Source organism: Cotesia glomerata, linkage group LG10, assembly GCF_020080835.1.
Source record: "Cotesia glomerata isolate CgM1 linkage group LG10, MPM_Cglom_v2.3, whole genome shotgun sequence".
Classification (NCBI taxonomy): domain Eukaryota; kingdom Metazoa; phylum Arthropoda; class Insecta; order Hymenoptera; family Braconidae; genus Cotesia; species Cotesia glomerata.
Window position 1 is genome coordinate 7,340,541 of NC_058167.1, and position 144,179 is coordinate 7,484,719.

General features: G+C 29.3%; 15 protein-coding genes and 3 long non-coding RNA genes across 30 annotated transcripts; 6 read left to right on the forward strand and 12 right to left on the reverse strand.

Moving 5' to 3' along the window:
• Positions 1–940: 940 nt before the first annotated feature.
• Positions 941–9,021, reverse strand: LOC123272934 (monocarboxylate transporter 12-like). Of its 2 annotated transcripts, XM_044739960.1 has the most exons (10): positions 8,576–9,021; positions 6,011–6,236; positions 4,891–5,010; positions 4,433–4,576; positions 3,926–4,194; positions 3,535–3,845; positions 2,455–2,695; positions 2,189–2,354; positions 1,908–2,108; positions 942–1,826 (listed from the first exon to the last, which is right to left on the reverse strand). In XM_044739960.1, the coding sequence occupies exons 2-10, from the start codon at positions 6,183–6,185 to the stop codon at positions 1,669–1,671; spliced, it is 1,785 nt and encodes a 594-aa protein (XP_044595895.1). In that variant the 5' UTR covers positions 6,186–6,236; positions 8,576–9,021; the 3' UTR covers positions 942–1,668. The 2 variants fall into 2 exon arrangements, with proteins under 2 accessions (XP_044595896.1, XP_044595895.1); XM_044739961.1 differs by lacking the exon at positions 8,576–9,021 and having other exon boundaries at positions 941–1,826; positions 6,011–6,986.
• Positions 9,022–9,488: 467 nt separating this feature from the next.
• LOC123272935 (PITH domain-containing protein CG6153) lies at positions 9,489–12,167 on the reverse strand. The gene is made up of 6 exons (XM_044739962.1): positions 12,102–12,167; positions 11,601–11,782; positions 10,529–10,572; positions 10,375–10,452; positions 10,165–10,269; positions 9,489–9,726 (listed from the first exon to the last, which is right to left on the reverse strand). Exons 2-6 carry the CDS (start codon positions 11,769–11,771, stop codon positions 9,519–9,521), a joined length of 606 nt encoding a protein of 201 aa, XP_044595897.1. The 5' UTR covers positions 11,772–11,782; positions 12,102–12,167; the 3' UTR covers positions 9,489–9,518.
• A 383-nt stretch (positions 12,168–12,550) lies between these two features.
• LOC123272842 (thioredoxin reductase-like selenoprotein T homolog CG3887) lies at positions 12,551–14,440 on the reverse strand. Its single transcript, XM_044739849.1, has 4 exons — positions 14,088–14,440; positions 13,786–13,915; positions 13,495–13,690; positions 12,551–12,917 (listed from the first exon to the last, which is right to left on the reverse strand). Exons 1-4 carry the CDS (start codon positions 14,225–14,227, stop codon positions 12,787–12,789), a joined length of 597 nt encoding a protein of 198 aa, XP_044595784.1. The 5' UTR covers positions 14,228–14,440; the 3' UTR covers positions 12,551–12,786.
• Positions 14,441–15,151: 711 nt separating this feature from the next.
• On the reverse strand, positions 15,152–17,201 carry LOC123272783 (nucleolar protein 9). 2 transcript variants are annotated; one of them, XM_044739776.1, is made up of 2 exons: positions 16,757–16,904; positions 15,152–16,697 (listed from the first exon to the last, which is right to left on the reverse strand). In XM_044739776.1, exons 1-2 carry the CDS (start codon positions 16,768–16,770, stop codon positions 15,251–15,253), a joined length of 1,461 nt encoding a protein of 486 aa, XP_044595711.1. In that variant the 5' UTR covers positions 16,771–16,904; the 3' UTR covers positions 15,152–15,250. The 2 variants fall into 2 exon arrangements, with proteins under 2 accessions (XP_044595711.1, XP_044595710.1); XM_044739775.1 differs by having other exon boundaries at positions 15,152–17,201.
• Positions 17,202–17,781: 580 nt separating this feature from the next.
• On the forward strand, positions 17,782–19,018 carry LOC123273477 (NEDD8). Its single transcript, XM_044740895.1, has 4 exons — positions 17,782–17,941; positions 18,169–18,186; positions 18,503–18,615; positions 18,694–19,018. Exons 1-4 carry the CDS (start codon positions 17,924–17,926, stop codon positions 18,776–18,778), a joined length of 234 nt encoding a protein of 77 aa, XP_044596830.1. The 5' UTR covers positions 17,782–17,923; the 3' UTR covers positions 18,779–19,018.
• A 1,311-nt stretch (positions 19,019–20,329) lies between these two features.
• On the reverse strand, positions 20,330–35,954 carry LOC123273478 (broad-complex core protein isoforms 1/2/3/4/5-like). 6 transcript variants are annotated; one of them, XM_044740899.1, is made up of 6 exons: positions 35,461–35,952; positions 35,053–35,246; positions 34,640–34,837; positions 32,768–33,281; positions 32,609–32,668; positions 20,330–20,709 (listed from the first exon to the last, which is right to left on the reverse strand). In XM_044740899.1, exons 2-6 carry the CDS (start codon positions 35,236–35,238, stop codon positions 20,426–20,428), a joined length of 1,242 nt encoding a protein of 413 aa, XP_044596834.1. In that variant the 5' UTR covers positions 35,239–35,246; positions 35,461–35,952; the 3' UTR covers positions 20,330–20,425. The 6 variants fall into 6 exon arrangements, with proteins under 6 accessions (XP_044596834.1, XP_044596832.1, XP_044596831.1 ...); XM_044740897.1 differs by lacking the exon at positions 20,330–20,709 and adding an exon at positions 21,465–23,218 and having other exon boundaries at positions 35,053–35,248; positions 35,464–35,953; XM_044740896.1 differs by lacking the exon at positions 20,330–20,709 and adding an exon at positions 21,465–23,218 and having other exon boundaries at positions 35,461–35,953.
• Positions 35,955–36,336: 382 nt separating this feature from the next.
• On the forward strand, positions 36,337–37,771 carry LOC123273479 (PEST proteolytic signal-containing nuclear protein-like). The gene is made up of 3 exons (XM_044740903.1): positions 36,337–36,608; positions 37,004–37,272; positions 37,509–37,771. Exons 1-3 carry the CDS (start codon positions 36,572–36,574, stop codon positions 37,752–37,754), a joined length of 552 nt encoding a protein of 183 aa, XP_044596838.1. The 5' UTR covers positions 36,337–36,571; the 3' UTR covers positions 37,755–37,771.
• A 523-nt stretch (positions 37,772–38,294) lies between these two features.
• Positions 38,295–39,412, reverse strand: LOC123273480 (40S ribosomal protein S26). Its single transcript, XM_044740904.1, has 3 exons — positions 39,278–39,412; positions 38,503–38,811; positions 38,295–38,412 (listed from the first exon to the last, which is right to left on the reverse strand). The coding sequence occupies exons 1-3, from the start codon at positions 39,278–39,280 to the stop codon at positions 38,374–38,376; spliced, it is 351 nt and encodes a 116-aa protein (XP_044596839.1). The 5' UTR covers positions 39,281–39,412; the 3' UTR covers positions 38,295–38,373.
• Positions 39,413–40,798: 1,386 nt separating this feature from the next.
• LOC123273464 lies at positions 40,799–45,595 on the reverse strand. The gene is made up of 4 exons (XR_006511312.1): positions 45,513–45,595; positions 41,455–41,727; positions 41,018–41,101; positions 40,799–40,868 (listed from the first exon to the last, which is right to left on the reverse strand). It is a non-coding gene; the product is annotated as an uncharacterized LOC123273464 (long non-coding RNA).
• Positions 45,596–54,353: 8,758 nt separating this feature from the next.
• On the forward strand, positions 54,354–55,272 carry LOC123273463 (protein aveugle). Its single transcript, XM_044740874.1, has 3 exons — positions 54,354–54,566; positions 54,664–54,777; positions 54,992–55,272. The coding sequence occupies exons 1-3, from the start codon at positions 54,528–54,530 to the stop codon at positions 55,160–55,162; spliced, it is 324 nt and encodes a 107-aa protein (XP_044596809.1). The 5' UTR covers positions 54,354–54,527; the 3' UTR covers positions 55,163–55,272.
• LOC123273465 lies at positions 54,361–55,041 on the reverse strand. The gene is made up of 2 exons (XR_006511313.1): positions 54,874–55,041; positions 54,361–54,800 (listed from the first exon to the last, which is right to left on the reverse strand). It is a non-coding gene; the product is annotated as an uncharacterized LOC123273465 (long non-coding RNA).
• Positions 55,273–55,659: 387 nt separating the features above from the next.
• LOC123273462 (RYamide receptor) lies at positions 55,660–64,488 on the reverse strand. 3 transcript variants are annotated; one of them, XM_044740871.1, is made up of 10 exons: positions 64,156–64,488; positions 60,841–60,970; positions 60,139–60,341; positions 59,846–59,994; positions 59,469–59,590; positions 58,788–59,002; positions 58,587–58,687; positions 58,175–58,265; positions 57,964–58,094; positions 55,660–56,026 (listed from the first exon to the last, which is right to left on the reverse strand). In XM_044740871.1, the coding sequence occupies exons 2-10, from the start codon at positions 60,953–60,955 to the stop codon at positions 55,723–55,725; spliced, it is 1,431 nt and encodes a 476-aa protein (XP_044596806.1). In that variant the 5' UTR covers positions 60,956–60,970; positions 64,156–64,488; the 3' UTR covers positions 55,660–55,722. The 3 variants fall into 3 exon arrangements, with proteins under 3 accessions (XP_044596806.1, XP_044596808.1, XP_044596807.1); XM_044740873.1 differs by lacking the exon at positions 64,156–64,488 and adding an exon at positions 62,790–63,103; XM_044740872.1 differs by lacking the exon at positions 64,156–64,488 and having other exon boundaries at positions 60,841–61,037.
• A 5,999-nt stretch (positions 64,489–70,487) lies between these two features.
• On the forward strand, positions 70,488–76,450 carry LOC123273466 (keratin-associated protein 19-2-like). 2 transcript variants are annotated; one of them, XM_044740875.1, is made up of 4 exons: positions 70,488–70,843; positions 71,205–71,331; positions 75,755–75,911; positions 75,987–76,450. In XM_044740875.1, the coding sequence occupies exons 1-4, from the start codon at positions 70,829–70,831 to the stop codon at positions 76,345–76,347; spliced, it is 660 nt and encodes a 219-aa protein (XP_044596810.1). In that variant the 5' UTR covers positions 70,488–70,828; the 3' UTR covers positions 76,348–76,450. The 2 variants fall into 2 exon arrangements, with proteins under 2 accessions (XP_044596810.1, XP_044596811.1); XM_044740876.1 differs by having other exon boundaries at positions 70,518–70,843; positions 75,993–76,450.
• Positions 74,390–74,625, reverse strand: LOC123273467. Its single transcript, XR_006511314.1, has 2 exons — positions 74,516–74,625; positions 74,390–74,439 (listed from the first exon to the last, which is right to left on the reverse strand). It is a non-coding gene; the product is annotated as an uncharacterized LOC123273467 (long non-coding RNA).
• A 612-nt stretch (positions 76,451–77,062) lies between the features above and the next one.
• LOC123273392 (collagen alpha-5(IV) chain-like) lies at positions 77,063–91,501 on the reverse strand. Its single transcript, XM_044740792.1, has 9 exons — positions 91,280–91,501; positions 84,781–84,916; positions 84,336–84,707; positions 82,205–84,259; positions 81,512–81,958; positions 80,822–81,400; positions 80,302–80,710; positions 77,845–80,268; positions 77,063–77,814 (listed from the first exon to the last, which is right to left on the reverse strand). Exons 1-9 carry the CDS (start codon positions 91,310–91,312, stop codon positions 77,316–77,318), a joined length of 6,954 nt encoding a protein of 2,317 aa, XP_044596727.1. The 5' UTR covers positions 91,313–91,501; the 3' UTR covers positions 77,063–77,315.
• Positions 91,502–103,197: 11,696 nt separating this feature from the next.
• LOC123272652 (juvenile hormone esterase-like) lies at positions 103,198–106,687 on the reverse strand. The gene is made up of 7 exons (XM_044739590.1): positions 106,444–106,687; positions 106,227–106,371; positions 105,104–105,443; positions 104,679–105,038; positions 104,287–104,450; positions 103,904–104,217; positions 103,198–103,823 (listed from the first exon to the last, which is right to left on the reverse strand). Exons 1-7 carry the CDS (start codon positions 106,647–106,649, stop codon positions 103,649–103,651), a joined length of 1,704 nt encoding a protein of 567 aa, XP_044595525.1. The 5' UTR covers positions 106,650–106,687; the 3' UTR covers positions 103,198–103,648.
• Positions 106,688–108,808: 2,121 nt separating this feature from the next.
• LOC123272653 (popeye domain-containing protein 3-like) lies at positions 108,809–111,128 on the forward strand. The gene is made up of 7 exons (XM_044739591.1): positions 108,809–109,211; positions 109,363–109,497; positions 109,579–109,760; positions 109,842–110,081; positions 110,150–110,302; positions 110,399–110,543; positions 110,727–111,128. Exons 1-7 carry the CDS (start codon positions 109,157–109,159, stop codon positions 110,900–110,902), a joined length of 1,086 nt encoding a protein of 361 aa, XP_044595526.1. The 5' UTR covers positions 108,809–109,156; the 3' UTR covers positions 110,903–111,128.
• Positions 111,129–115,632: 4,504 nt separating this feature from the next.
• On the forward strand, positions 115,633–141,522 carry LOC123272446 (blood vessel epicardial substance-like). Of its 3 annotated transcripts, XM_044739218.1 has the most exons (8): positions 115,633–116,391; positions 116,484–116,532; positions 116,740–116,786; positions 137,548–137,931; positions 138,356–138,753; positions 139,584–139,999; positions 140,110–140,390; positions 140,979–141,520. In XM_044739218.1, exons 4-8 carry the CDS (start codon positions 137,560–137,562, stop codon positions 141,000–141,002), a joined length of 1,491 nt encoding a protein of 496 aa, XP_044595153.1. In that variant the 5' UTR covers positions 115,633–116,391; positions 116,484–116,532; positions 116,740–116,786; positions 137,548–137,559; the 3' UTR covers positions 141,003–141,520. The 3 variants fall into 3 exon arrangements, with proteins under 3 accessions (XP_044595153.1, XP_044595151.1, XP_044595154.1); XM_044739216.1 differs by having other exon boundaries at positions 116,484–116,786; XM_044739219.1 differs by having other exon boundaries at positions 115,633–116,786; positions 139,584–139,990; positions 140,979–141,522.
• Positions 141,523–144,179: the final 2,657 nt, after the last annotated feature.

The following is a 144,179-nucleotide window of genomic DNA, read 5'->3' on the forward strand; positions in this document are numbered from 1 at the left end:
ACAACACTAGTCACATAATATTTATAATTAATAATGCATTCTTTTTTTTCACTACAATTTTTTTTATTAAAATAAATATAATGCCATTTACTTATTTTTTTTTTTATTAAATTTGTATACCATAGATAATACGGTGATGCATTATTGATTAAAATTAGATGAAATACGTTAATCAAACGATCAACTATTATTTTTCTAATTATTAATTTTACAATTATATTTATAATACATAAACTTTTAATGCTAATTAAAATAATTTTTTTATATATTCACGTTATTTGAATCCACAAATTAATTAAAAATGAACAATAAACATGATATGACTTTGCACTTAGGTTATATTTTTTTCAACACTTATGTACAATAACAAAACAAAATTACCAGCAAATTAATAAAATAATAGTAAAAATTACATTTTTTTATTATATATTCATGAGAAAAATAAGGGAATGTATGTAAAAGCTGCTTCAAGTAACCATTATTCTGTCAATTCATGAAGAGAATATTCTAGTCGCTTGGTAAAGGAATGTTTCCAATGATATAACTACCAATAAAAACAGTTTTGATGATTTTATTGCTTGGCGGGAATTTTAAAACATACACATCTTTTATATCTTAAAAAATTAAGGTTTTTTTTTTTTTTTAACAACCCAAAAGTACTCTTTATTCATAAAACTGTTGAAAATATGAAATAAAAAATTCTGCTATTTCGTTTTAAATTCATAAACATTTTTCTTATTCATTTTATTTTATAGTTCATAAAAAATGTATCTTTAAATTTGAAAAATAAGTATTGTACATTTTAAAATAATTGAAGTGTATTAATAAATTACAACTAAAAAATGCATTTCCTTAAATTTTATTGTATTTATTAAATTTATAATCCAAAAATTAGTTACTAATTGTTTTTCGATGGAAAGTCTACAAAAATTTTAACAATAGAATATCAGAAATTATAAGATAACATTATTTTTATAAAATATATCTTTCATACGTAACAATTTTTTTATACAATTATTTTATTATAATTACTAAAAGACTACTGATTGTCTACAGTAAGATTGCTAGACAAGTACACCTGCCGCATTAGTTAATTAAAACTTGTAAAAATCTGCGGTTTTTGTACAAAGATTTACCGCCATAAGTATAAGCGTGTAATAATTTTTTGTTTCTAAATAATACTTTTTTTTTTTACTACATGTATTAATTAGCTTCTTATCCATTTAGTCAACATTTTTAGCACTTTAGTTACAAAAAAAAAGCAGAGCAAAAACCTATGGATTTTAACATATATATAACTTAAATAATACGGGATAGCTACTCCAATATTTAGTGTGATAAAAAAGTTTCTGAAAGCTTCACCTTTAATTATATATCACAATTAAAAATGCATAACAAAGTTTACTTAACTTTAAACTAAAAGTAAATATAGTTTGGAACGTTTTACTTAATATAATCTGGAGTTCAATCGATTATTTTGGTTACTTTTCTTAAATTAACTGATTGATTAAATTAGTCAAGTCATTATTGAGTATTAAAAAAAATACTACTTATTGAGAGAGAAAAAACTATAATACAATTATAAAAATAATTATTTTTCATATTTGGTATTATTAAAAAATAATAAATTATAAATTATCTAACTGTCATCAACAATAATAACACTAACTACGCTGTGACACTAATCATTACAAATTTTTCTTCTTTCTTTTTTATACAACGTTGCATAGGAGGTATAAAAAATAATATTAGACCGCTGATAGCAATCATAGCACCACCAACAAAAAATCCAGGATCATAAGAACCTAATGCATCATAAAGCCATCCTATATAGAAAAAATAAATATAACTATTTTAATATCATTTTTAAAAAAGAAAAAATGTTTTTTTTTTTTCTGGTAATTTACCTGCTATAGGTGGTCCTAAGAGTGATGCAATCCCTTGAAACAGTAAAACTAAACCGAATGCATTTGTAAGGCGTTCTAAACCTAATAAATCAACTAAAATTACAGACGTAAGTCCTACATATGCTCCAACAGTAAATCCAAAAACACTAGTATAAACTGCAAAAGATACAAAAGAATCGCAGTAGACACTTAATATTGTCGCTGTAAAAAAATAATGAACCAAGTTTAGATTACGGCCAAGAAGATAGCAATAAAGTATTAAAACAATAAAGTATATTAACCAAAACCACAAATAGTCAAGCACAGATTGTAAACTAAAAGACGATTAATCCATGGCTTATCTGAGACATAGCCAAGAACAATACGACCGACAGTATTGGCAATACCAATTATTGCCAGTAAATAGCTTGCAGTATCTCGTGGGATTGATCGTGATTCAGCTTGGGTCTGTAAATAATTTATTTAAATTATAAAATAGAAAAAATTAATTTATAAATAATATTAATAATTTTTTTTTTGTAAAAATTGTAATAAATAAATTGCTTACGATTATATAGACATAAGGAATATTGAAACCTATACTTGTGCAGAAATTTGATATAACGAAGATAAGAAACACTGGATCTTTCAATAATGATAATTCCAGCATTTGTTGTAAAATTCCACAAGATTTATCCATGTAAGGAGCGCATTCCGTTGTTTCACTTGGTTTATATCCTGTTGCATTTGGTAAACTCATTACAGAATTACGTATTGTTGAACGAACCTCATGATGTCCAACAGATGCACTATAAAAATATTTTTTTTAATTTTTAAATAATTTTTTGAGTATAATATGAATTTCCCGTGTAAAAATCATCTGATATCATGATGAGGTTCATTATGAATTTCATATTTTGACACAAATATGAGATTCATATAGAAGCCATACTAATATATATTTGATACCCGTAATAAATAAAATATTTGTGGCAACAAATTTTTTTTTTTTTAACTAGATTATAAAATTTTTATTTTTCTTATTAGAGAAAGAAAATTTCTAGTAATTTGATTATGAAATCATTATGATATTAACATGAATTCATAATAAAGTGATGGTTATATCTGCATAAAATCATAATGATATCATAGTGATATTGTTAGCCTTTTTAAATCGTGATATAAAATTATTAAGCCATAACTATATACAGGAAATAATGCAAATTAATTAAATTAAAGCAATTTTTAGGAGAATTTAAATTGTTTTTAAAATAAAAAATAATTATCTTAAGACGAAACAATTTTGTCAGTCAAAAATTTTTTTTAAACCAAGATAGTGTTTTTCTAAATATTCTTCTAAGTTAAGAAAATCAAGAAAGAAAGTAAAATAGTTCAACAGTATAGTGCATGATAAAAATACTGTCTTCTCAATTATTATACTTTTCCTCTGATTAACAGAAAAAATGCAAATTTTACTAATCTACTTAAAAAAAATTCGTTTACATAAGTATTTTACTTATTACGGGTTTCAAATGAATATTGATATGGCTTATGTGTGAATCTTATAATTGTGTTAAAATATGAGATTTATCATGATATCAGATGATTTTTACACGGGTTTAAAAGACCATATAAAATAAATACTTACGAACGCTTACGGATATTTTCAACGCTGCCTTGATAAAATATATCACGTTTATTCATCATACCACTGCCGAGAGATTTAGTATTCATCTCACTACCATGGTGTGAATGATTGAAATTTCCTTGATGAGAAATTCCTTTGGTTAAAACCGGTTGACTCATTGTTATATTTCCTAAATATTTTGTATTATCATTATTATCCGTAACAAAATGATACGTTGTACTAATATTTTGTGTACTATGCGGCCTATTTAAGCCATTTGAAGTCCCATTGGAACCGGGAACTTTGAGATTTGCTGAAGATGATTTTATTTCCTAGAATAAATAATTATTTTATTGGATGTAACTTAAGTTGATCGGGTGAGTATTATTGTAAAATAAATAGGCAATCATACCTGTAGTGGTATACTTTTAGGCCGTCGTGGAGGCTCAACTGGTCGGAATAAGACTCCAAGTATAATACAATTAAGAACCAGCGCCGATAAAATTAACATTGCACCTCTCCATCCAAATTCTCTAATAAGATATTCAATAAATGGAGCAAATATTAGTGTTCCTATTCCAGAACCACATACTGCTATACCCGTAGCAAGAGATCGTAGTTTTTCAAAATAAATTGTTACACATACAATTGCTGGAAGGTAAATTAAACCGAATCCTAGTCCTGTGATCAAAAAATAATTAATTATGAATTTGTTTTTGGAAAAAGGTTTATTAATGAGAAGATACTTATAAATATATAAATGAAGGCGGCAAGAAAAAATTTACCTTCTTAAAAAATGTGTTCCGTACTTAAGAGAGCAATTATGAATAGTGACAATTAGAAGATACTTTTTTAATATCAAAAAAAAAAAGTTTATTAATCTATTATTGATTTAATGTTTGAAATAAATAAATTTTACCTGTTCCTATGCCTATTGTGAAGTAAAGAGTTATAACATTTGGTGCCCATACACTTAGAAGTAAGCAAATGCTTGAAAGAATTGCACCTGCTATTGTTACAGCTCGGCAACCGTATTTGTTGACAAAAGCACTCGATATCGGGCCTGTTATATATTAAGTATGTAAATAAATAAATAAGGTAAAAGACCCCATTAGTGACACCTTTAACCCCTATCAGTGGCACTTCTTCTTTCAATGAAAAAATGTTCTACTTGGAATAAAAATTAAAAATTTTTTTGATCTAAAGATCTTAAAGATTTGAAATAATATATTCATTATTGAAATTAATGATTTCATTAATTGAATAAGTACCAAAATCAAAGAAAGTGTCAGTAATGGGGTCCCAGCCACTAATGGGGTCTTTTATCCTATCAAAAATATTGTGGAATATGATAATTAAATTTAAAAATTTACTTACCGGAACATAAAGTTATTCCAACAAGTATAGATGCAATCCATGCTGTTGCGCCCTTTCCTTCTTTGAAGTAATAAAGAAATTCAATATAAAATACTCCAAAAGAATAAGTTACTCCGTCCGCTAAAAAATTGAAGGAAAAATTTGTTAATAAAAAATTATTTATATCATTAAAACTGAGTACAAGATCTGTTAGTTAATATATATTTATGTGATAAACGTGAGAAAAACTATCGACGATATTTGATACAATTGTTATGATACTGAATTTAACAGACACCTAACATTTTTTTAGATTTTTATAACAGTTAAATTAAAATGAACAAAATTTAGCAAAAAAATAAGACATGTAAAAATGATAAAAAATTATAAGTGCGAATTTTTTAAAATATTTTTTTTTTTTAATAATTGATGTGTTATAAACATTGTCAAATGTCTGCTAATTTTAGTATCATCAATTACCGACATAATTTTCATTTTACATTAAATTTGTAACATTATTTAGCGTTAAACATGACGAAGAAGTCAAAGGTTGTTGTAAATAAGAAACCGAAACGTTAACTTATTATCGTATATACTTATAAAACTTTTATGTGTAAGTATGAGTATAAAAAAATATATCTTTAAAAAATTTTAATCAATTTTTTTTTTTAGCACCATTATTAATTAAAGTTGTAAAGAAATTAGTAAATAAATTGTTGTAGAAAATTTAATCTAAATCTTTTTATAACCATTTAGTCATAACCATAATTTATAAGAATTCGTGTCAATGCCGCATCCTTTGAACTTATAAGGAAACTTGAAATTAACAATTTCCGTATAAATTTAATTGGATAGTGTATTTGTTAAAAGAACTAATAGCAGAAAAAAGATTAAATTTGGTTTATCAAATTTTGAACTTGATGATAATAAAAAAAATCTAAAAAATTTTCAATTTTTTTTTTTATATTATTATATTATCTTTTTTATAACTCAATTTTTAATAAATTTTTAAAAAATTATCGGATGTCTGCTACAATCATACTCATAAATAATAAAAGTTATAATAACAAGTAGAACCAATTTACAAAACAAAGTAAAAAATAAAATAAAATAAAAATGAGCAATATATTAGTTAACTTACTGACAACATGAATCATAAAAGAAGCAAAAACAACCGCCCAACCCCATCCCCCATCAGGTGGTGGTGGTGTTTCATCCTCAACAAAATCCAGTTCTTCTTCAGTCTGGTGGTTTTCACCATCTTTCTTCTTTTTTTTCTTCTCCAATTTTTCTGGATCCTCAGGTACATGTGTCATGACTGTTTTTCACTTGAACTTGACGTTGCAATCGAAAAATCACACTAAATTCTATTTAAAAATAAAAGATGGTAACTTTAAAAAAATAAATAATTTTTTGTTTGTAAAACTATATAAATCGACTCATCGTTATAAACTAAGATAATAGTAATTATTTTTAAGTTATATTGTCAGTATTGTTCACGATCATTTATATTTGAGAGTTCTGATTTAAAAATCTTGAATTATTATTTTTTTGTTATCAACATTATAGATAAGCAATGATAAATTGACAACTTCAGTATTTGAAGTTAAAGTACTGAAATATTAATATAATTTTTCTTTCTTCATTTCTTATCACCAGATTTGATAAAGGTAGTTTATTAGCCGGTATTAATCTGTTAATGGAGTACTAATACACAATATCAATGATATCCGTTTATGATTTGATAATTACAAAGATTGATGCTTATTTAACGATCAAGTTGACTAAACAATAGTCGACCTAGCAACTGAACTAACGGTTAGTGTAATGTGTAACTCAACGTATTGCTTCGACAGCTTTTTCTTCGAGGGTGGTGGTAATGTAATAATCATTATAACTGACATAATGATAATAATAATAAAAAAATAGGAAATAAAGATTGATAAAAATTAGTCATACACAACAATTCTTTGTACTCGAAAATAATTTTATCCATTTTCCGTAGGACTTGTTAGCAATTAATCGCCATCATTATTCTTCTTCTCTTAATCATATATTTCATGTTTGACCATTATTAATAGCTTTGCATCGTTTTTGTATAATCAATAAACAAATATACATGTGGTTGTAATTTTATACAAGTATAATGATATCTTGCAATGATTCAACGCTTTTTTATACTGATTTACAATATACTAAAAATTAAATAAATAAATTAACATTGAACGTTTTCTTTATAATCTTCTTTGATAAAAATTTAAACGCCTTTTTATTAATGCCCCAACTTTTGTTTATAGGCAACAAGTATCTAAGAAAAACAATGGTAATAATAATAAATTTCATTCTTCTGTACTTAGTGTTAGTACATAAAAAAAAAAAAAAAAAAAAAAAAAAGTAATAATAATTTGTTTAAGAGTCTAGTAAATTAAATTATTATTTTTAATTAACCGTAGAATTGAGAATTAAAGAAAAAAAAATGTATATCTTGCGTTACGCTTAATTGGTATGTGATAAATAGATATGAAGCGTATTGCTCAACAAAAAATAGAATGGGAGATATATATAAAATGTCATATAGTAAAACTAATTGTAGTTGAAATAAATCATTATACTTTACGTTAAGTAGTGTAAAAAGAATACAGAGGTTTAAATAATATTTATCATATAGATTTGAATTTAATCTTTGGAATAATCAAATTTACTCAAGACTTTGCTTTGATGTTTTAATTATTTCAGCTTAATTATTTACACAATGATAATCATTGCTTTATTTCTCTTATAAATTTTCTATATTCTTTGGAACGACTAAAAAATAAATTTTTACTTTGTAACACGATAACTAATATTAGTTGGAATATTAATCTATTAGAATATGCAACTAAAAGTCACAAACTCTTTTATGATAATGATTACATTATATTATAAACTTTCACACGTTTACTTGATGACGTGATACATGAAGTTCGATGACCTAAATTACTGTTGCACTTTTCTTTTCAATAAATGATCTTTGATCAGCTTAAATCATTTTTTGTTGCTTTTAGTTTTCTCGAATTGTGTTATTAAATTTAAATGCATTTAATCTTGAAGATAAAGCTGTGGCCCCTATTATGACATAAAAGTTTATATCAATTGATATTCGCTAAGTATAATTATTTATATCAAAAACATTAATCACCCTTGTAATTAAAGTTATTTAAAATTTTCATTAAGTAATTATTATAAGGGCATTTGAATGTTTCATCATATGATCCAGATATTGTTAATCTAGTAAACAAGACGCTTACAACACTACCGGCATGATTTATATTTATTCCCACTTTAATTATATCCAATTGATTTTTGTGCTTTGCTCTTTAAAGATTAAATTTAATTTTACATCCATTTAACGACTATTCAATAACAAAAAAGTTGCTCTCAATTGATTTTTAACCTAAGAAATGTTAAAGATCGTGGTAAATTTTTTTTCTTTTCTTCTTCTGACAATCTTTACATTCACTGAATGTTTTTTTTTTTATAAATATTTTATCAATTGTTGTGATATTTTATCGAAAATAAAAAAAAAAAATAAATTTTTCATACTTTAATCAATTTATCTTCACCTGTAAGTTATTATTATTATTAAAAATATTCATATTAATAAAAAAGACAGTTATCAATCAGTAATTTAACTGAATTATATCAAAAATTGTATTTTATTACTTACATATAAATCCTTTGATCCAATTAATCAACTGCACTCTTTGAAATACTTTATGATACACTTTAGTGATCCATTCCTTAGAATATTATACTTTTATTTTTATTCCTCAAAACAATTTGATTTGATACAAGATGAAATTATTTTGAAAAACTAATTATAATTATTTCAAATGATATAATAAATTATTTTTTGATTGTAAACAAAATCACAGCTTATTAGAAGTTAAACTTTTACTAATAATAAACGGCGAGTTGATTAGTGAGTGTTCGCCAGCTGAGCCGGCACGCGAGTATGAGATTTTAACCGAGCGATCTTTATTTACTCAAGCAAATCTTCTGAGTAATCATGAATATTTTCACAGTAATATGATGACTCTTTCTAGTATGATAATATATTAATAAAATAATAATTTGTATTATTTACTACTTGTGACGATATTCTTAATGTCATGCATAAACAATAACACTTTAAGAAAGCAATTTTATCAATAAGAAAATAAATATCAATGAAAATAAAATATTTATTCATAAAATTGCGCAAAACTTTTGTAAACTAAAATTTTTATTCTAATTCAAATTTAACTCAAAGATTTCACGGGTCCTAGTGATAAAGAAATAAATAAAGTCTTTGTTCTCATTGGATTTTCCAATTCCATCGTCCGAAAATAAAATGTGAGCGATGTTCACAAGCAGAGGGTAATGAACGATCTCGTTGAATAAATTTAGTACTTTTCAATGTAAAGACGTTCGCGATAATAATAGATAATTTTTTACGCATATAAAACTTATGAATGAAAGATTTTTATTAAAAAAAAAAAATATTATTATTTTATTAGTATAAAATTTTTCTTTATTAAAAATTATTATTAACTTTGCTTATTATTAATTTGTAACGATAATCAAAAAATAACTTTCAATTACGGTTGTATCAATTAAAGTAATTATTATCATTGAATTTCTTTGTTAACAACATTAGAATCTGAAACATGATCACTAATTTGCGGTCGTGATTCATAACAGCAAATAGTTACACCGTGTTGATGTCTTGGTGTCCATTCACCTTTGAAACCAATGTAATCAATTCTTGTTCTTTCAGCGCCACCATTTCCAGAGAAGTGAACAGTTAAATGATGGACCGATGAAAACTTAACAACCCTGTCATTTATAATTTTTATATTTTAAAATTATTTATCAAGTCAAAATATGACAATATAAAAATATTGCTGCATTCATCTTTTTATTTTTGTCACAAATTATTAAGAATATTCTAATCCCGAAATAAATATGGTTATTTATAGTTACTTGCGAAATTTTTACTACTATGTATTTTACACGTGCCGCTGTTTGATTACATTAAAATTTGTAATGATGTAAAATTGATAGTATGTAAATAAACTTTACTTTAAGTATATAAACTTTTTCAACAAAGAAAATATTTACACAGGCAGCGATTTTTTAACTCGAATAATAGACATTAATAAGCAGTACACTGAATTGAATATATCATTGAAAATCGACTAACTTGTGATTTAAGTCTAATACCGCCTTGAAATAAAATTAGCGATTAATTAATTTAAAACAAGGTAAAAATACCTGATTGGGTACTCGTGAACTCCATAGTCATCTTTGCACAGTTCAAAAGTCTGGTCTGGCTCCAACTCAACATCATCAAAGGTCATGTGTGGTTTATTTTTGAACCTATACACAGTCAGAAAAAAAATATTAACTGTCTAAATTAAATATAGAATTATTTATACAAATATTTATAACAATTTTACTTAATTAAAAAATAAAAGTAATTACAATTTAACTGTTGAAGGACTAGAATCATCTGGGCCACCCATGACAATTAAACCTTTGAGTTTAATGTTTCCAGTGAATCTAATTAATTCAATAAAAAATTAAAATTAAATGAAGTTATTTTTTAATGGATATAGTGCTTTCCAAGGAAACTTACGGAATATTAAAGAGGAGTTCGTCATCTGCATCGCTTTCGACATACTTTATAGAAATAAATAAATTAATTAGTGCAAATTACAAATTATCATATAATTATTAGTAAATTAAGGTAAATGACCAAGTTATTGACACTACCCTAGTTGTCTGACACTTGCAATTTTATTCTAATTAAAAAAATAAAATTGATCATCGATATTGATTCATCGAGATTGATGCCACCTGATATTCTCAGTAGCTTCGAATTTGTTCCCGCTGGACTTCCACTAAGACGTCAACGTCTACTTAAAACGACGAAGACCCAAAAAAAATTATGTTCTTTATAGACTTCACAACAGGATAGCTAACCACGTCAACTCTCCGCACTTAGATATCGATTTTTACGGTGGTACTTAACAATGCTTCATCAAGAACCTTAAAAAATGTTTATTTCCCTATCGTTAGTTAATCAATTTAATGAATGTTTAATTATCATATGCAATTAAGTTAATTCTGCTCTCTTATCTGATTTTGTTTTTTTTTTTTGTTTTTCCATTTAAATCCAAACTTGTATTTATAGTTGTATATAGCCAATGGGCGTTTAATTTTCAATAAATAAATAAATAAAATGTTTTCAAAAAATTAATTATCTTAAAATTTATAATTCCAAAATTATATTTATTAATTTATTAGAGTTGATTTGTTTTTTTTAATTAAAATAAAATTGCAAGTGTCAATAACTAGGCCAGTGTCAATAACTGGATCTTTTACCTTATTGAAAAAACGATACAAATTTTTAGGAAGAAATATGTTTCATATAGTAAAAATTGTGAAAACTTTTGTAAATGAAAAAGCAACTAGCTTATGTAGAACTCAATAAAATTCTTCATATTGAATCTGATGATAAAGTGAATAAATTTTTCATAATTATGTTTAATTTAAATCATTTGATTAAAAAATTAAGAAAACATTTTTCCATTATAGAAATATCATTATTCAATCCTTGAAACATATTTCTACTCAGTAAATTTTTCTGTAAATGTACGCGTTTAAATAATAATATTTAAATAGATGATTAACTAATTAATTAATACCTTATCGCGATTTAATCGTTCTTCCCAAGGTTTAAAAACCGATTTACCAGTATTCTCTTGATACTCATTTAAACATTCAACATTTTCAAAATCTATTTTCTGATATAAATTATATTGAACTCCAATATCAGTTTCACTGTGTGAATCACCGCAATCACATCGATGTTCCATCGTTTATTATTCTGGAAAAATCAAAACATTATTTGGTACTAATAAATAATAAAAAAATCATAAAAAAGAATTGTAAAGTCAAAAAAAATGTTTTTTTTTTTTTTTTTTAACTTTCTTACTTATTTTTTATTTATTTAAAGAAAATTTCTAAAAATTGCATTCTTATAATTATCATGGTTATAAATTTAAAAAGGTCTCTAGCAACTTGGACATGGATTTTTGAAAATTACAAGATTGACTATAAGTTGAATATTTGTTGGAGTAATAAATAATGATTTTTTAAAGATTGATAGAGATTTTAAATTAATTAAAATGTCATCGTTTACTTACCGAGATCCTGCCTAAAAAAACCTCACTTTTCAACTTTTCAGTGACATGTGTTCAAGCTATTTCTACGCTCTCTAGCGGAAATAAATTTTTAAATATAGGTATATAAGATAAAAATAAAGAGATTTTATAATTTATAAATTGTTTATTAATAATGAAATCTGAAATACATTTGTAAACAATTTTCAAATACTAGGAATGTCATTACATTTACATAACGTCTATTTATCAATAAATTCATTAGTATTGTATTCAATATGAAAATGATATTACTGTAATTAGATTATTATAAATATTTACATATTTTATAATGAAATTTTCTGTCTATATTTGATTTTTGTGATAAATTAAATTCACTTTCAAGTTTTTAAATGCGAATAACTATTATATACAATTGTACATTACAACTTATTTATAATTCATCTGGCAATATGTATTAATTACAACATTATTATTATTACTACTCTTTGAAGTAATTAATAATTACACTCAATTTTTAGTGTTAACAATTGATGAAATACAAATAACAGTGTTATGTTCATTCATTCATTATGACAAATCGGTATTATTATAAACTTATGTCTTTAAAATTATGCAATCACATTTTTTTTTGTTTATAAATTATGATGAATTAATATCATTTTTATACTCAGTATTTTCATTTTAATTTTTGTAAACGAAAAAAAAATTATTTTGTGAAAGTCATGTCAAGTGAATCTTTTTCAGGGAATAACATTTGGAGATGATTATCGATTATTTGGAATAATTCTGGAGGTTGCGGTACTCGACCCGTAACAAGTTTCGACCAAACTGGAACATCTGAAATAGCACACAATTTAAGTTTTTTAATTGAATATCAATTTTTTTTTTTTTTTTTTTCATAAATATCATAATTTCGAATCATTGTATTGCAATTCAGTTAATGAAGTAATGAAAAAATTTAAATACTAACTTAATTTAAGAAAAAACATACTCCAGCTTATAGTGACAATTTCACTAACATATATACTTTTTTGTAATCAATTTAAATTATTCTTATTTAAAAATGCTTCAACTTTTATCAATGAAATATTTAAATACAGCCATTAAAATTTTAGATAAGGTAAAAGACCCAGTTATTGACACTTGCAATTTTATTTTAATTAAAAAAATAAAATGTTCTCAAAAAAGCAATTATCTTGAAATTTATAATTCAGTTATGAAAAAAATTTAATAAAAAAATTCCACATGTAAAAATGAAAAAAAATTATCAGTGAAAATTTTTAGAAATACTTTTAGTATTGTTATTGATTTGTTATGAGAATTTAAAAAATTAACAGCTGTCAGCTAATTTGAGTATCATAAAAAATGCCGTTTGAAACTAGCTCTAAAAAACAAGTTTTAAAAAATATCTTACCATTGAAATGAATTTCAAACGCTCCTGAAGATATAAGCTGGCCTTCAATTGCATTGCAAACGAAAAATATCATGATACAAGCATACAATTTATTATTAATACACCAATCCCACCAGAATAGTGGAGGTTGTCCCAACCATTGGGCAATGTTGATGCCACCGATTATTAATAAAATTACTAATATTTTAGCAAATCCCTAAAATATAAAACGTTTATGATTATACATAAATAAAATCAATAAACATAACTTATTGTAGCATTCTTGTTGTTCAAAAATAATAATAAACTTACCAAAAATTTCGCAATAAACATATTATAGCCTGGTGGATCATAATTCTCTCCATGGATATGAAGCTCCGGATATTTTTGTCTCAAAATACCAACATATTCTTCGAATACTCGTTTATAACCACAAGAATAACTAGATAATAATTTAATATTAATTATTTATTTTTATCTTTTATAAAAATTAACTAGATTAACTACTCTAGCAATACTAATGTATCAAAAAAATATGCTTGCGTGACTGTTCAAAATATTTTTCAAACAAAATATAATTAGTACTTAATAAGAGAATAGTTATCATAATTTACCAATAAGAAAATTTAATTGTAGGGCCAGTTTTGGATCCAAATTTAGATAGCGTAACTTCGTCGTCTTCAGCTTTAACAAATCCTATGCTCAAAGCACATATTACGACAATGAAACACAAACTTATCCTCAGCGATTTCATTTTTATTTATCAATTAAAATATTAATGTGGCCGACGGAATAAAATTAAAATTTGGTTCATAAATATCCCTAGTTATTGTTGTAGATATTTTATAAGTAATTGATAAACCATAAATTGTATTCTTATTGTACTTTACGATAAAAATTAATACGATATCATGGAGGAGTAATAAATTATAATATTTGCTGGTTATGCCAAGTTCAGTAAAGTTTGTTGTTCGTTTGAGCGTAAGAGGACAGCACTATATAGATGACATGAACTTTTTAAATTTAATAATTCGTAACTCTTAAGTATTAATTATTTTCTTGTAAATGAGTTCTGGCGCTAGAATACTTATATGTTGAAATTTTTTATAATACTTACAATGTAAAAAAATTCTAATGTTACATGACACTGAAGTTGACAGACATTAAAATTTTTTTTCGAATTTTATGGCAATAAAATTATTATAAAAAAAATTTAATTAAAAAATTCCACATGTGAAAATTAATAAAAATTACAAGTGAAAATTTTTAGAAGCATTTTTTTATTATAATTGATTTGTTATAAAAATTTTTAAAATTGACAGCTGACAGCTAACTTCAGTATCATAATGTTACATAATATTTCTTTCTTTGGTAAGGTAAAAGACCTAGTTATTGATACTGGCCTAGTTATTGACACTTGCAATTATTTTAATTTAAAAAAAAAAAAAAAAAAAAAAAAGTAACTGATAAATTAATAAATATAATTTTTGAATTATAAATTTTAAGATAATTGATTTTTTTAAAACATTTTATTTTTTTAATTAGAATAAAATTGCAAGTGTCAAACAACTAGGCCAGTGTTAATAACTGGGTCTTTTACCTTAGATAAAAATTTTTGGATATTCAATTGTAGCACTCAAATTTATTTTTAATTCTGAAATAATAATAATAACAATAATAAAAGTAGAGAAAAATACATTTTTTAATCAAAATTGACGATACAATTTATTTGCAAAAGAGTTATACAAACACAAAAAACACAATATTTATAATAAAATTATAATTTATCATCTGTCTTTGATATAATATTTGCAAATAATGCTTTAGCTTTATCATCTTTTCCTTGTGCCTCTACCCAAAGTTTTTTATCACGTGAATATACCGCAACATTAAGTTTATTATAAATAATACGTCCACTTTTTGATGCTTTAAGTTCTTGTCCCGCGTTGCTGAGCTCATCCATAATAATAAATCGTTGATTTTGTTTTGAATACTCCCAAAATTTATCAAGACTCCGGGATCCATGAATGCCTAATGCCAATTGACTCCAATGATTCTTCATTGATTTAGCTAATTTTTCCCTACTTTTTTCACCGATAAATTTACTATCCATAAAAACATCAAGAATCCGACTTCCTTTAGGGTCACTAAATAAATCAGCGAGTTCATCTCCATTCATTTCAAGCAATGAATTAACAATTTTAATCGGTTTATTGAATTGGAGTATAGCTTGAATTATTAAACTCCCATGAAGATTGAGAGAAATATTTTTATATCTGTCGTTCTTTTTAGCAGCAGTCGACTGATCATAAGTAATAAGCCGACTAATCAACGGTACGATTTGTTTTTGTCGTTCTGCTGGCTCATCACATCCCAATGATTTACTAATTGCATTAACAAAAGGTCCTTGCTTAGATTGTAATCGTAGACATGCGTTAGCCAGGCTTGATAATACTCCCATGAATCCTTTATTTATTATTTCCAAAATGTATTCTGATATTTCATCAAAAATTTTTTCAAACTCTTCTTTAGTGAGACAATAATTCAACAATTTTTGTACACAATAATTGGTATCTTTTTCTAACGATAATTTCTTCAAATTACCTTGAAAATATTTTGTATACAGCTTCTTGAATCTTTTTGGAGTAGCAACCATTAAGCACGTTTCCAATAAACGTAATGAGTATTCTTTATCAAATATATTTGATAATGAATCATCAGTATTAGCGGTGAAACAATCACTAGTTATTTTTTCAATAATTTTGGAGTTTAATTTAGAATCAACGTCTTGTATACTGCACAATAATGCCTGTAGAAGTCCACTTGTTAAATTGTCTTTACCAAATTCACGAAATTGTGGCCAGTTCATTAGTCTACTCCCAGAAATTTTCAATAAGTCTATATAATCTTGATTAACTATTCTTCGTGGTTGATACCTATTATTGTTATTATTTTTATCATCAATTTTATTGAATAAACCTCCAAGACATTCAATAGCAGTTCTCAATACATGATTAGCATAATCCAAATAGACAAATTCTTCAAAATTATTAATTGTAAATTTGCATAATTTCAACGCTATCTGATTATACTCATCAACTTGATCAGGAGCAATTTCAACAGCTTCTTCTTTTTTTACTTTTAATTCTTCGGAATCATCTTCATTTCTATTACCGCGATCAGCACATACACGGATTATTTTTTCTAGAACATGACTGGCAAACCTGTCACAACAAAGTAAACGTAAGGATGGAGTAAATGCATCTGAAAATCGTTTGATTACCTCAAAACTAGCATAATCCATCAATGAATCTATAACTCGAGAGCCTGTTTGATTTTTTGAGTATTCTATTTCTTGACCTACCATTTGATCATAAACATTATATACAAATGTTAATTTATCATCCATTGTTGGAAAATCTGTCCTTAAAACTTCTAATATTCTAATCAAATATTGATAAGTATCCTGTTCAAGATCATTATTAAAAGTTCTAGCGCTTCTTCGTATTAGTTTTTTTGCCATTTGATTTGCAGAACGTTTCTTTTTACGTTTAAATCCTTGTTTATCAGAATCAGTATTGTTTGCTTCATCCATTTTTGTATTATTTATTTTTTTTAAATATGTTCACTATTATTCAAAATATAACCAAACTTTTTCACTTGTTTTACTACACACGTGTTGAATTGGATTTTTAGATAAGACAAATGTGACTTGCTATTATTATTATTGTGAGGAATTAAATATATAGATTAAAAAGGTAACATAGAGCGCATATCTACCGATCAAAGTAGTTGTTTGTAAATTCGTAAAAGTAGAGGGACATGCAGACAAATTATTGATAATTAAAGATTTTAATAATTAAATTAAAATTAAAATTCCTCTTTCTGCTTATTGTAAATATAAAAATTGTTTAGTTTCTTACTTACTTATCAATCAGTTAAAAATCTTAGTCGTAGAATTTTAGCATGTTAATTAATGACATTAAAGTTAGCAGTCGCTTGACAATTTTTTAATTTTCTTTTATTAAATAAATTTGCTCCGAAAAATTATTTCTAAAAAATTGGATTTTTTATTTTTTTAATTTTCTAAATGTCAATTTTTTTTCTCATTTTCTTTAACATAATTTATTTATTAAAAAAATTCTTAAAATTATAAAATATCTGCTAAATTAATGTTCATTGTTAATTAATAAGTTTAATTTTGATTATTTAAATTATCACTTCAAATATTTCGGTAATGGCTCGATCACTAGAGGCGCTGATACTCAAAAACCTCACAGCGAATAAACACATGTGATTCTTTGTTGTTTCATTATTTGGTATAGTTTGTGCCGATATACTATAAGATGACAATTTTGATAATTATTCTGCATAACTGAATTTATTCTGACGGATTCGTGGTAGTGACTAAATTAGTACCTTTTATAGTTTATCAATAAACTTATCAAAAATGTTGATCAAAGTAAAGGTATTTATGTTATTAATATATTTATTATTTTTGTATACTTTAAAACATTTATTTTTTTAAAGATGTCAGTTATTTATTTTTTTTTACCGCAAACTTATCATTTAGAAAAAACTATGGCGGACTGAATGATTTCAAGATAATAAACTTTAAAATATATCTTTATCATTAATATAATAAATGTTAATAATTGAATTTAAAATACTAATTATAATTTTTGTTTGTTTCAGACGCTGACTGGTAAAGAGGTAATTTTACAACACAAAATTCATGTATTATGTTTAGCCGGTATAACCTATAGAAGTGACTGTTAGTACATAAAAAAGTCCTGATAAATCCACGCTGCGTGAATATCAGGGCCTTATATTCATACAGACATAAATAAATTTGCTTATAACCTCCAAATAATTTGTTTAATCCTTAATTATTGTTCATTAATAAAAAAAAAAAATTAGTACATGATATAAATACTTACTGCTAGTTTTCAATATAAATAAAAAAAAAAAAAAAAAAAAAAAAAGTTTAATGTTGACAAGTTTTTTTTATTAATACATTTTTGTACAGATCGAAATTGATATTGAACCAACGGATAAAGTCGAGAGAATAAAAGAAAGAGTTGAGGAAAAAGAGGGTATACCGCCACAACAACAAAGGTTAATATTCTCTGGTAAACAAATGTAAGTATTGTCTAAAAATTTAATCTAAGTACTATCAAAAAATTAATTTTTTTTCTAAAAAATATATTTTTACTTTAGGAATGATGAAAAAACAGCCCAAGATTACAAGGTCCAAGGTGGCTCCGTACTTCATTTAGTATTGGCATTGAGAGGTGGTTTTTAGTTTAATAAGTAAAATCATTTTTTTTTTTTATTTGTTTACATACTAAAACTATTGCTAGAATACTTATGAATAATTAATAATTTAAATAAGATGATTGGTGTTGAGATAATACAAGTGAAAAACTAAGCACTTATAAATTCGTTGATAAATTATTATCACTAATAATAAGTACAAGCGATAATTCATATTTGTATTTGCTTAATGATTAATTAATACAAAAAATAAAATAATTTAACTATATTTGTATTTTGTAATGATCTTGTTATTATTTCTGTTTAAACCAAATTTAATTAATAATAAATATGTTCTATTAAACTTTTAAAATTCGATTTTGAAGTTTTGTCGCTAACATTTCTTTGATATACAAGTGCATGCTTAATTATTATATAAAGGAAGCTATCATATTTATCGACTTATTAAGATGGACTAAATAATAATTATTTTACGTTATTGTAAAGTAACAAAAACGATATTTTAAAAACAAAAAATGTAAAAAATGTATTCTTAAATTACTTGTTAGGAATAATATGAGAAAATTTTATTTGTATTTATTTACTTAAAGTATATCTAACGTACATTAATGAGTCATAATTTTTTATTTTAACATAAATATTAAATTATTATAGTTTATGATAAATTCTTACAATAGTATATTGATTTTTGTAAGGCATTTTAAAACAATCGATAATCGATTCTAAAAGCAACAAAAATACGATAAATGCCCTTCATCTTCGAAAAAATTATTATCGATATAAGCCATATATATATATATTTCATGACCTCCAATTTATTTTATGTGATAAATTTATTTAATTATTATATTTTATCTTCAGGATTTAATTGTATTTTATTGAGATTTTAATATCATTTATCATCTAATAGCTGAAAAAATGAAATAATCTAAACAGTTAACATATACTTTAATTCCACTTGTGCATTTTTTTTATGAAATATAGTTTAATTGTTGAAAAAATAATAATTAATCACAGTCGATTTATAATAGAAGTCATAAAAATGAATAGCACATTATTAAAGGTTGCTAAAGCAAATGTGATTAAGAATTCATTATTTTTGTTCAATCTATCTTGTATTCTTGAGGTTTATGGACGGACTATGAGATTAAGAGATGAATAATTTTCAAATTATTTATCGATTTTTTTTTATTATATTCATATTTGTATGTACAGTGACTGATTGATTAAATAATTAATTATATTCAAAATCAACTAATCTAATCTATAGTACGTATCTTGACAAATTGATGTGCTATTTTTTTTTAATGTTATAAGTTAGCTTTATTGGCGGAAAATATTATATACTTTTAAATATATACACAAATATTTTTTTTGTATATATAATTAATAATTACAGTAAATTATTTAAAATATTTATTATTTGAGAAGAAAAAATTAAAATAATCAATAGCACGCAATAAACTTTAAAATAGTATTTATAGTACGTAACAAGTCCCAAAAATATTAAGTTTAATTAGCATACATTATTATAATCTATATTAAATAATTTTAATAATAAATGTATTTTTATATGAATATTTATCGTAATTGATAACTTTATGAATTGTGTTTATGTATATATAGGAGGAAATTAAAAAGAAAAATAAGATAAACAATGAAAGAAAGTACGAAATTAAGAATTGACTCCTTTTCTAGGACTTCGATGCCTCTGGATCGTCTTTTGCCATTGCATATTATGTTTTAATCTCATATGACGACGCAGGTCGGTTCTACGACTGAGAGTGGTGTGACATAGGACGCAGGTTGTCTGGTTGCGATGCACTTCGAGGTGCTGGGTCAGCGAAGCTAGGTGCTTGTAAACACTTCCACAGAGACTGCAAGAAAAACGCCCTGGACCCTGCATCACCACTTGACCAGTTGTATCGCCAACATGCTTCCGTTTTCGTCCCACCCCCCCTGCAACACATTAATATCCTCGTGACCTTCCCGGTTCCTCATAATATCAACATTTAATTAAATTATTTATAATTAATTCAATAAATTAAATAATTAAAACAAACGGGTATCAATTAATAAACCATCCCCAATTAGAAAGTTTTTATTCATAACTCATTTAATCATCAGAATTAGCTCAATATAAAAATCTACGAGAAGCCTGTGCGACCTTGTACCTTGTATCTTTTTCATCACGATAATACTTGTGTTTTTTATATTATTATTTAGTTTTATTATCAAAAATTTATTTATTTATAAATTTTTCATTTTAGCTTATTAGCTGATACAGCCAGAAATTTAAATAAATTTATTTAATTCCTAGTGTCATAATTTTTTGTCTCGTGCAGAGCTGTGCCAATTGACAATGCTTACGAATTCATGCGATACGGCGTACGGAAAATTGTTTTCGAGTAACTTTTTAATTTGTGTTGTATTAGTTATATACTTCACTAAAAGAAGAACTATTTGATTCAAAAAAATATCTTTGAAAAATTATTTTTCTTTCAAATATTCAGACATAGTAATTCTCTTTAAAATTTTCTTTTTCACTAAAGATTATTTTTAAATTAAGTTAGTTCTTCTGTCAGTATTCTAATTCGCTGAATAAATAAACGGTAAATAGAGATTAATATATGAAAATTTGTTAGAAAACTAGCTGAAAAATTAAAAGAATTAAATAGTTTTGCCAAGGAAGAATATTCAAGAATGTTAATCAGTTGACATTTTAGAACTTTATTCACACATTTCTTCACTTACATTAATTGCCTATTAATAAGTCAAACATGGGATTATGCTATACGATATATGTTTGAATTATATATTTATATATAAATTTAAATAAAAATAATTAACTAAAGACATATCTTATAGATATTAAATTTTCTTGGCAACCTTACACTTATTTGTATTATTTGTTTTTGTTTTTTTTTTCTCTCTTTTAGGAGGAATGTGCTATATCATTTAATTGTTAACTTTATTTTCAATAAATCCATAAGATACTAAAATGTGTGTAAAAATAAAACAAACATTCATTTATATTAATATAAATGAAAATAATTATCATACTGCAATGCATAATAATAATAATTGAAAATAGAAAACATCTAAGTTATAAACTATTTAGTTGTCACTTCTTTAGTTGCTTTAATTGCACACTATGAAATAAAATCTTTGGGATGCAGTATAATTAAATAGCCTCTTTTCATAATATATCTTATTAATAAATCATAATATTCGCATAATATTGTTTTTTTAAACAAAAAAAAAACTATTTGGTTTTAATCTTTGCCTACATTTGCATGATTTTTCTACTCTAAATAGTAATATTAAAACTAAATTAAACTTAATGATTAAATTTGGCAAGTTATTTAATAATTGTAATAGTTATTAAATATAAATAATATATATTTTTTTAAATCTTATACTACCAAAAATTGGTGGGTTATTTTTTTTCCTTTTTTTTATTTCAAGTACTAAAAGAGAAAAGGATAACTATGGTATTGCTAAAAATAATATTGCATTAAAAATAAAACAACACAACAATAAAATGAATAGTACCATATTATGTTTGGTATAATAAAATTAAAAAAAAAAATGTTATTCAGTGAATAACAAAATAACTAAAATAAGAAAAAGAAATCAAACAAAAAGAATAATATGTAATCTTTGAATAAATGAACTTTGGCAGTAGTTCGGGGACTAGGAAGTAAAGCCTCGCTTATGTTAAAAAAAAAAAAAAATGCACATTCCTCTTTATACTTTAAGTACTGAGAAGTAAAGTGACTAGATAAAATTGGCTTTTTTCCTCCTTATATCATTGATTATAAAAGAATGATAATAATAATTATAATAAACAAGCAATCAATCAATCATTGAGTTAATAAAATTAATAATAATTTTATATGTGTGTAATTAAAAATGTGTTAATAGTGTTATTATGTTTAAGTGTATGATATATTACACATATACATAAATACACATACATACACATGAAAATATGTGTACGAATGACTAGTGTGATAAAGAAGAAGAAGAAGATATAGGCAACGTTATTAACACAATAGTGTTGTCTTCATTGATGATGATAATAATCCACACTAAGGAATAGGACTAGAGGTAATTCTTTCAACACTGCTCTCTCTTATTCGTATTGTAGTAAATGTTGCATTTGTTTCAGTATTCGCCGTATTGGCATTCTGTTGAGCAATAGCTGCTGATGTTACAGTGGGTAATTGGGTTGCATTGCGAACGGTGGTTGTATCAGTAACCGTTCCAAATCCTAACCATCCATGGCGATTTTTTAAGTGACGTTTCATATGCGTAGTACGACTCAGCACTTTGTGGCAAACAGGACATTGAGTTGTTCCCTTATGCATGTTCATGTGTTTATACATAGAGTCTCGATTCCAAAATGATTTACCGCAGAGTTTGCAAGAATGCGACGGTTGTTCGATGACCACTGTACGTGAATCTAAATCAAATAAATAGATTTCATACTAATAAAGTTAACATTTTTTACGTATTACAACGGACTTTTTTTTTCCTAATTTTTAACTCGGATTTTGTTTTATCAAAAAAAATTCTCTCTCATACATTCATTCATACTCTTTATGCTTAAATAAATTTACAAACAAAATAATAAGTGAATTAAAAAAATTAAAATAAATTAAAAGTTTCAATACATTCATTCATTTAGCAACCATGCTAAATAAATTCAGCGTTAACTCTTATTGTTATGGTTTATGATTTTGATTTATATGATAATGCACATACGTACCAAATTATTGATTGTTTGGTTTTTTTTTCTCTTTTAAATATTTTCATGCATAAAAACTGCAAACTTCATTACGGAAATTCATTTTATGTCACGTCAGTTAACTAAAACAAATTCTTTTCCAAATAAAAAAATTATTTGAATTACGCAATACCTACCCGCACTCTCGCATAAACACTTATTTTAACTTTACAATATTAAATCAAATAGTGAACCGACAATCATGTATTCCTTTAATAACAGATAAAAATAATAAAAATAAAATTAACCAAAACTTTGATGAAAAATCTAATTTTACTTATGAGATTTACTTGATAATATTGAATATTAAAAACTGATTTACTTTTTTATTTTTTACACATAATATAATTAAAATTATTTGATTTTTAATTTCATAATGAAAAATCAGTTAACTGTCTCTAATAAACTAATTTTATTTATAAATACATCACGAAGTTACAGTACGTAAATTATTTTTAGCACCTTTTTTAATATAGATCAATTTATTCTTACGTATAATCATTTTTTTTTTTTTTTGTTAAAAGTTAAACTTAGTTGTATATCTGGCATAGTTTAATTTCTATAAATTATATTTATATGAGCAAAATAAACATTTTAACTATAAATAAATCAAGCGTATTTAAAAAAAAGAAAAAACACTCTTCAAAAAAGTACAAAAAATTATAGAAACAGCATACTTCACAAATTATTATAAATAAAAAAAAAATTATTTTTTAAATCAATACTGGCATTTGTTACATGTGAATAAATAATAATGCAAAATAATAAAAATAATGATTAATTAAAAAAAAAAAAAAAAAAAATAGTTATAATGCAAGGATTTAAACTATAAGTACAGATGAAGTGAGAGTTAAACCATTTTTTACTTCAAGATAGACAGATGAGAATTTCATCTATTTATATGTACATTTACGTAAATGTTATATTTAAATAATAAAAAATAAAAAACAAAAACAAAATAAAGCAATTTTGACATAGTTAATTGAGTAAGTTATTAAGTAAATTTTGTTTCGCCTATAATGATATTTAGTTAATTTATATATAACAACAATTTTTGAAATGTTTTACGTTGAAATATCATAAAAAAATAATCATTATTGATTATTATCATCATAATGCCTATTTGCAACAAAATTAAATGACAAATTATTTTCAACTTTAAATACTAAAAATAGGTGGAAGATAAAAATTTTGCTTCTAAGTATTATTGAGCGAAAATTTGTTGATTCCACATAATAACAAGTGGAAAATACATTGTTATTTAAAAAATGAGTATAAATGATTTATATTTTATTTAAAAAATGATATTTCTTCAGTCACTGAACCCCATGAATGTTTACCAAGTGACATCGCATGGTATATTTCCTCGTGAAGACAGCACGACAGATTGGACAGACAGTATCTCCTCTATGAATACTACGATGGTGAGCAAGGGAATCACTTCTTGAGTAATGTTTTCCACAAACATTGCAAACCCATCGACCATCCTTGCGACGACCTTTCATTTGATGTGGTTTCCTTGGTGAATTATATAAGATGGAGTTGGATCCCAGATGATCACTTTTGGTATTTGTTACTGCTTCTGCGCACACAATCCAAAGTGTTTCCCATACACACAGCTTCTTAATTTTTTTTTTTTATTTTTGTTTATTTTATTTAAAATTTTTTTTCTCAAGCTCAACACTATTCGTTTTTACTGATAAATAGAAGACAAATAACGTTACTTTGTTTAATAATATTATGAGTCATGTATTCATCCACTGTTGTCAGTATTTCCCAGAACCATCACTAAATAACCCATCAACCAGAAATAGCCATTTTTTATTTAAAAAAATAAAAAAATAATAATAAATAATATAGTGTACTGCAGAAAATAAAATATATTTATTTACTACTTTTTTGTCAACTAAAATAAGCCTATTTTATAAATTATTAATTTCCACAACCGCGCTGTGTTTAATTTTTTTTAGTTCAATATAACAAGCGCTGTATTTTAAATTATTGAAAAGAAGAGAACGAAGCTCAAAGCAAAAATTCAATGCAACTTGATAAATAAATGTATAATATATCACAAAGTTATTTTAATTTTTTTCTTAATTATTTATTTTTTATTTTTTTTTAATTGAGTATTTTTTTGTAGATTACTGTCATTACATTGTTATACATAATTAAAATAAATATGTATAATTTAAGTTTAATTTATGGAATGATAATTTATAGTTATATAAATTTGAAAAAAAAAAGTATCAATTTGATAATAAATTTAATAATTTGACTTGAACTAAACAACTACACTAAAGAAAATATTTATACTTTATAGTTTGAATAAATTACATTGTACTGGACACAGATTAAATTTTTCTTGAGTATAATAAATTATATATGTACATTAATTTTCCAAGTTCAAATGCGTGAAACAGTGTGTTTTGATTATTGCTGTTTAAAATGAAGTAAAGTGTAAGTTTCGTCAGTGTAAATAGTGTGTCAGTCATAATATTTGCTTTTTTCAATAATAAATAAAAACAAATTTAATAAATAAATTTAGAATTCAGAAAAAAAATGATATTAATTTAAAATACTAAAAAGAAATTAACCTTTTCATGATTGATTTTATGAGAACAAAAAAAATGTTTTTTAAAGTAATAAATCCCCAATTCAACGAAACAATTAATTTTATTGCTAAATAGTGGATATAAAATTTCAGTGTTGAAAATAAATTCAACAGTTAGCTTTAATAAAATTTAATCTTTTTCTTGTTCAATTAAAAACTCATTAAAAGGTTAATAATTTCATGTAATTTTCATTAACAGGCGAGACCATCTTTTTCTCGCTTTGCTCTCACGGAGTTCAACGGAACTATCTTTGTCGCACTCCCAACAACAGAGCAATTGCAGTTTCGATTGGTTTCACGAAACGAATGAAATTTTTGAAAAAAACGCTTTGTGGTGAAATAGTTTATTAAATTATCTATTATCTCTAAAAACGTTTTTTCAAAATTTCCATTCGTTTCGCTAAGCCGATTGAAACTGCAATCACTGGTCTCGGCTGTTAAACGATTCAATCACATGAAAAATTTGTGCGAAAATTGGAAGTTTTGATAATTTTAATTTTTGTACTAATTGGTATTTATAATGTATATTTATGTTTATAAAGTATGTGTTTTCTCATATTATAACTTCGACTAAAAACATGTTGGCAAAAAGGACATTTGGTCTGTCCGGCATGTACATTTTTATGCAAAGCTAATGATATAGGATGCTTGAATGTTTTTGGGCAAATTCTACAACGAAATATTCCGGTTTTTAAAGGCTCATCTAAATTATCAGTAGGTGATGAATGTAATTCAGGAGCATCGGGACCAATTTTACCACTGCCATTATTGCTTCGTGGGTCTATAAATAAACAGAAATAACACCACTTTTTTTTAATTTCACCGAATCATCATTAATTTATAACTACCGAACAAAAATATTACTCAGAAATTCATCACCTATTTCGTTTTTTATTTCAGGTTTCATTGGCTTATAAAATACATAAATTTTCCATGCAGACTATTCAAAATACGTTTTTTTTTTTTTTTTTTTTTTTTTTCAATTCCTGTAGCTTTTTTCAATAAATTATTAATTGTCGAACTTGTATTCCGTTTTAATTCAACTTGGATAATTATGCCAAATTGCTCTCAAAAATCTAAAAATTGAGTTATCGACAAATTTCTTATATTTTACTTTTCTCTGCGTTAAATATTATGAATTTTTGTAGAAAAATTTATAGTTTTAAGTTTAACTTTTTTTTGTAACTTGGAAATGAAAGAAGAAAAAAGAATCGTTTTATTTCTAATGGAAAATTTTCAAACATCAATTTTCAGTGTCAATATTTTTTTCTTCAAAAGCACAAAAAATTGAATAAATTAGAAGAAAAGTATTATAATATCCTGGTCTAAATATTTTTTTTTCATTTTTAAAAAATTTTTGAATTTTGCTTTTTTATTTTCTTTTAAAAATAATGAAAAAAAAAAAACTTAAATAAGTTAATTTTTCGATTTTTTACAGCCAAAAATCAGCCAAGTTCTATACTTCGGCATAGTTAATTTGAATTTAATAATTACGAAATCATTTTATAATTAATGAATAATAAAAGGCCAAAAATTATCAGAGCATTCAACATTTTTTATGGCACTAATTCATTATACAACGTAAAATAGTATCAAATTTTTACAAATTTTATCCAACAACGCATGATTAAAATTATTTGTAGAAGATATTGAGACCATATTTCTAAAATTTGTTCGTTGTTAATACTTAAGGAATTGTGTAAGAAATAGAGTGTATATATCTGTTTACTAATTACTTGAATGTTTGGTTTTAAAATGATTAATCATTTAGTAACGACAACTGAACATTTGTGAACAAACAGGGCACTTAGTTTTTCCTGAATGAACATTATTATGATGTATTAATGATTTTGGATGTTTGAATGGCTTATAGCGTATATTACAGTAATGTAATTTAATATTTGAATATTGGTTCGAATAATATGACGTAAAATTGTAATCCATATAGGAAATTATTCGGTTTCTTGTAATATTTCACCCTGAATCTACAATACAAAAGAGAAAAATTTCTATTTTTTATAATAATTCTCATAATTTATGAAAGAAAAAAGAAAGTGTTCCCATTAATAAAATTAAATTCACTTACGACTGAATAATTTAGTTGTAATAGCGCAAAAATTTTTATTATAAAAACATTTAAATATTAATGTGGCATTTTCTGTTGATAAACAGAGAAGAATCTTATTTATATAAGCTTTTTTTTTGTACAAATTTTAATTTGTATAAATTTTTTTTATTAACTTAATATAAATTTTACGATTAATAAAAAATTAATACACTTTTGATTAGTATCACATTTATGGAATGATCGAAATTAAATAATATCCAGCAGTATACTAAAACTGCATTGAGATTAAGGTGCAGTTTTTCAAAATAACAATATGAAGAAAATGTATAAGTAGTAATTCTATTTATATTAAAATAAAACTCAGTCAATATAAATATAGCATATTTACAGTCTATTTCCTAGATCTGAATTTTAATCCTTCATCCGAGATATTTTCGTTTCAAAATTTAATGTATCACAACGATAATTTTACTAATTTTCTTCAATATAAAATAAGAATAAAAAAGTTAAAAAGTTGTTATGAAATTAATTTTCATCTTCTTATGAAGTCGAAAAAAAAAAGTTTAAAATGATTTAATGTTTTTTTTTTTTTTCTATAAACTTCTCATACAACTCACAAAACTTCATGTATTTCAAGTTTCATTGAAGTAAAATCATTCTGCAACATTTTCAAAAGAAAAAAATGTTTCTTATGCAAATAAGTAGAAAAAAAAATATTAAAATAAAGATTTTAATTCAGTATTGTTTAATCAACATTGATAAATATATCGCAAATTAATATGTCCCCAGTTAACGATGGTTTTACTTAAAAATAATTTTTTTATCTTATTTTTGAATAAATAATTTTCATTCACTTATAATCAAAAGTGACAGTCGTTTCATTAAAAAGTATAATTTTTAATTAAGAAAGTAAATCGAAATAAGATCTTTACCTAATCTCTTCAAAATAAAATATTATTACGGAATAGAATGTGAAATTCTAACACAAAAGGTCGATAGAGTAAATTTTTAAGAAAGTTTCCTTTTACAAATTTACATTGGCTTCATTTTTCTATAAAATTGAATTGTAAAATAAATTTTTAGAAAAAAAATTGTGGTAGTGTAAAAAAAAGTTATATTAATTTGATAAATATAAGATGCCTGTATATTAATTTGATTATTTCAAAGTAATATATGGGTAATTTCAGACAATAATTAAATAGGTTGAGAATAATTTTACACAATAGAGTTTAGACTGTTGATTAATATTTTAAAAATCATATTTCTTTATACACGAGTAACAAAAACCATTTGTTCTATAAAAATTCCCATTTGAATTTTTGTTTTCCCACATAAATCGGTTCGCTTTGTTAACTATCTTAATTTTATAATACATTTGGAGTGATAATGATATTATTTACTTAAATGCATAAATTTAACATTTAAAATTAATCTCGTGCAAAATTAAAACTATAAAAAAATATTTAAATAATAATAATAATAATCCGTTAACACTTTGAAACTTCTTAATTAAAAGTAATAATAAAAAATAAAAAAAAATGTGTCAAGTCTTAATAATTTGTACATATTGACAGTGCATTGTGGAAAGTAAAATAAACGCATTTTTTTAACAAAAATAATATAAAAACAAAAAATAATAATAACATGCTTTCTTTTTAACACCTTTGAGGTGTAGATTGAAGTACGTTCACGTATGTTCAGTGTCATCTGCATAGCAGATATCATTTATTAAGTAACCCCATGAGCAACGCGTGACATTATATAATGTCAACTAAGCATTTTGTGGGTATTAGTTATATATAAATATGTATTTATAGATATATATGTATATATTTATAAAATTTACAAATACGGCCTCTGGGCAGGTTGATGCTATGGGGGAGGAATATGAGGAATAGCTCGGAGTTCATGAAATTCCGTAAAACATGGCCAGCGGCACAAGCAGGCATTACAGGCCCAACATTTGAAGCGTGTTTGCTTGAGCTTTCCACGTGATGTAAGTACTCCTCGCCGTTTACAGTGTACACATACTTTTCCATGACCGTTTGCTTTGCTGAGGCTATGAGGTTGACCAGATATGTATGTAATTCCTCCTGAAGAAAATTGGCCAAATCTTCAGTTAATGATATTTTATTATTTGTGCACATGCAGCAACCATTAGTAACATGTGAAGTAGTATTTTATGACCAATCCCAGCACCAACCCTTAGCCGTAAGCCAATTTAGATTATCAGCGACCAATACCCACAATATTTAGCATTGCCAGGTGCTTGTTCAGTGTATTCGCCTATAATTGTTTATTTTTATTTTTAATTTTTAATTAGTAAATTTTCATCTTCATTTACCAGTCATACATTTAATGTATAACATCAAATTTTATTATTTATTTAATAACTTTATCCATATTAATCGCGATCAATGTTCACTTTTCTTATGTTTCATTGATCAAAAACCATAAAAAATAAATCAAGTTTCATTGTCATTTGTGTTTATGTTTTTCATGTTCAAAAAAAATTTTTTTTTTCTTTTCTATGTTTACAAATTTTATTCATGATATTACAAAATCAATTTGTCGCTAAATGATGGTTTAAAAAATATTATTTTATTAATTTCTGGTATTCAGTTTATTAGTGATGAGCTTCGGTTTACAGTTTGGCTTTTTTATCGTGTATCAGTCGCTTATTAATCAACTAAACTATAGGTAAGTCATGCTCCCATTTAATCATTGCTAAATTTTTGTAACTCTACTTACCTATGGTTATTATTGTTAATTTTTTGTTTTTAAATTGTTCTATATCAAACTCCACTTGAATACTTGAAACAAAGTACCATGGCGTAGGAATTTTTGTTTTGTTTTAAAGAACAGAAAATGCTGATACATGCCTAGGTCGCGATACCGTCACCGCTATTACCAAATGAGTTTTTAAAAAATTGTTTTTATATTTATAAATATTATCTATATATCATAAAAAATAACAGGAAATACTTTTTCCATGATAGACAAAAATAGTAAATGAATCATTTTTAATAAAAAATATTCAACAGAAAAAAAGTTTTCAATGTTAAATAAAATTGTTAGTAGATATGGGAAAATAAATAAATCAAAAGAGGTAAGTTTAGTTAAGTTTTTAAAGGAATGTTGATGATTGTCGGCTACACAATAGCACTTGGCAACGCTTCCTAGCCTTTATGAGAACCACCTAAACCCGAAAGTGCCACTTTACTGAGGATTTCATTATATATTTAAAGGAAGTAAATAAAAAAAAATAAAATCAATTAAAAGAAAATAAAAAAATTAAATTATACATGCACGTTGAGTTCTAGAATGCGTTTCAACAATCAATGTCAATAAAGAGAAAAAAGATTTCCGTTTCAATATCAGAAAAAAAAACAATCACCTTAATATATCCACCACATTCGCTCATTCATTACTCTAATTGGATTAACATTTTTCAATTAAAATAATTAACATTCTTGATATCATTTTTTTTTTTTTTTAATCATGTAAATAATCATAAAGATATAATAGATGTCTAATTATTAAAATTGAAAAATGTTGACGTATAGTTGTCAAATTTAATGTTTAGAAATTTAATACAGGAAGAAAAAAAAGGTTTTGTAGTATAGTCGCTAGTATGGCCTCTAATATTTGCCCAAGTTTTGTACAAAAAAAAATATTGATTTAAATACTTTTTCTTTGTATGTGTATGAGTAATGTAAAGCTGCACAGGCTACTGCGCCATATTATACATTTTTATTAAAATTCTATTACTGTCATATTATTAACCAAAAGGACCCTCTACGATAAATTATTGATCGTTACCATTAGTTTATTTTTATTCAAAGTTTCCCTTTAGAATTTGTTAAGTATTTTATTTTCAGGGAATATTTACTACGTTTAGAATTATTTAACAATAATTTATTACGCTTGAAAGTGACAATGCATAACGTTAATATTTTTCTCAATGCAATATTTATAGTGTCATACACCTAGTGAATATAAAAAGACTGCCTTCTGCAGCGCCATTTGCCACTATGAATTATTTTATACACAAATATTCATTTTTATTATTATTATTATTATTATTATTATTATTATTATTATTATTATCATCATCATCATCATCATCATTATTATTATTATTATTATTATTATTGTACAAAACTATTAAATGTTGATGTAAAAAAAAAAAAAAGAATTAAATTGTTTCTATTTGATAAAAAAACTAAATAATAATCAGCAAATCATGATGAAGGAATATTATCGCGATCAAAATAAATATTAATTCGATTGTGCAGTGACAAAATTAAAGGCAAAGAATTCGGCAACAGCAGCAGGCAACGATACATACTATACAAAAGTAATTAAAAGATTCTATTTCACTTACCTTGAGCTGCTTCTTGAGGTATTCGCTCACTCGATGTACTAGGTTTCGAGAGTAAGTGTCCTATAAAAGGAATAAAGTAAAACAAATATTAGTAAAATTGGTATAAATAATATAGAAAATAAACAATAATTAAAAATGAAAAAAAATAATTATATTTACCTATATCAGCAGCTGCTGTTGCTGCTGCATGCTTAACATCAGGAATATCGGATGACTGACTTGAATAAAATGTTTGACTTATATCGGGTTTGTGCTCCTCATCTACAGTATTAGATAAAACATCGTCACCTAATTTAATCGCTGAACCATCTCCAGTATTTTGTTCCTCGTAACTACAACTACTGGTATCTTGCTCTAGATACTCTGGTATTTCCAATTTTAAATTTGGCATTAGAGGTATTATTTCCACGGGATTAGAACCCGTGGTATTTACTTGATTTTCATTTAATTTGTCATTTAAATCTTTTTTCGATCCAGTACCAGATTTATCAGCATTTGATAATCCACTGTCACGATATTTTCGGCGCTTTGCAGGTGGTATTTCAGGTTGTAATTCAATTGAATGAAATTGCATTGGTGATGATGGCGATTTACCTCCTTTGTTATTTGTCATGTGTTTGCCTGCAGGATTTTGAAGCTGTACTTCTGGCTCATTGGGCAATTCCACGTCCTCCTAATAATAAAAATTAATGTTATCCAAAATTCAGACAAGTAAAGCTTCACTGAAAAAAAAATTAACTTGATTCGAGAAAAAAATTCTTGAACCAAGAAAATAATTTTGAAGAGGGTAATTGTCTTAAATCAAGACGAAAAATTATTGAATCAAGTAAAATTTACTTAAACAAAGTAAAAATTTCTTAGTTAAAGAATTTTTTTACTCAAATCAAGAAGATGAAGTTCTTCAAAATTATATGGGTGGTTCTCTGTAAGGACGTCTTAAATCTGTACAAAATTGTCCGACCAAATTATTTTTGATTTTATTAGAAAAAAAATTAACAAGGGCTACAAAACTATCAGCTTCATCATAATAAATAAACAGCCGATTTAATTTTTGCTTTTTCGATATTTGTGTATATTTTGCCGTATAACATGACAGGGGACTGTTTGCCAGGGGACTGTTTTTTTTTTTATTAAATTGAGAAAAATTAAGCAAACTATTTCAATGCATTCAACTTTTCAAGTTCTCAATAAATGTTCACATTAATTAGAATAATATTAAGACTTATAGATCCAATTTTATAAATAAATTATAGATAAAAATAGTTGCCAGGGGACTGAGTTTTGAAGTGGCCCAGACACATATTTCCAGCACAAACGGTGCTTTGACACTAAATAAAATGGCGATAAAGCGCTAACAGTCCTATGGTTATTAATTTAAGGCTAGTTAGATCCTTATAAACCTTACAAAAGGTAAAATAACACGCTGGATTTTTTTTTTGGCTTTGAACTTCTGGCAGGGGACTGTTTTTAAAATGCCTGGGACAAACTTTGGTTTAATGAATTTAATGAAACAAATCAATTTTCGGTACTTTTTATTGAAGAAGATTGTTAGTTAACTAATTAAGTTTATAAACATTATGGACCAAATCATATATTATGGACGAATAACTTAAAATTTAATCTTAAAGTTTTAATTTTGGGAATGAGACAGCCCAAGGGACTGTTATTTCGGTGGTTTACGTATTTATAGCAAAAAAACCAAATTTTATTTCATTTTAGTTTTCAATGCTCAAAATAGAAATGTTTTTTTACTTTCGTAATAAATTTTTTTTAGTAACAAAATAACAATTTTTCTAATAAAAAAATGCCTGGGACAGCAAAAAACATCCTTACAGAGAATCACCCATATACTTGATTCAAGAACATTTTTTTCTGTGTTCATGTAAAGTATTTTTTCTATTCACGATTACGTTCTCGTAATCAAATTAGAAATGAAACAATAACTGTATAATTTTGTATTAGCTAAATTCAAAGAATCGATTAAATGAAGTTTCAAAAAATATTTATTATAATTAATGTTTATAAATTTACCTCTGTTACACTATCATTATCCTTTCCTGTTCCGTCAGTAAGTCCTTGAACTGCTAATAATTCTGCTGTCGTAAGAAAACTAGCTAACTGTTCTTGTACTACATTAACTTCTCCTTGATACATAAAATCAACTAAAGCTGCTAGGTCGTCAAATTTGACATTTCTGAATATTATGACTGGGTGTTGACACGGGTTTTCCTGCGATCAAATGAAGAAAATTTATTTTATAGAGAATTTATTACTTTTTAAATTATTTCTTCACGAAATTATTTAGTCGTAATAAAACTAAAATCATTAATACTTCAATAAAAACTAGTGCGAATTTGGAATATTCAAATTACAACAAAGAGTAATTCTTTTAAATTTATTGATGAATATAATTATAATATCAACAAACATCAAAGTAATTTTACCTTGAATAAATCACGAAAATATGTACTACATGCTGACAGTAACATTTTGTGTGCTCTGATCCGTTTGCCTTCGCAGCTTAATGTTACATCAACTAAATCTTCATCAGTCCTTAATGTCTCAAAAGCACAAGTTATATGCTTCAGGTAATTGTTCCACCTAAGAGAAAACTGTTGACTGGAACCCATGACTGTTCCTATAAAAAAGCATAACAAAATTAATAAAATCGATTTTTTATATGTTAAGAAAAAAAGTTAAAAATTAAAATTTTTTTCTTTAATTAAAATCATAATGAAATAAATAAATAACTATAAATAATAAACAAATATAATTATATAAACAATATAAAACATGTGAATCATTCATGAGTATTGATTGCATCCATTTGATTGAAAAAAAAAATGTCATACCTTTTTTTTGTATAACTCAGCGAGAAATTAAACTTATTTTAATAATTCACTGAATATTAACCCTTCGTGATGGAAAACGGATAGAAACTTATTTATTTTATAGTTTTGTACTTTAAATTGATAGTAAAAATGTTATTTTTCAAGTCATTAAATTTATCGTAAGTCGAAAAAGCTTCATTAAGTTCACACGAATTAAGAACTGTAAACAGTCGAGTTGTAGAGAATTTTCATGGCACATAAAACAATTTATAGTAGAGATAATATACCCGATATTGTTATATTTTTAATTACAAATTGTTTACAATTTAATTGCGCCGCATCAATTAATAAATATAGTTTATTAATGTAGGTTATTGATTAATCTAGATTTATTTTATAAGTTAAACTACTTTCCGATAGTGACAGCTGGTAGCCATTTTCCTTCGAGGAAAACGCATAAGATGCGCCATAGAATTCACTTCCTGTCGTTAATACGCACACTATACGCGATGTAACTCGTTGTCGTCGCTGATTGTCGTAGTGGCTTATATCCTTTCTGTATAAGCGAAACTTACCGAAAACTTAGGTGCATAAAAAAATCAAATAATTGCCTATTGATGATAAAAAAAATATAATTTGATGTCTTTTTATTTAACATACAATAGATGGCCAATTCAATTTTGTTATTTTAAAAAAAAATAAGTATACATTTTTTATTCATTTATTTAAGTTAAATATTCAAACCAAACACATTTTTATCTTTTAAAAAGATAAATAATATTTTTATAAATCAATCAAAATGTCATAATTTATTATAATTTTACTATATACATATTTTAATTAGAAACAGCTTAACAGTATAAACAAGATAGCCATCTTCAGTAGTTTGCTGTTCTCAGGTTTAATTTTATATATATAGTAAAATTATTTAACCTATGCTTGTAACTTTCTATATACTTATTACACTTATTACTGTGTATATACCAGTTTTGGAGTTCAGGGGTGTAAAGTATTGTTGAATTATATTAAGTTTAGTTTACTTTTACGTATTACTGTGATTAAAATAAAGTACAATTACCGGTAATAGTAATTTTTAACACATAATTATATCGGGAGTAACAGTTCAAGGAATATGTCGCGACGAAATCAATCAGAGGACTACAGAAAAGGTTCCATTTATTTCATTTATAATTACACTACATACCACATTTATTGACATATTTTTTTTTCCAAATTATTTTAATGTATTAATATTATTAAATATTTATGAATATAAGTCTCGATCAACCAAAATTCTTAATTCAAAATGAAAATTGATGAATATAAATTTATTTTCTGTTAAAGTATATTGATTAATAAGCAACAGAATGTATTTTTAATGAACAACATAATGTCAATGTGAAATATTGATAATTATATAATTAATAATAATAATAATAATAATAATAATAATAATAAATTATAAAGAAAAAGTTTAATAGGCGTGTTGCTTAAAATTTTTTCTGGTAATAAAATCAGCGTTGTTTAACTTGATCTGAACTTTGCCAGTGTTTGAAATTATCAGGGCCAAATGCCTACAGAGGAGATCGCGATGGTTCGGATGACAGCAGTGATGAGGATGACAGGAATTACAGGCGAGAACGAGAAAGATCTCCATTGAGACGGCGAGCTTCTGATGACAGACATCGAACTGATCGTGAAACCACCAGTTCCTATGGATCATCAAGGGACACCGGTATGCAGCAGAAACAAAAACTAGCCTTTGGTTTTAGCAAGAAGCCCACCAGTACTGACGCTAAAAAAGGAATTCAAATAAAACTAGGCCCTACTACGGTAAACTATCATAACTATTATTTTTTAACAATAATAATAATAATAATAATAATAATAATAATAATTATTATTATTATTATTCGTAATAAGAATCAGGTGAAAAGACCATCAATAAATTCTAACACATTTATTCTTTGTATAACTTTTCACCTGATTCTTATTACGTGTTATATCTTAAGACCTGAAGTTTTATTATAATTATTATTATTAATAAAATAATTTTTGACTTGTTGCAGAAACCAACAGCTAAATCAATAGCTCCTACAAAGACAACCGTAGCTTCTGTGTTCAATGCTGACGACGATGATGAACCAGAAGAAATGCCAGCAGAAGCAAGAATGAGGATGAGGAATATTGGACGCGAGACACCGACATCAGCTGGTCCAAATTCATTTGGCAAAACAAAGCAAGGCTTCTGTGATTCTAAAAAAATATTCGAAAAAACTCTCAAGAAAGCCATGGACGAAGCAAATAATAAATGATTATTAGATTTATTAGAGCCAACTGTCACTCACTGTAAATTCATTCATTATTAATATTATTATTATTACTATTACTAAAGTAAAATCATTGAAAGAAATTAATAATACTTCTTAGATGTATAAATTACATTAGAAAATTTCAATTTATAATTGTAATTATTATTATTTTATTAAAATATATTGCACCAAGTATTTGCTTATATTACTATAAAGAAAAAAAAATAAACAATAAAAATGAATTACACATCGACAGTTAAATACTTGATATTCACAACGACTGTTTCTATAACTTTTAATTGTATTTAATATTCACTGTTGCTCATATTTTTCTTATCATAACAATTGATGTTTTTCAATTATTACAACAATTTTAATAATCATTTAAACTTTGACTAATTTTCCTTATACAAATTCATTATTAAAAAATTTGTAATCGTAATTGCTGTAGACTTGAAATTTTTCAATAAAATAATTAAATTAATAATTAATCAATGTTTACTGGAATAAATTAATTTAAGGAAAAAAAAAACAAATTGAATAAATAATAACGCTGTTTCTAGTTTTTTTGTTTGTTTTTTATTGTTATTTGTAGATGTAATCAAAATGATTTAATTGATATTCACTTTCTGTTTTGTTGAGCACCTTGACGCATGTTATCCTGAAACAAGTTAAATAAACAATATAGTTAATAAAAAATTTTGGATATTCTTTTGGAAAGTAACAATGAGAATAAAGTTTTGACAATTACCCTGGGGAAGTTACGTTGAGGTGGTGTACGAATACGACGATCAGCTTTGGATCTGTTGCGCACAACTTTTGAATGGATTGCGCAAGATACACAGTAGTGCAATTTGGCGTAGAGTTTAGGAAGCTGATAAGATTCATAAACACTAGCATCGTTGATGTCTCGGACAGCAGCAGCTTCTACGATGTTACGAATGACGAATTTCTTAATTGCCTTGTCCTTAGGTACACATCGGGCACAATTGGTGCAACGGACTGGGTTGACATGTCCACGTCCGTGCTTAGCACGTCCTCCGTTTCGTCGTTTGCACGTCTGAAAATAATTTTAATCAGTTAGTAAATTATTCTCATAAATATTATTGATGTATTGTTAATAACGATTATCTTTTAGGTCTTCAATAATTTTTTAGACGCGACAACAAAAACCGCAAATTCGTATTTTGAGGTTAATAACACAAACTTAAAATTTTATCAATATTAATGTGATTTTCTTGATTTAAAAAAATTACAATCAAAAATTTAAACGCTTGGTTATAAAATTTTTGTTGTATATGAGTATTGTTTGATTTATTTATTTATTGATCATTAAAAAGCCACATGGTCAATACACACGTCATTTCATAACCAATTGATATTACTTATCAAAGCATAAAAAACACTTGAAAAGAATGTTATTTTATTCACTAATAATTAAATAATATATTTATATCATTTATCATTTTATAAATGATATTAAAATAATTATTTATTGATAATAAATAGAATAAAAAGCTTGTTACCATTCTGCCTTTAAGACGATTCGTCTGGGAAAGAGGGAAGCTCCACAAACTATTCCGAGCGGAAGTATACTCTAATCAAATTTTGTATATTCAAAATAAATATATTGTTATATGTTGGTAATAAAAAAAAATAATTACGCGAAAGAAAATAAATGATTTTTTTTCTATTATTTATTTATAAACAATTTTTATAACAATTAAATATTAAAAATTATTAAAAACAATTTATATCAGTGATAATTAGATTGGTAGATGTCACTGTAGTTTATTTCTGAAATGAAACCAAAAATATTTAATTCAAAAATATATTGCACAGTTGTAGTAATGTACTGTAAATAAATGTTTAAAAATTAAATGATTATTTAATTTTTTAATTATATTTTACTTTTATTTATTTAATAATCCTAATATCTAAAGTAAGCGAATTAATAAATATTATAATTCGTCTTTTTAAGCTGTTACAAGCGCTGAAGCACTAACTCAAGCATCACAAAAAAAAATGTTTAATTTTTGGTAAATTTCACTTAACAAGAAGTTAGAAAATTAATAATTGTCAACTTAAATTCAACAAAAAATTAACAAAAAAAATTTGTGCCGCTTGGGAATTCAAATTTCTTATAGCTGTTTAAGTCGCAAAAATGGATGCCTCAACTTAGTCCGAATTAATACCTTCGAAAATGTTGAATTTCTATGAAACTGCTATCTCTGTAACGACTGAAATCATAAACGGAATGTTTGTTGAACGTTATGTTTGATATAAAATATTTTTTTTAAACGTGTGATATATCGAATAGTTGATTCGGGAAAACGTGATGTATAGAGAATATTCACTGTTAAGAACGTTATATTTCTGCAATGTAAAACTAATAAAAGCGTAAATATTATTAAATGTAATGTTTCAATATCGCGAAAGATTCTAAGCGTGAGGTTTCATCAACGTAACGTTTTCAAAAAAAAAAAATCAATTGACATTATCGACTGAAAAAAAAGTTCCAGTTGATATAGTAGATTTGACATGGTAACAAAAAATAAAATCTCAAGAAGTGCAAATTATTATAAATTAAAAATAAATATTTTAATTTTTAAGTAAATCTATTGTTATAGATATTATTTAAAAAAAAAAATAATTTTTTAATTTATTTATAAAAAAATTATAATTCATATTTTTTATATAGTTTTTCTTAATTATAAGATTTAATTTTTTTTTATTAAAGCATATCTTAGATAATATGTTAATATAATTATATTAATAATGAAATTAAATTTATGTTATAATTAAATTAATAATAATAATAATAACAAAGTACATACTTATTGAAGTTTTAGTAATTTATTAATTACAAATAATATTACTTTTTTAAAACGAATACATGCAGACAATTATAAAAACATAAATTTACAGTTGTTAGTTAAAATATTATAGAATTAATATTAATATTAAAATATTAAATAATTAAGTCTAGCCAAAGGACTTCAGCACGGCAAAAGGCACATCTCAAAACTTCTTTCGCTCCATACATTTTATTGACGTTGTTTTTTTGATATCCTTGACATCCTTGACTTAACTACAAGAACTTATAGTATGAGGTGGCTATCAGGGAAAGTGCAAATTATTATAAATTAAAAATAAATATTTTAATTTTTAAGTAAATCTATTGTTATAGATATTATTTAAAAAAAAGAGAAAAATACTTTTTTAAATTTATTTATAAAAATTATGTTGATTACAATTATAGTTACGGTAATGAAATTATTCAAAAATCATTTCCATTTCTTGGAAGACGACCATCCTATAATAATGAGCAGCTGGCTGCAGAATAATGTCTGTAATAATAATATAAAAAATTAATAAATGTATAAATGCACGTCACAAAATTTTGGTTATCCTCCTACTTAAATGAACTAATATTTAAAATTTATCTGCATTGCAACGCAATTAAGTAAATAAATTAATTTTTATTCAAAGCGAAATCTAAATCAAGTTTAAACTACTCCAAAAACTTCATAATAAATATACTATCTTAGATATATCTATAGATTTACGTAAATTTAAAAAGACATAAATTCGCGTGAAAGCCTTCATAATTAGACTGAATGAAATTAGAAAAATCCATTTTATGAAAAAGAAAAATTGGGTACAGAATTATTCTTTCTTTTCTTAATAATATTTATCTTACTTCCTATTGCTAAAACATCTTCTTCTTCATCACTTCTGATATCCATGTTGTTCAGATTTTCTTGTGCCTGTATATATGTTGATTTCAGGAAGAAACTAGCACAAGCTAGAAAATTTGGTATGTCCAAAACATCTTGTTCGTACAATAACCAAGCAGTGTGAAGATCTCGATCTCGTATTAAAGTTTGACAACGAGGATCACGAATAACTGGTTGCCCACGCAACAATGATTGCAATTCGAGATATGTTACGGCTTGTAAATCTCGCAGCTTTTCTGTAAGTACATAGTTGTAAAATATAATAATAATAATAATAATAATAATAATAATAATAATAATAATAATAATAATAATAATAATAATAGCGGTGCTTGCTACGTGGCCTCCAAGCGGCGCATCGCGGGAAACGCAGACCATAACACCAGGTCTGTAGGCGAACGACGTAGCCGATGCAGTGGGCCAACTACCCACTGCATTGAAATACTGAGTTACAACAAGGCGTAATCTCAGAAGTGCTCCCCACAACCGGTCCTTTTCGGATGAGGACCATTCATCAGGTAGGAGGAGCACGCTGGACCCGATGAACGATGACGACCCTGGCGCTTTAAGGATTTTCTTTAAGTGGACGGAGGAACAACGAGTCGACCTCTTGGTGTGCTACCAACGTAGCGAGCCGGGGGTGAGCGGTTATATGGCCCGGATGCACACTCTTTGGAGTGATATGCATCCGGAGCTAGAGCATTTTACGCCTAAACACCTGCGTAATTATGCCGCTTATCTTCGGCGTAATAGAAGATCGCTTGTGCCGGATAGAAGGCAGTCTAATAGACTTTCCTTTCCGGCGCAATTACACCAAGAGCGACGCCGTTCCTCCTTGGATGACAACAATCCCTTTATAGGACGGCAAGTAAGTATATCTAAAAAGATAACTTACTCCCAACAACAGCTAGAAGCGGTAAATGAAGATCTCCGTGCAAACATCCTGGAGGATTCCACCCTGCTCACTGTGAGCCAGGTTGTGTATGGTGCAGCAGTTTCGGCTTTTCCGAGAGAGAGACATTGTCTCTCGATCGAGGCAAGGTTGAGACAGCGCATCTCACAACTTGAACTCAAAATTGACAGATCCCGGAAACAGGTCTCCCGCATTCAGTGTGTGATTGAGTTTGAAACAACTCAAAGAGCATACACGCCCCGAATTCGGCGCATTGCTGCTGAACTTCGGTGGCGTCATCACACACTGAATAAGAGTACTCTTCTTGTCATCAAGGAAGAGTCTCTCAATAAATTGCGGGCTTTAGTGACTGCCAAAAAGTCACTAGAGAAAAGGCTGAAGCGGTTGGTCGACAACTCGTTGTTTCGATCCAGCCCTTCACGCTTTCTGACACCAAAGACCGATGCGAGGCGGAATTATCCAACACCTGTGCGGGTGGAAGCTTTGTGGAATGAGTTGTATGGAGATCCACCAAACGTGAACGCCAATACTCCAGCTCTGCACGACTTTTAAAGCATTCTGTCGGGAACACCGTAGACAGAATGCTGATGAAGAGAGCCCTGCAGTCAGTGTGAATGAAGTTCGTTCAGCTCTAAATGGCAGCAAAAATTGGGCTGCCCCGGGACCAGATGGCATAAATGTCTTTTGGTGGAAGAAGTTTACTTCTACCCACCTCCATCTGGCCCGTATATTTACATCGTACATTAGAGCTGACGAACCGATTCCAGACTGGCTCGTGGAAGGGCGAACCGTACTGATACCAAAAAAGGTGACTTGTCTGACCCAAAGAATTACAGGCCTATCACCTGCTTGAATGCGGTTTATAAAATTTTTACAAAAATTTTAAACAACCGTATTTTTCATGAGATAGAACCTGTATGGCAACAGATATATGAACAGCGTGGCAGCAAAGAGGCCTGTCAGGTTGCAAAGAGAACTTGATAGTTGATCGATGTGTCACACAAGATGCGATCTACTATCAACGCAACCTGTCAATGGCCTGGATCGACTATCGCAAGGCATTTGACTCAACTTCTCATGAGTTGATTTTATATCTCCTCAAATGCCTGGGGATCAATCCTGAAATAGTGGAATGCATTCGGCGTACAATGCAGCTCTGGCGAACGCGTTTTCACATTGGAAGTGGAAACGCATTGCACATAACCGGAGTTGTAGAGTACAAACGAGGGGTCTTCCAAGGTGATTCCTTGAGCCCTCTGCTGTTTTGCATCTCACTGCTGCCTATATCTGTTGCTCTTCGTAAAACTCGTGGGTACTCTGTGGGGCCTCCGGGTGATCGAAAATACTCGATTACCCATCTGCTTTATATGGATGACCTGAAGCTGTATAGTGCTGATGAAGATCATCTACAGGCGGCCCTTAACATCGTAGCAGAGTACACGCGGGATGCCGGAATGTCTTTTGGGTTGGACAAGTGTGCGGTCGTACATCTGGCGAGGGGTAAGTGCTCTGTTACGGGTGATGATGTCGAGTTGGTAGATGGGAGCGTTTTAAGACAATTAGACGCCGGAGAGTTGTATAGATATCTAGGAATGGAAGAGCACCGCATGCATGCGGTCTCCGAAGTCCAAGCAACTCTCCGTAGCGAGTATGTTAGGAGACTCCGGAAAATTTGGTCCTCCGAACTTTCCGGCAAAAATAAAGTCTCCGCTACTAACACGCTCGCTGTCCCAGTCTTACTATACTCTTTCGGTGTCTTAAAATGGGCCCGAAAGGATCTGCGAGATCTCGACATCAGAACCCGTAAGACTATCAACATGAACCGGAGCATGCACCCCAATTCATCAGTCGCCAGATTATACCTCTCCCGGTCGATCGGAGGGAGAGGTTTGCAGAGCTTGGAGCGGCTTTACGATCGTTTAGTCCTGGGTTTAACACACGAAGTTGTCAATTTCACTGCAGATGAGGATGACTTTCTTATGCAAATCGTTCATAAACATGAGAATGCGCATAAGGGGTCGTTCTTATATAAGGCAGCAATATATGCGGCAAGAACCCTTGGTCTTGGAGAAATAAACGCTCTTATGGAACTCCGAAAGGAGGAATTCAAGAGCGCCATCAGGAACGCCGAGGAAAAACTACTTCTAGGCAAACTGATGGACAAGTCTATGCACAGCGTGTTCTTCAAACACGTGCGTGATCATGGCTTGTCCACCCAGCTGACGTTTTCCTTCTTAAAGTCAGCTGGCCTGATGTCCGAGACTGAAGGGTTCATATTTGCTTGCCAAGATGGTGTCATTAACACTCTAGAGTACCGTAGCAAGGTGCTCCAGGTGCAGCTCCCGGACACGACCTGCAGGGCGTGTAAACAACATCCGGAGACGCTTATGCACATTTTGTCAGCATGTCCTGTGCTGGCGAGAGGTGCATACATCCAGCGTCACAATGCTGCCCTGAGAGTACTGTACTACTATCTTCGTCACCGCTACGGTATTGACGTGACACCGGTGCTGCCTTATCTGCCAGGAGATATTCCCCGGGTTGTTGAGAATGACAGTTGCAAAATTTATTGGAACATGCCGTTTGCAACAACTCGGCGGATAGATCACAACAAACCTGATATTGTGCTCTTCGACAAGGCTACTCGTGACATTTATGTCATTGAGTTCTCGGCCCCGGCTGAATACAACATCTCAGCCAAAGAAGAGCACAAAAGACAGATATATCAGGATCTCCTGTTTGAAATTGGCAAACTTTACCCAGGTTACCGTGTCAAGCTCGTCGTCCTGATTGTTGGCGTCCTCGGAGGGATGAAACAGTCTTTTGTATCCTCACTTGCCAGAGTTCCAGCTTGCTCATCAAAAGCTGAATTCTTGGCGGTCAGGATGCAGAAGGCTGTCATACTAGGTTCCCTCCGACTACTTAGGAAAATGACTTTGGCCTGCTGTGATCACTAACCGCCTTGTTGTGCGGAGTGGTCCAGCAGTAATGGATGGAGCTCAGGCTGGGCCCTCGGAGAATCGGACTCCGGGGACAACCCCCCTGAGCATTTAATAACATAATAATAATAATAATAATAATAATAATAATAATAATAATAATAATTACCGGTGAATGACCAAATGTTTGGACGATAAATTCTTGAATCAAGTAAAATTTTTTAAAATCAAGAAAAATTTCTTAGACTAAGAATTTTTCGTTTTGATTCAATACAAAAAAATTAATTATTTGATTCAATAAAATTAATTATAAGAAGACTATAATAATAATAATAATAATAATAATAATAATAATAATAATACATTTTAATATTTTGTGATAATAGTTGCTGAAGAAGACAACGCTTTTGAAGCACCCAATGAAGCTAATGTGGTGTCGTTAGGGACATCAATGAAAGAATCGGTAAGATGATAGATTAAAATATATACTAAGTAAAATTTAAAATAAACTAATATCATTTAAAATGATATCATTTATCTTGAGATTATAGTTAAAGTATTTAGCTAATCTAAAATTTGGGTTCGGAGCATCTCTACATAATATTTTTCTACATTTAAAAATCCCTCAGAAGAAAATCTTTACATGAAACAAGTCTCATTGAAAATCCCTTAGCTAAAAATGTTTTAAAAAAACAATTTATTACATACAAATTTCTAATTAAAAATAATTTTCTACAATTTCAGGTTCTGATGTATGTTGTGTGTGTAGAGACGAGGATTCTCCAGTGGACATAATCTACAACCCTTGCAGACATTGTCTGTTTTGTCAAGGATGTCAAAAAAACTACGTCAATAAAGTGTATGGAGCGAAAGAAATTTTTAGCCGTGCTGAAGTCCTTTGGCTAGACTTAATTATTTAATATTTTAATATTAATATTAATTCTATAATTTTAATTCTATAATATTTTAACTAACAACTGGAAATTTAAGTTTTTATAATTGTTTGTTGTCATGTATTCGTTTTAAAAAAGTAATATTATTTGTAATTAATAAATTACTAAAACTTCAATAAGTATGTACTTTGTTATTATTATTATTATTAATTTAATTATAACATAAATTTAATTTCATTATTAATATAATTATATTAACATTATCTAAGATATGCTTTAATGAAAAAAAATTAAATCTTATAATTAAGAAAATCTATATATTAAACTATATAAAAAATATGCATTATAATTTTTTTATAAATAAATTAAAAAATTATTTTTTTTTTAAATAATATCTATAACAATAGATTTACTTAAAAATTAAAAAATTTATTTTTAATTTTTATAATAATTTGCACTTCTTGAGATTTTATTTTTTGTTACCATGTCAAGTCTACTAAATCAACTGGAACTTTTTTTTCAGTCGATAATGTCAATTGATTTTTTTTTTTGAAAACGTTACGTTGATGAAACCTCACGCTTACAATCTTTCCCGATATTGAAACATTACATTTAATAATATTTACGCTTTTATTAGTTTTACATTGCAGAAATATAACGTTCTTAACAGTGAATATTCTCTATACATCACGTTTTCCCGAATCAACTATTCGATATATCACACGTTTAAAAAAAATATTTTATATCAAACATAACGTTCAACAAACATTCTGTTTATGATTTCAGTCGTTACAGAGATAGCAGTTTCAAAGAAATTCAACGTTTTCGAAGGTATTAATTCGGACTAAGTTGAGGCATCCGCAGAAATCTCCGTGTGTATTAGTCTAGAGGTACGCGACAGTTGCTCGTAGCATCGTTCAGAATTTCAGGATGCATATATATATACAGTAGCGCTCAAAAGTATTTTGACAAATATATTTAATGGTTTAATTAAAAATAAATATGAAACACAACAATCATTTATTTATTTTTTTAACACCTTTTGAATAAAGTACAGAATAGTGTCAAAGAGGTTCTTATTCGTAATAAAAGAAAGTTTAATTTTTAAAATATTAGGAAAATGGTGGCTCAAAAGTATTTTGACATTTTTGAAAAAAAACTAATTTAACGCATAATTATAATTTACAGCAATAAATATATTAGTATTTAGTAGCATATCCCTTGGCCTTTATGACAGCCTTGCATCGCTCCGGCATTGAGTCGATTAATTTTTGTAATCGACTTATTGGAATTTGATCCCACTCATTTTTTAGAGTTTCAAACAAAGCGTTTTTTTTGAATAATTTTGGGTTTTTACACTACGTTTCAATTCTTCCCAGAGATTTTCTATCGGATTCAAGTCGGGACTTTGACTTGGCCACTCAAGAACTTTAACTTTTTCACGATTTAATAAGTCACTAATATGCTTTGATCTGTGTTTGGGATCATTGTCTTGTTGAAAATACCACTTAGCTGGCATGTGATGTTTAGCATATGGTAACATCTGAGACTTTAATATATTTGCATACATGAACCGATCCATTTTTCCTTCTATTCGAACTAATGGTCCAACTCCAGACCGTGAAAAATATCCCCAAACCATCACACTACCACCTCTATGTTTAACTGTGGGTATTTGATACTGATAATCGTATTTTTTGTTTACTGGACGCCGAATGTACTTGATACCATCAGATGACATTAAATTAAATTTACTTTCGTCACTCCATAAAACTTTAGACCACTCTAAACTTGACCATGATATATGCCGTTTCGCGAACTCAAGACGAGACTTCCTATTTTTTTTCGATATTAAATGTTTTTTAGCCGGTCTTCGGCCATATAACCCTAGGACCTTTAAGCGTCGTTTAACAGTAGAAACATGAATATCTACGTTATATTTTTCTTTTAATTCATTTTTTATCATTATAGCGGACATCCGTATATCATTTGCTGATAACTTTTTTATAATATGATCGATGTAAGAAGAAGTTTTTCTTGGGCGGCCTGTTCGAGGCTTACTTTCGACAGTTTTTCTTTTGTTGTAGACTTTATTCCATAAGCTAACTAACTGTCGAGACACTTTAAACAAACGAGCAACTTCTGTTTGTTTCAATCCTTGTTTTAATGCATTAATAACGGCTTTTTTAAAATCACTAGAATATTCCTTGCACTTAGGCATATTGAAGTAACCACAACAAGTAAATATATGTAATAATAAAAACTAAGGAACAAGTAATCTGCGAGAGTTTTTCAAGTCAAATGCGTGTCAAAATACTTTTGAGCTCACGGTAAGTCAAGTACGTTCGGTGGCGCGGTGTGTAAACAAACAAGTTGTAATTTGATACGCTTAAATAGTCGCAATTACACTACTCTACATTATACTCAATACATTTTCCGATAGGCTTTTATTTTAAAAAAATATTAAAAAATTTTATGTTGTCAAAATACTTTTGAGCGCTACTGTATATGTACATATATGTATATCTATGTATATATGAAAAATATATCAAAAATGCATGTGGGTACTCAAATAAAAGGTCTTGATGAGTGTAACATCGGAATGAGCTTATATCGTTAAAAACATCATTAGTTAACAAAATATATTATCATTCATTAATTATTAACATTTTCATAAATATAAGTCCATTATGATTTTATACTCATCGAGACCTTTCATTTGAGTACTCACATGAATTTTTTCATATATCTTATATATATGATATTTATAAAATATATGAAAAGGGCATATGGGTGATCAAGGTCAACAACAATTTATAAATAAAAAATCTATTAAATAAATATTTTCTCGTGGACTGAATTGTGAATCTAAACCATTCTGGAATCCACCGGAAGACACACAAAAAATTTCATTAAAATCGGTGTAGTCGTTTAGGAGGAGTTCAGTGACAAACACACGCACAGAAGAAATATATATATAAAGATTAATTTTGAGATTTTTTTCGTAGAACGAAAATTCATCCTTATTTTATTTATTTTAAAAACTTCGAACGCGGATGTTTTTCGGAGTGAAATTCGAAATCACTCCGAAATCACTCTGAAATCACTCCGCAAATAAAAACTCCGCAAATAAAAGCAATTGCAAAAATGGCGTTGTTTTTTAAGGTAAAAAGATAATTAGTTTTTGGAATCGATTAATACTCTTGGTCAAAGGTTTTTTATTTTTTGCCGAATTCTTTAATCTTTCTAGCTGATAAGATTTCGGAATCGCTCGGGACAATCACTTCAAATAGTCCAGGAGGAATCGGCGCATGAGTACCGAAAACTATTCCACCTCAATTTTTTTATGCGATTCTCTTCAAATTACCCTACTGATGATATAAATGCATGTTGCCAAGGGGCAACCCCGTGCCATATTGTTTAAAACGAAATTGTTTAAACAATTATAAGGAATTGTTATTTTTCAACCGGACACATTTTTTTTGTACTCTTTATTAAAATACAATTAAAAAAGGTCCTAGGGCTTTTCACGATAAAGTTAATATTTTTAGAGATATGAATTTTTAAAGGTTCGAAAAATCTTAAAGTTGGGTACTTTTGACCTATGAAAAATATATTTAAAAAAAAAATAAAATATAAATAATATTGTTTTTTTTATTCTTCATACAATAGTTAACAATATTCTTAATTGCGATTTCTAAAAATTTAATTATTTATACCTGTTTTTAATTGTTAATTTCGCGCGCTCACAAGTGTGCGTTGCTTACCTTTAAGTATCGCTGTCTCTCTCTGACTCATACGCTGCGTCGGTCTCTCTGTGTCCTGAATCATCATTTTTCATTTATCTTTTAAACTATTAACTTAATCAGAATTTTTAACAAGAGCAATGTTATCCATAATTCAATTATCTCCAATTCGTTCTCAACAAATTTTTTTCTAATATCAATTTTTCAAAAGTTATTTAAGGTTGAAGCCGAACATATAATTAAAATTACTTTTGTGTCATTTAACAGAAAGTACTTACATTAAATAACTTCTTAAAGCAAAGGTTATACATGTAGAAGTACTAAATAATGAAACAAGATTTTAAAAACAAGTATTTATTTATTATCAATGTCATTTTTATATATTATATTCTTACAATCTTCTGAATCATAACCACATAAAAGTATGCAACTAATATTATTCTTTCTACAATAACATGCTTAAGAAGTTATTTAATGTAAGTACTTTCTGTTAAATGACACAAAAGTAATTTTAATTATATGTTCGGCTTCAACCTTAAATAACTTTTGAAAAATTGATATTAGAAAAAAATTTGTTGAGAACGAATTGGAGATAATTGAATTATGGATAACATTGCTCTTCTTAAAAATTCTGATTAAGTTAATAGTTTAAAAGATAAATGAAAAATGATGATTCAGGACACAGAGAGACCGACGCAGCGTATGAGTCAGAGAGAGACAGCGATACTTATAGGTAAGCAACGTACACTTGTGAGCGCGCGAAATTAACAATTAAAAACAGGTATAAATAATTAAATTTTTAGAAATCGCAACTAAGAATATTGTTAACTATTGTATGAAGAATAAAAAAAACAATATTATTTATATTTTATTTTTTTTTAATATATTTTTCATGGGTCCAAAGTACCCAACTTTAAGATTTTTCGAACCTTTAAAAATTCATATTTCTAAAAATATTAACTTTATCGTGAAAAGCCATAGGACCTTTTTTAATTGTATTTTAATAAAGAGTACAAAAAAAATGTGTCCGGTTGAAAAATAACAATTCCTTGCAATTGTTTAAACAATTTCGGTTTAAACAATATGGCACGGGGTTGCCCCTTGGCAACATGCATTTATATCATCAGTAGGGTAATTTGAAGAGAATCGCATAAAAAAATTGAGGTGGAATAGTTTTCGGTACTCATGCGCCGATTCCTCCTGGACTAAAACAAATTTTCATGAAAAGTTGACATTTAAAAATTAAAAATAAATAAATAAATAATAATAATAATAACTACCTCAGAAAAGGGTTTTTTTTTTTTAATTTGAATTTTGAAAAAAAAAATTATTCTTTTCTAAATTCAGCTTAGTTCACACATTTTCAACGCAAAAAGTTTTAAAATATATAAGAATCGCAGGTAATTGTTTAGTTTCACGTTTTTAAAAGTAAACTACAGTTGTCGCAATTGAAATGTTAACTTAAATTTTGCTTTGATAGAAAATCGTCAATAAAATTCATCCACTTGGTCTATCAATTTTTGGTGATTTATTTCGTATTCTATGAAAAATAAACAAATAAAAAAAATTTTTTTCGAAAATATTAATTTTTTCTTATTTTTTCAAAGTTTTTTTTTTAATCCAACAATTGACGTTTTTCATATTTTTTTTTATTCTACAATTGAAATTTATCACAATTGTTTTTAATCCAAAAATTAAAATTTTTCAAAAAATTAAAAAAAATTTTTCTAATTTAGATTTATTCTAAAAAAAAAAAAATATCTATTAAGTAGAAAATAATCTAAACATGTTGATTTTACACCTCGTGAAAATAAACAATTACCGAATCTTACAATTGAAAATAGAAGTATAAGATAAATAATTGAGAATGGGAAACTAAATTTCAATTTTGAATGTCTGTAGATATAATTATTATTATTTACTTAAATTCTTCGTAAAGTTCCTTTTCAGATTCCACTTAGAACTTAGTCATTTGAAGACGTGTCATTTAAAAAGTTTATGAGACTACTGAGATTCAACTTTTTTCAGTCGGTCGTGTAGCGATGCGGGTAGCGCGTAAGTCTGGCGAGCGATAGGTTCCGAGTTCGGTTCTCGGTTAGGACAAAGCGATTTATATTTATTTCTTTATTTACGGAGTGTATTAGACTAATTTAGCATAAGTAATCCTCACCTCCTACCTCCCTTCCTTCTTAGTTGTACAAACTGGACAGTAAATAATCCCTGTTTATAAAAAAATACTCTCCCAAATTAGGGAAATCATTAATTTTTGTTTTTTTGTTAAAAAATTAATTTATATATTTTTTTGTGTTCATAAACGATTTTAATAGTAGTAATTGTAATAATTGTTAATTACAAATTTTTATGTTAATAACAATTATTATTAATTACTACTACTTATTTTTTATAACAATAATAATTATTATTCACAATAAAAAAATCACGGTTAAAACAGAACTCGAATTTCGACTCGGGACCCACAATGGAACCATTGCAAATTCACAATGGAACCATTGTGGAGCCACAGTAGGAACACCGCTAAACCACTATCGAACCACAGTCAAACCACAATAGATTCACAAGAAAGCCTTTGCTTAACCACGATGGAACCATGATGGCAAAACGTCACAAAATTCACAGTGGATCTACTGTCGTTCCACAGTACATCCTGTGTAGCTCCTCTGTGGACCCTTCATGTACCCACCATGGATCCTTAGTGATTTCAAGACCGCGAGGTTAAGTTTTGTAATACTGTGTATGAATCGAGTCCGTATTACAAACACATTTTACCGAAAATTCAGAAAATTGAAGCAAACAGTATAACTGTTGACCCCAATTTAGATAATAATCCTTATTACTCGCCACTACTTGCCAAGTATTTCATGGGCAGATTAGTGCCGTTTATTCCATTTTGGACAATTTTGCTACACCCTGAAAAAAAACATGCTAACAATGGGCATCCGCTTTTAAAACACTTGATTTGCCCCGGTCTGTTGTTATCATGAAAAAAGTTTAAAAAACAAATAAAATTGATGAACCAGATAATAATCAATCATCTGAAGCGTGGAATCGGAATCAGTTAAAAAGAAAAGCACCAATTCCTCAATCAGGGTCAAAGATCAGAAAAACTGCTGATCAAATAAAAGAAGAATTGGTTTTTTATAATAACAAAATAATTCAAAATGAAAATTATTATTACTCGTCAAATTCTGAAAGACAATACTTTGTTGCTTTCATGAAAAATATCAATGATGAAACGAAGTTCATTTATTTGTATGGTGATGATTACAGTACACTATAGGGGAAGAATTGGTTGTAAAATTTCATAATTGACTATTGCGCTAATTTTACTATATTAGAATTGAGTAACTATGAAGACATTGCGTACGTATTATGTGAAATAAGCTCTATTATTTTATTATCAGCGAATTTTACAAGAGAAGAATATTTTTTTGAAAATTTGAAAAGAGAGTGGGAAAATAAAACAAAAATATTTCTTCCTCTTGATATAAAAAATTTACATTGGATTTTAATTTACATTGATTTAACAAAAAACAAATTTTATGTTTTTGATTCTAGGTTAAATAATTTAATAAGCAATGAAGAAATTTTTAAAAATTTTAATCTTCATTATAAACGTGTTTTCTATATGAAAATATGAAAAAAAAAAAAAAAAAAATACTCGTCCAGAAAATTGAAAAATCTACACGAGTATTTTTTAATCTAAAAATTTTTGTTTTTTTCTAAATTACAAGATTTTTTTTAAAAAATAGCGGTTTTCAGCGAATTTTAGGCTGAAAAATTGAAAAAGTGAAAAATAAAAAAAATACTCGTCTAGATTTCGGGAAATTATAAAAAAATAATTAAATTTGTAAAAATTTTTAAAGGAAAAACACTTAATCATAAAATTCAATTTCGAATTAAGGTAAAAGCCCCAATAGATGATCACGTACCAGTATATGATCACTCCATGTATTTGTATATTTATATTCATAAATATAGGTATACAAATACATGGAGTGATCATATACTGATACATGATTATCTATTGGGGCTTTTACCTTATAACTCGAATATTTATTATTTGAAATTTTTAAAAAAATATTCGTTTAGAAAATTCAAAAATCTAGACGAGTATTTTTTCAAAATTTGAAAAAAAAAATTTCTTTTCAAATTACAGGCTTTTTTATTTTTAAAATGGCGGGTGTCGGCTAACTTCAGGGTCATAAACTGCAATAGCTTTATAATCATGAGTGCAACAAGGATAGTATTGTTTCTTGCAGTGAGTGCGACGCGACAAAAAGAGGAGATCGGCTGTTGCGTGTAATTTTCTTTCTCTTTTTCGATACTAACGCCATCTTGAACGTGTTTACCTTTTCCATTTGACATGATGACATGTGAGGTTGTTGTTTACTTTAGTCATTTATTTTAATGCTACATTTGTCAAGATTCTTCATTAATAATTTCTCGTAACAATATTATTGCTATGTGTGATATCGATAATAAGTAAAAAAAATAATAAATAGAGTATTTTCGTAAACAATCATCATGGTAGAAGAGGTCGTAAGTCCCTGTAACAAATCCAAGGTAGTTAACAATTATATTACTTGTTATTTATTATCATTTTTATACCTTAATTTTTTGAATATAATAAAATTTAAACATTAATTGTTTTATTTTACAGAATAAAACAGCAAGACCCAGACCAGTCTATTTGTGGAATGTACTGGATGTACAAAAATGGTTAAGACGACACTGCAGCGATTATTATCAGCTTTATCATGAAAAATTTTTATACGTAAGTTTTTTAAATATTCCTCTCTGAAAAAAATGGTACTGAAAGTAACAGACATCTGAAAATTTTTCATAAACTAATAATTAATAGAAATTTTACTTTTTGCACTAAGTTATTTTTTTAATGAAACCAACAATAAGTCAGTTGTTTGCAAATTTCAGTATTATCTAAAAAAATAAACTTATTACAATAAATATAAATAAGTAATTAATTATAGCATGACATTACTGGACGCGTCCTCTTGAGAATAAACGAGAACATTCTACTTCGTCTTGGTATCGACAATGAGGAACATCGGATGGATATTTGTCGAGAAATAATGAAACTTCATTTAAAAACTGATATTTTAGAAATACGCGATATTGAACGGCGAAACAATTATGATTAATTAGCTGATTTGTTTATGAGATAGCCAGGTATATTTCCATTAATTAAAATAAGTTTTTGTTTATAGTTATTTTTATTAGTGTACAAATACAGAAAATTTTAATATTTTTACAGTAACAATTTTTATTGATTAAATCTTAAAATTTTAACAATAATAGTAATAATTATTCAATTAATTTAAGAATAGTTAGCCATAGAAAATCATAACGTAACCTATTTACAGTGAAAATATATATATTAATTTTTTTTCTGCTCTGTCTGTGACTAGAATACATAAATATGGCGTTTACACTTAATTATTATCATTAAACTATATATATACATATATAATTCATATGGCGCAATAAGATGACATGAATCATGTAATTTCACTATAATGATAATTATCTTGTCACTGTTTTCTCAAGTTAAACTTATTTTACTTAAAAAATATTATTATCATTACAATTATATTTACATTTTTAAGTATTTTATAATATTATATACATATAATTATTAATATTATGATTATTATTTTCATTATATGAATTTAATGATACTTATTAAATAACTGTTGTATCATTATAGACACAATTCCTTGAGATCACTTGAATTGTTTTGTGCGCGTTTATGTTTGTCAGCATAAACATAAAAATCCGTAGCAAGCGTTTCATTGTTTTCTGTATTGGTGGCCATTGTCAATTTTGTTGTTTTATTTCGACAATTAGTACGTTGTGCTCGATTTAAATAATTGTTATTTCGTGGTTCCATTTTAGTCTGGGTAGGTTTTATCGGCATTCTGGACGAATCACGGAGAGATACACCTCTACAGATGGATGAATTTGCTGAATAATTGTTTCCTTGAGCATGTTTACGCCAGTCGTACCTTTAATCAAACAGAATAAAAACAAAAATTCAATTATTTAATTACGATAAAAGTATTTTTTTTTTTTTTTTAATTAAATTAAGAGGAGAATTTCGTTGTTAGTTAAGAGGATAATAAAGAATGTTATTGACTAAAATAATATAAATTAAATTTATGATAGTGTACAGTAGTCTCAACTACCTTGTACGCGATCGATGACTTGTGCAAAGAATACATTTATCTGATGTTAAATGGGTGAAAGGTGAGAGCTTATTTTAAATTCAGTTCAGACTAGGTCAAAGATAATACGCCAACTTGTTAAATGGAAAGTTTACGATATTATATCTTATTTAAGCCATCATTCATTAAAGATTAGAAATAGTAGAAAAAAAAAAATTAGGAAAATGGTTGACTCTCAAGGCCATCCCTACAACTTTCCACTCATTCCGTATTTATTAAGCGCTCAAACTTTAACTTATTACTTTTTTGAGCTCTTCGAGCTCAAAAGTATAATTTTCGTGTCATTTTGAGCTCTCCGAGCTCAAAAGTCTGATAAAAATTTAATAAAACATTTTTTGGATTTTCAAACCGCAACAACTTTTGAATGAATGAACCGATTTTCACGCGGTTGGCGGCATTCAACGCAGTTCTTGAAGCATTATGAAAAACATTTAAGTTTAAACTGATCGAACTATGAATTTCGAAGTAATTCCGATAAAACACTTTTTTCGGTTTTTTTTTTTCGTTAAAGAAGTTCGAGCGTTACTAATGAGTCAAAATAATGTTAAAATTTTTTTTAAATTTTAGTCTTTCCAATATTCGTCATAATTCTTTATTTTAATTTAAAATAATTTAAGCAATTTAATAATTGATGATTTTTACTTATTTAATAAAGTAAAGTAATAAAATGACTTTCGTATAATTACTTGCCGGAATAAAAAACAGATTTGGCAATAGCGCGCTTGATTATACCCATAACTGAGACGTGGATGAGTGAGTGAGTTAAACATTTCTCTCTCTGTAACTATATTTCTATCCTTTTCTTTTTTCTCAGCTGTTGACGCGATGTTGTCAAATCTTTATTCGAATAAATGGCTGACGATAAACGAGTTACAAACATAAAATTTGACTTTAAATATTTCAAAAATTATATCGGTAATGTATTATTATTAAATTGTTTTTATATTTTGCAATAATCCAAGTTTCTTGTGTATAGTTTTTTATCCGTTAAAGTTGGGAGGTTAATATTGAAAAAAATAATTAAAGTCTCGACAAAAGTTTGTCCGCCATAAGAGCCCGTGTATAAGGAGATAAAATATGTGATTTTAAAAATTTAATGTCTAAGTAACTAAACGGTGAATCTTTTTTAAATTTTGGGATTAAATAAATTACGTATTTATTTATACGTATACTTAATTTCAAAGCTCAAAGTTGGAAATTATTTTTTACATTAGATTCGCTCGAACCTCCTTAACGATAATTCACGAACGAAACAATCGATTTTGACCACCTTGGAGGCAATCGACGTGGTTTTTTTTTTAAGTTAAAAGCTGATTAGTTTTTGGAACTGAGCGGTAAAGCCGTTTTAAAGTTATTCCAAAAAAACCACATTAAAAAAAATTTTTTTTTGTAGTTTTTTTGAAATTTCTCACAATCTACCTGTTCGAATTGGTCCAAATTGTATTCAAAATCTAAGTCTGGTCAAGCCCCTTCGAATGGCACCAACCGCGATGAAATCGGTCAAGCCGTTCAAAAGTTATGAGAGGTTTACATACGGCCACACATACATACAGACATATGGACATCATCGCGGAAACATTCGGGGAAGCTTCCTGGGACCTCAAAACTTGATTTTTGAAAAACAGGGTAAATTCAATAACTTCCCAACTTTTGAAAATTTTCAATTTTCTTAGCGGGAAGTTAAAAAGAAAAAAAAATTAGGGAAATGATTAATTTACCTAAGGATGTACTTGAATGATGTCCTGGTGCTCTGTGTTTTATCCATATCGTAACTATCTATTGGATGATTCGTTGACCATCTTCTAGATGTAAACGGACATCTTTGTTTAAATTCTCTTTTAAATTTTTCCTAATATAAAAAAAATAATAATAATCTGAATTAATCAGTTGAAGATTAAAAAAGCCAACACTGTAGAACTGTTTACTTACATTGTAAATTCCATAGATAAAAGGGTTGTAACAACTGTTTGACATAGCCAACCAGTCGAAACAAAACCATATAATATTTATATATCTGTATCTAAATTAAAAAGGTGTTAATCTGTTAATTATTTATTAGTTGAGCAATAAATTCATTGACAAGTATAATTAATCACTTATCACTATTTGCATAAATTTGGCTTGACACAATCGAATTATTTTATTTGAAACAGCTTCGCGTCAATACTAACTTTATTTAAATTCGAATTGATAAATTAAATAATTTAACGGACTAATGCTGATGATAATTTTATTTAAATTCAATAGATTTAATTAATTTATCGCTGACACTCAATATCAATTATATCTAAACCAAGTATTTAAATAGTAATAACAGTAATAAATTGTGTCGACAACTTACTCATTTATTTCTGGGTAATTGTACTGTAGAACATTGTAGGTTTGGAGGGGAAGCCAACAGATTGCAAAGAGCGCGACTACTATAACTAGCATTTTAATAACCTACCGAAGAATAAAAAATATTATTACAAGGGAAAAATTTTTCTTTATACCTTTTATGCATTATTTAATGAATGTTATTAAATTTTTTACTTTAGCTTACTTTTTTTTTATTTTTCATAAGGTTTGCGTCACGTGAATCTTGTGCATTGCCGGGTGCTTTACTGCCCCAAAGCCTAAGCGCCATTCGTGTATATACACACGATATTATTGATAGTGGAGTTAGGTATTGTAAAAATCCAAGTAATGCTCGATAAGTCAGCATTGATTTTTCCGACATATTTTCATTTTGACAAAACGGCCGTAAATGTAGTCGTCCTGTTTTATGAATTTGTTGTTTTAATTATTATTATTAAAATAATATTATCGTATACCATACGGTCAAAACAAACATTTTCAACATTTATTATGTTTTATAAACATAAAATGTCACCTTGTTTATTCATCAGAGCAAATACATTTTATTTTTATAATTGACTTATTTTCGGTTGTTACTAGTTAATTACGTTTTACACACGGGGAGAATTGATTCATCAAAGCCACAACAAATACATTTAGTTGATTAAAGATTCTCTATCGTCATGTTATATATTTATTTTAAATTTAATACTCATAAAATTTAAGGGTTATTAGATTATTAGATTATTAGACTTTGTAACGCGGACATTTGGTATAATCGTGATAAAATGATGATAAAAACTGTATCGTACCCGGATAAAACTTTTAATAAAAATGAACGATTAAAGTTATTTAAACTTTTTATCAAATCATTATAATTTTTTACCTGCAATATTCTCTGGTATAAAAATAACTCGAAGTGCAGCAGCCATAGGAGCTGCTAAAACTCCACTTATCACCCAAATCCCAGCGATGATCATTTTAGCTCTGAGCTTACTCGGACGTGCACTGAAAAAAAAAATTAAACCTTCTTTAATAAAATTAAAACCATAATGAAGGTTGTTTGTACATTATAAAATTAAATTTAATCTTTTGAAGCTCCCAAAAAGACAGATGAAATGACCGGTTAGGGTATGCATTGTTTGCAGAGTGTTTTACTCCTTTTATATGTACACTCTTGTGTACTTTAATGTTGACCCATATTTTCATTAAGTATATTATTATTTTTTATATTAATGCCTCTTCAAATGAAATAACTTTTACCTTAAAGGTTTTAATATCGCTCGATGTCGGTCTATAGCGATTGCTGTCAATGTAAATACAGATACATTAACGCAGAGCACTTGGACAAATGGACAAAATGCGCACATGAAATGTGGTAAATTCCATCTCTGAAGCAATGCTGCCTGAAACTATTTTTTAAAAATTTACTTTTATGATACGTGACCGTTCAGAATAAATTTATTTCGCTTTTAAAATATATTTTATAGCTATGACAGTGATAATTTTATTTCGTGAATAAATCTTAAATTTTCTCTAATTAAAGCAAAACTTACTTGAAATGGAATAACAAAAAGTCCAATTACAATATCAGCGAGCGCGAGATTAGCAATAAAGCAATTAGTAACGCTTTGCATTCGTCTGGAAGTCGCAATAATCCACATCACCAGAGAATTACCCACCACAGCAAGTACTGATATGCTTCCATAACATATACTTAATAGGAATATTATTCCTACCGGTACATCGTACAAACTATCTGTAATAAACTCAGTGCATTTAGATAAATATATACATATACGCATCATAATACGTTGTTATATTAAAGATCAAAGATGTTAGCAGGTCTACAACTCAAATTTCAACTTTGTTTTCAATAAAATCGTGTTCTCTCACGCATTAGATTTTCTCTACTCAGTAGCAATCTTGAATCTTTAATAAAATAGCAGTAAATCACAGTTTGTTATTGAAGATTATATTTTAATAAGAGATCAAATTTCTGTCTAAGTAACTCGGAATATTATCATCTTCTTGTATTTATAACTTGTGATCATATTTAGCTGTTTCTGTCTTTCAAACTAATTAAAATTTTCATCCAATGAAAAAATCACTGATTAAATTTTAATATTAAATTAAAATTAGTAATTTTAAAATGAGCAGAAAAAAAAAAATAAAAAATAGAGACACGATGAATAATGTTGAAAATTCCATTTGAGGAAACGTTAACTGAGTATATAAATTTAAATATTACTGCATACCAATGTCATCGTATAACAATGTCTCGCTGTCGTTGAATCCATATGTTTCATTAAGATTCGTTGGGAAAAGTGGCTCGATAATTCCATCCTCTGGGAACCACGATATATTGGTCATCCTGGAATCGATGGCCTGTACATTGTGGTCGTACAAAAAATTTATATTATTAATTTTTATTTCAATTGTCACAGCTTTTAGTATTTTCTTTTATCTTTTTTTTTTTTCTTAAGACTGTGTGTTTACAAAATATATGTGTGATTTTTTTCAATATTGATGTATGAATATTTTGAAACGAGCTTTTACGGATAATTGATTATTTTATTGCATTTTTTTTACTTTTTTCAGAGAGAGAACAATCATAAAAGATGATTTATATATACATATTGAAAGTAAAACCGATTGAGCTTTTTGTTGCTTCATATACTCATAATGATAAATATCTTTTTAAATGTATGGCTGGATATTTAAGATTATATTTTTTACGATTCATGGTACTTATTAATATTTTTTTCTTGACTTTTTTTAATCTCTGCTATAAGATTTTTTATATATTTATTACAAAAGTTTCAACTATTTATCCGATTTTTCATTAATAATAATAATATAAATATATTTTTTTGTTTGTGAAAGATTATAAATGTGCTTCCAACTGAAAAATTTATTTTATGTCAATTCAGACACACAAAAGTTTCTGTAGGTCCGATGAGACAGTAGAAATTTTATCATAATTGAAAAATATATTATCATTAGTTTCCCTTTTATTTTTTTTTTGTGTGGGATGGTTGGAGAAAAAACAAAAAAATTTATTAAAAATTTTGAATAAGTACTTAGATTCAATAAAATTTATTAGAGTTTCAAAAAAGTAACTTTTAAAATGCCGTGCAGTCAAGTAAGAGCCGTTGTATTATTGCTAATTTAAATTATATTAAATATTTTCCAACCCTGATCAGGCAAAACTACTTTTTATCAATTTAGGGTGTTCTAATGATAATGTATTAACTAATAATGTTATTTTGTGTAGTCAATTAAAGAAAATGCGACGATAACAGATTAGTAACACGTTGATCCAGTTGACAACCAACGAGATAATAAGCAACAGCTCGTTTTCGAATTAATCTTACTGATAGGCCGTAGCATTAATTAGGCAGATAGCTGACCTTATCTTATTACAAAGTTGGGACTCATTTGACTTAACTTGGTAAACTAATAGATACATAAATTTATTTATTTGTTATTTTTGAATCAACTACACTGAGAAAAAAAAAATACTTTTGCTCAATTAACAATTTCTTGGCTCAAGAAACTCGCTGACGATCAAATATTCTATTATTATTAATTATTAATTTTTGAAGAGAAAAGAACATTAATATTTATCTTTGGATTATGAATAAACAAAAGAATAGCTTTATTTAAATTAAGTAAAAATTATTTCAATCAATTTAACAATTTCTTGAGCTAAGAATATATATTCTTGAAAATTTTCAAGAACATAAATTCTTGTATCAATAAAATTTTCTTAATAAAAGTATTTTTTTTCTCAGTGTAAACTAAAATAAAAATAAGAGTTCAGCCACAAGCCCAAGCTTAAAAGTTTAACTCAAAGTACGGTGAAAATAAAAAATTTTATTATCTTGAAATTAATCTCGACAAAAAACATATTTTTGTAAACTACACACCAGCACTGTAGTGTTATTGTGATGACCGTAAATGTAACATAACGTAAATTTTTATCTATTCTAATTTTTAAACACAACAAATGCATAGAAAATTGATTAATGCAAAGATAAATTTATGAATATTTATGAGGCCAAACTAAATTAATTTAACGATTTTTTCAAATTTTTTTTTGCAATTTTAATAAATTAAAAGGAAGCAATTTTTTCTTTTTATTTTATTATTTTTTTTTATGTTTTTTTAAAGCTGTTTGTCTATTAAATATTCACCAGCTTACCGAAAAATGGTTATGCGCCGTCAGAATTCACCTACTGTACTACTGTTTTATAATTTTTTATTTCGTATCTTTTTTTCTTTTATTGAGATGTAAAAAAACGACGAAGAGACAAATAAACCATTTGTTTCATGTTTACACATAAAGTATCAATTTATTGCCCGTAATTTTCGATTGGTTAATAAAATCGACTATTATCTATTTGGGTATTAATTACAGTACTTATATTTTACTGTCATATGTATATGTATATATCACTACCGAATACAATAAATAAAAAAAACTTGATATTCAATTTAAGCACAAGTTGACACAAGTGACGATAATTTGACTCGAAATGTGTTTTATTATATGTATATATATTTATTTTTTTTTTTAACGAAATACTTTTTTACTTAAATGGAATTGTTCTAGAAAATATTAACATTTAAATATGTTAGTTTGCTGTATCATTTAACATACATTTAATTATTATTTTTCAAGGTATTAATAATTAACATTTTGTGAATGATATTTGAAAATAATCGCGTACATACTCAAATACGCAAATAAACTTATAAATAAATATTTTTAGAAAGAGAAAATACGATAAATTATTTTTATTAACCAGTTCAAAGAACTTTATTTGATAAGGTGCGTAGTTATTTATTTGACACTGTAGGTTAGTAGTCTAACATTAGATTAATATGTTACTTAAATAAACATGAGGATGCACTGAAATGTTAATTTGTAATGTCAGAATATACATCAAAGTCGGTCAATAAATTCAAAGGTGATCAATTGAGTGGGCTGTCAATTAACTCCTCGAATGTTAATACAATATACAGATGTAATTAACAGTGTAATTATCAAAGTTGTGAATTTGGAGTGCCTCATCGGGTTACATGATTTTAGATTGTGCTCGAGTTGCAGTTTGTAAAGTGGAATGCTTAATTAGCGCCGGGCTTTATATCCGATACACTACATTCCGGTACATTTAAATTAATACTACCGTTTTAAGATAATTACAATTAAGTTCATTAACTATAAACTTTGAAATTTTAATATTTCTTGGGCAATTTATCTTAGGAGTAAAAATAAAATAAAAATAATCAAAGTTAAGCATTAAATAGTTTACTGTTAAATTTTAAACGGTGATGAAAGCCTGCTGAGAGTAAAAAAATTTTTTTAATATTTTCTTGAAACTTTTAATCATCAGTTTTATCCATTAAAAATTTATTATTTTTAATAATAAAATTATTTAAAGCATAAACTTATAACATCTATTTTCTACCCACTGAATTGCTCAACCAAAAAGATAATTAAAATTTTAATCAAAAGTGCTGTTTAGTGAAAATTAAGATACACATATAAATATAATAAATCTTACCAATCAAACAGATGTAAAAATTTAAAAGAAATTATCATTCCAAAATAAAAATAGAAACTATTAAATCGCACATTTGGTTTTCTTCACAATTTTTGTTTTAACAAAATTAATTTATAATTACACCATCACATTGCTATTTATACGATTAAATAATCTTGACCTTGAATTTAAAAATTGATTTTACATATAATTTTTTCTCCACATTATCTAAAAGCATTAGCACTGAACAAACAGTCATATTAATATCTCACTCATTAATTCACTAATTAAAATCCTATTTTTTTATTTCAATTAATAAAAAATGCTTGAATAATTCTTAAATTTTTTACTCAGAGTATTAATACAAATAAAAACAATAGAAAATAATAATTATAATAATGATAATAATGGTTAAATATAAAAAATATTATATAATTGATTTGCGGTAAGATTAGGTAAATATTTGTTAGGATAATTATATTTGTTATTTATTGTACAATTTAAGACTTAAAGCATCATCAGCAGTAGCTTAAATTCAAAGACAAGACCCGAGCTAGACGAGAAGCGTCGACTAAATGCGGTTCGTTTTCGCGCGGGGATGAACAACGTTAAAGAAACCTGCGCTTTGCGGATCGCCGCGTTGTTTTTACGCGTGTCCTGCCAATATATTTTTATGATAAAACTAACATAAAGCTTTACGAGATTAAATGTGAACCAGTCACGTCTTTAAATCAACTTTCAATAAAATTTTTCTGAAATTTATTTATTTTTTTTTTTTTAATTTTTGCTGGATTCTGTAAGCAAAATTATTTTCGGTGTTTTACTTTCAAAACTAACAAATAAACAAATTGCAAATTATTTATCAATAAAATCTAAAAGTTCGGCTACTGATGTTATGTATATTTATGCAGAGCCAAAAAAAAATATGTTATAATGTTATCTGCTGAGAGAATATTATTATTTTGTTCGACTTAAGTAATATAACAATAAGAAACTAAAATAGATATATTTTAATACAATTAGATTGAGGTAGAAATGTCGTGGGACGAAACGTTTGCAGTAAGCTTGTAAATGGGTCATAAAAGTTGCTTAGATAAATTGGATGTAATTTTGCTCGTAAATGTGACAAATAAAATCTTGTATATTGTCACTATTCGGGTATTTATTTCATCTGGTTACTCTTCACTTGTTAACTCTGTTTATAAATAGTCATGAAAATATTTTTCTGTTCATTGAGACTAATTTATATTATTAAGAGAATGAGAAAAATTTTGTATCCAGGATAGCACATGATAAAATCGGTTTTTTTGAGAGAAATTTCGTGTCATTGCAAAGGTCTTGTCTTGAATTTGTACCTTTTCAAGGTTTCATATCATTCTCACCAATAGTTAATTTATTATGATAAATATTTAGGCTGCATTCGAAAATGCTCTATCTCTAAGATAAATAATTAAGAAACTACCTTGCATCTTGTGAACTATTGACATTTTTAAAGATATAAGCTCACCCCGACATTACACTCATCAAGACCTTTCATTTGAGTACCCACATCAATTTTTCATGTATTTATATATATTATGTATTGTATATGTATACATGAAAAATATATCAAAATGCATGTGGTACTCAAATGAAAGCTCTTGATGAGTGTAACATCGGGATGAGCTTATATCTTTAAAAACGTCAATATTTAAGAAAGTATAGTGCAATTTAACAAAAGTCATTATTTAATAACGCAAAATTTTATTTATTTATAGTTCACAAATCACAGCAGTCACCTAATAGTGACTGCAAGGTTGCTAGTTAAGTATAAAGTAATAATTTTATATTATCTGTGGTTGTATATAAATTTACATTAAAATTTATTAGGTATAGTGGTATAATACTAAAATGAGAATTCCTCTCTTGAGACTTCAAAAAGAGAATAATATTATAAATACATTGTACGATTATGGATTGAATTCAAATTCTGGCTCAAGTTTCTGGCTATACCTTCAAACCAGCTCGAATAACATTTTGACAATCCGGATCGGATGTATCGGTTATATCGATTGCTAGGTGATAACAGTCTAACGATATATAACACACTCAGCTACTTACACTACATATATTACACAAACATATATTACACACTCAGCTACTTACACTACATATATTACACACATATATATTACACAAACATATATTACACACTCAGCTACTTACACTACCCTAAATATCACTTTATTGGGACCTATAGGGTGTACCCGTCAATCCATTTCGATGTTAATGCCTCGTATTGGCTAGTAGAATACACTACACTGATAAAAGGATTTGTTTATAGTTAAAAATATTTGTTAATATTTAACAAATCATTTATTAGAGACCACTTTTTAGTCCTTAACAAATATTTCTTAGTATTTAAAAAGATTTATTAATATTTAATAAATGAATATCAGATTTATTAAATACAAACAAATCATTTTAAATACTAAGAAATATTTGTTTGATACTAAAAAATGGTCTCTAATAAATGATTTGTTAACTATTAACAAATATTTTTTTAATACAAATAAATCCTTCTATCAGTGTAGATGTCGAAAAGATTTATACACACACATATACTTATTATTATTATTTCCCTTTTTCTATCGGTTTTACATTTTTAAAAAATAGTATATCTATCGCGAGTAAATACACCATGGGATAGGGTCTTACCTCTTGCTCTGTTTTCATCTACATTATATTACATTATTTACTTCTTATTCATGCTTCGTTTCTTTTATTCATAATACAATTTTCAAAGAATGAATTCCTCAATGGCAATTTGCTCAGTCTTCAACATGATTTTTACTTTTTTTAAATGCAAATATAAGTCTACGACTATAATAATAATAGGATAGGATCAATTTAAAGATAAAAATAGACATTCTCTATTATTTACTATTTTTATTTTTTTCAATAAAACTAAATTATAATCAATAATATTCTGCAAAAAATGATTTGGAAACATGTGTTTTCGGCAAACAACATTTACAAAAAATTTTTTTTTTATTCTTCAACTTGAAAGGATATGATACTGATCAACGTGATAAATGAATGAAACATGAGCGAGCAGTTTTTGTTTCGGGGTTTTTAAAGTTTACGATATTCTGACAACGACGATTGTAAACCACGAAATTTATCGGTAGTCAATGCGCGAGAGCCAACTGTTTACAGTCTGATGACCTATTTAACAAAGTTTACTAACCATTACACGGTTTAAATCCAAATTTGCTAGTCATTTAAATCCTTTATCCCTCGCAGTATTTATCGCTTGAATAGTTACACAAATACTTGAAGTATTTTTTATAATACAGATTAGCTTTGATATCGTTAATTCAGCGGTCAAAAATTTATCAAATTTTACTCTCTACAATAACTTTTATTAAAAAAAAAAAATAAATTTATGTAATTCAATTGCTCGTTCAATTAAAATACACAATATACATATAATAAATAATAAATAACAACATTATTGTCGCGTTATAATGACTCGATGAATGAAAAGAAAAAAAAAGAATAATCCGTGGCAAGTTACGCAATACCTGTCAGAAGTGACGCATGTCAGTAAATATATACTGAGGAGAATGAACGGTGGTTATTAAAAGCCTAAACAAGCTTTACGAGAGCATCACTTTTGGCTTATTACTTGTATTATCATTTTATCATTTTTTTTTACCCATTCACCCAAGTATTTCAATCAAATTTATTAATCTTAGATTCTGAGATTTATTACATGTTTAATTAAACTATATGTTTAATATTAACTATTAATCTATCGAATTATTTTATTTATAATGTACAACTGTTATAACCAGTAGAAGAAATTAACTTTTAATTTTTTCTGTAAATAACTTTTCCTCGGTTTACGTTACAGTAGAATGAATTATTAACATTTTTCTTAAGCTTATTTATTTTTTAAACATCATGTATTTAAGCGGTTGCAGTTATTAAACGGTTATGGAACGAGAAATTATTTTCACTTACAATTTATTAAAGTGGAGAAAATAATTTAAAATTTCTATAAAAAACATTTTTATAGAAATATATATTAAGATTAACTTTAAATTTCTTATACATATTATGAAAAAGAGTTATTTTTTATTGTTAAAATTTTAAATCATTTTTATGGTGTCTTTTATTTATTGAGTATAAGTAATTAATTTTACAGTGTAAATTATATTGTAATAGTATTTAATGTCATCATAGCACAGTGTGGTGACGTTATAAAGGTGAATTGTAGTTGTAGTAGTCAAGCACTGTTAATTCGACACTTTGGATTATAATCTTCAATTATAGTCTATCCAACACGACATTAGAGTAATCCTCTGGGACAGTGCAATCAATGCTTCCGATCGAAATTAACAGTTTAGTGATTGCTATCAATTTTTTATAAAAGCCAATTATAAACTTCGAGTCATTATCTTTATTTTTATATCTAATAATAAAGTTAACAGAGCTTTAATTCATTTATTTTTTGCAGTATTCAATTAAAGCTCTTCATAAAATCATATAATCGACTTACCATGAAATCAAAAAATAATTTTATTATAAATTGTAACAGAATTAAAAAATGACTGTTACAAATATAATATCGACCGGAACGTCAATCGATATTTCTCGTAGCAAATAAAACAAAAATTCGTTTACTCTATTTAAATTCAATCCTTCTTTTCTCTCTTCCAAATGATTTTATTTTGCTAAAAGAATCTGATAAAGTTGTGCAATATTTACAAATTTATTTTATCTATTTTCGCTTAAAAGGAAATTTAAAGTTGTCTGATATATTGCGATAAAAAAAGTCGAGCACAAAGTGTATATTTATAAAAGTTGAAGGAGAAAAAAAATAAAACAAAGAAATTCACTAAACTTTAAATCATGAAGATGTATCGTAAGGTATACATATATTAAACTGCGCTTTTTTGAGCCATAAAGTCACATAGACTATCAGAAGTCAGAGCATCTATTTTACTGTTTACTTTTTTTTTAAATGAAATATCTATAATAAAGTTTCATAAAAATTGTTATGCGTTGTCACTATTTACAATAAGTATTTTTTGTTCAGTAAATATTTATTTTTGTCAATAAAATTTGAATAAAACTACTTGATTAATTAATTAAATGAATAAAATTAATCGAACAATGAGGTACTCGATATTTCTTTTCAATTTTTTGTGTCATTCTATTTTATTAGATTTCATTGTATTTACTCATCGATATTAACCGAATTGAATGTCTTTTGTGAATGTCAATATATTAATTGGAGCCAAATCAACTACTTGATTATTTTAACCATCAGTAATTATAAATTTTTAAAATTCATTAGTATTATCAGAAAATATTGTCATTCAATTGCATATGCTTGTATGATAATTAGATTTATTATTATCATCGCATAAACTAAAGAACATATAAATTGTCGTCCTAATGGGAAAAGTCAAGTCATATATATAAATTAGTAAATTATTTATGGATATTATATATGACAGCGCCTTATTTTGATGAGTCATTATACGTCTTGTGTGTAAATTGATTTATCCTTACTCTTATATTTTTATTTTAGTAATTTGTTTTAAAAATTAGCATAAGGATTATCTTTCCTGCGATTGCATAATTATTGTATTACAATACCGATCTATAACATAAATATAATGAATCATTTCCTAGATCATACAACAGTTTTATAAAATATTCATTATTTATTCAATGTAATTAATTAATTTTTATTTTTATTACCTAGCAATAAAATTAGTGTTATTGATTTAAAAAACTTACCGTCAATTACAGTAAAGATGATATCCTTCAGTTTAATTATTTGCAGAAATCAGATTAAAAAAAAAAAATATGAAACTTTGTAAAGTAAGTTCATTACGCAGCAGATATCATGGATAATTGTCACTTGTGTGTGAAAATTCTCGTGGTCACTCGCTCTTGAGCTACTTTTATTCATGAATATCTTTTGTTTTTTTTTTTTTTTTTTTTTTTTTTTTTTTTCATTGTAATCATAATCAATAACCCTGTCCTGGAGTTGGGCACGTGTTGTTGTGTCATCGTAAAATTTTAAAAATAAATAGATGAAGAAAAACATTTTTTTTAAATTAAAAATCAAGTAAAGAGTTGAGTAGTTTTTTAGTAAATTTTGTCTGATTGGTACGATCTTGAACTACTTTGAGTTACTCGAAATGTTTCACAACAAATTTGTTTTGCCTATCGACTTTCGTTTTTTATTTATCTTAAAGTTTCCTTTTATTGTGGGTTTTTTTCATTACTATTTGATGTGTTTGACAAAAACTACAGATAATGGAATGTTTACTTGAAGAGATCACCGGATGCAAAGGTAAATTTTGCGGCGAGTCACGAGTCAATTCACTCATCGGTTGTTGTTGAGATAAATTCAATGGGTGTGTCGCGGTATAACGTAGCAACATGTAGTATTACGTCGTGAAAAGCTTTGCGTTAACTTAATGGCCTTGCCAAATGCCCCATAGCCCAGCCTTTACTCTACCGTGGTGTAAAAAAAGTACTTACCTGTCCACGTAATGTTTACTGTCAGGTGGGGATTTTAAAATATATATAGATGTGAAAAATAAAAAGACGCATGCATAAAGACTCTGAATATTTCTTCTGACAGTTGTTAACAAGTTTCGTTAAGGAATAATACATTTTTTACACAATGAATACGATTTTTGTGAGTTTTTTTTATCAATTTTTTTATTTTTCTTAACTTCTGTCACAGTAAAAAATATTGTGTAAAATCAACACAATTTCTGTGTTAAATATGGTCAACACAAAATCAGTGTTAAAATTCAACACACTTTGTGTTGGTTTAACACAAAATTTGTGTCATTTTAACACAAAAGTGTGTTGAATTTTAACACTAATTTTGTGTTGACCGTATTTAACACAATATTTTTTACTGTGTATAATGCATCATAAAATGTACATTTTTTTTAAATTTTATTTGAAACTGTTTATATAAAATTATCTATTTCAATTGATTTATAATTTTATTTAACAATATTTAGTTATTTTTATATAAAAAATTTTAGATAGCAATATTGGTGAGCGCAATATCACTAAGCAGTGCTATAGATAATCCAGAATCATCGAAACTTATATCGGAGAGTAAACCATCTGCGGGAACGAAAGATCTCGAGACGTCTGCCAGTGATAGATGTAAATATTATTTATTTATTTATCTATTATAATATTATTTAAATTTTTATCATCACACTCATCACTTATCATCTTCATATCAGAGAGATCCGAATGATAAATTGGTTCGCAAAATCAGGAATCGTTGAGGATTAAGCAAATAATTACTTAACGCTTTCTTGGCTTTTACCAAGTCCTTCAATACATGAATATGTATGAGAATTATTAGCTTATTATATTAAAATAACAATAATATACATCGGCTTAGCATATATAGCGTGTGTGAACAATCAGAAAACTTGAAGATCGTGTGAATATCAATGACATACTTCTTATACTTATTACTCTTTATTTATAGTCTGATTATTATAAACTGTAAAAAAAAACCGGTGTGAGTCCATGCGGTGTACGGTGTTCAAAATTCCGGTGTTAAATTCAACACCGAAATCGGTGTAGCAGTAACACCGGTCGCGGTGTAAATATTTTTTTTCGGTGTTAAATCGGTGTTATAAATTTTCCGGTGTTGATAATATTTTAAGTAACACAATTTTTATAATTAAACTTTTTATGTTTAATAATTAAAGATAAATAATCAAAAAAAAGTTAATATTTAATTTAGAAAGTTTTAAATAATAAAATATAAAGTAGATAAAAGTTTTTGATTAAAATAAATACACTGTAAAAAATTTCGATGTAAAAATGGACCCAGAGCACTTTACATGGCCGTGTAGTGTGAAATAATGGTGTGAAATTCTCTCGGTGTAAATTTTCGATCCGTGTTACTTTAACACCATTATTAAAGGACAATTTTAGGACATCATATAGATAATCGGAAACTCTAAAATAGTGGATTTTAGTAATTATTTCATAACTTTCAAGTATTTTTGTTAAGATTTTCGGAATACTTCTAAGATAATTTTAGAATCAATGCAATTTATTTGAAGCAATTTAGTTAAAATTTTGTCCTTAAATCTTATGTGGAACCTTTTTTGAATAATCTTAAAACATTTTTTTAACTATTTGAGAACGAATTTTGAATACTTTTGAGACATTTTTCGGATATTTTTGAGACAATTTTGGAACATTTTTTGGACAGTTTTAGAGTGTTTTTACAACAAATTTGAAACATTTTTAAAACAATTTTACGACAATTTTGAACGTTTTTTAAATGATTTTCATATAGATAATTTATTTTTACACAGCTGTAGATTTTTCATGTTTAAAACATCCATTATATTATGAGAAACATCATGGTTACGATAAAAATAATTATTATATTGTTCCTAAACATTTAATATTGTAAATACTATTTAACTTGTTGTATAACATTCATTAAATCGATTTCTGCGTAATTTTATAAATTGAAAATTCTTAAATAAATGTTACTTGTCTCATTTTGATAAATATTGAATATTAATTGTGTTTTATGGATCATGTAATATTCATACTCCGATACAGTGTAAATTTATTCTACTGTTACACCGGTATTACACCGGTTTAACACCGATATTACACCGGATTTCTAACACCGCAAAAGAGCACCGCTACACCGGTGTTAATACACAGGTGTTACATAGCGGTGTTAAAATGAGTCCATTTTAATACCGCTTTTTTTACAGTGTATACTCAATTCAGTAATATTAGATAACAATTGTAATTAAACAGTAATTGTGATTGCCCTGATTCAGAAAGATGATTTGAAATGATTACCTTTATGTCAATTGTATATCTATATAGTATTCAAATCAGATGCTTTTAAATTATTTCAAATCATTTTAAATAATTTAAATAACTTAACTTTTTTGGTGGCTCCTTCTAGGCTTTCCGCTCTAATCTCAAGAAACATATATTGCAATATTATTAATACAGTGTAAAAAATTTCGGTGTAAAGTTGGACCCAGGGACTTTTACACCGCCGTGTAAGTGTGAAATGTCGGTGTAAAATTTCCTCCGTGTGAAATTTTCACTCGTGTAAATTTAACACGGTGTAATTTACTGTTTTACACTATTCCGTGTTATTATTTATAACTTTGAAAATTTAATAACTATTACTAGCAGCCTTGCAGTCTCTACGTGACTGCTGTGACTTGTGAACTATAAATAAATAAAATTTTGGTTTCTTAAATTATGACTTTTGTTGAATTGCACTGTACTTTTTTAACTATTGACGTTCTAAAGATATAAGCTCATCCCGATGTTACACTCATCAAGAGCGTTCATTTGAGTACTCACATGCATTTTGATATATTTTTCATATATATATATATATACAAATATATGAAAAAATGATGTGGGTACTTAAATGAAGATTCTTGATGAGTGTAACATCGGATGAGCTTATATCTTTAAAAATATATAAAAATATATTTAGCACTATAAACATTCGCATTTTTATCAATAGACTCTAATATAGAATCCACCGTATAATTAGATAAATTTTTAACAACTTGAATATTAACATTCTTGGTGCAGACTTATTTCCAATGATATTAAGATTTACGTTGGAATGATTTTACTCCGTAAAATAGCATAATATAAAAAAAAAACATACTTTTAAATATTTATTTCTACATGTTTATATTTATAATTTAATATCGTACAAGTCTGAAACTAAACAATCAAATTAATTAATGAGAAATTTTCAGGAAATACATTTACACGCTTGGTGGTGTAAAATTTAGAATTCACGCCGTTCAAATTTAACATTACACTTAGTGTGACTTTCACACCGTCCGTGTTAAAAATTTTAACACCGAATCATTTACACCACACCGAGTCCAAAAAATTTTTTACAGTGTAACACCGTTAATTTTGTTTTTTCTTTTTGAAATTTTTTCTTTTTTTGAACTTTTGAATGTTTTTTATTTCTCTCTTTTTAATTTTCTCCAGGCGTCGCCAAATGAACCTTTCTGTGTATAATTTTCGAGCCAAAATTCTCAGATTTAATAATTTGTAGTTAATATCTTATAATTTAAAGTATCTACTGATTATTGTATAATGCCGATTGGCGTCAAATGAATAAATAAATAAATAAATAAACTTAATCTTGGGAATTTGGACAATAAATGAAGATGTTAAATTATAAGAATTGCAACGTTTCGCTGATTTATTTCAGCTTCATCAGGCGAACTAAAAATCAAAAAGTTTTAGTTAATACAAATATTTGATATATAAAAATAAAATAAATGAAAATAACAATAGTTACTCTTATGGTTAACATCCTCGTCTAGTTTTTACAAAGTCAATAGATGTAATAAAGTTTTTCAAATTACAATATTAACAACTTGTTTAGCTTCCTCTCAAATACCATTCAAATTAATAAAGTAATAAGATAAAATAGAAGTTATTTAAATAACTAATATTTAAATTAAGTTATTTAAAATATTTTGAATATGGACGAGGACTTAAATACTAACTTTAAATAATTTCAAATTAGATTTCTTAATCAGGGTGATGATGGTCAGACATCAAGAACAACAATAGAAACATAAAAATTAACAGTAATAATAACATTAATCGTCGGATATAGAAGACAGAAATGAGTTTACCAGAATATCTGCAGTATGTAATGAGAACGATATTTAACCTGAATGCTTAGTCGTAAACTATTTTGTGTACCTGTTAGAGTCTGTCAAAACAAACCATCGCGGTAGTAGTATATAGTATATACTCGAGTCCCTACTCGTTACAAGTCACGTGCTTGAACTGCTGTAGTCCCGTTCTCTCAACATGACTCATAAACATTTCTGACAGATCTAAGACAAGAGATGTATGATGTCATTTCCGTTTCCTTGGAAACGCAATGATAATACACTTGCGTGTACTACTAACTGGTATGTTGTCTATGCTCATGTTGATGTTGATGTTGTTATTGTTGTTGTTGTTCTGTTGTTCTCTTGTTCTTGTCAAATGTCTCTCAATCTCAATCACTTTAAATTAGACTAACCTTGTGAATTAACAAAATGCTCTTCAATCTCTAAGATTTCACTCACCTCGTCTCATCTCATTAAGTAATTATTAATATTTATAAAATTTACAAAATTTATGTCCTTCTTGTATAGATCGCATAAAATAAGACCTATGTAAAGTGCTTTTAACTTTCAAGTGGTAGAGCTTAAAATTTAATTTCAAAAAGCATTAAACCCTAACGTAAACTTTATTTACTTTATGTATAATCATAATCAGAATTGCAAACGCTACATTTCATATCTCGGATAAACTTTACAGCAAATTCATACTCTCTAAAACTTGTCTCATATTAACTTCTCGACTGAATACTCCAAACTAAAGGAACATTCGTTGTTCATTAACATCAAACGTGCGCTACATTTTATATTGAACTCACCACATTTAAATTATTGCACAACCTTTCGGTGCCTTTTCTTACCTACGACAGAAAATAAGTAAATAAAAACATTATAACACAAATATATGTATATAATAGTTTTCCTGGGAGCCAAAGATTACTCTACTTATGGTAGTGCTTACAATTACGGAAGTTACCCCGGTTCTTACTACAATAACTACAATGGTTACTATCCATCATCAAACTCAGTATATCGTGGATATCAATCAGGTTTGAGCGGGATACTCGGAACTAGGTAAAAAAAATATATATGTATAAGTAATTATAATTTTGATAAATAGTAATTAAAATGGCATTTAAAAAAATATTGAAACAGATATAATGGATACGGTGGTGGATATGGATACGGCAATGGATACGGGTATGGTAATTATGGTTTAGGAGGATCAGTATACAATGGATATGCCAACGGTGTTGGTTACGGTACTGGACTGGGTGGAATTGGAGTTGGATATGACGATAGCCTAAATGGTCGGGGTTACAATCGTTGGAACATCATTGACGGGAATTATGGTGGCTATTACAGTGGTGGATACGTCAATCGTCCGAACGATAATCTAGGATACTCAGGATACTCAGGATATGGTTTAGGATCTGGCAATCATCCCTATCGTGGAATCGGTTCTTATTCTTACAACAGTTACCCTTCAGGCTACCGAGGGTACTCGTAATAATTATCCAACAAACTTTGGATAATCCTCTCTCTATATTTTAAATATCAAATTACAAATTTATATACTTTTTACAAATATACTATTATTATTGGTTGTTTAATTTATTTTTATTTGTTCCATACACTTCAAAGTAGACATATATACTTAGAAAAAAAAATCATTTTTTTATTTTTTATTATTAAGTACATATGATTAATATATACATTCAATTATCCAATTAATTAAATTATAATATGTATGTTTATAAAAGTAATCTTATAATTAGTAATCTCAAGTATGAAAAATTATAGTAACTAAAACTAAGATTATTACTAGAGCCAGAAATACGTATTATATTGTTTTACATAAAAATACGAGCTGGCTTTGTTTGATATTTTGAGATCATAAGGACATAGTTTGTATCAAAATAATTTTATAATAAGATAGTTTAAGAAACAAAATAAAAAATCAACGTCCTTGTGATAGCAAAATATTAAAAAAGATAAATCAAACAGCAGATATCGATTATCTGAGTACCATCAATCGTCAGTCATTATCGTCTAAAACTATCGATTTATATAAAGTTACGAATTCCTCAGAGTAGTTGAGTAATCTTAGTTGACATATACCTAGTCAAGAATTATAGAGTAACATACAATTTATATATATATATATATATATATATATATATATATATATATATATATATATATATATATATATATATATATATATATATATATAATCAGTGATAAAACACCAGAGACCGTACTCTGTAGAGAGGGAAAGATTAAACTACTGATATAGCTCTAAATACAGTTATATCAAATCGTCAGTCCGACAATTAATTTAACCACGTTCAGTAGCTGATATCTTTTCAGCGGTCTACAAACCATGTGAATCCATGAATTTAAATTTTGACAGCTATCTGATTAGATGTTGTTAATTAATTAGTTCTAGTAATAATATTCGATTCGGTATTCTAATTAATTATAACTGTTTACTCTCCGTCTATCTTGCCTCGATGCATTAGAGTGACGTTTGCTGATATTATTAATCGGAACATTCAACAATCCGAAATTCGCTTCAGAGATAACGTGTTTGATGGCTTTGATGTTGCTGAGTTGACTTAGGTCTAAAATTTTTCCACCGATAAATCCGGATTCTTTACCACTGCAAATACTGCAAGGATAGGGGACCGAAGCTGCCGAGGGAAACATGGCTTTTGTCATACTTTCTGTTTTACTTTCCTCGCCTGGACAATACGGGAAAAATATTACTGGAATAAATCCAACTTGTCCGGTAATAGGCGTGTAATTAAATTGATCAAGAACCGGCGCTGACGTTGTCGTGACTAAATTTGTCGAATTTTTCGATTCAACAATATAACAAGGACACTTTTCAGGATTTGGACCAACAGGTAGAGAAATAGGCTTTATTTCAACTGGACCAGAGTCTTCTATTCTTGATTTTTCATTATTATTATTATTATTATTATTATTATTATTATTATTAGATAATTTTTCTATATCAATCATTGGCTCTTCATCATTGGGAACTTGCAGATCTAGATTATTGTCATTTCGAGCCTTTGCTGATAGCCTTTGAAACTTTTCATTGTACTTTGATACTTGATATGCAAATTCGGGGTCTTGATTCAATGATAATACTTGATCTTCAGACAGAAATTCACTGCGGCCGGATTTTTGTAAGCTCGCCTTGTTTCTTCGTTCAGATGATCGTTGTTGACTGTTTATCTGCGGTAGATGGTCAGCTGCTACATCTGATGGCATAGAACGTTGTACAGACTCAAATTGGTGATCTTCATTTTGTGGTTCGATATTTTCGACGTTTGAATCATCAACAGGTTGAGGTGAATTTTCAGTCAGTGAAAATGGAGCTGGTTGAAAATTGTCTCGAAAAGATTCTCTGGGTTTTTCATAGTTATATCCTTGATCGACTGGAGCTTGCTTTAAAGACGAAAATTCTAAAGATTTTTCTTCAAGCTCAAGTTCTGATTCAATCGGAAGTTCTTGTTCATCGTAAGCATTTTGATAGTTCTCGTTGGTACGGGGTTGTTTGTCATAAGCTGGATCTCCTGGCCAAGGACCGTCTGGACCAGGATCTCCCGTAGGCCATGGACCATCTGGCCCAGCTGGTCCAGTTCCTCCAACACCACCAACACCTCCAATTCCTCCTACTGGTCCTGTTCCACCAACTGGGCCTTCTGGTCCTTCAAGTCCAGGTCCTCCAGGTCCTCCAGGTCCTCCAGGTCCTCCTGGCCCTCCTGGGCCACCAGGTCCTTCAAGTCCAGGTCCTCCTGGGCCACCAGGTCCTCCTGGTCCGCCTGGACTACCAGGTGCTCCCGGAAACGTACCTGTAGGTCCTACTGGACCGGTTGGAGCTGGAGGGTAGCCAGGATAATTGGGATCATCGGGATCTGGATATCCAGGATATGGAGGTAATAAATTATCAGGTTGCTGTGGTACTGATGGGTATCCAGAACCGGTATTAGAGGGTCCTGGATAACCGGAGTCGATAGTGCCAGGGTAAACCGGTTGATTTGAATCAGATGAGCCTGGTCTTGCTGGATAGTTTGTACCACCAGGAGGGTATCCTGACGAGGGAGGAGTTGGTCTTGTTGGACGAACTGGTGTTTGACCACCGTGTGAAGTGGTACTTGTACTTGGATAAGACGGTGGTCGGGGACGGGTGGTTGAACCAGTACCAGTGTGTGAAGGATATCCAGAAGTGACTGTAGATTGACCAGGTGAAGTTGATGGTTTCGAAGGCCTACCAGGTTTTGATGTCGATGGATGTCCTGGTTGGGGAGATGTCGTCGTTGGTCTTTGTCCGTGAGGAGGCTTTCCATGGCCGTGAGATGGTTTATGATGTGGACGACCTGGTTTGGAGGTTGATGGGTATGATCCACTACCAGGATATCCTTGGTTACCGGGGTAGCCTTGATTTCCAGGATAATTTCCGTTTTGAGATTGTCCGGTATATGAAGGATATGAAGGAGTTTCGGGTTTCATTGGTTTTTCATGCTCAGGAGAAGGCTTCTGTTGTGGAGGACGTGGGTTTGGTGTTGACGGCTGTGAACCTGGATATCCTACAGATGCGGGGTATCCTTGATTAGTAGGATATCCACTTCCTGAGCCTGATGGATGAGATGACGAAGAACCACCTTGGGATGGGAATGAACCGAGTTGAGGATGACCTGGCTTTTGCTGTGGAGGACGAGGTTTTGGTGTTGATGGCTGTGATCCACTTGCTGGAAATCCTGAAGATCCAGGTTGTCCTTGATTATTAGGGAAACCACTTCCTGAGCCCGATGGGTACTGCGGTTGTTGAGGTTGATTAGATCCGCCAGATGGATGAGCTGATCCAGTTTGAGTATGACCAGGTCTATGTTGAGGAGGCTGCGGTTTAGGTTTTGAAGGATAAGAGCCACCTCCTGAAGATGCAGGATATCCTGGATTAGTAGGGTAACCATTTACAGGATACTGCGGTTGTTGATTGGTTCCGCCGGATGGATAAGATGATCCAGTTTGAGGAGGTTGTGGTTTAGGTTTTGATGGATAAGAGCTACCTCCCGAAGATCCAGGATACTGCGGTTGTTGAGGTTGATTGGATCCGCCGGATGGATGAGTTGATCCAGAATGAGGAGGCTGCGGCTTAGGTTGCGATGGATAAGAGCCACCTCCTGCAGATCCAGGATATCCTGGACTAGTAGGGTAACCACTTTCTGGGCCAGATCCAGGATACTGCGGTTGTTGAGGTTGATTAGATCCACCGGACGGATGAGTTGATCCAGCTTGAGGATGACCTGGCCTGTGTTGAGGGGGTTTCGGCTTAGGTTTTGATGGATATGATCCTCCAGATGATCCAGGATATTGAGGTTGTTGAGGATAAGAAGATCCTGAACCTGAAGATGGTATTGATCCACCTTGAGAAGGATTTGAAGATGGTTTTTCGGGGTATATAGGCATTGGAAGTTCTGGCGATGACGGATACTCTGGTCCTGAAGGGTAAGATGGTTCCAATGGAGGATATAATGGTTGAGTAGACGGTTTTTGTTCTTCTGTTGGTTTTCCATGACCAGGCTGTGAATCCGGAGGTAGTAGTGGTGTTTGTGGATAAGATCCACCTTGAGATGGGAATGAACCGGGTTGAGGGTGACCAGGCTTTTGTTGCGGAGGATGTGGTTTCGGTGTTGATGGTTGAGATCCTGGAGACTCTGGATATCCTTGATTACCAGGAAAACCACTTCCTGAGCCCGAAGGATACTGCGGTTGTTGAGGTTGATTGGATCCGCCGGATGGATGAGTTGATCCAGAATGAGGAGGTTGCGGTTTAGGTTTTGATGGATAAGAGCCACCTCCCGAAGATCCAGGATACTGCGGTTGTTGAGGTTGATTGGATCCACCGGAAGGGTGAGTTGATCCAGAATGAGGAGGCTGCGGCTTAGGTTGTGATGGATAAGAGCCACCTCCTGCAGTTCCAGGATATCCTGGACTAGTAGGGTAACCACTTCCTGGGCCAGATCCAGGATACTGCGGTTGTTGAGGTTGATTAGATCCGCCGGATGGATGAGTTGATCCAGTTTGAGGAGGCTGCGGCTTAGGTTGTGATGGATAAGAGCCACCTCCTGCAGTTCCAGGGTATCCTGGACTAGTAGGGTAACCATTTCCTGGGCCAGATCCAGGATACTGCGGTTGCTGAGGTTGATTGGATTCGCCGGATGGATGAGCTAATCCAGTTTGAGGAGGTTTCGGTTTAGGTTTTGATGGATAAGAGCCACTTCCCGAAGATCCAGGATACTGCGGTTGTTGAGGTTGATTAGATCCACCGGATGGGTGAGTTGATCCAGAATGAGGAGGCTGCGGCTTAGGTTGTGATGGATAAGAGCCACCTCCTGCAGATCCAGGATATCCTGGACTAGTAGGGTAACCATTTTCTGGGCCAGATCCAGGATACTGAGGTTGTTGAGGTTTATTGGATCCGCCGGATGGATGAGGTGATCCAGTATGAGGAGGTTGTGGTTTAGGTTTTGATGGATAAGAGCCACCACCCGAAGATCCAGGATACTGCGGTTGTTGAGGTTGATTAGATCCACCGGAGGGGTGAGTTGATCCAGAATGAGGAGGCTGCGGTTTAGGTTGCGATGGATAAGAGCCACCTCCTGCAGATCCAGGATATCCTGGACTAGTAGGGTAACCATTTCCTGGGCCAGTTCCAGGATGCTGTGGTTGTTGAGGTTGATTAGATCCAGAATGGGGAGGCTGCGGTTTAGGTTGTGATGGATAAGAGCCACCTCCTGCAGATCCAGGATATTCTGGACTAGTAGGGTAACCATTTCCTGGGCCAGATCCAGGATACTGAGGTTGTTGAGGTTGATTGGATCCGCCGGATGGATGAGTTGATCCAGAATGAGGAGGCTGTGGTTTAGGTAGTGATGGATAAGAGCCACCTCCTGCAGATCCAGGATATCCTGGACTAGTAGGGTAACCACTTCCTGGGCTAGATCCAGGATACTGCGGTTGTTGAGGTTGATTAGATCCGCCGGATGGATGAGGTGATCCAGTATGAGGAGGTTGTGGTTTAGGTTTTGATGGATAAGAGCCACCACCCGAAGATCCAGGATACTGCGGTTGTTGAGGTTGATTAGATCCACCGGATGGGTGAGTTGATCCAGAATGAGGAGGCTGCGGTTTAGGTTGCGATGGATAAGAGCCACCTCCTGCAGATCCAGGATATCCTGGACTAGTAGGGTAACCATTTCCTGGGCCAGATCCAGGATGCTGTGGTTGTTGAGGTTGATTAGATCCAGAATGGGGAGGCTGCGGTTTAGGTTGTGATGGATAAGAGCCACCTCCTGCAGATCCAGGATATTCTGGACTAGTAGGGTAACCATTTCCTGAGCCAGATCCAGGATACTGAGGTTGTTGAGGTTGATTGGATCCGCCGGATGGAAGAGTTGATCCAGAATGAGGAGGCTGTGGTTTAGGTTGTGATGGATAAGAGCCACCTCCTGCAGATCCAGGATATCCTGGACTAGTAGGGTAACCACTTCCTGGGCTAGATCCAGGATACTGCGGTTGTTGAGGTTGATTAGATCCGCCGGATGGATGAGTTGATCCAGAATGAGGAGGTTGCGGTTTAGGTTTTGATGGATAAGAGCCACCTCCCGAAGATCCAGGATACTGCGGTTGTTGAGGTTGATTGGATCCACCGGATGGATGGGTTGATCCAGAATGAGGAGGCTGCGGTTTAGGTTGTGATGGATAAGAGCCACCTTCTGAAGATCCAGGATATCCTGGACTAGTAGGGTAACCACTTCCTGGGCCAGATCCAGGATACTGCGGTTGTTGAGGTTGATTAGATCCGCCGGATGGATGAGTTGATCCAGTTTGAGGAGGCTGCGGCTTAGGTTGTGATGGATAAGAGCCACCTCCTGCAGTTCCAGGATATCCTGGACTAGTAGGGTAACCATTTCCTGGGCCAGATACAGGATACTGAGGTTCTTGAGGTTGATTGGATCCGCCGGATGGATGAGGTGATCCAGTTTGAGGAGGTTGCGGTTCAGGTTTTGATGGATAAGAGCCACCTCCCGAAGATCCAGGATACTGCGGTTGTTGAGGTTGATTGGATCCGCTGGATGGATGAGTTGATCCAGAATGAGGAGGTTGCGGTTTAGGTTGTAATGGATAAGAGCCACCTCCCGAAGATCCAGGATACTGTGGTTGTTGAGGTTGATTAGATCCACCGGATGGATGAGCTGATCCAGAATGAGGAGGCTGTGGTTTAGGTTGTGATGGATAAGAGCCGACTCCTGCTGATCCAGGATATCCTGGACTAGTAGGGTAACCACTTCCTGGACCCAATGGATAAGAAGACGAAGACCCACCATGAGATGGGAATGAGCCGGGTTGATGGTGATCAGGCTTTTGTTGTGGAGGACGTGGTTTTGGTGTTGATGGCTGTGATTCACTTCCTGGAATTCCTGAAGACCCTGGATATCCTTGACTACCCGGGAAACCACTTCCTGTGCCTGAGCCTGAGCCTGATGGGTATTGAGGTTGTTGTGGATTAGAAGCTCCACCCGTTGGTACTTGTGACGGTCCATCTGGTGTGATTGGCTTTGGCAGCTCCGGTGACGATGGATATTCTGGATACTCTGGTTGTAATGTTTGTGACGGTTTTTGTGTTGTCTGTTCTGGGTATCCTGGTTTACCTGGTTTGCTATGTCCATGGGGTGGTTTTCCTTGACTAGGTTTTACGCCTTGAATTGGTTTATCTTGACCATTTCCAGGCTTATTCGGTTTTCCGGGTCGTCCCGGTTTTGAATGTATCGGCTTTTCAGGTTTCGATGGCCCTGGTTTATTTTGAGGTGGTCGAGATGATGGTGATTCAGGTCTTCCTGGAATTGGGCTCGAAGATGATGGGCTTTCATTTCCACTTGGTGTTTGTCCAGGATGGCTTGGTTGTGATGGATAACTTGGTTGAGATGGATAACTTGGTTGGGATGGATAACTTGGTTGAGATGGATAACTTGGTTGAGATGGATAACCTGGTTGGGACGGATAACCTGGTTGGGACGGATAACTTGGTTGGGATGGATAACTTGGTTGGGATGGATAACTTGGTTGAGATGGATAACTTGGTTGGGATGGATAGCCTGGTTGAGATGGGTAGCTAGGCTGAGACGGATATCCTGGCTGTGATGGATAGCCAGGTTGGGAAGGATAACCTGGTTTAGAAGTTCCACTTCCTGGTTTTGAATTAGAACCACCTCCAGTTTGATCTGGGTATTGTCCATTTGGGTTTTCAGGTCTTGATGGAATTCCATTTCCAGTTTGTCCAGGATATGAAGATCCGGGAATATTATTGGACTCTGATGGTACTCCATTATCTGGATTTCCAGGAACTAAAATAAAAATAAAATTATATAAAAGAGAGTGATAAAATGAATGAAATGAAAAGTGATTGAAATAATAAGTAACCTGGTCGTGATGGTCGTGTTGGTCTTGGACCAGGATTTTCAAATTGACGACAATCTTTAGGGAACTTTAAGTCTCTCCAAGGCGTGATGATACCATGATGATTGTGATGATCATCGCCGTCACTGTTGTTGTTATCGTGATCATGGTTGCCGGAATCTGAACCGTGATGTTCATGTTCATGAAGGAATAATTCAATCTCCTCTCCTGGACGAACTACTCTGTAACCCCAACCATCGCTTACATAAAAGGTCGCTTGAAGTTCCCCAAATGGATCGATATATCCATAGCATCCATACGTCACTCCATCCTCTCCATGTATTTCATGGTGAAATTGACCATCTGGTCCAATTTCATACCCATAATTATAAGAGTCTAAAAAATAATTAATAATTATTACAATTTGGAAATATTTAAATTTTGTAGATATGAAGAATTTAAAACATACTCGTTTCGAAATCTTGATTCAAGTATTGGGTTTTTGACTCATCACTTATACTTAAAATAAGTTCCTTTCCTTCTCTGATATCTGAAGTGATGCTATCTTGCGCAGACGTTAGTTGCAGGACAGCTCCTGTTACCAACTGAAAACAAAAAGACAACCCGTTTTATTATTAATTAAAGATTGTAAAAATTTATCAAGATACAGGGTAATAAAAGTACAGTAAAGACTTTAAGTGAATTAAATAGTTCCTTTCGACACTGATAAATCTGTGGGAGTAGTTTGCGTGCCGAACGTCCGGTATAAAGTAAGCTTTCACATACGGGGATATCACATAAAGACTACACACGAGGTAATTAGTTATTATTACTTCACCGAGGTCCAGATCATCTTTACGAAATTAGTGAGTTAATTCGTGTAGCGGATCGCATTGGCCTCGTTAACATCAGCGGTACCCATCCAAACGACGTAATGCATTTTTATTATTTCTTCGTACTGCTTCGTCAAGTTCTTATTCTTCTTTTTTATTCTCTTTCATCTTCAATTACCCATCTCAATCATTATTATTTTTATAACGTGCTCATTATCAAATAGTATTGCAACATCGAGAAATCACGAGGGCCAATTTACGTTTTTATCATCAAAGTATTTTCGGTTATTTTTATTACGTTGCGTGACACTGTTTTATTTTTATTAACGGTATATACCCTCTTAATAATCACAATAATTGTATGTACATAAGTAAATATATAGGAAATATATTTTAATAATTAGTCAAAAGAATTTATGTAAATTGGAGAGCCAAAAAAAAAAAATAAATAATAAAAACAAGAAGAATAAATAAAAATAATACGGAAGTTAGGTAGCTGAGTTCAAAGATAGTGAAAGTAATTTCGACATAATTTTGATCTTATAATCTTTTAAATGAATTTAAAAAAATAAAAAAGAAAGAAAGAACAAAACTCTAAACGGACTTAGGTCAGTTACACCGCAGTAGGATTTGACTAGTCATTTAACGATAAGGACATATATGTGTATGTTTTTAAAAATTTTTTTTTCATATCATTAAAGATAAAGAATATCTTAATAATTACCCGGTTAATAGTGTTGAGTAACGGAATACATTGAAATTGTTGTCTTGTTTATTTTATTCTTTGATGGGAGTAAAAAAATAAAATAATTTTTTTCTCCCCAAGGAATTACTAGAGGAGAAAACACGAAAGAGAAAACCGGATAGTTTGAGGATTGATCAAGGTAAATTATCACGTAAAAATGTAAATGGTGCGAACCAAGATGAGACTATGTTATCACGGACTTAAAAATCGCGTACCGCCTGTGCGTGTCACATATGTTAAAACTTTCTTTTTATTTTTAGGGTTACGCAATTGACCCTAAGACTTTTGGGAAATTTTAATTCTCTTTCGTCATCATCAATATCATCATTATCTTCGTCATCATCGTCGTGATGTCGTTGTTACAAGTCAAAATATTTATGCAAGAAATAAAAATATAAAATTTATTAAGATGTTCAATGATGATGTTGTACGCCGATAGAACAACTTGATTATGATTTTTCTCGGTTTGATCAATGGAGATTACACTATTTTATTTTATTTTAATAGATTAATCTTGGATAAATGTTTAAAAATTAAAATGTATATTTTTTTTATTTATGATGGAAATGATTCGGGTTTTGATTTAAATGGTGTGGTTCGTGTGAGTTCAGTGAATACTAATGGTGAAATATTGTAGGTATTTAAAATTGTTTGTAATTTTAACGGTTATGAATGATGTCACTATCGAAACTCGTTGGATAGAATATAATATAGGAGTAATGTCTTGTGATCTACGTCATGTTAGCTCGCCTACGCACCGGAATAGAAAGCGATACTCTTATTATATGGTTTTTTAGGATTGCAAAGACACGGATGATATTTATCTTAAGTTTAATGTTTCTCGTAGGAGGTCTTCTTCACATTTTATACTTTTATTTTCCTTTTTACTTTTTTACACATTATTTTTTATCTTGACTTAACGATTGATCGCCGAGTTCGCTGTTGACATTTTGAGAAATGCGTGTAATTGAAATTATTTTTTCATTTACTGAGGAGAAATTTTAATTTAATACGCTCAATTATATAATAATATACCTACATTTAAAGTGAATTCGAAAATAAAATATTCTTGAGTGATTAATAATAATTACTCGTTAATCATCTACCGTTAATTTTAATTTATTGCTCGTATTAAAATATTTTAAATAAAATTAATCATCGACATGATAATTTTTATTGTCAATTAAAAAATATTTATGGCTTGAATATTAGTGAATTATTTTAAAAAATTTTTAGTTGATAAAAAATTAAAAAAATAAATGTAAAATAAAGTCATTAAAAAATTTTTTGGTCTAGTAGATGACTAATTTAATTTACATTGAAATGTGAATGAGTAAACCAACTGGTTTAATTTTTTTTCTTTTTTTTTTATCATTCAAGGTCAATATCAGGTCAAAGAGTTGTGCAAAGCTCACAATAATATTTAGTTCTAATTAATGATAATTTTATTTCATCCTTAAGCTCTTAATACGCTTTTAAATTATTTATTATTATTACTTTTAATTACAATATTGATCATTGTGATAGAGTCTTGAAAACAAAATTATGATAATAAGCGACGAAACAAACTTCCGGTACGTGGGATCCTTATAAATATATTCACGTAAGCTCCGATTTAAATTAAAACAAAGGCTCTTTTGATAATATCCGAAAGAGAATTATTAAAAATAAATCTAAACAATAAACTGACAACACATAGAAGCACACAGATATTACATCGCAGATGAGACTCCAGACTGGTCACAGATCACGGAAAGAATGTGTGTCACAATTATAGAAAACAGGACGAGCGGTAACACAAGTAGTTACAACTCAAGTTAAGTTGAGGAATTTGTCGGCTGGAATCACCGCTGAACGCCGAGAACGCCGAAGACGCTGAGAACAGTGATTGATAAGCTATTTTATAAATTTTTTAAATTTCTTTCAAGGACTATATGTCGTTGAGTAACATAATAACATTATAATTAAGTTAATAAATTTTTTTTTTTTTATTTTCGACTATCTTTACGTCAAAGTTACGGGATAAAAAAATTTTTATTACCAATAATTGGTGATTGTAAGTCTCGGAAAAAATTTTTTCTACATGTAATAATGATTTTTAAAAATGAAACTGGATCTTGTAGCAGAATTACTATAATTTGTAAAGTAAATTCAATAGCTGAGAATTGGATGAAGCTTCAATCTCGACAGGATTTACAATTAACCTCTTGGACGTTGGGCATTTTAAATATAATATAATAAAATATATATACGATAGCGATAAGACACGCTCGACAGACATTCACCTTGCGCATGGACGTGATGAACATGCGAAGGCCACAATCAATTTGTGGCTGGTACTTGAACTACGTCTACGTGATCGGTTGTTTGTATTTAAATTTGAATTTAAATATATTATTTACTATATTTATTATTTTGTTTTGCAAGTGTCCGAGTGTGTTAAATTTTTTTTTCATGTCTACGTCTACGGACATGCATTTTTATGCATATATTATGTATATCACATGTCATACTCACTATAAATATCTTGTTTGATCATAATCATTATCATTATAAACCATTAATTATTCATTAATAATAGTTGAGTGTGTTTGACACCTGAATATGGTGGCAAATTGTACACCAATATATATATCGCTTAACTTTCAAATTAACATTTGGTTTCCTTCAAAGGCCATTCGCTTTGTCGGCTTTAAATGTTTTTTACAATAAAATTTTTATTGATTAATCATTGCATTGGATCAATGAACATATTTATGAATCAATGACCGACACTAATTTGTCAAGTATGAACAAATTGAAAAAGTAGCTCATGTCTCGTATTATTAATCGAGGTAACCATATTTATACTTGTTGCGGAGGAATATTCCGGAGAATACATTTTTTTTTTTTTTTCGTTTTTTTTATTACAAACATACACCTTGAAGCTTGATGCATCATCATTCTCATTATTATCATCAGTATCATCTCTCTTGTAGAGTGAAAGTTGAGTAAAGTCTACTTACATTAACCGGCGGCAGTTACTGTTGTTATATTGCGCAATACTGAGAAGAACCTGAGCCAATAAATAGTGTCCGGAGGCCGAGATCCAAATAACGCATCTTAAAAAGTTATATTACCGATATGTTCACTCGAGGTCCACCACTTATACGAGAATCGTAATTCTACATCATAAATATCCCTTGTGTATTATTTGCAAAAATAAAAAAAACAAATACAAGAATTAAACAGTGAGATGCACTCGGTCGAGGATAAATGTGTGACACAGTTTCGATTACACTTGTACAATTTGTACGTGGGAAGAATCAAGATCGATCGAAAGTTTAAGTTCAACTTGAAGAATTTATAGAAGATGTACTTTTAGGAATTCAACTCCACTCAAAGTTATTGAATACGATGAAAAAGAAAATAAAAGTTTAACAATGACCAACTTTCGACTTTTTTTTTCTCTCTTTCTATGCTATAAGTTTAAGAATAAAAAAAAAATCTCAACAAAGGTATCGTGTATCGCAACAGAGATGGATCATTAGATTTAGCAATGTTTAAACATTTTTTCGATTGGTAAAATAGCTGCATTGATTGGCAGTTGATTAACTTTACACCATATAATTGGCGAGTACTACGCAAGGCTTCTTTTCTTATATAAAACTATCCAGATCTGATCACCCATCGCCCTCATTCAATCCTAAAATAAAGAATGAAAGAAAATTTGTCAATGATTACGATTTAAAACTACGCTGGTTTTAGTTCCGTGAGAATCGCTCTCAAATAAAATTACTTTATTCTACTTTAAATGTTGGTTGTTTAACTTTGTGAAGTAAACTTCTAACTTCGCTATCTGACTTGACACGCCAACTTGAACATTAAAATTTTTTTATTATAATTATTACTCTAAATAAATTAATTAATTTATTAAAGTGTCTTTTGAACAAGTTCTAATACTCGTCAATTGGAAAAACAATAAAGAAGAATGAAAATAGAACAGGATAAGAAAATGGAAAAGAAAAAGAAAAGGAGCTAATGTAAATAAGATTACGTTGTGTTGATAATAAACAAATGAAATACAAACAGAGAATAAAAAAGTAAGATTTTAGAAACAAGATAATAATATAATGTATGAAAGAGTTTAAAAGTCTTTACGAGGTAATTCTCCATGATGAGTAGGATGCCCCTGCGGGGCCGGTAGTTGTCAATCTCTTTCGCCAAACAGATTTTCGATATAATACTCTACTCACTACAGTACACAATAATAATAAGAATAAGAATGAATAAGAATACACACCAAGATAAATAAGTAGTGACTTTGCTATTCATATAATACAAATACGAAATACGGGCTACGAAATTTTCATGCGAGTAATCGGGATCTCACGCAGTGCAAACCAACTGATTAATTCTATCTCATGGTCCTCCTTTTATTTATTTTTTTTTATCTATCTATTTCTAGTTTTATAAACTCTATTCTAATGCCTGTGTCAGTGTGTGTGAATGTATTAGTAAAAGATTTTCTTTGTCTGACTAGACTAGCTCTAACGAATCTGAAATTAACTTGGAGGATTATTTTAACGAGCCCTCGTATCACCGTATCGGCATGTACACGCTCTGCTGTTGGTGTATTATATTGCAATGATATGCAATCGAGTCATTGTTTATTTTATGTGATGATACTCCTCTTGTATTTAAACTTACTCCGTCACCCGAATAATACTTTTTCAAACCCATTTTATTTAAGAAAAAAAATAAGAAAAAGAAAAAAAAATAATATGGAGTAATTTTTGGTAAAATTAAAAAAAATTTCGATGATGACTCAAGCAAATATAATGAATGAATAAGATGATAAAACTGAATTGAATTCATAAATAAAATATGACTGGCAAGTAGTAACGCTTCATGTATTATGTGAATTACCTTCACTTTGTGCTAACAGAGACATTGTAAGTATCCTACTTGTTGGGGTTTTATCTTTTTATCGTATTATGACATAATATAAAAATCTTTACCGAGAGTAAAAGGATATGAAGAATTTCTTATACTATTCGTGTGAGGAGTTTCGACGCATAATTTAACTCAACTATTATTACTACATCTAGTTATGATTTTAATTATCATTCTTTTCTCATTTCAATATAATTATTATTGTAATAATAAATAAATTAATTAATTCACTAATTTTAGCTAATATTTCTCAATAAAATAGTTAATAAAAAACAAATAACAATAGTTATTATTATTACTTTCACTCTTTAAAATATTATAAATCAATAATCACGAAATTCAGATAAAATTTTTAAAAAATCATCACATTGATTTAACAAAATTAATCACAATAATAATAAAACATTCAAAAAATAATAATCACTTGTAACAGTGTTTAATAATTGAAAACGTACCAGGGTGAAAGCAGCCCACACTCGTCCATGCATCCTTAGAAAAAAATGTAGATGAAAAATCTAGATGAGCTTTTTTTTTTTATTTTAATAACAAACTGTCATGTTAGTTGTTAAAACTCGATTGTAATTTTGGATTATTGGATGTAACTCGATGTAACTCGATGGTTTAGTTAAGTGTGGTAATGATCATAAAACGATTCACAGTGTGGCCGAACAACTCAAGAAGACTGAACTGATGCCGGTCCGAAGGAGGCTTTTATACAGGGTGGGAGTCAACGATGAGTCCAAAGAGACCTACCAACAACAGCAACAGCAACAGCTACAGCTACAGCTACAGCTACAGCAAAAGCAAAAGCAACACCAGCAGGAGCACTAGCACCAATAACACCAAAACCAACAGCAACAGCAACAGCAACAAACTTGGTATCCATTGGTTCATCTCTTTTCTTATAGTTGTTATTATTTTTGTTGTTGTTGCTGCTGTATGTTACTCACTCTACTCTTTTGCTACCATAAGAGCCATCCCCTCTTCTCCTTTTTACATTACTCGGTCCCCAAAGAATCGACAGAGACACAACAATCAGCACACTGAACCTCTTCGCTCCCGTATACTCATATCGTTATATGACTTGCACACTTTGGTTAAATATATATAACAGCCAGCTTCCACTGACAACATATGTGGGAAAAAAAAATTATATACAAGAATAAATTCTCTTTACTTTACTTTAGTTTGGTTAAATTACAAGCTCCAAGTTGATTTTGCCGTGGTTGGTACACGCTTTAAACTTTATTCCTTATTTTTTTTTATCATCAAGTATCAAGTCAATGGTTTATTTTTGGGAATCGAAAAATTTTAGCAAGCCCTTAATGGTCATGACGTCAGGAATGCTGTGGCTGGGAGGCATCACTCAGCAGGTGATGATATCGGATATACATATAATATACACTTAAAACCCGTTGAAAATTAAACCCTTTTCCACAAGAGCAACAATAATAATAAGATTAACGGAGAATTTATTTGGACACACGAGGATAAAACTCATGATTAATTCATGCCGTGATAATAAGAGAGAAATTTAATGTTGAATTGTCGAATTACCGGCGATGTCATGAGTATATCATGATATTTGTGAATGTTGATTATTCTATTATCAAATAGTGGGCTATTTATTGTTGCTTTTAGCAAAAAGCTCTTGGAAGTTTTATAATATAGTATAATATAGAGCCACCAGTTTCAAGCTCCCAATAAATAAAAATAAAAAATATCATTTATATTATATTTAACAGGGCGTTTTATTATATTTTTATGATAAGTTTTTGATGTATGGGAGTTAGGAGAGTTTTAAAATGTTAAAGAGTATTGTAACAAACGTATTGCTAAGATTGGTGAACATTATATGAGAGATGGATGGTGATTTAGAGGGTAAAAAACTTTTTAAATTTTTCATTTATATTTTATGAATTTACTTGTTTTTTTTTTTTTTTTTTTTTTTTTTCACTGTGACCGAAAAATTCATCTGGAAAAGATATTTTTATTAAGTTTTATAAGCGTGAGGGAAATTAAATTTTACTTGCTGTGAGAATTTTTATTAGATAATTCCATTAGTACTATCGTAATATGATGGAATTTTTTATCATTCATACGAGTACCGGCTGTCCATAAAATTGAGTATTTGCGTATTTTAAAAAAACTATATTTTTTGTTTTTTTTTTCCTCAATTTGCATCATCGGCAGTCACAGGAGTAATGGATTAATGCACCCCTACTCCCCCATATTAGGCTTGGCATTGAGAGTCAACTGAAGAGTAAGGTGGACAAAGTAGAGGTTTGTGGTAAAAATCTCGGTTGGTTCTTTACTATCCTCGTTACCATTCCAGAGAGGTGAACGAGCTCAAGAGAGATGCTTTCGCATGCTGAACAGGCTCAAATCGACTTGGAAGTTTTAAGTCTCCGCGTCTGCACATACAGACTACAGTATCTATATAAGCTGTAACCACCAATAAGACGACAATAACGACCAACGTACGAATTAATTTATTCCTGTCATTCCATTGAAAGATATGCTAACTATAAATAACATTCATTAAGATATTTTATCATTTTATTCTAATTAAATTTATTTACACACATTTATGCTTTCAAGAAAATTAAAAAAGAATAAAAAGAAAAAAAAGGAATTCATTTATTTAATTTCGTCGAAAAAATGTCTTTTATTTTAAATTTTTGCAAATGATGTCAGAGAAGTATACATTGAGTGTATAATCGTGTTTCGATGTTGGTTATTTAAAACCGTTAGAGTGTTTTTCTGATGGGACCCATTGCCTCGGTTTGGATAAAAAAAGTATACAATAATTGAGATTCATCTTTTATAAGAGCTCGTGACATTGGAAATATTGTAAACGATTGGTTTGTCGATAGATGTAACGCTTCTCATTCTCATTCTTATTCTCATCTCGGGATGTATGCCCGATCAAGGTTTGCCGTAACCACTTTCTCTCCCGGATCTTTGATTTATCACCCGGCAAACATGCGGACTAGTGTAACAGCATCACTCAGGATCAGAGTCAGACGCATTCCATTTGTTTTTAAAATTCCTCCTAATAATAAGAATAAGGAAGCGCGATATATATTCAATGAGTTTAGCTCCTATTTTATTCCTTAAATTCTTTCCTTATTTTAATTTTTTTTATTTCTTCCTTTATCATCGGTGTCACCGTGACACAGCCAATTTTAACCTCCGTTTGATCTTTTTTTTTTTCAATTTTAAATCCTTTTAAAATTTTTTACCCGAGATTCTGAACCCTCGATGCTGATCTGAATTTTTTTTTTCAACAACAATATTATTTTATATTTTATTATGAGAATAGAAAAAACATTTGATTATATTGAGATATCGTTCTGACATCTTAAAAGGAATCCCAAATTATCTGTTGCATTGAAATAAAATTATTTTTAAAATACACAATGGTAAAGGTCCGTTTGATTGAAGTTATTTTTGCGTGGCCAAGTTTTTGTTGCCGGTTTATTTCAGAGACCATTTTTGTATTTTTATTTCCAACCATTAATGGTGGAAATTTTTATTTAGCTTGTAACTAATTTTTTTTGCTCTTAATAAAAAAAAAAAAACAAAACCAGTGATTTTTGTACTGTCGATGAAAAAGAATAATTAAAATTAATAAATTATAAATAGTTTTGTGTTTGAATAAAAATTTGCATTTTATAAATATAACAAGTATAGTATTTCATTTTCTTCGATATTTTTATTTGACAAAGTACTTTTGAAAATATGTAAAAATAAGCTTAAATTATTTATATTTGTATTTTTTTAGTTGTTTTCTGGGACGTTAAACAAATAAAATACTTAGATTCTGAAAAAGACAACTTTATAAAGGATAAAAAAAGAGACAAAGTAGAAATATAAATTTTATCCATATAATTCGGAAAGATGTAAGATAATATTAAAACGTTAAAATTCCAACGCTATCCAGACAACATTATAACATCATATACATTTGAGGGGTAATTTTTTTTGACTTTTTATTTATTTTTTATTTCTATTTTTGTTAAAAAAATAACACGAAATGTGGGTGGTCATGATCGTTTTCACGTACGATCGATTAGTGTCGTCGGAGGTGCCAGAAAACATTGTGCTACGAATATCCGTGAGTAACGTACAAAAAAATACTTTCACCGTTAGAAGCGTGTGTAGTGTATAGGGATGTGACCTTTGAAGGATAACCATTCAACTCTAACGAATTACATCCATCTCTAATAAAAATACTATTAAACTCTTTGAATTTTTTTTTATTTTTTGTCTAATTTTTATTACATCAAGGTCGTGATTATTTTTATAATTATCACTGACACATTTAAATGTAATAATAATAATAATATGTAATATGAATTTTTCAATTATTCAGAGAAAAAAAATTTGTAAGATTTGTAAGATAACGATTGTCGCGGTGTGTAACTTAGGATGCGTGACACGTTTGACCCTCGATGCCTATTCGCGAATCTTTAAAAAATTTCAACCAGTACAACTGACTGAGAGTAAGAGAGGGCAAGGTAGGGGAATTCTCGAAGAGGAGCACAAATAAGGACACTGACCTGCTGTCGTATATATATCTACTGCCTTAACATTTTATTATATCTTTTTTCATTTTTTCTTCTCTTTTTCAACTAACTTGCCATTCACACTCATTATTTTTCGACATTTATTCTTTTATTTGGTCAATTATTTTGATTTTTGCACGCATCCATCACCGTTTTCGCGCTCGTCTATGAGTCCTTTATTTTTTCTTTTTCTCATTTTTTTTTTCGCCAAAATAAATACAACGTCGAGAATTTGATTTTGGGTAATAAATTTTTTTATTGACGTGTTTTGTGAATTTATGGTGTAACCGTTACCTGAACTTTGTCGAATTTTTAAATCTAAAATAAAAAATAAAATAGTTAAACGTTTAAATAAAAATTGCAAATAGTACGAGTTATTTTTAGTTTGAATAGAATAGCCATAAAAAGCCAACATTTACTACGGTTTAGTTTAACCCGTTCAGTTATTTTTGTAATAAAAAAGTTAAAAAGTTTTAAAACTTTTAAAAAGTTGATGTATTGAGTGTTAATAAAGTTAATTACTTTTTTATTATACACGCATATTTCGAATTCCACCGTAATAAAAACTCACCAAATAAATAATTAAATATCTCATAAATTCGAGTGATTATAACTTTATTACATGATTTATGTAAATAATAATTTTGCGATTATTAATTATAGAACAAAATTTCTTGAATAATTTCAAGTATTACATCAAAATAATTTTTCAACTCGATTAAATAATTATTGCACGGAAAAAAAAATATTGTTAAAATGACTATTCAACGTATCCTCAAATGACGTTTCCTTAAAATAACGATCCGGATTTCTGATTTAAGGATTCATTTGTTTGACTTAAAAGCATACAGAGAATAGCTCTTGTAAATATATGTAATTTCGTCAAAACAGGCAACTGTTTCGTTAACGTAAGGATCTGTATAGTTGAATTAACTAAATGTAACGTTAAAATAATGATATGGATTGTCATTTCGATGATCCTCTGTATAGCTGAATTAGCTATACAGCGTATATCTCTAAAAAAATGACTATACGGCGTATAGTCAGAATAACGATACGTATCCTTATTCTAACGATATTTTTTTCTCCGTGTGTAATTTAAAACGGAAGTTGCTCGCGATCTGGATATTAAAAATTCAGTAACCATAAAAATAAATTAATGTAACACAGGTACTCCCGGTTATTAGTGACATTTGCATTTTTTGTTCTTTTAAAATCGCAATATCCGACACAAGACAAAAGTAATACTGTTATATTTTTAATTGATCATTATTATGTCGAGAAGATTATGAGAAAGTTAAGAGCCGTACAGTATGTCATTAACATTTTAAATTTTATTTTCTTTTCAGCTTGACTATAAACATCAAAATATACACAAGCATGATAATTTTTTAACAGTTCTTATCATATTATATAAATTATATAAGAGATATTTTTTCAGTCAATAATTCAATAAAATTTTTTCAAATCACCCGAGTCAGAATAATGAACTTATATGAGCCTACATGAACCTACATGAGCCTACAGAATAATTTTCAATTGTTTTGATCGATATTATTCAATTTATAAATTGAATTTTTAAGTTTTTTTATCAATAAATTTTTAGTTACTATTTAAATTTATTTGTATTGTACTATTTAATATTGCTATAAGTATATTTTGCGAGGTTATATTGATCAATCAAAACAATTAAAGATAAAAATATCGATCACAACAATTAAAAATTGTCCTGTAGGCTCATGTAGGTTCATGTAGGCTTATGTAGGTTCATTATTCTGACTCGGGCATACATAATAATATATTCATTAAAATACAATGGTCTTTAATTATCAAGCATGAGAATACATAAGTATATTTTTATTTTCATGCAATAATATATATTAATAGACTGTTGTATAATAATGATAATAATAATGTCAAAATAATTTAAAAGCTTAGTTTCCGTGAATTGTTTTTATTTAAGAGATGGTAAATGAACTTCCGTGTATAAATAAAACTCGAGCCATGTCGGTTTTGTTCATTACCCCTTATGGAGGTTTTTTTATTATTTTTATAAACATTGAGGAGGTACACCATACTGAGAGCTGATGAGAAACAGCAGCAGGTCGATTGTTACGATAACACTTGGGGTACACCGACGATTGCACAATAAAAACCGGTTAAAAGTTGCATCTCTTCGCGTGCCGAGAATATTTCACTGATCGGACTTTTACTGTACATATTACATATATAACACATATACACAATCGTCCGCTGATGCATCTTTCGCGTTCGCTATTGTGCTACGAGCTTGAATATATTATGGATTTAGGTTGTCTTAATTATCACCATTATTACATAGTATCCTTTTACCGGTGTAACAAAACGCACTAGGTTTACTTTGTGACTATAGTAACTATAGTGACTAATACTACAGTCGACATTATTTATAGTCCTTAATTTATTATTCTTGTAAAAAACAAATAATAATATATACTTTTACTACTGTAACATGGTAAGCTGAATAAAAGATAAAAATAAAATGGAAATCGGTTGTAACTCTTGCATCATTGCTTATCCAAAGATCAAGAGCATAATACACCCTTGACATTGATATACTCTACTACATATTATACTAATGTAAGGTAATATCTGATAAGGCTCCCATTGATTACCAACAACCAATGCAATATAGTAATATATTTTTCACTCTTTGTTATATGATAGATTGAAAAAAAAATTAACTGAAATTTGTTTAAAACTACATTTATATTATTAATTAAAATTTTATCGAAGAGTTTTGCAGTGAGCACTAGAATATCAACGGTTGCTTCTGTTGCTGCCGCTTTCATAATATTCATTAAATAAGTAACCTTTTTAGAGTACTATAAACAAAGTTGAGCTTTGATATTATCTTTAAGGAAAATGAGATTAAAATCTCCGGGGTGTATTGCTCTGAATGTTATCATAAAGCTACAATTAATGCCCTATTTAAATGTTAATATTGGAGCTGAGAAATATTTAGTACCCAGCAGGTTCATGATGAATCGTCTGCAACGAGTACTCGGCTCTTCTTTCTACCCTTGAAGCTAAAATACGTAAAATATATTGGGTAGTAAGTTAAAGATATGCTTTCTCCGTTTGAATCGTAATAATTTAGTTTTTTTTTATTATTTTCGTCCATGTCAATCGTTACTGTAACGTTTCACCACTATTATTGTTATTATTTTTATTATTATATGAGAAAATATAAGAATAAGAGGAATGGTACGCGCGCGTGATTGCTTACAGCGACGCGTGATGTCGAGAGCTGAGAAAAGGAAAAGAGAAGAAAGGTTAAAAATAAAATAGAATCGACTATTGTATAGCAGCCAAACGCGATAAAACCAGTTTCGTTTCAGGAAGTCTCTTCTCTAGATTCCGATATCGTCCCACCAGCATTTATTTTATTTTTTTACTCTCGTTATTTTCCCAGCATCCACCACACGTATCGTGTCTTCTTAATCCCTTTCTTTCTTTATTTCCTTCCTTACTCGATCCTTTAACCTTCGTTTGGACATTACAATAATATTTTTCAATTGCAGAACAATAAATAGCTCGACTATTTAGATACTGTTCGCTACTCGGCTACTCGGCAAACCTTGAACCCTATACCAACAAAATATTCAACATCCCGTTCGTTTATAACACTTGACTGTTAATTTTTACGAGTAGAGGCGCCGTTGACCTTATTAAGAAATATATTCAAATTTGCTGGCGATTATGTACTTAAATTCTAGCTAAATAAAAATAATATTATTCATTTGCATATTATTACATAAAATATCAGATTTGACTAATTTATTTGTAAAATTTTTTACGCAGATAATTAAAACACAAATTACACTTAAACTATCATGTTAATTAAGAGAAACTCAATAGATTAATGATAATATCATAATCGAGTTAAATTTAAACATAAAGAATAATGTAAATTGTTTTTTTTAATTCTACTGTTGACAAATAATTTTATACAACTCCGGGCGCTTACTGGAATTAACAAGCATTAAGTGTTATTAAAGCAGTTTCATGGAAAAAAAAATTTCGTTCTGGTAACCTAACTGTAGAGTTACCACAACTATACACAGTTTACTATTCGTTGTAGAGTTACAGTAACATAATGTTATTTAGTTCTGATAACTCAATGTTGTTGAGCTCAGAGCTCTACAGGATTATTCTCAGAGCCAAACTCAGAGCTCAACGATGTAGAGTTACAGGAGCCAAACGGTATTGTTACCATAAGAAAACGTTAACCTACTCGAACTTTTTACAACTAACTAACTACTATAGAGTTCTTATAGCAAAATTTTTTTCTCCATGAAGTATAATTATAATAAAACTGCTAAAAAAGTAATAACGAAAATTAGTTAGCGGTTGTGTATACATTATACGTTATACAAAATATTAATTAATACTATTAGCAAGGTGATGATAATAATTCAACGAGGGAGGTATATTGTATGATAAAATACAACGGACAATCGCTCCAAACTAGCTAAGATAAAATCGTTAGGTTGTAACTGGAAACTGAAACTACCCACGAGCACGAGCGCGAACAGCAAGACCAAATTATTTGAATCCACAACGCGATAAACATGCAAATCCTCGAATTCTCTAAAATATACCCGACTCTACCCGGATATACAATATTTCTCGGTTCACTAAATTCAATCCATCTTTTTGGGTTTTTAAATTTTACCACAAAAAATGTTGCGTCGATATCAATAATGTCCTACTGATTTATCACTTCTACTATCATTTTTTTTTATTGAATTAATTTTTAAACATGAATTTTTCATTTAATAAATAACAAAAATAGAATTTAAAGTTTTTATTTTTTATCTAATGTTACTGAAGATTTAAAAAAAAAAAATTAGGAAAACGGTTGATCCTGAAGGACATCCCTGCAACTTCCCGCTAATTCCATACTTAGACGCTTAGAATTGCACCAATGACGTTTTTGAGCTCTTCGAGCTCAAAAATACGATTAGTGGGTTATTTTGAGCTCTCCGAACTCAAAGAGATTGCTTTCCTCTGCTTTTGAGCTCTTCGAGCTCAAAAGTCTGATAGAGATTTGATAAGACATTATTTTTTGAATTTTTAAACCGCAATAACTTTTGAATTAATAGACCGATTTTCACTCGGTTGGCAGCATTCGACGCAGTTTTTCAAGCCTCACAAAGAATCTCAATTTTGAATTTATCGCGCTCGGAATTTCGGAGTTATTCCGAAAAAACACTTTTTTCGGTTTTCTTTCGTTCACGATATCTCTCGAACGAATCAACCGATTTTAACCGGACTGGTGGCGATCGACGTGGTTTTTTGAGGTTAAGAGCTGATTAATTTTTGGAATTGAACCATTGAGCCGTTTAAAAGTAATTCCAAAAAAACCACATTTGAAAAAAATTTTTTTTTCAGTTTTTTGAAGATTTCTCAAAATCTATTGATCTGACTCGGTCCAAATAGTTTTCAAAATCTAAGTTTGATCAAGCCCTTTCGAATGGCACCAACCGCGATGAAATCGGTCAAGCCGTTCAAAAGTTATAAGCGGTTTACATACTTTCACACACACACACACACACACACACACACACACGCGCGCGCGCATACAGACACCGTGACAACCTCGCGGGGATAGTCAGGGAAGCTTCCTGTAACCTTCAAACGTCGAGATCTGATGAAAACTCGATTTTTGCAAAACGGGGTGAAAACAATAACTTCCCGATTTTTGAAAATCTTCGATTTTCTTAGCGGGAAATTAAAAAACGAAAAAGTACAATATCTCGTCTCACATATGTTTATCGCGACGACAAAGAAAATAAATAAAAATTCATCTCTATACTCGGTGAGCATGGGACAATTTAGTATGCGTTTATCAAGTTGTTGAGCTCGTAAGTCATGGTGTGCCCGCCGCGTACTGAATAAGCGAACAGAGAATTAAACTCGAGGAGGAAAACGCTTAGACTGCATCCAGTACACTAACAAAGTAGTTTCCAAGGAATAAAACGACAGACAAAGACAACTGAATATAAGTGAACTGTTCCAGGAGCCCCGAGTTAACAAAACTCTTTTTCTTAATCTTCTCTCGGGTATTCTCATGTCATGTTGGGCAATAAATAAGCCTTGACGTACGAGTATACATACGCCCTCACTATAAAAGTAACTTTAAACAAAAAAAAAAAAAAAAAAAATTAGCCCTCAGCACCCTCGTGATTAAACTCTCATGCGCACCGACATTTCAGCTCAACTCTTTCTTCTCCTTGTTAGTTTCCAAGAGTCTTGTAAGTCATTTCAAATTTATCATGGGATGTCCTTCTACGAGAAGAGGAAAAATTTAATGAACCAACGTGAGCACAAACCGCGAATTGTGAATCACGAACGTGCCAGTACTGAGATATGCAATATATATGAATGTATGTAAGCAAGCATTTGGCATGCGTCTCGCCTCGATTTTCCATCCGGCATCACTGCATTCATTTCTTATCATTCACAATACCCAGCTTCAAATTTACATTGGAGAAAATTTATAATAAAATTCAATGTAAAAAAGATATTTCAAGATCGGAACTTTCAACAAAAGTGGTGTAAATGTTAGAACGTGGGTGATGTTATATGTTGTGACATATAACCCGAATAGTTTATGTTTATTATTAAAAATTAAAAAATTTTATAACTTTTTTTGAATACTCAATAATGTTTTTATATCTTTTTAAAGTATAAGTTTAGCTTGTTACTGTTGCTGAGTTCTTGAGTACGTACATTCCTTCGATGTAAATGAATTTTTTCGGGGGTAAGAAAAAACAGTAGAAAATATCGTTACCGCGGTTAAAACAAGAAAATTTATCCCAGTAAATAACTCACCAAGTCTTGTAATAATTTCTCATTCACCTTGCAGTGTTATTCCTGTTATCTCGGTGGAGCCTGTATAAAACCAAGAATTCATTCTAAATGTTATATAGTACCCGTCAAAAAGAAAAATTGGATTTGGATTACACTTTTTTCATTTGAATCAAATCGATATCAACACTCGACGCTCGACGGAATTCATGTATGTCCATCGGTACTTTTACTCGGGAAGAATAACCAAGTATATATTTTTTAATTTGGTTTTACGTCCAACTTTTTATTTTTTTTCCTCGAGATAAAATATTACCGAGATTTTAAGTATTAATTTATGGATCATTTATAACGTAATCGTATAATAAATGAAATCACCGGCAAATTTTATTCAATGCCGTACTTGCGTGGGTGTTTTTGAGATATTTATTTGAGGATCGGTAGCATAATTATTCACCTTTATACTTCGTGGAATTGTTGTTATTTTCTTAAATAATATCTTCAACTCGATCTAATATCATATTACCAATTCATTTCATTTCATAAATAAAAAATAAAGTTACGGAATTTTATTTATGAGAAGATTTTTAATTCACTCCAACCGTATATATATATATATATATATATATATATATATATATATAGCATATATATATATATATATATATATATATATATATATATATATGTATGTTTTTTAACCATTAAATTAATTAACTATTACGTCAAAAGCATAATCTCAACTCAAACTGTACTATCGATAATACTTGAATTAAAGTTTCGAGACGAGAAATAATTCATCGAACAAAACCACCGAATAAACTTTTAAACATTTGACAATTAAATGCTTATCGATTGAATCAACCGAACTTTGGATAAGTCGAATGCTTGTTTATGAGAATAAACTTCTGAAAATTCTCACAAAGTCTTAACAGATTTTCAAAGTCTTCCAAGGACATTAAATTTATTAAATATTTCAATCCAAGCTGAAGTAACACAAATTCACCGTTCTTAAATCTTAATTCACAATAGTTTTTCTTTTCGTCTTTATTAACTTATAAATAAATAAATAAATAAATATTTAAATCATTGTCGACCGTCAAAAGTTTGAATTTATAAAATTAAAACTTTTATGGCCACTTTCAGCTCTGCAAACTCATTTTAATTTATTGTTTCAGGAACTAAACTTTATTTCTTGAATATTTTGAAGAACAATCCATTTGATACATTATTTAAATCGAATGGAGTGCTCCGTTTAATCACTTAATTAAATGAATAATTGATGAAAAAAAAAGCTTTTTTTGCGTAGTTTTAATGAAAAATTGATGAATCAGTGAAAATTTCTAACAAATCAACGCTGGACAATTAATAACATTTGATATTTGATAAATGACCAGATCACCAAAGTAAAATTTTTAATATTTGCATCGCCCAGAAATGCATACGATCATCCAAGAAATGATGATTCTTCAGTAAAACCGGTTCGTTTTCAGAGCCTATTTGTAAGTGGAAGAAATTATCTGAATAAGGTTTCCACATACTTTTATCTCTATTAAAATTTGTCCTTGGCTCTCTAAAAATAAATGTAATAAATTTTAGTCTTAAAATGACTCAATTATAAATTTATAAATCCAATATATAATTATAATATACCCATAAATTGCAAAGTTTGTCCACAAATCGACAAGAATGTCAATCATTTTTTCGTCCTCTTCACTCATCTCAAGATCCGGTAGCCCAAAATACTCAGAAGTGAAAGGGAACAAATAAATAAGCTCATCAGCATGAATGACCCCTATGTTGTCATTATTTTTCAACAACAGTGAAGTTTTACTAAAAGTTCCTCGATACTCGAAGGTGTAAAAATACGAGGGCTGTTTCATTCTCTTGCTCACCAGTTGAATTTGCAGAATTTCCGGAAACAGAAATGAAATATCACCAATTAAATCTGTCAGCTTTGGAATAACCTGAAAATAAATTCATTTTTACACACTGGTGACTTTAATTATAAATAATAAATAAATTATAATGATTACCTGATTTTTATCAGCGAGATCAATACCATCAAAATAAAAATTAAACAAATTATTAGCTAGTTTATCTGCATCGCCATCAGTGACGTAAGAGCTAGTCACAAAGTGTAATAATTCGTTTACATCGCCAATTTTTTCATGGTACAACGTTTCATTAGCGTATAAAACTAAAATAATAATCATATTATCAAAAAGTGTCTAGCAAAAAAGTAAATGAATTAAAGACCCTTTTTACGATAACATGCACTGTATAATTACAACTCATTAACCGAGAATGATGTATGTGTATTAAATTATATTATACATGCATGTAGATGTGATACTACGTATGCCCATTAACATCTTAATAAATATCTATTACTGAGGAGACATTATAATAAATGACAAAGCAGTACCTGTGGTAAGAACTAATCCTTCATTTTTAACAGCCCCGCTGATATTGGGAAGGTCTTGAATTTTGTCACTGAGAATTATTTGAAGAGGATGTTCGGTTATAAATGCACCTTCGATGTCTGGCTCAACTGTGGGTACCCAAGTAACTAAAGCAAGTTGTTGCATACCTCCAAATATATCATCAGTAAATAAACTATAGTAAGGAACCTGCCTTAAACATTCTATTAGTTCTTGGGAAGTTGTATTTGGGCACTCAAATATCGCTCCAAGTTTGTAAGCGTAACTCTTGTAACTAGTTGAGTTTGCGAAAGACCATGGACAAAGTGAGCTACCACTTTGGGTAATATATCGATGGAATAATCCTGGAAAGATACACTCAAGTTAATTTAAAAACTTTTAAATAGTAAATAAACAAAAAACTATGTACCTTTAGTAGTTTTTGAAAGAACTTGATAATTGACACTGACACTACCTGCGCTCTGCCCAAATAGTGTTACATTATCTGAGCTCCCGCCAAAATATTTAATATTTTTTTGTACCCACTTTAATGCAAGAGCTTGATCCTTTAATCCAAAGTTGCCTGGTGCACTTGCGTCACCCGTACTCAGAAATCCGGTAATACCCAGTCGGTACTGAACTGTTACTAATACTATATCTTTATCCAGTAAATAATTTGGCCCGAGGGATTCCAGCTTAGCGTCTCCTCTTTGAAAAGCACCCCCGTGAATGTAAACCATCGTTGGCAGTAAATTTTCCTCCTGATCTATCTAATTTATTTAATAATATAATCACTTATACTTATAAATATCCTCCAGAGTCGAAATTTAAATTGTAGATTCAACGTATTGAACGTTTAAATCGTAGGTTGAGCGTATTAGACGTTGAAAACGTAAGATCAACGTATTGAACGTTAAAATCGTCATTTGAACGTAATGGACGTTAAAAACGTGTGTTGTACGTACCCAACGTATTATAAATGTGAAGAGAACCAATAATGGGTGAAAATAGTAATATTAAAACTACTCAAATAACTACACATTTTTTATTTTCTTAGCGGGAAGTTAAAAATTTTGATTTTTTTTTTTTTGTAAAAATCCGGTGGTACAAAATTTTATAAAATTGTATAAAAAGTTATCATTTTATATACAGATTTATGAAGCCATTTTTGGTATAAAATCGTATGAATGATATTTCATAAAATTTTACATAAATTTGGAAACCATTCCGAGGGTAAAAAATTTCGATAAAGCATTTCCGTCAAAAAAAAAAAATGGTAAATTTAAGCTAAGAAATGTAAAATCTCTCTAACAGAACTGAAAAAAAATTTTTTTTGTCTATTTACGTTTCAAACATGTGTAGTTATTTGAGTAGTTTTAATATTACTTATTTTCACCCATTATTGGTTCTCTTCACATTTAGAGTACATTGGATACGTTCAACATACGTTTTTAACGTCTCTTACGTTCAAATGACGATTTTAACGTTGAATACGTTGAATCTACGATTTAAATTTCGACTCGGGCTCCTATATTTAACTTAATAATAATTACATTTGGTGAATAAACATTTAAATATAGACAGTCCTCCTGACCCATGAGGAAATTTGTATACTCATCCCGTTGACCACAAACCGGGGCTTCATTAATTGCCATTAAGTTTCCAATCCACGGCTTGACTGGTTCTGGATTTTTGAATCTGTTTAATGGTAAAAAAATAACAGTTTTATTATTTAAATTTTTTAAGATGAAATAAAATAAAATAAAATACCGAAGAGGCCCGATGGGCGGTTGAGCATATGGAATTCCCAAAAATGCATTGATATTCCTGCCGCGACGTGAGACCATTTGCATTCCTGTTATTTTTCCAAGCGGTGTTATGACTTGTGGACTTGCCGGAAGACCAAAACTCCCATTATCACACCAATTAATTAAATAAATAAGTATTATTGAAGAATTTATCCAAGCTTTCGCCATTACCGTTACCTGTTTATTACTAATTTCTTTGTTGTTTCCTATTTACGTCAGGTTATATCTCATAAAACTAATTGCCCGCGATAGCGTTCACGGATAATTGTTCACGATATGACTGTCTGATTATTTTTATTTATTATACTTAAACTTAAAGTTCTTTACCAATGTTAAATAAAAATATATATTTTTATCGAAATATTACCTTTTATTTGGAGAGTCGGGAAAAAAGAGAATAAAAGTAAAACGATTGAGCAATTACAATTATCATTGTTGAATGGGTACCATCGATTGTAAATTACCAAAACATTTGAGCTTTAGTCGACGTTTGTTACTCACCGTGAAAGGGGTGCCCGTTTTAACGATTTTTTCGTCCCATTAATTTTAGATTCTAACTTGTACACTTCTACTGCGTACATATAGACATACAACCCGTGTTTTTAGTTTCTCTTTTGGCTTCCAGGAATGAAATAAAACCGGGTAAACTTTCCAAGACTAATGCTACTGACAACCAATAAACTAGGTCGAACTTAATAAATTTTTTTACTTATTGAAAATAAATAACAACATTACTCTAGATCCTAAATTTAATTTCTATTATTTATATGAAAAGTTTTATTCTACGACGCAAATGAAAAAAATTAAAAAAGATTTTTAAATTTTGATCTAAAGAGGAGAGAAATAAAGAGTAACCCGATGTCAGTGGCTTTAAAACTTTGAAACTTTATTATTATCTTATCTCTTTCAGGTTGATCTCCTTTTTTTAATTTTATTCTATTTCGACGGCTGATCCTTGATCCTTGAAATAAGATGAGACGCGAACGAGATTATGCAGCTGATACTCACCTCCTCTTCCAAGAACAATATTTTACACTCTTGTTAACGAACTGTCCTTTCTTTTTATTTTTATTTAATGTATTTAATTTTTTTTTTTTTTTTCCAATGAATTACATTCGACTAAGTTATTGTTAATTGATTAACCGATTAAATGGAGCAAACTCAAGAGGTAAATAACAGCTACTCAAACAATAAATCTTGTAGAACGGATTGTTAAAAAAAGATATCAAATTACACATTAAGAAAAAAAATAGAAGAAATTTATTTAATTAATAAAAATGACTTGATACCATTTAAATATAAATTTAATAATTTTTAAAGATAAAATATTTATTGTTATAGTTTTAAATATATCTACAAATGATTGTACCGTTTGAAGTGATAACCATTTCACCGCCAATTTTACTTTCTTCAGTGTCAATATAATTATCATCATTATAACCTGGTTTGTGCTCGTATCTAGAAATATAAAATAATATATTATCATATCATTAATTACACATCACACTGAAATACTTAAACTTGGTTCAACAAAATGAATTTATAAACAACGAAGAATGTCGAATGATTAATTAGCATTTAATAATTACTTTTGATAATTTAATACATTATTATAATAATCCAATTAATAATAGCCCCATTATTCATTATTATTTATTATTTATTATTTATTATTATACATACTTGAAATAATTATATAGGTCGTTGTTATTTTGTTTATAATTTTTATGGTTCACTGGCAAAGCCATCACCGCAACACCCACTACCAGTATTATGTAAATAATTATCTGAATAATTTTAATTTTTCATTGATTAATAATTATAATTATTTTTACATAATTACTATTAAAAATAATGAAAAATAACTCACCGATTTCATAATTAATACACACAGTAGAATATAATCACGATTAATAGTTAAATTGAATAAAAAAGAGAAAATAACAATAATTGAAGGCAGTTATCTGTTAAACTTATTAATAGAGCATATATCAGTTGATTATACATGCGTATAAGTCACTAGTCTGGTGTCTTTTATACTGAAAAGCTGAATTACATTTATTGATTTACGATATCTATCGATGACGTTAATTTAATCGTAAATTAAGTATAAAAATAAGATTAAATAAGCATAACATAAATTACCGAGAAATACTTTTAAAAGACAGATATATATCGGTATTTTAAATTTTAATTCGAAATAAATCGAATTAAATTTTACCGTTAGACAATAATCGAAAATTCGCTCAAGGTATTTAAATATATATATATAATAAAAAAATAAAACTGAGTTGAATTATCGTGTAACGGTACGTAGTAAGAAGTAGCTCTGGGTATGTGCTGAAATTCACCTAAAATTCTACAGTATCTTCCTCAAAGGATAAAGACCCCTTTTTATCCGGTGTTATAACTGTATAACCATCAACAACAAGGGGTGGCATTGATCCCCTATTAGTAGGCATGCGCAATATATTTATGTCCTTGGAAAAATTAATACCCAAGAGGGAAGTATTCCAATCAAAACAAACCAGTCGTGTAAAAGATGCAGTAGTAACACAATTTTAATTATAAATATATATATCATTTTTTATTTTTTAAACAAAGTTATAATTAGTTTACTTAGAGATATAAATAATAGTAATAATAATAAGTTAATAAGGTTAAATAATCCGACGATGACTCCTGGTTTGGGTCATGATCCTTTGTCCAGTTACAATATAACGGCTCTCGGTGAGTAAGCATTTAAATGTCCTGCAAAAATAAATATATTATTCGACTCTTGCCAGATAATCTTTAAATTGCACCGGTACATATATATATATATATATATATATATATATATATATATATATATATATATGTTGTTAAATTGTTATTCAAGGTAATACACCTTTATGTCTTTGGCAACAACCACAACACATCCTCTTTCAATTGGCTAATTTTTGCTTTGTGTTATCCTACTCGGCACCGTCCTCCAAAAAGGGAATACTTTTTATGCATTCTGTTCTTATTATTGGTAAGTATCACAATACAATACAATACATATTGTTATTATTATTATTTAAATAATGATGATGATGATGATAATGATGATTAGGGTTTATCCTGTTATCTGGATGGGCATGGCACGTAATCTGTGCGCCAGATATATTTTCCTGGAATTTCGCCTTTTTGGTATTAAATATTGGACAGTTGGTTTACATTGTTTATCAAATGAGACCAGTACACTTTGATCCAGAGCTCGAGGAAGTTTATCACACGCTTTTTTATCCATTTAAGGTTAAACTTTTTCTCTATTATATTTTTTCCATTATCATATTTAACAATACTATTATAAAAAAATGTTTTTATCTCTATCAGGTCTCTCGAATGCAATTCAAAAGACTAGTTTCCCCAGAATTTGCAACAATAATGTCACTTCACGCAGGTGAAGCTTACGCAATGCAAAATTTAACGAGAACAGACAGACTAGCGCTGTTGTTGAGTGGGAAAGTTAATGTCTTAAGTGACTCAAATTACTTGCATCCGATTCTTCCGTGTGAATTTTTAGATTCACCAGAGTTTGAAAGCTCCCGTGCCTCTGTTGACGATAAATTTAAGGTAATAAGATAAATAAAATAAATAATTATGTTTAGTTATAAATAAATGGTGATTTTATCTTGAAACAGGTTTCTATTGTTGCTGCGAGCTCGTGCAGATATTTGTACTGGCAAAGATCAGCTTTAGAATATTTATTAGTAAAAGAAGCATATTTAGCGACCGTTTTAACTACCTTGGTAGCGAGGGATATTGCTACCAAGCTCTACGCTATGAATAATAAGGTATAATATATTATTAGTGGATATTAAATCATTAAAATTAACGATTAAAATAAAAATTAAAGTAAAAACTTGTGTGTTTATTTAATAATATGGTAGATAGTTACAGATAAAGGCTCCCATTTAGATATAAGACTGCCGACGATAAGTGCCGGGTTAAATATATCAGGAGAATACCGGAGTCCACGTGCATCTCGGCAAGCTCTTATACGTCGTAAGGAAGGCAAAGCGACTGCCAATAATGGTAATTTAAAAAAAAAAAAAAAAAAAAAAAAAACACCAAACAGAATAAGATAAAAAATGGACTGTGTTTAAAATTAGCGAAACATATAGTTGAAATATAATTAAAAAGGATAAAAGGAAATGCATGTTAATCGAATATCGAACGGTTTTTATTTTTTAAGGTAATTAATTATTTTATTCACAGTGGGTGGTGCTAAGCCAAAGGAAAGGCCGGCTAATAACCTGACGAAACTTGGCGCGCCTAACATGGAACCGCTACCAGAGATGCCGTCTTGTGATGATTTAGCTTCCAGCGGGGTTGAGAGCTGGCTCGAATCCTCCAGCAAGTATCACAGCTGCGAGATTGTCGATGAAGAGTAGCTTCTTATAATTATAATTATTGTTGTTAATTATATGTATATCGTTTAACATAATCGTTCAATTATTTTATTATTTATTTATTCACTCATTTATTCCGAGACATCATTCATCCAGAAAGTATTTAAAGAGTGATCACCACTATTAACGGTCTCGATCATTTACTTTTTTAACTTTTTATACTTTAGTTTATTAATCTTTATTTATTATTATCAATTATCAATCATTTTTTCTATTGTATAAATTTGTAATATATTATTTTAAATATAATATAACTATTTGTAAAAAAAAATATATATATATATATAAATATACATATATATATAAATATATATATATATATATAAAGTTTATTAAATTGTTGTAAAATATAAAATAGTGATTAAATATTCATATGAAATTTTATTGTTTACCGCTTTATATTTATTTTTCTATTCCTCAGTCACTTACAAAAAGATAATAAATAATTAATAGCGGTTTATTTGACCTAAAATAGGTCACTCTGACTCTGACAACTGGGGGAGGGGGGATTTATAATTTCAAGATATCATTATTAAATTAATTATTATTAAGATCGCGTGTCTGATTATGTTAAATAAAACTAAACCTTCTGATTATTGTTGTGATTATTATTAGATGTACATAACCCTTGACAGTAATTTTATTGATTATATTTTTAAAAGACAAAAAAATTTATATATTTATTTATTTATTAATGATAAATAAATTATGTAGTTAATTAATATTACACAGTGGCTTAAAAGATGACGTGGATTATTGACATAATAGATTCTGTTTGAATAATCAGTAAATGATATTATATGAATAATCAGTAACCGGATTAGCCAGGAATCGGCTTAAACATTTTACGTATGTATGAGATATATAATGTACAGCAATTATGGCGATCGTCCAAGTTACTTAGACAAAATTTCCTCGGAATCTACTTTTTACAAAATTGTTTTTATTATTAAAATCGAGAGTACCTTTAACAAAAAAATTAGGAAAACGGTTGACCCTAAAGGCCATCCCTGCAACTTCCCGCTGATTCCGTTAATACATGGCCGTTTTTTTTGAGCTCTTTGAGCTCAAAAATACAATTTGTGTGTTGTTTTGAGCTCTCCAAACTCAAAACGATACCTTTTCTATGCTTTTGAGCTCTTGAGCTCAAAAGTCTGATAGAAGTTTCATAGAACACTATTTTTTGAATTTTCAAACCGCAATAACTTTTGAAAGAATAAACCGATTTTTACGCGGTTGGCGGCATTCTACGCAGTTTTTTAAGCCTCATGAAGAATTTCTAAGTTGCAATTGGTCAAACTAGAAATTTCGGAGTAACTCTGAAAAAACACTTTTTTTGGTTTTCTTTCGTTCACGATATCTCTCGAACGAATCAACCGATTTTAACCGGATTGGCGGCGATCGACATGGTTTTTCAAGGTTGAGAGCTGATTAGTTTTTAGAATCGATCGGTAGAGCCGTTTAAAAGTTATTCCAAAAAAACCACTTCTGAAAAAATTTTTTTTCCTATTTTTTTTTAGATTTCTCCAAATTTCTCAAAATCTATCGGTCCGAATCGGTTCAAATTTTCAGGAAATCTAAGTTTGGCGAAGCCCTTTTGAATAGCACCAACCGCGATGAAATCGGTTCAATCGTTCAAAAGTTATAAGAGGTTTACATACTTACACACACACACACACACACACACACACACACACACACACACACAGACATAGTGACACCCTCGCGGGAATAGTCAGGGAAGCTTCCTAGGACCTCAAAACGTCGAGATCTGATGAAAACTCGATTTTCGAAAAACGGGGTAAAACCAATAACTTCCCGATTTTTGAAAATTTTCAATTTTCTTAACGGGAAGTTAAAAATAAATATAAAAAAATGTAAATGCTTAGTTATTGAAATCGCATGACCATTGAATAAGTTACAAATGTGTTTCCACAAATAAAATAAAATGTTTTTTGGCTTATCTCTGTCGGTATTTTTCACAAAGATTTATTAAACCCATGACCAAAAGAAAAATGATGATAGTCTGAATGCTTGGTGATTATATTCATTTGGCAGTAAACATTAAACCCATTTATCCCGAATTTTTTAGATTAAAAAACCTCGAAAAAAGTGGACAATACCGACCACGTAAACATGGACATGAACGATTCGTGATAACTAGTAATGGATGGAATCACCCGGCAGCTCGCTGGCTGACGACCAAACCGTTTTATAGACCCACTAAAAAATTATTTCCCTAAAACTAAAATTACTTAAAAATAATTGAGGATTCCTTTTTATCTAACCTCATACTATTTTTCACAAATACCATGTATTTAAAACTATTTCAACACTTTGATAATTATAGTTTGAATTTTTATTTTAATTTATTCTTCACAGAGTATGAAAAAATTAAAATAGTTACAGTCTCGCTTGAATAAAAAAAAAATTAACAATATACTTTCAAAATTAATGTCTCAGTAGTATACTCTGCAATTATCTCAATAATTATTGTTATTAACAATAAATAAATAATTAAAAAAAAAATCAATAGTGTCAATTGTTTGGTTTACTTACATGCCAAAGGAACACAAACAAGCGTCACGTAAAAGCATAAAAAGAAAATAAAGTTGACAAGTAACGTGTCGGGTAACGAGGGTAACAATAAGTCCTTGGCGTTTTTAAAAGTTGCTCCATCACTCCATCACTATTTTTTTTTTTTTTTTTTTTTTTTTTAATCTAGATATTATCTTTCAGGAATTCCTATTCGAAACGATATTCCTTCACTAACAATGTAAATCTTGCTTAATCTTAAAATATATAAATAATATAATAATAGCACATTATTTGCCTGATGATTTTAATCTTAATCAACAGACTTCCGTTAATACACTTTAGATATTAAATAATTACTCAACTTTTGATGAATAAATTTGACTATCTTACCACTATTGTTTTATTTAACTCCAATAATAAAATAAAAAATTTAATAGCTATTGTAATTAAATTAAAAATAAGTTGAATATTATCTGAATCAGTAAATTCGATCGATGTTTAAAATAGTTTAAGATAATATGTAAAGTGAGACCTCGTTGAATACGCGTGAATAAATTTCATTAAAGTATATGTGTGTATGTTATGTCGGTACACGCTCGGTATTATGCTTTACGCTTAACGTTACTCTACCTCATGGATTGTTTTTTATTTTAATGATCCTCGCAGTTTAGTAAAATAGGTAGAGAATACACAGATAGATACTTAAGCGCATGAAATAGCAAAGATTGATCAAAATAGTGGATATTTAAAGGTCAAAACTAACGATGATCTGCAAGTGTAATCAGAAATCAGTAATCAGATATGCTGAGAGCTGATTTTGACCTCAACTATCTACTATCATTCTCTATAATTCTCTGTTATTTTAGGGCTCCTAGATAAATTAATCTAACGTTTAAATCTTAACTATAATTTGAATTAAACGTCTTTCACTTTAATTTACACCAAATTCTGATAAAAATTTACATTTTTCTCTTTATTATATTGTCACACATTTATTATTTTTTTTTTTAATTAAAACAAACTTTAATAAATTTCCAATAAAAACAGAAAAGTTTTATTTTAGCAGTGGTCCTAATTAAGCTATCGATTGTAAAACCTAACGAAGGTTGTAAAAAATTCCAATAATAGAATGGAATTAGTCAATCGTTGAAAATAAACTTTTTAAACTTTAGTAAAATATAGAATAAAAGAAGTTTATATGTATATAAGGAATGAGAGTACAGACAATAATTTGTCTAGTCTGTCTATTTCAGTGAGTGACATTAAATTGTAGCGAGATAAGGGCAGCAACAGAGTCAACGTCTGAGTAAGTAGAAAAAATCAAGTTACTCAGACGGGGTCTATGTACTTGGGATCTATTTTATATCTCAGGCAACACTTATACCAGACAACACGCGGTCATTGATTTGTAAATCAATTACTTAAGATTTTATACTATCGTGACATTTTAACAAAACTATTTATTATATTATTTAAAATAAATAACATCACTTTCATTTAAATTAATCCTTTAAGCGTCTTATTGTGCTTTTATAAAGCATATGTAGATTTTAAGATGGATTTAATTTGTAAAATGAGTCTAATTTAAAGTAAATTTGGCCCCTAAAGAGAGTCTTTCACCTACCTAGTTGTAGCAACTCAATCGTAATAAACTGAGTAAAATGGCCCGACTGAGTAAAATAAAAATAGGAAAAGGCCAAAAAAAAATAAAAATAAAAAAAAAGCTGATGGTGCGCGTGAGTTGATGGACTATATCTGTATATATAGATAAAAGAATCCAAACGAGGTTGAACGGGTTTAGTGTGTTCTGTTCATCCCCATTGCCCTTTCTTTAATTTTCTTACTCGTATCTACCGTCGTCCTAATATCTCTCTCGAGTCCCAAGACCCGAGTTTCTGCCCGTCTAGCAGCCCAGCAGTGGGTAATTCTCCATCTGGTATCTCCTCGATGGGAGTCTTTTGGTATTTTCGGCACCCCACAACACCTATCCGAGAAATCAAAGAGACTTTTATTCGTACATGTACCTCTAAATTACTCGAGTAGTAGTTATAGAAGTAGTAGTTGTAGTAGAAGAAAAAGCAGAAAAGAGAAAATATTGAGAGAAGCACAGTGGTGCCATCTAAAAACGTGAGGGCGTGGCGCTCGCTCCTAAGGGAGGCTTAGTCTAACTTTAACAACGGCACGGGTCGTACCTCGACAGCTATCCTCGATAAATACCACCTGCGACGTCGTGGTGATATGCTGCCAGTGGTTCTAGTAGTTTTAGTAGTACAATAGACCACTACTCACTTGATCTTTCACCTTTTAAACCTTATAAATCTTGTAATCCCTGTAAACCTCGTAGGATAACTAACGCACCAAAGTGTTTAGCTTTCAGGGGTAGATACAAATCACCCCCAGTAATCACTCCAGTATCACCATTCAGTATCAACTCTCAATCAGATCGAGTCTTTTAATTCAAAGTGATCATTTCTCCTCTCCTCTTCTGGTATTTAACATAAAAAAATAAAAATAAAAAGCTCCAGCTTTTTATCTCTACTGAGTATCAATGTATTTACGAGACTGAGAACAGAGTAGTCAGGATGACACCGGCTAAAAAATCACAAAACGAGGATACTTGTTTGTTTTTGGCTACTACTTTGACTCTTTGTTATTTCCGGACGACTGGTCATCTATTGCGTAATTTGTTGTTTACAATATTGAGATCCTCGAGTCATCCTCAGTTAAATCTCTATCTACTTAATTCACTTAATTTATAGTACTGTTTATATTTAATATTTAATACTCGGAAAAAATAAATTAGAGTGTTAAAATGACGTACAAGTCATGACCTACTCGTGTGAGATAAGATTGAGTGATTTTTGTATTTTGTCAGTGTATCGGAGTAGTAGGACGTGACAGTTTGCGTTAAACACTGGAGGGAAAATCACGCGGTGAGATAAATTAACATCGAGATTTACGTGATTCATCAATTTTAATTTCAATTCTCCTTCTTATCTCTATTTTATTTATTATTATTTAACAGAAATTTGCTACTCTCAAGAAACTTCAAAAGTCATCTTAAACAGTCTCAGGTAAAACAAATGGTTATTTGATTACGTCAACCCGGTAGAGTACTTTTGTACCAATAAAGCTCAATGTGTCTTGCTATATAGTATATACTTACTCCGTACGATCTTTTACGTACTTGAATTTTATACTAGTCGCTCCAAGTAAAACAAATACTACTTCTACTTCTACTGCTGGATCTAATATTTTTATTATGATACTTGAATCTATAGTGTATCATCGACACTGAAGACCCTTGTTGCTGTGCCTGAAATACAGGGTAAGAGTAAATTTGTTTTTATGGATTTTAAATTTAATAACATCTATTACGATTTTATGAGACATATATATTTTAATTATAAAAAGACATTTATGCTTGGGGGCCTAAATATCCTTCTCATTAAAATTAAACATTTTTTATTATTATTATCACTTACAGAGTGAAGTTATAAATAATTACTGGTTGCGTAATTTGACAACTCTCTTCTCAGTTTTTAATTACTACTATACTATTGATTTTTTTTTTATTTTTTCGTCATGACTGTAATTACTAAATATGATTAATAGCGACTGGAATGCTAAAAAAAAGTACCGAGAGTTTATTTCACAGACAAATAGCAGCAAGTAATAGTGCCTAAGCCAATTAAAAGATTACGTGGGCAAGAGTACTAGCAAAAAATTAAACCTTAAATGCACCTTCTCAATCGCAATTTAATTATCCCGTCAATTAATGCCGCTGAAAGTCTTTTTTTTCTTTTTTATCATGCCTGGATACGTTTCACAGCCAATAGAAAATTTTGTGTGGATATAAAAATAGGATTAAAAAAGACAATGTAACATGGAGATAAAGAAAGACTAAAATAAAAATATTTTAAGTAAAGATTTAGCATTATTAGCAGTACAATAACAAGTAAAATGTATGATAACTGATAACAATTGATGCTTATGAGGTGGAGTGTGTCACAAAGGGAGAACAATGAGTAGTGCTCAATTGTATACTTGTTCTTGTTGAAGTATGCAAGTGGGTTCATTGTTAATTTACTGTTTAGTTTAGTACGATAAAAGGGTCATTGCTCACTTATTGACTCGATTCTATTGTTGTTACATACTATTATAATAAAATAATCATCAATATTAAATCATAATAATAATAATTAAATTCGGTTAATAGAATATTAACGAAATAATAATAAAGGAACGTTATTGATTTCTGGCTAAAAATACACACCATCATTTTAAATTCAAGAAATACCTTTTGCTTCGACGACCAGACCGCTGATTTTTTATTATAAATACTCTGTTCAGGATATACTTTTCTGTATATATTATACCGACATTTATATATTGATATATTGAAAAGCTTTTCCATTAGCCTATTCAATGCATTCATAAATATTTTTTTTTTTTTTCAAACGATTTAATCAATATTTAAATTAGAAAAAAAAAATAAAAAAAACAGCTGATGGATTAATGGAGGTAGAAAAATTTATATCAAACAAACAGGGGTATATATTCAGTCACCTTTAGCTTCTGACTTGCTGATAACTGATAAACTGATAAGGTAACCTTGTGTGACCCACAACGGCAAGGATTGCGTCCTAGAAATCCACAGACGCGGTCATGCGTTAATTTTATTCAGACGGATGCATGCAATATTATGTTATACATTACCGCATAGGTCCGGAGTTTGCACACATCTGACGCTGTTTGCGCTTCATAGTTCCTGATTGTCAGCAAACACTCCATCGTACTCTACTTCAAAAAGCTCATTCTATTCTCAAACTTATTAAATACACACTGGTATATATTGTTACTCTTATTTATATCATAATACACGGAAAAAAGAAAACTCGAAAAATTACCGTATAAAATGTAAAATCGGTCCCGACGTAATCAAAACTAGAAAAATTACAGTTTGAAATAACATTTTTCTAAATTCAATTTTTTAATTTAATATTCAGAGCTTTCAATGTAAATATTACATTCTACAATGTAATTCTTATAAAATCTGTAATAATTACAATCTGAAACTGTAATTTTTCCAGTTTTCATCACGAAGCGCCACGTTGCATTATATACTGTAATTTTTCGAGTTTTCTTCTTTCCGTGTATAATATACATGTTTTGGTTACTCTCATTGCAGTAATAAAATAATTTTATTCCTCAAAATTAACAATGCTAAATACTATTCAGTGACATATGTTATACATTACATAAACCTGTTGCTGGTTTGCGACTAAAAAATAAATAATAATATATTGGTGTATGAAAAGTAAAATTATTCCTTTGTTTCAAAGAAATTTAAAGAGTAATCTCAGAGGATTTTTCCTTCAAAGTTGAAATATGCAACAGACATTTTTCAAGTAGTCTCACAAAGGAACACATTTATTCAGCACTATACCCTTTTTTATAAATTTTCTTCACATATATTCTTTATATTTTCACTTTGGCAGTCACTCGGAAGCTCAGATAGTCTTAAAAAGTAAATTGAAAAAAATTTAATCCAATTAGTTGCAGAAAAGAAGTAAAAACGTCTTTTGTGTTTTTTAATTTTATTTATAATATTCATAAAGACCAATTAGGCATTGTGTTATTGCATAACTACCCTCTTTTGTCAATTAAATTAATTATGTAACGATAACGACTCTTAATTAGTATTCAAGCTTAAAAAAATTATTTGTTCAATTTATTTTTTAGATTTAAATTAATTGGGAAATGAAAACTTGATATAACAATTGTTGGATGTGTTAGAATCAAAAATACGGAAGCATATTAATAGATTTTATAACATGATAGGATTATAACGAGATTTGAATTATTAATTCCATGACAATATAAATTTTTTAACGAGGTCTAATTAGCGTTGAGATTGTGCTTTTGAATAATTACCCAACTTTTAATAATAATTGAGACTCTTTGAAGGGAGAATTAATTTAAAAGAATGTTGCACTGCACCTCGAGGAAAAAAAATAATACTTTTACAAAAAAATGAAAAAGTTTACTTTGGTGACAACGCAATTGAGAGTGAGAAGCTGAAGCTGAAGTGATAGAGACTCAGTCAAGATGTTTTTTATTCTCTTATTCTCTCATCTTTTTTTATCGTTTCTCCTCGATCTATATAATATATAACCTAGTCGGGATTTGTGAAAAGTAGACAAATAATCAAACTTAAAAAGACCCTTATCGAGTATATTTTTTCTATTCTTGGTCCTTATTCGATTTGTACTTTCTCTTCATGAAAGTTGTTACTTTAAATCACTTCGATCGGACTCTACGTGATAGTTTTTCAGTAATTTATTTCTATCCCGAGTTAACTAACAGCAAAACTTAAATTCATCTATTCTTAAAACCTCGATAAAAATTTTTTTCTCTAAATGAAAAATAACAGAATAATTATTGCAAAATTTAAAAAAAAAATTAGGAAAACGGTTGCCCCTAAAGGCCATCCCTGCAACTTCCCGCTACCTCCATACCTAAGTGCTCAACAATTCACTTATTATTTAAGCTCTTCGAGCTCAAAAATATAATTTTTGTGTAATTTTGAGCTCTCCGAGCTGAAATGAATCACTGTTCTGTGCTTTTGAGCTCTTCGAGCTCAAAAGGCTAATAGAAGTTTTATAGAACACTATTTTTTGAATTTTCAAATCGCAATAACTTTTGAATTAATTAACCGATTTTCTCTCGGTTTACGGCATTCAACGCAGTTTTTTGAGTTCTTTGAAAAATCTTTCAGCGTGAACTGGTCAGACTAAAAATTTCATAGAAATTCTGAAAAAAAAATTTTTTTCAATTTTTTTCGACAACGATATCTCGCGAACAAATCAACCGATTTTGACCGGGCTGGTGTCAATCGACGTGGTTTTTTGAGGTTAAGAACTGATTAGTTTTTGGAATTGATCGGTTTAGCCGTTTAAAAGATATTTCAAAAAAACGAATTTTTGGAAATTTTGTTTTTGAGATTTCTCAAAATTGATCGACTCAAATTCTGTAAATTAATATCAGAATTCTAAGGGCAAAGGAACTTTTCAGAACACCGCTTATTTCGATCGAATCGAATGATCCGTTCAAAAGTTATGAGAGATTTACATACACACACACACACACACACACACACACACACGGTGACATCACCGCGGGAATAGTCAGGAAAGCTTCCTACGACCTCAAAACGTCGAGATCTGATGAAAACTCGATTCTCGAAAAACGGGGTGAAAACAATAACTTCCCGATTTTCTAAAATTTTCAATTTTCTTAGCGGGAAGTTAAAAATAAGCAACGGTTTAAGTTTTGGTAACTTTTGGGTTAGTTAAAGTTGTACAGCACGTGTTGTAATTTGTAAAAGTATTTAACATTTTGATAGTAGTTTAGATGCACCGAGTGAGCCAAGCTTAAGGAGCTTTTATCGTAATCTCGAGTCTGTGTCTGTTGAGATCTGAATCTAGTCTAGAGAGTAGAGGAGACAAATAATAGTCAGACGAAGAGACAAAATTCAAGGATTGTTTGATAGATCAACTGAACGATGACTCGGTACCGATTTAATGTAAATGGTGGCTTCAAGAAGCTCTATTGTCATAAACCCTAAAAAGTTACCGGATCGAACGAGATTAAAAAGGTCAAAAAAATATAAAAATACAGAAATATAAATTCAAAGTGAGATAAATAAGGAAAAAAATACCAAAAAAGACGGACGTGGCTTAAGAGACAAAGACTCGTGAGATAGATATAGAAATAAGAGAAAAGAGGAGAGAGAAGAGAGAAGGGTCGATACCCTCGTTCGTAGAGCGCTCGCGCCACTTTCGATGCTCGTTAAGCTTTACCTCCCTCGCTGGTACTTTTGCTGGTGCTGCTGCTGCTGCTACTGCTACTGTTACTGCTATTGCTACTGGTTTATCCTCCCACTCTGGGTCTCGCTGTGCATTCATACATACGTATCTACGTGTGTTGAAAATTACTGGGCCTGAATGCTAGCTAAATAGACTGAAAAATTCAACTCAAATAGACAATGGATCTCTAATATACCTGACCGAATTTTTTTTTATTTTATATCCATTTTTTATCCCGGTAAATTAATGACACGGAGAATTAAATTTAATTATAGATTATTTTAATTTTCTTTTGTGAGAATTAAAATCTAGTCATTTTTTTTTAATATATTTTTATATTTTTTTATCGATAATTATCTTTAAGCAATTTGTTAAATTATTTTTTATTGTTATTGATACAACCAAGAGATTGAACAATTTACTAGATGTTTATAGAATTAGTTTGATTGGACAGTCATTATTTTATTTTATATTCTTCGTTGTGTATTTAATTTATTTCAAATTAAAATTTTAACTAATTTAAACATTTATCCGCTTCTATCATCATTAACGCTTAATGGATGTATACATTGAATTGAGTTCGGTTTAAATAGAATAAAAAATGATGTTTTATGTGATAATTAAAAGAACATGACATATTTATAATTACCAACAACAATAATATTTGCAATGACATCTTAATTATTTTTTAATTTATATAAACGGAATTAATTGAGATATTAATTGACTGAAAAGTAATCACTGGATTAGAGATAAGATATAAAAAGACTGACGTATCTGAATCAATACGCCGAAATAAACCATATCAAGTAATTCACATGATATGACTCAGTTGATTTAAATATAATGTCAATATTGTTAATTATTTCGTCTGATTAATAATAATAAGACGTTGCGAAAAGACATAATTTGTAATAATTAGTAAGTATATATGGGGTATTCCATACCAAATCGACCACTTTTGAACCCGACCCCTTTAGATTTAGCTGAAACTTTTCTATTCTTTTCTACCCTTTGAAAGACATTTTTGAGAATTTTTTCAAATTTTTTTATCCAACCCAAAAAAAGTTATGAATTTTTCAAAAAAGTGGCTTTTTTATTTTCAAATAGCCATAACTTTTTTAGACATTGATCTTTGGATACCTTTTTTTTAATGTTATACTTCTTTTGGCGCGTTAGGCAAAAATAATGAGGGTAAATTTTTATGATGCGCGCCCCTGTTGAAAATCTCCAATAAGATCCCATCAAAAGCGACAAAAGCCACTTAGAAACCAATAAAATTTATGGGTTTCTAAGTGGCTTTTGTCGCTTTTGATGGGATCTTATTGGAAATTTTAAACAGGGGCGCACACCGTCATGAAAAACCGACACCCTGAAGTTAGCTACTCAACATTTTAGTTTTTTAAAAAAAGTTACCAACAAAATAAAAATAAGTACATCTACGTATGTTTGCGTGAGAACTCGCAATTGTATTCACGATATTTCATATAAATATATATTTTTAACTTCCCGCCCATACAAAGTTTGGAAATCGGCCCTAGACTGGGCCATTGCTGGGCCAAGAATGTCGATTAATGGCACAGTAATGGCAATTTTCAATGGCCAATAAACGGTTTACAGTTGGCATGATAACCACGGCCCATTAATGGCATTAAACTATTGGGCCATTGATGGCAACCAGCAATGGGCCAGACATAATTTGAATTATCGGCCCATTGATGGCAACCAGCAATGGGCCAGACATCATTTGAACTATCGGCCCATTAACGGCAAACAGTAATGCGCCAAATATTTTTTCTACTATCGGTCTACTAATTTCAAGCTGTTCTGCGCCAATTATGATTTTAATCGTTTGTCCTTCAATCGCTGATTGCTGCAATAACAGTTATTATTATAATTAATCACTTACACTTTATATTTCATTTTGATATTATTATTATTATTGCTTCATTATTTTTATAAGGATTATTATGTATTAATAATTTTAATGTTAATTTTATATTAATTATAATTAATAATTATAATTATATTAATATAATTATATTAATATTAATTATTTTAATAATAATGTTATTGTAATATTATTATATTAAATAGATTATAAAGATAAGTATTATTATATTAAATAGATTATAAAGATGTATTATTATATTAAATAGATTATAAAGATAAGGATCTTTGTTTTCGACCCTGTTCTCGATCTCCTTGCCCTGACAACCACCGGCCAACTTTTCCGGAAAAATTTTTGCAATCTTCACAGTCACCAAGTTTCTCTTTTACTACATCTGCAATAAAAAAATAAATAAATAATTCGATACATTAAAAAACACAATTATATAAAAATCATTTTCGTACCTTCCATACACTTAAATGTTTCTGTTGCGCTAAAATTAAGTTTTCCCACGCCTTTTATTCTTCTCTCAGTACCAGAGTAATTTTTTTCAACATTTTTGGTCATCAGTGCAGATGCCATTTTACAAATGCATCCTTTCGCTGTTTTTTCGCCAAAAATTTTGATCCAGAAAAATGCAAGCTGGAAATAATTATAATAGTTTATAATAATTTTCTCCCAATATTTAAATCATTTTCACTAGAACAAAAGCTTGAATCAATTTTATAAACCTTTTGTCTTTATACATTTTTTAAATGATTGTATGTTTTATATTGTAAAATATTTGCAATTGTTAGGTACCTGTTATTTTTAATATAACTATCAGTATTAAAATTATTTTTTTTAATTTACTTACTTTTTTTACTTTATTAGTTCATTCAATAAACCAAGTTTTACTTTCACACTTAATAATAATGGATATAATAAAGATAATAATTATTATAATAAAAATTATTTATTACATTTATTATAATAGTCAATATTTAAACAAACGAATTTAAATACGTACGAACCGGTCAGTCACGATGTCACAAATAAACTGAAATAAGAAATACACACACACACACACACACACACACACACACACACACACACTTACACGTACATGATACTCGTGGCGCTGCTTTATTGTTTTCTGTTGCTAGGCATAGTACTTGACTATCAGTCTAATACAGCGACTCACAAAAATACGTTGACTAAGAAAAACTTGGTGCACGCGGATTTGGTCTTTAATAAAGCTTGTGTCGTTTTTGGTAACTCAGGATGTCTTTCTTCTCTTAGTAGTAATAAAAGTTCAGCAATTACATTTAATTGAAGACTGTTTAAATTTTTTAAGGCCCACTGTCGAAGTTTTTCTTGAAAACTTTTATTTGAACCAGTTTTATCTTCAATGTCATCACTTTCATTATTTTTGTCGCTTAATTTATTACTTGTATCATTCTCATCATTATCAATATCATTGTCACAACTAATATCAGAATGAATGCAAATGTCATCACTATTTACACTGTTATCATTTACACTATTATTGACAATTAGGTTACTTGAGTTATGTACAGAAATATTTGCATCGCATTGTTCATCGTTATTTACATATTTTTTTAATTCTTTAAATTTTTTTAATCGCTGATATGCTTGTGACATTGTGAAAGCAAAATTAATTGGTCAATATAACCTACAACATAAGACATGTAAATGAAATAAATGTGCTCTGAGAACTGAGAAACAGATTTTTGGCGCATGCGCAAGGACGTATGAATTTGATTATCGGCCGATGAACGGCTGTTGATCGCATGCTATTTTTATTTACGATTGAATGGCTAATGACAGTTTGCCAGATATGGGCCATTAAAAATTGCCAACGCTTGGCCGACCGTTCGTCGCCTAACATCGGCCGATGTATGGCTTTGTCGCCATCAACGGCAACTTTGTATGGGCGCTAAGAAAATTGAAAATTTTTAATAATGGGAAGTTATTGATTTCGGTCCGATTTTTAAAAGTCGAGTTTTCACCGGATGTCCATGTTTAAAAGTCCCAAGAAGCCATTCTGATTATTCCTACCGAGGTATCCGGCCGTGTGTGTGTGTCAATAAATTTTTGTCGTTCGGTTTCTCAAAAACGAATCATTCAATCAACCGATTGAATTCTACGACACGTCATTCGAAAGGGTCTATCAAAACGTAGATCTGATTAGATTTAAAAGTTAATTCATCAAGCCATTCCGAAGAAATTAAAAGAAAAGTTTGAATTTTTATGTTTTTTAAAAATAACCTTAAAGCGTACGAAAAAATCATAATGAAACCATGTATACATTTTTTTGCTTAAAAACTGCGTCGAATGCTTTTTTTAAAATGAAAATTGAACGACGCATTTAAAAGTTATAGTTTAGAAATTCACAAAATTTTTTTTTTTCGGTATTTTTTTAAGATATTTTCCAGTTTCTTTAACCGATCAATAAAAACTTGTACATTTTCTTTTTGTGCTTTAAAAACTGCACCGAAAGCTTTTTCAAAAAACAAAATCAAACGACACATTCAAAAGTTACAGTTGTTTAGTAAATACATTTGGAGCTCGCGGAGCTCAAAATGTGAAAAACTGCGCTTTGAGCGCAAAATGTCAAAAGCTCAAATATTAATCAAAAAACACATTTTAAGGTGCTTGAAATGCAAACAGCAGGAAGTTCTAGGGTTGGCCTGCACGGTCAACCGATTTCCAGATTTTTTTAATTATGTAGAAATAATTTTTTTATGATACTTAAATAAACTTTATTTAACTAGACAATGCGTTATAATAAAACTTTCAATGTATTAAATACTTTTTTTTCTATTATTAGTGTCGTTTTTTCTACAAACGTAGGATAACGCGATAGGTAAAATATTTAGAAAGATTTTTATTTTGTTACGTCAAAGAAGTATAACTTCTAACGTGCGTACATAAGTATACACACACTTTTTTTTTTTTTAATTTTTGTTTTTGAATGAACTTTTCGAAAAAATACACAAGAAAAATGAAATATAATCAATTCTATAAAATAATCGGCTTTTTTGAGCAAAATCGTTATTTTTTCGAAGTTGGTCACTTTTTTTTTTTATTTTTTTTTTCTCAAAAAAAAAAAACTTCAATCAATTTGACAACTATTTCCGCTCATCTCGGAGAAGGCCGATTTTTTTATATATTTTTTAATTGATTGAAAAAAAAAATTGTCAAATTTTCTAAAGTAAAAAAAAATAAAAAAAAATCGGCCCTGTCCGGGATGAGAGGGAATAGTTGTCAAATTGATTGAAGATTTATTTGAGAAAAAAAAAATAAAGAAAAAAAAAGTGACCAACTTCAAAAAAATAACGATTTTACTAAAAAAAAAAACGATTATTTTATAGAATTGATCATATTTAAATTTTTTTGTGTATTTTTTCGACAAGTTCATTCAAAAACAAAAATTTTAAAAAAAAAAAGGTACCCAAAGGTCAATGTCTAAAAAAGTTATGGCTATTTGAAAATAAAAAAGCCACTTTTTTGAAAAATTCATAACTTTTTTTAGGTTGGATAAAAAAATTTGAAAAAATTCTCAAAAATGTCTTTCAAAGGGTAGAGAGGAATAGAATAGTTTCAGCTAAATCTAAAGGGGTCGGGTTCAAAAGTGGTCGACATGGCATGGAATTCCCCATATATAAATGAGTTAGTCAAGACTTTTGTTATGTTACGGATAACAAAATAGAGTAACAACAGCCAGGATAAATGTAAAAGATAAAATATAAAAAATATATTTAAAGGATGTAGTGTGTAGTAGCGGCAGAGCGGTAAACTAGATGGTGGCGTCACGTTCGTAATTTCCGTTTGAAAACGATATAAAGTAACGAATAGGCCACCAAGTTGTCGGACAAAAAGACATTAATAATTCTCGCCACGATCACGTCTCGACGATTTTACGAGACTATTTTTATCCTTTTTTAACCTTTTTTCATTTATTTTTACAACCCTCTTTTCCCTTTCCCCCTCCCCTCTTTCCTTTTTCTCTCCTAGGTAAACTTTATGTCTAAATATATAAAATGCATAGTAAACTAAGAGGTTTACGAGCATCAAACTTGTCCAATGTGGGTTTGTAATCAAATCGTAACGGATATCCGACAAACTTTTACAACTCTCTGTTGAAACATTGTTACCCATTTTACACGACCAACGTACTTTAGTTATTACTATTATTATTTACCTCGAGAGTAGATGAGATGAGGGAAAATATTTACTTGATACATAAACATAAATTTTGTGGAATTAAAATTGCATATATATTCCCGACTCCAATATCTTTCCTCGGATCATCTTTTAGATTAAACCGTGTTGTATACTATCACGGACTATTATTATAATCATGATAATAAAAGGACCGTCCTATAAATGTACATTGCAAGAGTATTTATATAAACCCGTTTGTTCGATATATACTTATATGTATATCGTAAACTAATCGATTAAAGTGTTGGCTGGGTTAAATATTTAATCTGATATATCATCAGGTGAAATGATCGTATCCATAAATTTTATCCTGGTAGGACTAATAACAATAATAGTAATAATTTAAAATGGGATCTTCAAGTAGTCGAGGCCAATTTAAAGTCGGACTGCCCGTGAAGGCTGCTTGCTACACTCACACACACTCACCAGTTTCCCATATTATCGCGTGAGAATTTTATTTAGCTTCAATGTCATGATACCTGATTATATTTTACAAACAAGCTAATTATTTTACTTTATTTTTTTCCTTAAATAAATATTACACATTTGTACTTAATGTTATACTTCTCAGCAATTAAAACTAAATGAATTAATTAAATGAATGAAGGTCCTTCAAAGTAATAACATTTTTTTATTATCATATAAAGTTATAAAATTATAAAATTATTGTGGTATAGTAACAGAATTAAATTAAACCCTTGTTTGACTTGACATATTGTCGAGCGATGACAGGCTTCAGGTTATAGTTTCCTGTCTCTGGATGATTAATAACTAACGACCAAGTCAGTATTGACTCATCCAGAAGCAGAAAGGGGCTTTGCTCTATCTATTTACAACTATCCATATTCACTGGGTCATCAACGCTATGCTCAGGTGGACACAATTGGTGCGTTGCTGTCAGCGATTCACCATCAACACTGATATAAGGCTTGTCATGTACAGCATACGCTTTTCCGATTGATAATCACAATAATCCTTTCATCAGATATTTACACAGCACAATAAGGGTTTTATCAATACAGACAAATAATAAAAAAGTTTTATAAAATTAGATGATTGATAATTTAATAGGGTAGAAAAATAGAGAAGCGACGCGTGAAATGGTTCAAGAGGAAATTACGTGTCTACTTGCACTTGGACTTGCGACTGGAAGCTACGGACACTTGTTGCCACTCGAGTTTATCGTGCGTGATCGTGCTTATGACTATCATAATAAATAATAATTATAGTAAAATTTTAATTCAATGGATATTTTTTTTTCTCATTTAATTATAAATTTACCGTGAGAACTAAAGTTCGAGTTTTACAGATTATTTTTAACTTTTTTCATCTTAAATTCCTCGAGTTTATCTCTAGTTGTAAATATTTTCGTAATTATTAATAAAAGTTTAGCGAAAGATTTTAAAAAGCAAAAAATAAGAGTCTGTAGCAATTAAGATTAATATCAACAGTATAAAAACTTTATTTATTTTTTTTTTAACTTACTATTTTCTTAATTCGAGTAGTTATAACTTTATCCGGGGTAGAAAGTGTGATACCTCGTTAAAAAGTTTATTCCCTATTGACTGCACAAAACTTATTCTCGAAACCGCTGAAATAATAAATCTCATAATATTTATTAATAATTAAGACTAATCGCTGCGGTAGAAGCAATAGCTGATTTTTTATTTTAATAAAATAAATTTATCAAGTTAAACTTTTTTTTTTTTATTTCAATTGGATTAGAAATGACAAAATAAAATAAATTGACAAAAAAAGTAACATGCAAAATGAAATACATGGAGAAAAAGTGTGTAAAGTAACCAAGTCACGTTGATGTGGTGTGTGATCCCCTTATCGATATTCGTATGACAACTCGGACAATAAATTCGACCCACACGGAGAAAAAAATTTTGCTATAGGAACTCTATAGTAGTTAGTTAGTTGTAAAAAGTTCCAGTAGGTTAACGAATTCTTATAGTAACAATACCGTTTAGCTCCTGCAACTCTACATCGTTGAGCTCTGAGAGCTAAACGTTATTTACCTCTCACAAGTCTACAGGATCGTTCTGAGACTATAACAAATTTTTGGAAGTCTGCTTAATAATTTTTTTTTACGATTTAGCATTGATAATTTAATAAATACATGCGGCAGAATGAATTTATATTGACAACAATAATTGTATATGGTAAATAAGAATAGTATTATAATAGAAATAAAATAATAATAATAGAACTTAAATTACAAATAAAAATTATTTGTAAAATAAAAATATGGTCGTCACAAAATTATCTTATTTTCTTAATTATATCAATAAATATTGGACATAAAATCACTACTGTATATGCACGAAAAAAGATAAATAAACGAAAACAAATTTTATTTTTTGTTAAATGGGGTCTGTTTAATGTATTCCGATAACTTATCACTTATCACACTATATTCAACTAATAAATTAAATTAACAGTCACTGCAAATGAACCTTGAAAAACCATAAATACAAAACTGTTCTAACGAAATTCAATTTGACAAAAAAAAACCTATTTCCTTAAATAAATAAATTGGGAACTTAATTGTCCTCATATATTTTTAATAATATAGATTAGTAACAAAATAATTATGTTTGGCATTTTAGAAGGTTATGAAATATGTCTGCGCAACGTAGAGCACTCCCAACTATACCGTTTGGCTCTGAGAACAATCCCGTAGAGCTCTGAGAGCTCAACAATATTGAGTTATCAGAACTAAATAACATTTTGTTACTGTAACTCTACAACGAACAGTAAACTGTGTATAGTTGTGGTAACTCTACAGTTACGTTACCAGAACGAAATTTTTTTTCCGTGCACATTCACCATTTACAAAAAACTCACTCTTTCAGTATTATTATTTATTTAAAACAGAAATATTTATTTGATATGAATATTTTAGGTAAATATTAGTCATTTATTTAAATTATAATAATAATAATCATAATAGTAATAGACTTTCTTTAAAATTGATCAATAATAACAGACCCCTACTCTTTAAACATGAATTAGTGAAAATTCACTTGAATAAGTGATACTAATACTATTTACGTCATATTGCTTTATAATTATTATTATCATCATAAAATTATAAAAATTTGAATTTTTTAATAAATTGCCACCCCTATTTGCTGTTGGTTATGTATAAGCTCAAGTAATATTAATAATAATAATTAAATACCGATTGGTAAAGATAGAGGAGGTCAGTTTTTATTTTATTATTTAACTATTTTATTAGTATGTTATGTAAGTATGATAAAAGACGCCCTTGCCTCAATTTTAAAGCCCGAAGCTTGTGAAATGTCTAGACCGAGTGTAAAAACACCAGTGGAGAATTTATAGAAAAGTTATGAAAGCTTAAACTTTAGATGATACTCTGTAACATTATATGCACACTTATATATAAACTTTTAAGGTACGGTTTAAACTTTCAAACAGAGAACCGAAACCATTTTATCGACAAATATTATTAGCATTATTATTATTATTTCTTCTTGAGTTTAAATATTCTTTTCTTTTGCACTGTTAGTATTACACAAGCGCGGGTTATTGTAAATTTTATTATCTTGGAAAGGAAGAGCTCGAGTGGTTGTCAATCATAAAATTCCCGTTTCCTTTGTTCCCATATTAGTTTAATGTTTTTTTTTTCCATATCTGGAGTTTAAATTTTCTTCGAGGTGGGTACAGAAAAATACAAATCCCCATTGGGTGTACCACCCATCACCATTTATATTTATAATATGTTTATGTTTATTTTAACGATGCAATAAATAATCCTGCGTACCGAAAGAAAGAAAAAAAGTGAATAAATAACTGAATAATATCATACATGGCTACAGTATATGACTTTTCTCTTACACTTTTTACGATCTCTAGGTAGTGCCGTAAATTCAACCCATCTTCCATCTGCTTTTTACGTAATACACATACCATTCTCTGATTAATACCACCTTTAGTACCCTAATAATTGAACCTTTTAATGGGTAACTAAACTTTTGATTTATCGCTATTTATTAATAATAAAATATTCATTCAATTTAATAAACGACCTCAAAGTTAACTATTTTAATACTATTCAAACAATTTACCTGATATATAAACTTATGAACAAGTATTTGGTTGTTAATAAGTACACAACATAATTCTCCTTCCTCTTGCTCTTTGGTTCTTCGAGAACATTAATTTATAGATTTTCCTCCGGTTGAAAAAAGCTTTTTGCACGGTCTCAACTGCTTCCAATGTTTAAACTTTAATTAATTTGTGTGTATTCTGTCAGTCATCGTGTACTTAGAGTAATTAAAAAAAGTTTCAGGAGAATATTTACATGAAAAGATAAAATTTAAATTAGTAAATTACCAAGTTACGGACACAATAATAGTGACAAGTTAATTTATGCAAGCGAATATGTGTTCAACAAGGGTTCGCCATCTTGCTTGGTATGATGAAAGTTTTGAATTCAGTACCCAAATGAATGTAAACTCGAACATGTTTGAGCCGTACCTCAAGGCCCTCGGTTATTTTATTACTATGAATTGTAAGGATTGAGAACAAATGAGTCTGTTAGTTCTCTTAATCACCAACAAAGTGAATTTAGTCGACGTTTAATTGTATATAAACTAGCTGGTGACTACTAAACTAATGTTGATGTTGTTGCAACAAATATATCAAATGATTTATCATACAGCTCAAGAATAAAACAAGACTAAGAATTTATTAAAACAATAATAATAATAACAATAATAATGCTGAGCACACCTTGTAGTTGAGATACTACGCCAGATTATTATTCACCCTGACCCAACCTTTATACTATATACTATGTATGATATACTATATAATATGTAGTACTGTATAGTTACGTAAATAGGATGGATAAAGGATAAGAGATAGAATATAAGGTATTGAATAGAAACGATAGATGATAGCTTCTAGCTTCACAGTATTATTCATCATCCTTTCTACCGGTAGTAGCAGGTTCTATAGGTACGCTATGTATAGTAGGCACTAAATCCACAGGAGCAGTATAGTCACGGAATGATCCGGGAATCCCATTACCATATTTGTGTTTAGCTTCAATTTACTATTTCTTTCTGCCGAGCTTATCTCTCTGTTGAGACAACAGATGCACAAGAATAATCTTTTTTTTTTATCCTTCCTGCAATTTACATTATTTCCATTCATTCCTTCGTCGCAATTTATTCAGTTATTCTTTCATATATATTGACAATTTTGAACTTCCCGCTAAGAAAATTGAAAATTTTCAAAAATCGGGAAGTTATTAGTTTTACCCCGTTTTTCGAAAATCGAGTTTTCATCGGATTTCGACGTTTCGAGGTCCTAGGAAGCTTTCCTGACTATTTTCACGATGATGTCCGTACGTGTGTGTGTGTGTGTGTGTGTGTGTGTGTGTAAACCTCTCGTAACTTTTGAACGGCTTGACCGATTTCATCGCGGTTGGTGTCATTCGAAAGGGCTTCGCCAAACTTAGATTTTCTGTAAGTTGGAACCGATTCGGGCCAGTAGATTTCGAGAAATTGCAAAATAAGTTGTTTTTTTTTCATTTTTTTTAAATATCTCCGAATTGGCTGAACCGATCAACTTCAAAAACTAATCAGCTCTTAACCTTGAAATCCCGCATCGATCGCCACATAGAGCGTCAGAATTGGTTGATGCGTTCGTGAGATATCGTTGTCGAAAAAAATCGAAAAAAGTGTTTTTTTGTAATAACTCCGAAATTTTTCATCAGATCAATTTTTTTGTTCAGAATCATTTATAGAGCTCAAAAAATCGAACGCCGTCTACCGCGTGAAAATCGGTTGATTTATTAAAAAGTTACAGCAGTTTGAAAATTAGAAAAATCGTGTTTCATCGAATTTTGATAAGACTTTTGAGCTTGAAGAGCTCAAAAGCATAGAAAAGTCATCTTTTTGAGCTCGGAGAGCTCAAAATAACACATAAATTGTATTTTTGAGCTCGAAAACGTCATAAGTGCAATTTTATGCACCTAGGTATGGAATTAGCGGGAAGTTGCAGGGATGGCCTTCAGGGTCAACCGTTTTTCTAATTTTTTTTTTTTCCAAAAAGCCCTTTCAATTTAACCTATTCTTTAATTCTATAAAAATGAATTCGATTATTTACAAACATAGCATAACATTTAATATGAATTTTTGAGAACGCATTGATATGCAGATACCTTCCGAAAACATGCTAAAAAAATTTAATAACAGTCACGTTAGATTCCGTGACGACAAACCTTATAAAGAATTTTTTTCTCCACCTTAATGCAACGACATGTATGTATTATTAAAATTACAGTAAACATTTACATTGGTATATTTAGTAGAGATTTCGCAAATAGTATATCATTTTAAAAATATATAAATAATATAATATTAGTGAGAGCGATCGTATTTAAATCTAAATCTAGATCTAGAGTATAATTTGGAATTTAATAAATTTAAAATTATAAAAGCATAAGTTATAAATTATTGCGTGATGACTAAAAATAAGGGAAAATATTACTCTTAATCAGGTCATTCGTTATCGGGTTCGGTGTAATCGTCTACTATTAACTCACCTCAATAGTAATTATTAAACGCAGCATTAATTTTTATCGTTATCATGCAAGGGTAATCGATAGATCAAAGTTTAAATGTCGTAATGGTAAACGTACCTTCCGGATTCAAACTTATTTTTATAAAATTGAAAATTATATATAAAATATAAAATACGTAACAAAAGGATATATAATATTACAAATATGTCATAGAAAGGGTAAAGAAGCAGTCAAGTATTGGTATTACATTGCTCTTTACACGTCAGCAAGGATTCTCGAGCGAGTAACAGTAAGTCTTCTTGTACATTATCCGACAGAGATACATTTAGACGGTAGAGAGAATCCAACACATTACATACCATTCGTTCCTTCATCTTCATTTTCTCATTTTCTCCATCTATATAATGTCACGGTAAATAATTGTGATAGTAAGTCTACTCGTTACTTTTGAAAGTTATACTCATCAGTAATATTACTCACTCACAATTCAGAATCGACACATGAAACTTGACACCTGACACTTTACACCGTTGACTCATCAAATATTTAGATTTGAATAATTTATTTTGGATTTTATTTCCCAGCGATCAGGGTTATTTATATCTATCTCTCTTTTGGCAAGAAACTTTTTGAATTAGCAAGGTAACGATAATAATTTAGATGCGTTCAGTTGGCACAAGTTTCCTCTAGGGTTGACTTTGACAGTCCTCTTCGGTGGTTGGTATTATGCCAAATGCAGGCTTTGTTAAGGATAAGCACCAATAACTTTTCACCCAGCTTTCATATTTCTCAGTATCTCTGTCTCTCTGTCTTGTTGTTTATTTATGTCTCTGATTATCTAATTACTTGACTATGAAAACAAAATTTGTTTAACGCAAAGTATCAACAACGTAACTGTCAAATTAATCCTCCCTTAAATCAAATGGCTCTGAAACTAAAACACATTGCAGTGACGTGCATCGCATATATATTTGTAAAAACTGTATAAATTCTTAAAAGTGACGGTAAAATTTGTTTGACCCAGAATTTTAAAAATATTAACTTAAACTTATAAAATATTCAAACCTCGTTTTACGCTATTTTATATTTCAATCTTATTTCATAAATTTATATTCATAAATCTTTTATCCTAAATAACGTCTATAATTTTAATTTCAGTTATTTTATTTTTTATTTTTTGTATCAAAAATTTAAACGGATATGATTTATTGACGTGTCGTAGGAATAATATCCCCGATTTAGTAAAAATATTTCTCAGTTATTTATTTTAATCGACAAGATCTACTGTCAATTTGTCAAGGATCTTGCGATTTAAATAAATAAATAAGAGATCGTATATTTTGTGATTTAACAAATTGACAGAGCATCGGTTGATCTGGATTTATGGCCAGTATAAACCATATAAACCAGAGCAGGCGTCTTAAATTGTAGCAAGTTGAGCGTTGAATAAAACAATGACCCAAGGATCGTCCAAACAATCGACCGTAAACTTTCTGTAGTAAATATATATATTTTTTTCTGATAAATTTTGCAAGTGAATAACGAACGAAAAGTCTATAAATAACCAGTAGCAGTGTTTACCAGTACACTGTCTGTTTTTATATATATTTATTTTTTTTTTTTTTATTTGATCGGACAATAATTTTAGCGCTTACTCACTTGTCTGCCGCAATCGTATACGCTCAAGTCGTTTCGATTTATCGGGATATCGAGTTACTCCTGGTGAGAATAATCAGTAACAGTCGAGGGGTATAAACAAAAATATCAAAGCAAGTAAATAAAATTGTACCGTCGACAGCAAGGATTCACGATCTGATGCTGCTGCAGCACTCGTTCAACAATTCTTTCCCAATATATTTTCTCTTTATTTATTAATTTTAACTTTTTTTGTGATATTTATTGAAAACTACCGAGCGAAAATATAAATAACAACCGTCACTGTTGTCAATACTCTACTTTACAACGAGATAATTAATTCAATAATTAATGGTGATAGAAAAAAACTAAAAAAGTCGACCATTTTTCGCATCTGCTATTTTTAGTGATTTATTGCTTTAATTACTACCGAGTCAATTATTGGTAAAATTAACATGAACATAATAATGTAAATTATCAAGCAACATAGTGGATGACTATACAGACAGACTGTTTATCAAAGAGACAATAGCTTAGGAGTATACCGAGTATTGGGAACTCTCTGCGATATTTATTACCGTAACATTAGACAAATGGATAAATTACATTAGGTTGTACCCACTTGTGTAAATACATACACTGAATGCCAAATAAATCATTTAGTTACGTTACTCTTTCACTGTGAAAAAAATAAATTTTATTTTAATTTATTATAAATTTTTGAGAATGTTAATCCTTATATATATTTTAAACATAGATTTTATTATTTACTTAAGGAGATAAAACTAGTTTTAGTCAGACGTCGAGTATGATTATTTAAATTATTACCGTCAATGGGGATATTTAACAATGATATAGAGGTTTATAGCGCCATTAAGCAATAATAACAATAATTTGTCGAGCGTATGTGTCCGCGCCCATCTGTCATTCGTTTGAATAGCCCGTGAGATTTAATCGTGAAAGGTATGTGTGGTATTAATTACGATAATGCAAAAGGTGCAGTCGGTTGTGGGAGTTGAGCGTGATAGCGCCGGATATCGATCCAAATTACACCACCACTATACATTCATCACCAATTCATGGATTCATGAATTCATATTCATTGGGTCCCTTTTTTTCTTTTATAAAAACTAATTCATTCATAAAGGGTACTTGATAATTTTAAAAACCAGTCACGAGCCAACAATAAACTTAATAATAATAATAATAAATAAATAGTTTAAAATTATAAGACAGGGGAATTAATTAACAGGTTTAGTGTCGCCTGATAAATTTATTGCCCTAGTGGTAGACAGCCCGTGATAATTGCTCGTAATTTAATGTTCCGGATCCGATATTTCCGAAGCACTATTCCCAGTAATGGCTTCCCTATGTACCGAGTAAGATTGCTGGTTTAGTACAGGCAGACCGGTATTATTGATTTTTCACCAATTAGCCCGCACGCTCTTTTATAAAAATCCTTTCCATTTAATTTTTATTATTTTTATTTAGACACCAATGAAGAATTAACGGGTGTAAAAATAAAACTAAAAAGTGTCAACTAAGCAACTCGATATCTTTATCTTTATCTTTATCGTAAATCCTTCAGCTTAATCTGGTGGGCCACCACTACCGAGGAGAGTTTCTAAAATAAAATACATATAAAAGGTTTTGTAGCTAGTGGTCGACAGTCAGTAGTGAATACTTCCAGGTACCCCGTCGTGTCGATATCGTACAAAAAGTAAATGTTTATGTCAAGTTAGTCTCCTCAGGTGGTCTTGCTTTTTGGCACGCCAACCTCGAGCATATCCAACTAAAGTACAAGTAACCTCTTAACTATAATGATATCGATGTTTACCATCAAGGACTTTAATAATTAAACATGTGACATTGGTTTTTTTTTAAATAATTATTGAAGGCGAAGAAGGTGATGGCCCGTACCGCGCGCTCGCGACGAAAGATGGCAAACACAACAGATACGGGGCACACAGTAACTGGAAGCAGTCTTCTCTCAACGTCAAACTCAACATCTTTTATTGATGGCTCGAGTACAACGTACCCGACAGCCCCGTACTCCAGTGAAAGCTACAGCAGCTTCAACTACACCAGTTTGGCGAACAGTTTCGGCGTAGGAGGCGTAGGAGGGTACGCTCTCGATGACCTTAACTATACAGAACTTTGGATTGACGTTTGGAATAATACCGAAGCCACTAATGTCACCCAGAGACTCAATTCAACGGTACTACCTCCTCTCGGTGGTTACTGCAACGAATGGGAATCTGCACAACACAAGCTCTTTCAGGTATAACATATATCCATCCTAGTCCCAATTAACCAAATCTCTGCTCAAATCCAAACTGAAATCCATCTTAGTTTATATCTTTGGGCAATGCAAATGCCCTTGTCGTCTTTATCGTCCAGCACACACAACATGACCAGCTCCTTGTCGTAATCTTGTAGTCTTCATGTCCTTCTAATTGCAAATGTACATAACCAGCATGCAAATTCGGCTTTGAGTTGTCCACCGCACTATTGCACCCTGCTACTGCTGCTGCTGCTGCTGGTCATTTCCTCTGTGGTGGTAACACACCCAATAAACTTTACTTTCTGGTTAACCGCTTTATTTGCTTTATTCGCTTTATTTCCTAATTTACCGTCATGCAGATCAAATTATAAATTTAAAACTAAACTAAAACAATCATTTAAATAATTAAAAATGGATTTAGGCTGCTAATTTATTTTTCGCTGCGGCATTTATCGTCCCACGGTCATTCAAAGCATCTGTATTCGCACTGCGTACATTTCTGACGGCTGGATTCATGTTGGCGGCACTCTGGGCGGGAATGACAATTTGTGCTCTGGACGCGATGCTCTGGTCGCTGGCTCTGGGATTATTAAACGGCGTTCACTCTTTGATACTTGCCTGTCGGTTCTTACCACCGGCGTTGAGCCCGGAGCTCGCTGAGCTCTACCTCAAGCTCTTCAAGCCTTATCGCGTCAGTAAAAAACACTTTCAAGAGCTCGCCAAGGAGGCAAGAATACTCAAGCTGGATCCAGGTCAGACTTATGCGACTGAGGGCATCTCGCCGGCTGACGAAAGGCTGTCTATTCTTCTGCGTGGCAAGTAAGTCCCTGCACGGAAAAAAGTAAACTGTAAAATTCACTCGGATTCCGGTTAATTTTTATAGTTTCAAATAGCACAGCGGACATCGGGGTGGCAAAAATATAAATATTACAGAACTTAATGTAGAAAGTTTAAAAGCCATAATTTATAATTTAAAATCGAAAATAAGTGATTAGTAGCTGTCACTATAGTAAATAACGACTCTCTCATCTTAAAAAATTACAGTTTCAAACAGTAAAAATTGCCATTTCAATAGATATAGTCCATACTATGAGGAGAAGAGGAACTCAGATGAGGAAAAGAGGGTCTCACTCTGGGAGAATTTAACATTTGAAACAGTAAAAATTTTACTTTTAAAATATACATTTTACCAGTCCAAGCAGGTCAATAATTATAGTTTCATTTTTAGCGTTGCGTTTAAAATTTACCATTTTACTTTGTAAATATTGACGTTGCTTGTATTAGAAATTTAGTAACTTTATTTTATACTTTTTACATATCATACGATCATTTTTTAAGTACGAAATAATAAATATCAAAGTCAAAATTCTTAATTATTATACTTTAACATTTTTGATATTCATATAGCGAATTACTGTTTGAAATAGTATTTTCTTCCATTTAAAGAATAAATTGTAGCGTTTAAATGATAAATATTATAAAGTGAATAGTAAAATCACGATTTTACTGTTTGAAATGGTAATTTTTAGCAGTATTATTTATTATAAATCGACTATTATTTATTACAGTTCACTTTTTTCCGAGTCTAAAATAAAAAATAAAAACTGCATTTATTTATTATTATGAACCTATATTTTATTATTTTACAGATTAAATGTAACGTGCGAGGGTACTCACCTGCATTACGTAAATTCTTATCAATTCGTAGACTCACCGGAATGGGAAGCGACACATGAAAACATAAACGACGTATTTCAAGTGACGATAAGAGCCGAAGAGTCGAGCACATACATTTGCTGGACAAGACTGAAACTACTACGTGTTCTTAGGCATCGACCACTGCTTAAAATAGTCCTCAATACACTTATCGGGAAGGACATTACCTCAAAACTTTACGCGTTAAACGAACAATTGTCTGGAATAGTGACGATACCCGAAAGCACTAATAGCCCGAATCCTTATCGCGGGATGGCTCGGAGCTTGAGCGTCGATGCGGTTAATACCGAGACTGCCGGGAGAGTCAGATCAACCACATGGAAATCTCAACGGAGACATAGTAATCCACGTAATTAGATAACATTTTTTTTATTGTTTGTTTAAAGCTTGTTGTTGTTATTGAATTTTCTTTTCTTCCCAATTGCTAATTTATTTTTATTATGTTTATTGTAAAAACAGGGAGCTCTCCCCAGCGTGTATCGAATCAGTACTGGACGCCGGTTGTTGCTAACCATTTCACACCCTCGTCTCCGTTCATCTCAATGCAGCAGAACAACGTTGGTTACTCGTTAATTCCACAAAATGTTACATTTTCACCTCCTCCACCGACACGGCCACCAGCTGCGACGCATCCACCCCTTCTGAGACAACGCAGCGCTGGTGGACCCGGTGGTGATTACACGCTGCTACCACAAACGCCAAAACTCGAACGCAAACGATCAAAAAAAGCTACCAGAGAGGTAAATATTTGAATATTTCTTAAAGTCAAATTTAAAACAGATAGTTGTCTAGTCTGACGGCCAAAAAGAACAAATATACCTTTTTTTAAATCCTACACTGATAGAAGGATTTGTTTATAGTTAAAAATATTTCTTAATATTTAACAAGTCATTTATTAGAGATCACTTTTTAGTCCTTAACAAATATTTCTTAGCATTTAAAAAGATTTATTAATATTTAATAAATGAATATCATATTTATTAAATACAAACAAATCATTTTAAATACTAAGAAATATTTGTTTAATACTAAAAAGTGGTCTCTAATAAATGATTTGTTAACTATTAACAAATATTATTTAATACAAATAAATCCTTCTATCAGTGTAGAGTTTTTATACATATCTAACTCTAGAGTATTCTTTTGTTGAATCTTGTTTTTTTTTTTCGTTTTTTATCTTTTACTTGCTCAGCACAATAAAAGTTTTCTACTTGGATTTAAATATATAGTAGCTAGTCTAGAGCTCTCAGCTGGTTAATATACGAGTGCATAAATTTCAAGAAAGTAAAATAAATGTTGAATAAAATAATTGTAATTCTGTTGAACAGGTAACCTTTGAGACACCTGTATGACGTTCGCTTGACGGGGAGGGTCCAGCGAGTGTACCGCTTCTTTCGTTTTCACCGAAACGCTCCGCAACCTAGCCCCGTCGGCATCAAGACTCTAAAAGTCGTAAAACTACTACTAATACTACTATTACTATCACTAAAATATTATTATTATTAATAATAGTAATAATATTTAGGCAATTTGGCCTAAATAAAAAAATAAATGAGAAAGTGATCTTCCATATTATTATATATGAAATTAATAAGTGATTTTAAAAACAAAGTAACCCTAGTAGAAATGTAATCAAGTATCTGGCCAGTAACTGGCTAGTTTAACTAGACTTAAGCTAGAAACTGGCTAGTATAATATCCAGTAACTGTCTAGTTACTAGCCAGTTTTACAAGACATCAAATAAAACATGGTGACACTTGTAGATTTTGAGGTTATTTAAAATTAACTATGGATAAGTTTGTTACAATTCAAAAGAGTAATAATATTAATAATAAAAATAGTAATAATTAATAAATGGAATAATTATAAAATTTATTTATGAATTTAACATTTAACTGGTATATAAAAGTTTCATTTATAAAAGTATTAAGAACTATGAAATAAGTTATTAATTTATTATATTATATTCTTAAATATAAAACTAAAAACATTAATAATATAAAAAAATAAAAATAACAGTTATTTTTAAAAGTGTTTTTGCAAGTATTGGCAAATCTGGAAGAACCCTTGTGGAAAAATTTCTCTGAAATAACTGTAAAAAAATTTACAGTAAAAAAATTAGTTAACTCCTCGTAAAATTTTTAATAATTCATCTAGATGACAGTCTGGAGTATTTGTTTTGATTGCCCACAACCGCAATTCGGTTATTATGTCAATTTTTTAAATTTTATCCATTTTCTTAAATATATTATAAATTATTTTTATATTGAAATACTCAATTTTTTTTTAATTATTTACACTGTTTCTGAATATTATTATTATTATTTTGAATTGTAACAAACTTATCCATATTTAATTTTAAATAACCTCCAAATCTACAAGTGTCCATGTTTTATTTGATATCTAGTAAAACTGGCCAGTAACTAGACAGTTACTGGATATTATACTAGCCAGTTACTAGACATGATCGCTAGCCAGATACTAGATTTAATCGAGTAAAAACTTGATCATTTCTACTAGGGAAAATAATAAGTTGTAAGTTTAGTTACTTATTGAAAGTATATTTTTTAGTTGCCGAGGTTTTTAGTATTTTAGTTAGTACAGCAGGATAACAGAATAACGGCGCATTCGCGACATAAGGGCAGCCAAAAACGTTAAACTTTGGCAACTATCGATCGCGTATGCCATTGAGAACTTCAGGATGGAGATGAATGTTCAAGTTACGGCCAAAAAAAGCCCAACTCATAGCTTATATACTGCGATCAGAAAAGTTTACGAGTTTTATAGGAATAACAAAATATATATAAATATATTAATTCATTTTAATTATTATTATTATTAATCAACACTATTTGTGTTGTTGTTATTTAGAATTTTTATTCGATTGTATTTTAGCATAACAACAATTTTTAGATTTACAATATTATTTGTTTGTTTTTAAATATATACGGTATAAATTTTTCACAAATATCCGTTTTGTTTTGTTATTTTATAATACTATTAATTATTAAAATAAAATGGATATTTACAATTATACCATGTTGATCTTCTATTGATATTGATATAATAAATAATAATTTTTGAATAAAAAAAATTTGTATAATATATATTTAAAGATAAAAAAATAATTGATAAAGTTGTTGTTCTGCTATTTTTATTACATTGACTGTGATTATAACGAGATATAATTGTTAAGACTTGAATGAATTAAAAAAATTTTTTAAAATGAAAAAAAAAATAAAACAAATAATCATTGGTAAACGCTATATTTATATCTCATTAAACAAAACTAAATGATCGAGATAATATAAAACTTTTTTCTCGTACAAGTATTTACTGTAAATTTTAAAAAACTAAAGTCCAATTATTTCTTTATCTACGACTTGAATTTGCTCGAATTTACATTATTATTATTATTATTGTTATATTATGATTTTATCAAAAAATATAAAAAAAAATATATAAAATTATATTTATGTTTATTTGTCTTTTTTATATTTTAATCTTTATTCTGCATTGACAATGAAAAATAATTAAAAAATAAAACAAAACAAAGTAAATGAAATCGCGAAGACAAAAAAATAAAATATTTAAAAAGTAAGACGAAAACCGATTCCGCTTTTGCCTAGATTTTGCTCAAAGTACATTAAACAAAAGTAATTAAATAAATAAAATAAAATAAAATAAAAATAATTGTACGAATCGAATCACATATCTATAGCTCTAGGATGCTCTGATTTTATTTGACGTCATTTTATAAGCCTCGTAACTTAACGAAAAAATATAAATAAATAATCTTAAAGACAATGAAGTAAAAATAATAATAATAATTATTATTCACGTTGTAATAGAAGAAATAATTTATTTGGATTATTTCGCCGAAAAATATGAATAAATAATATTGAGACACACAACAGCCGTACTTTTATTATCTGTTCATAAGTCAAATTTACTCTCGTTAGTACATAGGACATGTATATTCATACGTAAAAAAGTCCTGATAAATCTACGCTGCGTGAATATAAGGGCCTTAAATGCGAGCTGCGTGAATGTACAGGCTCTTATATTCACGCTGCGTGGATTTATCAGGGTTTTTTTATGTGTGAATAGACACTTCTTAGTACATAATACTAATAATAATAATAATATATAAATAAATCAAGTGCAAATTTAAATCATAAGACATCCATGAGTGCTTGATAAAATGATAAATGATGTGATATACATTTTATCGAATAAAAATAATTGACAGATTACAATCCATCTAATCTTTTTACCACCAAAATAAATTAACTAAAATAATATTAATAAGCGTTATTAACGATTAAACAAAAAATGGATTATTTAATTTAAATTTAAACGCAATAAGTGCTTCGATAACTGATTTATTAAGTCGAATAATTAATAGCTGATAAATAATAATTAATAATTAAAAATTAAAAGTTGCAATAAAGTGCTTGGTGAATAATTAATAAGAGTAATTAATACTAAAACACGGAAAATTGTAGTATACATATTATCCATATAAA

Excerpts from the sequence above, each read along its gene's own strand:
- LOC123272934 (XM_044739961.1), bottom strand. The coding sequence starts at position 6,185 with ATGACACATGTACCTGAGGATCCAGAAAAATTGGAGAAGAAAAAAAAG. Across the intron at positions 4,577-4,890 it reads TGGAATAACTTTATGTTCCG|GCCCGATATCGAGTGCTTTT; the intron begins GTAAGTAAATTT and ends AATATATAACAG. Across the intron at positions 4,195-4,432 it reads CACAATAGGCATAGGAACAG|GACTAGGATTCGGTTTAATT; the intron begins GTAAAATTTATT and ends TTTTGATCACAG.
- LOC123272935 (XM_044739962.1), bottom strand. The coding sequence starts at position 11,771 with ATGGAACATCGATGTGATTGCGGTGATTCACACAGTGAAACTGATATT. Across the intron at positions 10,573-11,600 it reads AACGATTAAATCGCGATAAG|TATGTCGAAAGCGATGCAGA; the intron begins GTATTAATTAAT and ends ATTTCTATAAAG. Across the intron at positions 9,727-10,164 it reads GTTCACGAGTACCCAATCAG|GGTTGTTAAGTTTTCATCGG; the intron begins GTATTTTTACCT and ends TATAAATGACAG.
- LOC123272842 (XM_044739849.1), bottom strand. The coding sequence starts at position 14,227 with ATGAAATCGCTGAGGATAAGTTTGTGTTTCATTGTCGTAATATGTGCT. Across the intron at positions 13,916-14,087 it reads ACAATTAAATTTTCTTATTG|TTATTCTTGTGGTTATAAAC; the intron begins GTAAATTATGAT and ends ATTATTATCTAG. Across the intron at positions 13,691-13,785 it reads TGTTTATTGCGAAATTTTTG|GGATTTGCTAAAATATTAGT; the intron begins GTAAGTTTATTA and ends TTTATATTTTAG.
- LOC123272783 (XM_044739775.1), bottom strand. The coding sequence starts at position 17,068 with ATGGATGAAGCAAACAATACTGATTCTGATAAACAAGGATTTAAACGT.
- LOC123273477 (XM_044740895.1), top strand. Across the intron at positions 18,616-18,693 it reads ATATTCTCTGGTAAACAAAT|GAATGATGAAAAAACAGCCC; the intron begins GTAAGTATTGTC and ends TTTTTACTTTAG.
- LOC123273478 (XM_044740897.1), bottom strand. The coding sequence starts at position 35,238 with ATGGGTTCCAGTCAACAGTTTTCTCTTAGGTGGAACAATTACCTGAAG. Across the intron at positions 33,282-34,639 it reads ATAATGATAGTGTAACAGAG|GAGGACGTGGAATTGCCCAA; the intron begins GTAAATTTATAA and ends TTTTATTATTAG. Across the intron at positions 23,219-32,608 it reads ACCTCAAGAAGCAGCTCAAG|ATTCACGTACAGTGGTCATC; the intron begins GTAAGTGAAATA and ends TATTTGATTTAG.
- LOC123273479 (XM_044740903.1), top strand. The coding sequence starts at position 36,572 with ATGTCGCGACGAAATCAATCAGAGGACTACAGAAAAG. Across the intron at positions 36,609-37,003 it reads ATCAGAGGACTACAGAAAAG|GGCCAAATGCCTACAGAGGA; the intron begins GTTCCATTTATT and ends TGAAATTATCAG. Across the intron at positions 37,273-37,508 it reads TAAAACTAGGCCCTACTACG|AAACCAACAGCTAAATCAAT; the intron begins GTAAACTATCAT and ends GACTTGTTGCAG.
- LOC123273480 (XM_044740904.1), bottom strand. Across the intron at positions 38,413-38,502 it reads CTCAACGTAACTTCCCCAGG|GATAACATGCGTCAAGGTGC; the intron begins GTAATTGTCAAA and ends AACTTGTTTCAG.
- LOC123273463 (XM_044740874.1), top strand. The coding sequence starts at position 54,528 with ATGGTAGAAGAGGTCGTAAGTCCCTGTAACAAATCCAAG. Across the intron at positions 54,567-54,663 it reads GTCCCTGTAACAAATCCAAG|AATAAAACAGCAAGACCCAG; the intron begins GTAGTTAACAAT and ends TTTATTTTACAG. Across the intron at positions 54,778-54,991 it reads ATCATGAAAAATTTTTATAC|CATGACATTACTGGACGCGT; the intron begins GTAAGTTTTTTA and ends AATTAATTATAG.
- LOC123273462 (XM_044740871.1), bottom strand. The coding sequence starts at position 60,955 with ATGACCAATATATCGTGGTTCCCAGAGGATGGAATTATCGAGCCACTT. Across the intron at positions 60,342-60,840 it reads ATTGTTATACGATGACATTG|ATAGTTTGTACGATGTACCG; the intron begins GTATGCAGTAAT and ends AGTTTATTACAG. Across the intron at positions 59,591-59,845 it reads GCGATATTAAAACCTTTAAG|TGCACGTCCGAGTAAGCTCA; the intron begins GTAAAAGTTATT and ends TTTTTTTTTCAG.
- LOC123273466 (XM_044740875.1), top strand. Across the intron at positions 71,332-75,754 it reads GACGTCTGCCAGTGATAGAT|TTTTCCTGGGAGCCAAAGAT; the intron begins GTAAATATTATT and ends TGTATATAATAG. Across the intron at positions 75,912-75,986 it reads AGCGGGATACTCGGAACTAG|AAACAGATATAATGGATACG; the intron begins GTAAAAAAAATA and ends AAAAAAATATTG.
- LOC123273392 (XM_044740792.1), bottom strand. The coding sequence starts at position 91,312 with ATGCATGGACGAGTGTGGGCTGCTTTCACCCTG. Across the intron at positions 80,269-80,301 it reads ATGCCTATATACCCCGAAAA|ACCATCTTCAGGTTCAGGAT; the intron begins ACCATCTTCAAA and ends AGGTGGATCAAT. Across the intron at positions 77,815-77,844 it reads ATTGATATAGAAAAATTATC|TAATAATAATGAAAAATCAA; the intron begins TAATAATAATAA and ends TAATAATAATAA.
- LOC123272652 (XM_044739590.1), bottom strand. The coding sequence starts at position 106,649 with ATGGCGAAAGCTTGGATAAATTCTTCAATAATACTTATTTATTTAATT. Across the intron at positions 104,451-104,678 it reads AGGATTAGTTCTTACCACAG|TTTTATACGCTAATGAAACG; the intron begins GTACTGCTTTGT and ends TTATTATTTTAG. Across the intron at positions 104,218-104,286 it reads ATCTCGCTGATAAAAATCAG|GTTATTCCAAAGCTGACAGA; the intron begins GTAATCATTATA and ends ATTTATTTTCAG.
- LOC123272653 (XM_044739591.1), top strand. The coding sequence starts at position 109,157 with ATGACTCCTGGTTTGGGTCATGATCCTTTGTCCAGTTACAATATAACG. Across the intron at positions 109,761-109,841 it reads CGCTTTTTTATCCATTTAAG|GTCTCTCGAATGCAATTCAA; the intron begins GTTAAACTTTTT and ends TATCTCTATCAG. Across the intron at positions 110,544-110,726 it reads CAAAGCGACTGCCAATAATG|TGGGTGGTGCTAAGCCAAAG; the intron begins GTAATTTAAAAA and ends TTTTATTCACAG.
- LOC123272446 (XM_044739216.1), top strand. The coding sequence starts at position 137,560 with ATGGCCCGTACCGCGCGCTCGCGACGAAAGATGGCAAACACAACAGAT. Across the intron at positions 137,932-138,355 it reads CACAACACAAGCTCTTTCAG|GCTGCTAATTTATTTTTCGC; the intron begins GTATAACATATA and ends AAATGGATTTAG. Across the intron at positions 140,000-140,109 it reads ACGGAGACATAGTAATCCAC|GGAGCTCTCCCCAGCGTGTA; the intron begins GTAATTAGATAA and ends TTGTAAAAACAG.